The sequence below is a fragment of the Podarcis melisellensis genome (assembly GCF_964234715.1).
Source record: "Podarcis melisellensis genome assembly, chromosome: 2".
In the NCBI taxonomy this organism is placed as follows: domain Eukaryota; kingdom Metazoa; phylum Chordata; class Lepidosauria; order Squamata; family Lacertidae; genus Podarcis; species Podarcis melisellensis.
Window position 1 is genome coordinate 77716795 of NC_138529.1, and position 144179 is coordinate 77860973.

The window sequence follows — 144179 nt, forward strand, 5'->3', positions numbered from 1 at the left end:
CCACAAAGAGTTGGGAATCTGCAGCATCCCATGATGCGGATAAGAGTTCATGGGAAAGAAAAGGATTCAGAAAAGAAAAAGCAAATCAAGATATGAGGGCAGAATGCCCATTATTATTGCTTAACATTGATAGCCAATTAGGGAACTTTAGTGAAGAAATAAATTCCATACATCTCCAGATGACTTTAAGCAGCACATAACCCAACTAGCATGCAGTCGTAAAGATTAAATTGTAGGAGAAACTAGCCATTATATTTTTAGTCTATTCTTCGCACAGGCGGTGCTGGCAAGTCTGTGCTTCTGCACAATGTGTGACTGTTACTTTGAGTATGATTGATCTCCTCAGTCCTCTCAACTCCCTCCAGAGCCTCTAGAAAAAGTTAGCAAAAAGATCTGTACCAAGCAGGCAGGATTAGAGCTGGTCTGCATGAAAGCCAAGTGGTGGTATTTCAAGGCAGTGAATCTATTTAAATGCACAATAAAACACAAAAAAATCCAAAATGGCCACATATAAATATACTGCTGTTAATTTCTAAATCCTGCTGAACAGAAAAACAGTATTTCCATTTTTATGCTCTCCCCTCACCCCGTTGCACATCAGAGGGAGGTAAAAAGTGAATTAACCGTATCATAGGCACATGGTACTTCCCTGCTCAGATTACACCACAAAATCTAGGCAGTTCCTTTGGAATGGATGTGAGTTGGAAGCAGCACTTGGAAACAGAGGACCAGTAATATGACTGGAGACAAAAGGTTATAAGAAACTGTAACTATAGCCACAGGTCTGTAAATCTACCCACATGTGCATTGTAATAGTTAACTAAATGCATCTATTAGGTTTATTATTGCATAAGAATTTTAAAAATCTCTTGGTTTAGCTTTGTTTTTGCTACATATTGTGATTTGCTTGTTCTAAAAGTATATATTGCTGTCGTCTTTATTCCTAGGCTTTGTTCTTAAGATTTACATCTCTGCATTTAAAGTTATTGTTAAGTTTGTTCTGTCTGACAAGGTTTGAAAACTTTTAGCAGATGTAAAATGATTTAGTGGGTATTTTTAGCTACTGACTGTAAAAACTATGGTGAAGGTTGCATACAGTCTTTGCATTCTACTTTTCTGCAAGATATCTCAGATGCAGAAAGAAGTATTTGTATTATTAATTACATCTTAAATTGGTCTATTCATTCTTTTTAATGAGAAGAAATTGCTTTAGATGCTACGTCTGGGCTTTGGGCTGAATTAAGCAATGTCTTTTAAACTTTACATTCTTAGAGAAAGTTAAGTTTGCTTTTGTTGGTACAAATCAAGGAGGAGTTGTGATTCAGTGTGACAGATTGAATGTGAGCCATATGAGACTGACAGGGTCAGGCTGATTGCGTGTGTTACAAAATATCAGAGAACAATTTAGATTCTGACAGTGTCGAGTGCTTCATGAGCTTTTTTCGTTTCCTCATTCCATTGGCTCGTGTGATGAAAAATGCTTGGGAGCAGTCATTTCTTTGCAGAATTTCTTGTGATGTGAATTCTTAAGGAATCACAACAGCTACAAAGAGTGAATCATAGAATCATAGAGTTGGAAGAGACCACAAGGGCCATCGAGTCCAACCCCCTGCCAAGCAGGAAACACCATCAGAGCACTCCTGACATATGGTTGTCAAACCTCTGCTTAAAGACCTCCAAAGAAGGAGACTCCACCACACTCCTTGGCAGCAAATTCCACTGTCGAACAGCTCTTACTGTCAGGAAGTTCTTCCTAATGTGCAGAGTAAGCAAGGGATAGTATTTTCAGTTGATGGTCATAGCTAAATCACTTCAGATCAATCAAAATTAGCTATGTTTAGGGGTTTTTTTCTGCATTAGGAAACATGCTATGAGACACAGCATACTCCAAGCACCAGTCTTCTCTTAATAAGGATTACATTTTCACTGTGGCATGTGATGAAATGTAACTCGCACGACTCTCATTAACACTGCTTACAGAAATTGCATGTTCACTCTGATGAACAGTTGTCCCTAAAAAGACCATAACAATGAATCGATTTGCTGCCTCCCTTTTGCTTTTAGCAAAGAGAGAGTGTGTGTATTTGCAATCTTTTGATGAATAGATTCTCTTCCAATCTGATATTTCTTTTTTAGAATGGAGTAATTGTCTTCATTATGTAGAAGACAAATGAAAGACATTCTTTTGCAAGTCCTATTGCTGGTTAATCATGAGGTCTCTTGATACAATGTGTCTGAGCACATTTTTTTCTGTTAAACTTCACATAATCCTCCAGGAGCTGAGACAATGTCAGAGCCGATTGTGAATGGAGGATATTGATGTGTGTGTACGCTAGTGAGAAGCAGAAAAAGGAGAATTTTTGTGCATTCACACGTGTTTCTTGCATACAATATAACAGATGCATCAGAATATAAGAGAATTAATCATCTATATTATAAGGCATTAAAGAGTTTTATAGGGGAAGTGAAGCTTTGTCAGCAATTGCTTGAGCTGTCCTTGTATTAAATGTGTGTTGGGCAGACAGCAGCTGCCCTAATCCTACAGAAGGGCAAAGTAAATCAGGGTCTGGGGAAAGGGAGTTTCAAAGGAGACCCTAAGAAAGAAGGAGGCAGTGGGTTCATAAAGCAGCATATCCAGGATGGAGTTGAATAAGATAGTTGGAATGCTAAGAAACATAAAAGAATGAGAAAAAAGAAGGTCAGAGCTAGAAGAATCAGGTGGGAGAAAATCTATAAGAGAATGGACACTGAAGATAAGACTATGCAGCCAATTCATGAGAAAAGGTGAGACAGGCCAAAGTTCACATACTGATCTGAAATAGGTGTTCAGCTCTTTGACTCCAGTATTTAACCAAAGATCTAAACCAGGCTTCCTCAACCTCAGCCCTCAAGATGTTTTTGGCCTACAACTCCCATGATCCCTAGCTACCAGGACCAGTGGTCAGGAATGATGGGAATTGTAGTCTCAAAACATCTGGAGGGCCAAGGTTGAAGAAGCCTGATCTAAACTGTAGTGTTACATACTAATAAATCTCTACCTACAATATACTATCAAAATGCATAACAGATTGAGGGTCAGCTAGAGAACTGGCCAATTTGTATCTCCACTGAAGTCACAGTAGCCATCCCTGTGCATCTTAAGCAGTACAGTATATGAATTCTTAACCAAGAGACAAAAAGACAACTCCTGATATTGGTTTATTATGAAGGATGTGCTAGCAGAAGTCATTCGATTCATTCTTACCTCATTTTTGTAAGAAGCTGTCCAGATTCTGTTCTTAATTTATGGAATGGTAAATAGTTCCTGGTCCTATTGTGCCCATCTAGAAAGAACAGATGGTAGTTTAAACAAGTTCTGCTATGGGATAAAATGTTCCAAGTCTTTGACAGATCGTATCCATCTGTATGGAAGAAACAGGGTTTGTGTAAAGTAAACAAGATAAATTCAAAGAATTTAAATTCTGTCTTGAAAAAGGGCTGTTTGTGGTTCTGTACCTCAAACATTACCCAGTCCAAAGGCATTATGTACACTTAAATGTGCTACTTTTGTCAGATAGGCACAAACAGTAAGGCGCAAAACACCAAGAACCCGTAGAACAGTGGAGAACAGTGGTCACTGCCCAGGATAATAAGCTCAGAAACTAATGATCTATTACAAGCAGCCAAAAAACCAGATGTTCTTTATTTATAGAAATACATCTGTATATGAGGCTAATTGTTGCATTTGTTGACCCAACTGGCTAGAGTTTAGCCCTAGCCAGCGCAATATATATCAGCTGAGTTAAAAATATACAAAAATATAAGAAGTGCCCTACTAGATTGGACCAAAGACTTAGGAGGTTGGTTTGTTCAAACATAGGAATAAGGGCCATCTGTTTACTCTCTTGTGTAGAAGCTGACGTCCAGATGTTACTGAACTACAGCTCCCATTTCCCCTCAACACTGGCCAGGCTGGCGGGGGATGGAGTCCAATCACATTGGGAGAGCATCATATTGACTACTGCTGCCTGGTGGGTGCTCATAAACTAGGGTCTTACTGGGTGTTGACATTTCCTCAACATCTAGTTAGCAGCTTGTCAGTAGGTCTATCCCAATTTGGTCTTCGGCTTTTTGTACATTTGTATTCCAGAAATGCTACACTGGGCAAGAATGGTATTGCAGGTAAGGGTTCAAAATATGTAATATTTAACATTTTATAGGCAAGCATGACCCGCCCTACCCGGGTCTGTGTACCCCAGGCTATGCATGGACCCCATCAAACAATTTATATATTTATGCAATATGTGAAAGTGTCCACTTAGGCCTTCCACTTCCACTAAAGAGCTACAACAGGTCCTCAGAGGGCTTGTGCTACCATTAGCTAGAGTGCTTTGAGGCGATGTGGAAGGGCAGCAAACTCTGAGTTATATATATTGGGCCCTGCCCTGGGCTCCCTCCCTCCCTGTCAGTAATCACTGTCTATACTGTGATTCTAATAAATCAAAATGTAATCTAGAACAAATGTTTGATTCTTATCACTGGGGAAGAAGATGTGTTGCAGACATATATAGAGTATTAACTTTATTGATAACATATGGTGCTTTCTATCAGATTGAAAACTGCGTCTTCTTGAAGGCCTTTCTTTTCATGTCAGTTGTTTCTTCATGTTTCCTTCTGTTGCATTAATTTTTACTGGCTCTGTTATCTGTTGTCTACGGACTGTGGGCAACGTGAGTGGATTGCTTGAGCATTAGCTCATTTTCTTGCTTCCTTGTAATAATGAGTTATATTCCCTTGCTTAATCCCGCTTGCGCTTATAATTTTCCTTTACTGGAAAACGAATAAGAAGTTGCTTGTTTTCAAAGGAATGAAGAATTGACAAAAGTAGAACATTTCACGCAGTGGCTACCATGCTCAGATGACTTGCCCATTTATGCCAAGAGGTAGGGATATTGTATCATACATTTGGGCTTGTACTTGTCTAGGAGACTGTAACTTAATAGGACAGTAAAATGCATGTGTGGAGGTTGCTCCAGAGACCAACTTGCTTGCATGCCTCATAGCTTTCCTGGCAGCTGTGTAGTAAAGGGCCTCGGAATGACCAATAACTGCATCTCCCTTCTATCCTGCATGGATGCTAGCAGTCAGACTTGGAAAACCTTACAGGCCCATGACAGATTTTACACAGGAGTTTCTCTTCTAGTTTCTCTCACAGGAGTTTCTCTCTCTTGTCCATCTCTGTCCCCTGACCACACCCAAACCCTATGATATTAATGGGTCAGCCTACCCACAGTTGACTGAGGTATGTGAGGCTCATCCCGGCCAGCTGACCTCTGGTTGAATGTTACCGCTGTGGATTTGCTGTGTAGGCCTGTCACTTAGGACCAACCTTGAGTTTAAGCTTTGACAAAATGACATGAAGGTTCCTTGGTGATGAGCTAAAATCTGTTGGAGCTAACTGTTGTTGGAAGATGGCTTTTTGATACACAGTTCTCTGTGGACTGTTCGGATCCGTAAAGTCAACAAGCGTCAAGCTAGATGCAGACTTAGGCACAATGGTCCTGCCCCAGAAAAGCAACAACTGTAGGATAACGATTCAGGTAGGTAGCCATGTTGGTTTGACGCCGTCGAAATAAATTTAAAAATTTTAAAAATTGTCCAGTAGCACCTTAGAGACCAACTAAGTTTGTTCTGGGTATAAGCTTGAAGAAGTGTGCATGCACATGAAAGCTTATATCCAGAACAAACTTAGTTGGTCTCTAAGGTGCTACTGGACCTAAGGAAGGCATCTATGAGAATATTCCTGGCTATAAGGGCATACAAGATAGTGCAAGATTCCTAAAACAGCCAATTTTATCTTAAAAAAGATTTTGTGATATTAGGGGGTGCTTGGGACCACTTTTCTGGCTCCAGGAGAAGAAATAAGGATAAATATAGAAGGTAAAGCTTTTTGGGCAGCACAGACCAAGTGATTAAGAAATGGGTGTTGGATATGAGTCATATTTCTTCATGTAGTGAAATGTTTAAGAATTGCTCTGCAGTTAGGTTCTAGAAATAGGTATTGCACAGAACATTTGGACCCATGCTCAGACTTGTGCTTAAGTGCTCGTTCCTTCCTTTCAGTCTGTTTCATCTGGTATTTATGTTTGAGCAGGAAATAATACAACTTGGGGCAATGAGACTAGCCACAGTAATACATTTGATGGACAAGGGCCTTCACTTTAGCCTTTTCTTTTTATTTGTTAATAAAGTACAGCACAACCCATTTGGTACAGGACTGGTTTGCAAGCCACATGTTACTTATGGAAAAGACCACAATAACTTCCTGTGGTAATAAGGGAACATAATATATAATTTACAAAAGAAACCAAAACAGATATTCTAATGTGATTCTGGTTTATGGGGGAAATCTGGTATGAAGCTCCAAGCTCATTAAGATCCTGAGAACCACACAAATACATCAAGGGCATAATGTGACTGCAAGTATTTCCCCCAAATTCCCAGAAAGACTGGCCTTTGCAATTACTGCGCATAGATTCCATGTAGTATACAAAAACCCAGGCTACAAGGGTTTGCAAATTGAATTAAGATAATGAAGCAACCTATATATATTGGCTCTTTTCCAAAGGTTAGTTACAATGCATACCTAACCTGTCTACCCAGAAGTAAGTCCTATTGAAGTCAATGGGGCTTACTTCCAGGAAACTGGGGTTAAAATTACAGTCTTAGCCACCAGACAAACCCACAATTTTGTAGCTTGTAATTCACAAACATTACTTCCTTACCCCCATGTGTCACGTGGCACCCCGCTTTGAAGACTAACTTTCAAAAGCAGTTTATTGTAAGTGATTGAAGCCTGATGTTCTGTGAATAGTAAATCTCCTAGGCATCTCTAAGCCCATCTAAAATAGCATACTGGTTCCCAACATGTGTCCTGGTCTGCAATAGCCCCATGTAAGAAAGACCTGGTGCATAACATAGAATTTTCATTAAATTCTCATTTTGCCGCTGGTGCTGGTCCAATTTCAACTACTTGGAGATCTCTGAATGCCAGATTGGTGACTGACATCTCCAACTGGCTGAGCCCTCCAGCTTTCTTAAGCAGGTAAGCAGAAGAGCTTATTTAATGTATTTAATATACTACCTTTTCCTCCAAGGTGTACATGGTTCACCCCACTCCTCAGTTAATCCCTAGAATGACCCTGTGAGGTAGTTTAAGAGACTATGACCGGCCCAAGGTCGCCCAGTGAGCTTCATGACTGAGTGGGGATTTGAACCCAATCTCCCAGGCCATAGGCCAACGCTCTAACCACTACACCACCCTGGCTTCCTAGAGTACGTCTGTTATGGGGCAGCTTTATCATTGTAGGTAAATAAATATAGGAAAAGAAAAATGTTACTTAGAGAAGGCTCTATATATTTTCCTTGAAGCTTGAATTTTATTTATTCTGGTCTGTTTTGTTTGTTTATTGCTTTATTTTATTTAATGTGCTGTAAACCGCTTTTAGGTTTTTTCTTTAGAATACAAAGTGGTATAGAAATGAAATTAATAGTAATAGTAATAATAAATTCCACAGCAGAAAAAGGCACCTAGACATTCTGTTGTGGCGACCATAGCCTAGGTTTAAGGAGTATTTGGTGATTAGCTTATATATCTTGAGTTTCTAACACTTCCATTAAAACCCTTTCCCCAAAGCATGTATATTTATAAATGTTTTGGATTGGGTGATCCTGAATATAGGGGGAAAACAATATTTTAAATTCCAGTAAAGTTAAGCAGCTTAAAAATAAATTTTGTCACCAAGATCTGCCCACTCAATCTTGCCCTGCACTTCCCATCCCAGAAGCAAGTTGGCTGTAGAATGGTTGTAAGTTGTAGAATGCTTCCAAAGGTTCTTCAATTGGTTGCTTTCCAAGGAGAGGTACTCCCACTAGAAAGCACATAGCATTTTGATCTTTTCTACCTGTATATCTTGAGTTAAGGCACTCCTTTCATCAGTCTTACCCCAGAAAGCATGTGAGATGAAGGAAAGAAAAGTGAACATGATTGTGTAGAAGGTTTCCACCCTACAAAAGTTGAAGAAACAACTGCACCCTTCAATCACTAAACAAACATGATTAGGAAGAAAGTCCCACTTCAAAGGGGGAAAGTTTTTTTATTTAAAAAAAAACCCTGTTTGGTATATCCAAACCCTTGAGCACTTCTAAAGTTGTTCTGTTATGGTAGAAAATGTCTGTTAAAGAACTGGGAAGAATCTTCAAAGTGGGGAAGAATGGAGAGCAACAGACCCACAAAGATTGACCCAGTGGTCACACATGTCTCCACAATTCCTGAATAAATATTACAATGTTGTGTCCACCATACTACTTCCATTACTTTATGGAGAGAAGACCATTTCACAAGATTTTCTCCAGATGTTCCCTGTGTGCCAGCCTTTTTCATACATTCATCAAAATGTGCCGATATCTGGGACTATGTCCAGAGCACAAATAATAGTAACAATAGTAACAACAACAACTTCTTCTTCCTCCTCCTCTTCTTCTTCCTCTTCTTCTCCTCCTCTGTTTAATTTGTATACTGCCCTTCATCTGACGATCTCAAGGTGGTTCACAGCATAAAATGTCTGGGATGTAGCTAGCTGGTATTCTCCATGTACATTAGAAACATTGAGGAGAATAAATGAAAGGGGCGGAGTCCAGAGTGTTTAGAATTCAGATCAGTTCTCATAATGGGAAATTTCCGAATTGTAGTGTAGGATTCTACTGTAATGAATGGATAGTGTAGCAAAGAATCCTTCTTGGGCCCATCACATACTGCGCAACTGTCCCATTTAAATTGGGACATTCCAGATTTACAGAAGCCACCCTGGCTTCTGACCCCAATCCCAGGTGTCCCATTTTTCACCCTGTGCTGTGGCGCAAGTAAATTGGCTCATACCAGAGTGCAGGACCAAAAGACAGAAGCAAAACTTTCCCTGCCCATCCCCCCCTGTCACCAGTGTTCTTCCTCCTTCCACCGTGCCTTTCCAGCCAACATACTTCCAGAAGCCAGCACCACACTGGCTACACTGGTGGCAGTGACCATGGCAATGGTGGCTGAAGGCAGTGCATAAAGATGCAAGGGAGGGAGCTAGAGTGAGAGGAGGGATGCCCGTCAAGGTTGTGTCCCAATTTTCCTCACTCCAGTGATGGAAGGTATGCCATTAATTTTAGGTCTATTAATTATGGTAGGTCTACTCTGAGCAGGACTTAAACCTTCATGCCCGCATTCAGCCTCCCTCCCCCCAGCTTCTAAACCCTTGTTAAGGTTTCATTGGCATCTGATGGAAAAGAGAGAGAGAACTGGGAGATGTTTGCATATTGTTGACACCGTAGTTTAAATCCCTCATGACAGCTTCACACATTTCTTTATTCAAAGTACAGCACACTGAAAAGCAAACATGAGTTACATGGGAGAATCTACAGCTGGTGATATTGTTATTTCTGAATGGCAGCATTTTACATCAAAGAGAAAGGCATGCATCTATGTATCTTAACGAATCAAATTAATTTCATTATCTTTTATGGAGAGATTTTGTACAAGCTTTTGACTGATGGTTAATGGTTGCGGACTCATTAACAGCATGACAGATTTAAGCTTCAGTTTCAAAGATTTTGCTTCCATTCCTGGAGGAAAACTAGAAAGTACTGTTTCTCAGCATGTTTGGGTTTTGTGTCATTAAAAACTCCCCTCTTCCTGAAACATTTGTCTGAATTCAATTTGTTTGAAATCTGTGGTAGTGATTAACATTTCAGTCTGAGTATTTCAAAGACGTGCTTCAGCTTGTCCTGCATTAAAACAATAATTTTTCGCCTCCAGCTAAATGACATTAATTGGCATTTATATATTATTATTAGGAAAGTTTGTTTTGTCAATTGAGTTTCATAGTAAACTAAACAAGCTGCTGGTGTGAGTGGAAAAGCCAGATGCATTTATGCCACATCTTAATTTCCAAGAAACAATTTAACCCATTCAGTTGTTATGCCAACTCACCCAATGCAGTTAAACTGTGGAATTTAACTACTCTATTTTTCGCTCTATAACACGCACCCGACCATAACATGCACATAGTTTTTAGAGGAGGAAAACAAGAAAAAAAATATTCTAAACGAAACAGTGGATGTATGATTTTTGTGGTTCATGCTGTGGCCACAGACATGTGATCTGACGGTGAGTTTGGGGTAGCCCAATGCAAAAATCCTGAGGATCCATGTGGATCCATGCTTTGTAACCACGTTTTTGCACCACTGCGGCCCCAGGCAACAGTGGGTGCGTGATTTTTTTGGTGCAAGCTGTAGCCATGGACATGCTATGTGATCTGATGGTGAATTTGGGGTGACCCAGTGCAAAAATCCTGAGGATCCATGTGGATCCATGCTTTGTAACCAGGCTCTCTGTCCCTCTCTTCTCCCCACTCAGTGGCTCTTCTCCCGCTTTGCTGTTTCAAAGCGAGCAAAGCGAGCCACGGAGGAGGGAAGGAAGGGGAACCATGGATCCTCTGCTCACGACTGCAGCATATCCCCCCACCATCCATAGGCATTCACTCCATAACACGCACAGACATTTCCCCTTACTTTCTAGGAGGAAAAAAGTGAGTGTTATGGAGCAAAAAATACGGTATGTATTGGGTTACACAAGATGGCCACCAACTTGGATCACTTTAAAAGGAGATTAGATAAATTCATGGAGGATAAGACTGTCAGTGGCTCCTAGCCATGATAACTTTGTGCTACCTCCAGTCTCAGAGGCAGAATGCTTTGAAACATCAGTTGCTGGGGATCATGAGTAGGAAAGGGTTATTGCGGTTGTGTCCTGCTTGCTTACTGTGAGACTAGAATGCAGGACTTCGAAGGATCCTTCTTGCGTTATTAAGTAAAGGCTCAGTATCTATGTTTAGTGCCAGAGCTCACTGTCTAATGGAGAACAGATACTGTCAAGTAAAGTAGGCTGGAAGGTGCGCAGCTCAAGTTACTTGCTCCTTGAAGCAGAGCAGCAATAGTCTCCCCATCTGCAAGTCATGGTGCATAATGCCCAAGGCCAGCCAAGTCATTTTGGCTCCTGAGACAGATCATTCCACTTAGCAGCAAATTGCTGGTTATTTAATTTACTATTTCATGACATCTCAAATCAGATGCCTTAGGGGTGGCTGCCTCACTATATCTAATGGTAGGACTGCTCCCAGCTATAAGGGTAAGCAGAGATGTGAAGTCTAGGAGTTGTACTATATCTATATTTGTCATTTAGAAGCCAAATGCATCTTTTCTCTAAAAAGAAATAACAGGTTGAAGATTTCATCTTTTTAAGGATGACACAAGGAGAGTAGTTAATTGGTTGTTAAATGCGACCTTTTATCTAAGGAAGTGTAACAGGTATGTGAGTGCAGGACAGAATAGGAACCAGTTTAATACATTTAAATTGCTCTGAAAAGTGTTACAGTATTTGAAAAACAGCAGGGGTCATTCTTTGTGAAACACAAAAAAGATTTTTTTTAAAAAAAAGTAAAAAAAAAGCCTGATGTGTATATGCCCACATTACAAGACCACCAGCCAGGCTAGAAAAATGGTATGACTGGCATCTTATCCTCTGGAGAACCGGAGTTCTTAGATGCTTCATGAGTATTTTGAAGATCAAAGCATAAGCACATTAACAGACTCCAGTTTTATCTGCAGCAATCAGTCTCTTGCTGTCAGAGTGTGGAAAATCATAGAAAGGCTGCAACCAAAACATGCTGGAGATTGATATGGAGAAAGCAAAATATGGTGCAATTAACATGTTACTGTATATTGCAATCAAATTTGACTGTTAATCATGGAAATGGCATTGTCTAGACAACTTTGATGGACAATTTATTACAATAAATAGCAAATACTCTTGTAGTGAGATTTATTGTGATATAAATGTCCCATGATTTTTTCAGAGTTCATTATCAGACTTGAACCAAATCTTATCTGTTATTTTGGAGATATGGCTATAGCAGAAGGTGAAACCACTAAGTATAATTGACAATTCAGGGTGCACTACCAAGACTGACATACTGTACTATGGAAGATTTCTAGATGCTGGGCTTTGATGCTGATATTTCCCAACATGAAATTCAACAGTTTCAGGAACAGTCTTGGTTTGCTGAAAACAGCTGATAAACATATTTCTATGTTCCTACTTTTACCTGAAGTGGAAGGCAACATCCCTGTGGTATACCATGACTCTAGAACCAAAATCTTGAGAAATACATGTCTCTGTGGTGACGTGTTTGCATGCATGTTTCTGTGTAACGTGTGAGCTTGGTTACAACAGATACTTGCAATTTATCTGGAGAAAATTCAACAGCAAAATTGCCTGCAGTGAATTGAGCCTTCATAAATTCACATTCTGCTTAATATTTTAAATACCCAAGCCCCTTTGGAAAACATGCAAAGAAACATTAAACTTTGGGTAGTTCTTGTATTTCTGAGGGATAACCTGTGTATGCCTTGGAGAACAGAGTGGGAAAGGAAAGTATGAGAGGCAGCCTGTGGAAAAGACACAAGTAACCTTTTATACATGCAGAAGGGAAGGTCAGTGTATGTATATGTGAATGCATTTATTCATTCTGGCTTGTGGCCTGTCTTATCCCAAAGGTGGATAACATCATATATAATATATACAGCCGACAAAAATGGAGGAAAATGCAAGCAAAATATAATCCCCTGTTCTTGCCACAGCCTCTATCCTGCTACTCTTGTTGCCTCCCTGCCCAACCCGCTTGCTCCTATTCCCAGCCAATATTCCCTAGTACAGAGGTCAGCAAACTTTTTCAGCAGGGGGTCGGTCCACTGTCCCTCAGACCTTGTGGGGGGCCGGATGATATTTTGGGGGGAAATGAACGAATTCCTATGCCCCATAAATAACCTAGAGATGCATTTTAAATAAAAGGACACATTCTACTCATGTAAAAACACGCTGATTCCCGGACCGTCCCTGGGCTGGATTGAGAAGGCAATTGGGCCGGATCCGGCCCCCAGGCCTTGGTTTGCCTACCCATGCCCTAGTATGTGGACCAGTTCAATTAAACCAAATTCTTTCCCAAATGCATTCCTACAGACTGCATCTCAGGGGCCCCCTCCCCCATTTTTGGTTGGTTGCAAATCGGTCTCCTTTTTACAAAGTACTATAATCGATTTGACCTCTATAATGACCTTTGACTACATGTTTTCTTCCATGTTAACATTGTTTCACTTTTTTTACTTGGTTCAGCATTCAAAATTGTTGAAAAATTGTGCCAGTTGTGAGCATGGAGATCTCTATGCTGGCTGCATCTTCCTATGCATATTGTAGAATTTTCTGTCCCACCCTTTTAAATGTTGCATGTAATGTATTTTTATGTAATTATGGGCACCAGGAATATGCTGAACTACATAATTTGTTTTTTGTTTCAGTTACAAAGATGAATAATGAACTTGGAGATTTTAAGTAAGTAAATAAGTTCCCAGGCTGTATGCTGATTTGTTTCAGCATATGATATGCTAATATATACAATTGGGATATTGAAGGAATTTTAATTAGTTCGTAATCCATCATGGCCTCAGTACATAATGATGAAGGCTTGTGTTTATTCGTCCCCATCGAAATTTACCATGTCCTGGCCAGGGGGAATGTTGGTAACAAAAAAAATGTGGTTTAAAGAGATCAGATAGTCATGGGGGAGGGGTCCTACAGCTTTGACATATTCCTAACATTCAGCCTGGGCAGCTTGGAGAGCCAGGATAATTGGGATCGAAACTGAGATTTCCCATGGCTCATTGACTGATCACTAATATCCTCATCATTTGCAACTAATAATGTAACGGATTAGCATGAGTTCCAGAGGTTTTTGTTTTTTGATCAGGCTGATGGTAAACAGCAGTGGAAGGGCTGCTGGCGTTGAAGCCATTGAGTTTGCACTTGGTCACCATGTGGAATGTGGAATCCAAAAATGTCCTTTAGGGAATATACAGGAATCAGGTTTTAGCAAAGCTTGCTTTGAAAAAGAGGATTAATGATGGTTGAGTCCCCATCTCCAACAACTCAAGAACTGGCTGTTCCTTGATAGGTGGAAGTTCCTCTATAAACTCTAGGTTCTCCTTGAATTGGCAAAGGTGCTAGGCAAAAACTTAATAGAAAGCCAAAATATGGTTAACTTGATTAGCCACTGTTCAGGGTTCTGATGCAATGCAGAAATTCCTATACCCCTTTTTGTGGCTGTACCAGAGGCAGAAAGGGAAATTCATGGAACCTCAGGCTAGCCTAGCCTTATCCTCATAATTCTAAACCATGGCTTTGTGCTATGTGAGCTAAAACATTTTCCAGAATTGTCCCTCAACACCACCACTATAACCTGTCTCCCCCAGGCATGATCTGCATGTCATTTTAGAACCAGCTAGAAATGCTGACATCGAAACAGAAAGGATCCCAACATTTTACTTCAAAAGTCAAATTCTGAGCAAGCTCCTTTGAAAATGGCAGGTTTCGATGGGCCTGTTTGACAGTTGTTCTTAATCCAGATTTGTACATCCAAGATTTTGTCTGTTTCCAGTGAGAGAATGCCATGAAATATTGGATTTAGACTGGAAATCCAGGTCTTACTATCAGGGTATCCTGCACACTGCACAAGGAAATACATATGCAGTTTGGCAGGACTACAACTCAGCCCTTCTGTTTCTACATCTCTCACCTTCACAATCCATTGACTAATTTGTGGCTTTTCAAAACTTAGCAGTGAATATCTATAGCATCTATATCAATATCTATATAGCTATATCTATCTTCCATGCAGTTTTATTCATTTCAGTAAGAACCCACCAGGTAAAATCCTAACAGAACAGTGCTAAGGATAACAGCATGTCCACATGAGTGCGAGAGGCCCAGTCAAAACACAAACTTGATTTTTCTGTGGCTGAAAATATGTGTTTAATTAGAATAGTGCAAGGGAGAGGAAAAGGAAGGTCTCATGAGAATAGCCCAGGTGTATGATCTTTCCAGTGACACATTCCCCCAACCAACCCTGGTATAACAACTGGCTATTCATAGATGCTGGAGTAACATTCAAATAATATATTACCAAGTTAAGCACTAAAAGAAAGGGGGGGGGGAGAGATTTATTTAAAAGCTGGCTCTAAAGATAATATTTCTAGTGGCAGAAGAATGCTATTTATTCTACACTTACGTTTTCCATTCTCTTCAGAAGTTCCCAGCAGAAAAAGAATTTAGGCCGCACTCTGAACTGAAGGCATGGCAGGCAAGTTCACAGATAGCAAGCAGGCGTGTAAGTCCTGAAGGAGAAATAATGAGGATAATGAAATTAGACGAACATTGTATTTTAAGGTCAAAATTACTAAATGGCTCAATTTTTCTACTCAAAGTTGGCCACATAAGCCTGAAATATTGGAACTAAGCACATTCATACTCCCTTGCATACTCAAGTTGTCCATGGTAATTATCTTTCTATATATGCAGGTAAAAAGGTAAAAGGCAAAGGGACCTCTGGACAACTAAGTCCAGTCGAATTTGACTATGGGGTGCAGCACTCATCTCTGCTTTCAGGCTGAGGGGGCTGGTGTTTGTCCACAGACAGCTTTTCTGGGTCATGTGGCCAGCATGATTAAACTGCTTCTGGTGCATGGAACACCATGATGAGTGCCAGAGCACATGGAAACACGGGGGGGGGGGCGGTTTGCGTGTGTATGATATCGTGTGTGTGTGTGTGTGTGTGTGTGTGTGTGTGTGTGTATTTCTGGAAAACTGGAAACCTAACAGGATTATCAGCATACTTCCTTAAAACTCTTTCACATTAATTTGCATGTCCATCTAGACAAGCAAACACCTATTTACCATTCTCGTATAAACTCCAATTATAAAATTAAAGTGAACATATTTGTAAGCTACATAATCACAGCAGACACATAAACAAAAGATGCAGAATCAGCCCCTATTGTGTGTGCTTTAAAAATTATTACTGCCATGAAAGCAGTTTTGTTTCTACTGTCTAGGACAGCAAGCCCATATGCCAATTTCTTCCATTGTTTTCCAGCCTTCCTTTCCCTCCTCCTTTTATATTGCTATACTTCTCTGTTTTGCTCACCAATCAATGTTCTTTGCTTCAAAAGAATGTTTTCCCCACAGCTGGCGGTTGCTTTTGTTTTTCAGATTTCCTTATCATTCCTATGAATGTTCTGTTTTCTTGTGATGGGCTACACAATTTTTAAGTGGGCATGGAAATAGAGGTCTCTGTTCACTGTTAGCATAGTCACAAAGTTAGGTTGACAAGATAATGAGTGAGTTCACATATAATTCTAAGCCATGTTTTGTTTAACACATGGTTTATTGAATAAACCTCAGAACTGTCTCACAGATGATCAAACAAGCCATAGTTTGTTTCTCCAAAGTTACTTTGTTTTCCAGCTGTTCTTGCCTCATGCCTCTGTAGATTTGCAAGTATGTGCAGTGGGGTACCCAAACAGACCATGGTTAACAAGGTTCTTGGGTTGGGATGTAATGCTGAACCATAGTTAAAATAAGCCATGGTTCATGAGCCAATAGGAAACTATGGCTGCATATCATGGTTTATTGCTGGAAACAAACTGTGGTTTGTCTGTCAGACAGGGTTCAGATATTCAAACGAATCACACCTTCACTAAAGGAACGATGTCTCAGTGTTAAGTGTGAACCCAGGTCAATAAATACATAGAATAGAAAGTGTTCTACAACATATAATTATTTTTAAAATATATAGTGTATAACACAAATATCATATTCTCTGTTTTTACTGCCATAGGGATGCGGGTGGCGCTGTGGGTTAAACCACAGAGCCTAGGACTTGCCGATCAGAAGGTCGGCAGTTCGAATCCCTGCAACGGGGTGAGCTCCTGTTGCTCAGTCCCTGCTCCTGCCAACCTAGCAGTTCGAAAGCACGTCAAAAGCGCAGGTAGATAAATAGGTACTGCAACGGCAGGAAGGTAAACGGCGTTTCGGTGCGCTGCTCTGGTTTGCCAGAAGCGGCTTCGCCATGCTGGCCACATGACCCAGAAGCTGTACACCGGCTCCCTCGGCCAATAAAGCGAGATGAGCGCCGCAACCTCAGAGTTGGCCACGACTGGACCTAATGGTCAGGGGTACCTTTACCGCCCTAGAATTGCCAAAACGTGCTAGTTTCATTTGACTTTGGTACAAAAAGCAATCTCAAAATTTCAAAGCACAAAGGTAATTGAGGTGGGCCAGATCAGTATGAAAACATGTTTTGAACAAAAAGAAGTAATAGGGGAATCATGTTCAAAATATATAAAACCTACAACTTCAGAAAGTCTGTGCTAACCATTAGATAAGTGCTTCCTTTCACACCCTCACAATCCGGAAATGTGTGAGCTCGTCAAAAATTAGTGTGAGAATATTCTTGGCGTTTTTACCAAACCACACTGTCAGAGGTAACTGAAGTGCTTTTCAAAACATGAACGAACAACTGGCAACTGCAATAATTATGCAGTAATTATCCTGTATAATGTATAGGATAAACTGCTTGCTTGTGATGGATCAGAATTAGACTCCTGAAACCAAAGACAGCAGAAGATTCTAAGCAGGAATAGCAAGCATAGTGTGAGGGCAAAAAATGGCATAAATTGACATCATTTAAATCCTAAAGACATGTTTCAGATAATCACCGTATATTCAGACAACTCAGGAAAAGTTTATGAAGAGGGAATCCTCTTGCCCTTAGGCTTCATGGAACAGTTTTTGTTCACCAGTATCATTTGAATAATTAAATAAGATGGCCTTTAGAATATGGGCACTTGCACCAAAGAGTCTGTACAAATCAGATTCAGAATTACTCCTATTATGGATTGTTGAAAATGAGAAAAGCAGGAAATACTGTAAGAATTTGTAAGTCTGTTCAGTTCTAGCTCCAATGTTGCAGTGGAGTAATGACCTTCCCCAAGATATCTTGCATGCTCAGATAAACAGAAGCAAAAACTGATAGTGAAAGGGGAAGCATCAGACTTTGCACTGATGTTGGATGAACATGTTGAGGCAGCCCAAGTGGTCAGTGTGCCTACTTTCTTTCTCAAACGCATTGTATTTTAATTCCAAGCACACTTTCAGCTGTTGCCTTTCTATACAACAGTGGAAAACATGGCTCATAGCAAAATTACAACGTATTGTTACAAGGTTTTGGCGTTTCCATTTTTATTTTCTTCTTTGTTTTATTTAAGTCAAACCCTTAGAATAAGTTCCAGATCTACTTATTACATTCCTACTCCACCCTTTCTGTAAAATGATGAGGTTGACACCAAGAAAATCCACATATAATTAACAAGAAAACAATGTAACAATAAAACCAAAGAATGAATATATACAAAAAATCTGCAGCTAATTAAAAATAAAAAAACAGATTAGAAACACATATTAAAAGAAAGAGAAGCAGGGGGAGGGGAATCGGCCCTGTAGACCAGCATGGCTCTACGTCTTGTTGCCTGTGTGTCTTCTGGGATTCCCCAGCGGCATCTGGCTAGGCACTTTGGGAAATAGGATGCAGGGATGGGTGGCTTTTGGGGTGTGTAGTGTGATAGTATTGGGGAAGGGCACAGGCCAGGATGGAGAGGCTGCATGGATTCTGTAGGGAGAAGGAGGATGGTTTAAAGAAGATAGATGGGTGTGTATAGGAGAGAGAAGAATTATGTGCGAGAAGCAGTATACAGGCAACTCCTAATATTCCCACCCTGACTCACCTCCATGTCCTGTGAGCACCCTACAAGCTACAGACTTGCCCTTTCCATTGGGTGTACAACCCCGTCCAGAAGAGACCACCCAGGTCACAAGACTTGCAACACATAACACCTCTTGGAGATTTAAAAGCAGAGGCGGGATGCCCATCTGCCATGGATGCTTTTGTTGAGATTCCTGCATTGCAGGAAGTTGGGCTGGATGACCCTTCCAACTCTACAATTCTATGATTCTATTAAATGGATTGCGTGCCCGAAACCTTATTTCATAATGTTGTATTGCTGGTCAAGTTGCTGAAAAAGACAACAGCTCTTTCTGCCAATAAGATGGAGCAGGGTTTGAAATGATTAATGCAACCTGGACTCATTTCATCGAATGATGAATACTGCTGTGGTGAATTCAGTATTTTTAAGGTAAAAAAAAGAAAGACTAATGCAAACTGCTTGAAGAAGTAGTTCAAAATTTATGGTGAATCAGGGGAAGCAGTTGTGCAGTTAACTCCTGCTTCTGCTGTCTATGGTAAGACTGTAACACCTAAAGGAGGCTGGCTTTTCTTGCAGTTGAGTTCCAGATGTTGTGAGCTCCAGGAGCTCTTGTTTGGAATTCATAGTCAGCACGGACAACCCTCATCTCCCTGTTTCTCCTTGTTTTGAGCTGCTCTGGGAACACATCGTGACACTGTTGTTTCATTTCTAGGGCTGTAGTTACTTTCCTTTCCCATTAGTGCAGGAACTCATAATATCAAATATATTTATAAACACAACGTATGGTTGCTAAACTTCTCCCAGTAAGATTCTGAATAGACTCAAGAAAAATGATTAGTTTTCACGGTGGAAAACATCGTTTTTGGGGTGAGCCCATTACAGTTGTGGTATGGGAAGTGGGGTACCATTCCTGTATCGTCCTCCTGTTGTGGCAGATGCTTTTACATCTTTGCTACTGCATTTCTCTACTTAATACCTTTCCTACTGAGCTCCAGTGCAGCAGTGGCACCCTATCTCACACACTACAATCATCCCTTTCTAGGGCTGGAGTTCACTGTGCTCTCAGTGATGCCACTGGGAGAATTATTGTTTATTTCATTTCAACAGTTAATATGCAGCCAAATTCCAAACTCCATAAGCAGCGTACAGTAAGTTTGCAAAAGATGCAATATAGTTAAAATCAGTTAAAATAAACCATAAAAACTTACTTGAGGTGCCTTTTGAAATACAAAGGTCTCCACCAAGTGCCAGAAGTTCAACTAAAAGGTGGTCTATCTTAACTCAGCCAGGAAGGAGTTCCTCAGCACTGGGCCCATAATAATGGATGCATGGTTCCTGGTGGATATGAGTTGCATGTCTGTGCAATGGTGTGTGCGTGTGTGTGGCTACGGCTACTAACAGGGAACTAAGGAATCAAGTGGTCCTTAAGGTATCCTGGAACCCAAGTTGTTAAGGGCTTTGTTGTCAATGAATATAAGAATGATGGGCCTGAGGGACTCCTCCTATATCTTCTTCCATCATAACAGTATTGGTGACAAGGACTATGTTGGTGAGGGGCATACACATTTGGGGTTAGGGCCCCAAGAAATCATGGTGAAGGGGTGAAGGGGCATTTTACAATATTGTTCTATTTATCCCAAAAGAGGAGGTTTTTCTACACCAGCCAGAAGGACAGGGTTTTTTTCTGTTGCTTAGATGTTACAGTGAAAAATAGGCCTATCTCAGGAATGTCTAGGCCTATGCGGGTGAGAGATAAGAGCAAGGCTAGATGGATCTTTCATTCTGGCCCCAGACAGGGGGAGACTGAAGACAAGGAGGCGAGTTGAAAGGGAGGAGTAAGTAAAGCAGAAGACAAAGCCCCATTTTATTGCCACTAGTATAAATCACATGTTTTACATGTGAACACGTGTTGAGGTTCATGGCGTGGAGAGGCTGGTGCAGGAAGGAAAGGGGGGGCAAGTCCATGTAAGGACATAGGAAGTTGCCATAACTTTCGATTTACAAGAGATCAGGTGGTATTCTATTCTGCAAATCTCTATAAAGGGGGCACACCCTGACTAGGGGGTGCAGATTGCAAACTTATTGCTCTGTACCTTTGTTTTGCATATGCACTTCAAATAAAAATCCTGTTAATAACCTGCAAGGACGTTTTGCCGCTTTGTGTGAATCTGTGCTTCAGGGACCCAAGAGCAGATATGTGTGGTCCTTCATTTTGGAAATGGCTGGTCAGATTCCCAGATTCTCTACATTTTCTGTGCCTCCTGGTGTCCCTAGAGCCTTCTGGTTCATGTCTGTCACAGCATTTAGGGCCTAGTGAAGGTCCAGCTGTGAGGAGTTGCTGCCATCAAGTTAGTTTGGATCAGGGACAGGGACTCATGCTAGAATTGCCAAACTGAGACCATTTTGACTGTCAAATTCAGATTCCAAAGGGATCAAAATATAGTATGTTCACCCCTCCCCCATTTGAAGTTTAATGCCCCATCTGAAGTTTAATTTGAAATTTAATGTGTGTGTGTGTATCAACTTGAGAAACTGCTTCAAACTGATACACACACACACAGGCAGCCTTCCAGGACAAAAGCCTTCACACATAAGGCAGTTTCCACAAAGTAAAATACAGTATACAAAAGCAAAATTACAGACACGATAAATACATTCCATGATCAAATATAGGAAAGTTAAATCTGAAGTAGAAAGAACTGTGTATTTGTCTGCCAACTATTATTCTTTTAAAAACCAAGGCTTCTAAAATAAATAAATAAATACCAAATGTTTTCAAAATATTGCTTTTTATTTTACTATGTGTATATTTTATGAATAGATAAAAAGGCCACTTTTTTTTAAGGGATAGAGAGGGGAGGCAAAAGACAGAGAAATGAAAAACATGCATCTTGGAGTTGGGTGTCTATAGCGCTTGGATGATATTATGATTAATTTTATATGTAGCTTTCCAGATGTTGGAATTTTATCCCATTTTAAAACTATCTCTAATGTCTAACAGGATATGTGCAGAGTATAGCCTTTAACAAAGTTCTCTTTCATAAACCTAGGCTCTAGTTGCAAAACAGAATCCAGGGAAATATTTCTGACCAGGAGCTGAGTGAGCAGAAATTCCAAAGGGGGGAAACCCACGAGAGAGAAAGAACGAACCCAATAAAAGGCTGGATTTTTGCCGCACTTGTTTTGGAAGATTATGGATAGGCACCGAGTGCTACATTTCTGCTCGCTGAACACAGCCCTCTTAATGCTTATTTGGATTGGCATCTCCAAAGCTCAGAAGGATTGCACAGGTGTGGAGTGTAAGCAGCTAGAAAATTGCATTGAGGAAGTGCTTGAGCCGGACGAGTGCTGCGCCTCTTGTCTCCAGCATGGCTGCACCTGTGAAGGCTATCAGTACTATGACTGTGTGAATGTCGGTTTTATCAACGGCAAGGTCCCCGAAGGGCAGTCTTACTATGTCGACTTTGGAAGCACAGAATGCTCCTGTCCCAAAGGGGGCGGCAAAATCAGCTGCCAGTTTATGCTCTGTCCAGACCTTCCGCCCAACTGCATCGATGCCGTGCTGCCCGCAGATGGGTGCCCTCAGTGTGGGAGAATCGGCTGCCTCCATGAAGAGCAGAAATACGCGGCAGGACACACGTTCCACATGCCCCCATGCAAGGTTTGCCACTGCCCCAATTCGGGAGGGGATCTCATGTGCTACCTGCTCCCGGACTGTAACGAATCCACATTAAACCCTCATAGCCCATCCGATACCGGGGACACCGAACCAGAACGGCACTATGATGATTCCTATAGTTATGACCAGGAGGCACCAGAAGGAGACACCACTCAGGTAGAGCCACCTAAGAAGTTCTACAGTTATTCGGCTCATACAGAGCAAGAGAGCATGGGCCAAGAGCAAAGTGAGGATTATGATTACCTTGCAAGCAGCAGTGTTACTCCTCCGTTATTAACTCACCCTGCTTCAACGACAGAAGCTTTGCCACCCGTGACCACAGTTGCTCGTGTTCTGCACTACCCTGAAACTAGTCGCACCACTGAAAAGAGTGAGGAAAGGATTTCCACGACAAGCACGGTATCAACCCCCAAAGCACAGCAAAGGCATCATCGAACAACCATTGCTAACAGTGTTAGGAAGGAACAAGCTGCGGTTACAACTGAGAGGCCCAGAAATATGGCAGATGTGGAGAGGAGAAAGCCAGCCAACAGGGAGAGGAATGAGCAAGAAGAAAATGCCCGCTTCAAAATCAAGCTAAACATGAAGAAAGACAACAAGCAGAAAGAAAACAGGTTGTTGGTCTTACAAGAGTCCAATATGACTCAATCGCATGGGCTAAACTCTTTGCAGGAGAAAAATGAGGAAATTAAGTTCCCCAAGGTCAAGTTCAATCCAACGCAACCATCTCCCATTGCACTGGAAGAAGACAACAATAGGATATCCTTAAAACAGCCTCAGACTCTTTATCATTACACATCTGAAGAGGACATAGATCCCAACTCTGTTCAGACTTCCCCCAAGTTATCAGAAGGTAAGATTTTGTATTCAAAACCGATAAATCAGATTTTGTATTCATAACATTAAATGTTTCAAAAGAATTAGAGCAGAATATTGGTTTTGCCTGCCTTGTATGATGTCAAACATAGCTCTAATCTTCAAAACTATCGACTCATTCTCAGTGAGTGGCTTCAATCAATGGTCAAGTCTTTGTTCCATTGTGGCCTATTGTTTTATTAGAACTATTTCTCAGAGTGAGAAGTTTAATGTCTGCATTATATATATATTTTAAAAAACAACCATGAATAATTGTTCGTTTTTGTAGAACTTTCATTATTGTATTCCTATCCACTCTTACTTTCCTTCATAGATTGTTCACAGTGGCCCAGTTCACACATCATCCTAGTAAAACCACCAGAGGAGGGTGCAGAGTATGGCCTATGAGTGGAGTTATGGCCTGGGCAGAGTCCTGATGGCTGGATATTGAGGCATGGTGGGGCACATTTGGTCCCTGGGCATGATATACAGTAAACCATGCATTTATGTCTTGCCATAGAGGTGGCTAATATGTGGCCCTTCAGAGGTTGGAGGTTTGACTACAAGTCCCATCTACCCTTGACCACTGCTTATGCTGACTGGGACTGATGGGAGTTGGAGCCATAGATTAACCATACTGTTGTATGGAATCTGGCCAGTGCTATCTATAGTTATACATCTTCATTAGAGATGTTCAGTCTGAGAAACTATTCACCTGGTTATAAATATCTGGTCAAAATGCTAAATGATGGCCTTTTAAAAATAATGTTGCTAGTAAACCTAGTGACAAGCACAATGCTTATAGAAAGTTAAGTCAATCTCCACATACTGTTGAATTTGGAACATACTATCTGTTGTGACATTTCTATGCATTATGGGGTATCCTCTCAATATATAACACAATTGTCTAATGAACTGTGTAGAGGGAGTATCTATCTGACAGATATGCAGATTTGTTCATGAGCTGTTTGTTAATTAATGTTAGCTAAATGGTTACAATTCTAAGCGGTTACAATGTTTTGTGATTAGCCTCTACAGTGTGTCAACCAAAATGACCATTTGCCGTAGTGGCTTACCATAGTACACACAAAACTCCCTGTTATCTGTAGCATCTAGCCATGAGCTGGTGGCTATTTCCTTTTGTTAGCGATATGAAGTGTGGCAACGTAGAAATAAGGTAAAGGTTGCCTTATTACTACATGACTGTGCACTGATGACAATCTGTTACTGATAAGGCTGTAGGTAACCTCCACCCAGTGCATTGGAATAAAGTAAAGTGCATATACATAAGTGTGCTCTAAATACTTTGTGGAACTGCAAAAATAATTTATCAGTGGTAATCCACGGTAATCTAATTTTCCTTAGAGTAGTGAAAGCTAAGGCCACTGATGTGAACAGTGACCAATATGTGATACAGTTTGGGTTCATTTTCTGTCAGACTTTATGTCACCTTTATCATGGCATTAACATATTTCTTAATAAGCACACTACCATGTTTATTTGTACCCACATTTAATATCTGAAAAACGTCCAGGAAGCCCTGATTATTTTGGAGGCTTGACTTTGCGTTGCATTTCTTCACAGTAACAATAAGCCATAAAGTGATCCCTTCCTGTTCCCACTCTGATAAGATGAGAACTGAGATCAGATCACAATGGCGCTTGTCCAAAATAAACCATATCCATGATCTAAAGATTGGGACGTCTGCCTCTCCCTTTCCTGCCAATCTGAGAGTCCCCATGCTTGTGTTTCTCATTTGTTTTGTTGCCAATGCTGACTTAATCAGTCACAATTGCCACCCTAATCAGACGGAGACCTTATATGTTCCAAACTGTGGTAAAATAATATCCTGAACTAGGTCAAATAGCCTAGTGCCAAAAAGATAAAATGCATTCATTTGTACAGTAAATGGGCTGTATTTCTGGCAGGTGTTAAAGTTGGGAAGTTGCCACTTAACGACTTACTGGAAATCAACACACGCAAGTAAAGGAAAGTAAAGATTCAGGTTTGTATCCAACTAAGGTTGGAACTAGATATAGTTTGGGACATGTTACTGCCACCAAAGCAGCAGCCTTGTTTGTCCTGTACTTCTCATTCTCCTCAAGAACCTGTGCTATTATAAAAGACATGATGGCATGTCACAACACTGTGAGTGTCCCTACCCCTGCAAGCAGCATCCAATGTAGCATGAGGGGAATGGGGTATAGCATGATGACATCATGTCAGACATTACTTTGATGTTTCCAGGGGAGGGGAGGAGCAGGAGGAGACACGGAGAAGGAAATCATCAAGGTTGAGGCATAGTTGGCCACTGAGTAGAGGTCAGGAACCAAAAGTCAAGCAGAAGATCAGAGATGAGAATTCAGAGCAGTAGAACAAGTTGAGAGTCAGAACTAGACAAGCATAATATAGACTATTGTTGTCTAAACAAAGCCTCAGCCTAAACAGGAAGTCTCTATAGCATGGGTAGGCAAACTAAGGCCCAGGGGCCAGATCCGGCCCAATCGCCTTCTAAATTTGGCCCACGGACAGTCTGGGAATCAGCATGTTTTTACATGAGTAACATGTGTCCTTTTGTTTAAAATGCATCTCTGGGTTATTTGTGGGACCTGTCTGGTGTTTTTACATGAGCAGAATGTGTCCCTTTATTTAAAATGCATCTCTGGATTATTTGTGGGGCATAGGAATTTGTTCATCCCCCCCAAAAAAATATAGTCCGGTCCCCCACAAGGTCTGAGGGACAGTGGAGCAGCCCCCTGCTGAAAAAGTTTGCTGACCCCTGCTTTATATCCTCTTCCTGGCAAAGAAATCAGTGGCAAGCCTGTTGCTCCAGTACCTTGAGATGCTTTCTTCCTTGGCTAGGTGTAGCCAACCTGGTGCCCTTCAGATGTTTTGTTGGCCTGCAACTCTCATCAACCCCAGCCAGCATGGTCAAGGATGATGGGAGCTGTACTCCATGGACAACTGGAGGGCACCAAATTGGCTACTCCTGCCCCAGGGAGACACTCTCTGGTCTGTAACCCTTCTGGCTCACCACACAGGGAAGCTGTGCACAGAACTGCATGTCAGCATCTGACTTGATTTTGGGGGTAATTTTGTTTAGTCTTTACCATGAAAACTTCTGCTACAGCACTGTTTCATCATCAGCATGTTAAAAAGGTGTTTCTTTCATAAGCACAGTATGTATATACTCAATCTTAAGCAACACTGCCATGTGATGAACAGTGTAAAGCCCTCCCTGCTGCCACAGAGCCCCCCAAGTGAAGCAGCCTGCCTACAGTCACCTATACCAAAGCGCACAATGGGCCTGGTTCATGTTATTCTTGACCCCAAAAAAGTGGGGGGATTTATGTGAACTAGGCCTCTGCCTGATGGGTATCTCATAGAGGGTCTGGTTCATGGTGGGTGTAAGATACACACATGGCTTTTCCACTTAGACATAGTAGCGCAGTTCTGGAGTGACTGCATTAACCAAGGTAAACACATAGTTATTTTTCTGGATAGCATGAAAGGAAAACAGCAAATGTAGTTGGGTATAAAGTGTTAGCAAATCTCAGTGAATCTAAAGTTCACTGAGAAATATAAATTGGTACATTAGGAAGAAATGGATGCACTTTCTGGCACTGAAAACATCCATTACCACTCTCACATTTACAGGATCTTGAAATAGCTCTGAGCGCTAGAACTAAGTCATTCAACTCTTTCAGTTTCCTCCATTATATTACAATCATGGCTCCAAGGTAGCCGCGATGACTAATTTTGGCTTCATTTGAAAAGTATCTGGTGATGTTTTGTGGATATTACTTTTGCTGACACAGACTGGATAGGTTTTGTGACAGCACCAGCAAATTTTCTAAACCATAGACTTGAACCATATGTTTTTTTAAGAGGAAGGCGGAGGTTGCCAGTGCCTCAGAAAGTGGGAGTTCGGTAAGTCCCACCTAACCTATCAAGCTATCATGCTTTCTGTTAGTTCTATACACTCAAACTTAGTCATAAAGCTATCCTTCATCTGTATTCTACTTACATGGGTCCTGCCAGCCATGATAGCTAAATAGAATATTGGGTGCAGAAAACACAACAGTGGAGGACCATCACCCCATTTTAAAGTTTTGTAGATGAAGGTAGGAGGACAAAAGGTCGGTGGTAGAACATCAGCCTTGCATACAGAAGGTTCCAGGTTCAAATCCTGGGGCTAGGAATGTCCCCTGTCTGAAATCCTGGTATAGACACGGATTGAGCTAGATGGACTGGTGGTCTGTCTTAGAGTCATAGAACTGTAGAGTTTGAAGGGACACTGAGGGTCATCTAGTCCAATCTCCTGGAATGAAGGAATCCTACTCACAGCCTTCCCTGGGTGGGCTCAGACCACCAGCCTTCTGGCTACCAGCCAGATGCACAAACCAATTGTGCCACCTGAGGCCTAGATATAAGGCAGCTTTCTATATTCCTATACATTTGGCTGACCTCTGTTAACAGAGACAAGTTTAGGGCTGCCATATGTCCAGAATTTCCCAGACATATCAGGATTCGTCCATTGAAAATAGCGTAGAGGCAGAATTTTCAGAATTCAATGGGGTATTTTTGTGTGTGTGTTTTTTAAAAAAATCTCAACTTTTTGAAGTATGGCAACACTTCTTCAAAACCATGGAATCCAAGATCCAGGTTTGGCCCTTAGCCAGAGAAGACTTTATATTTGAACATCAGCACTTTGAACCATGCTTAGTAGTGAACCAGCAGCCAGCAAAACTGGTGAGATATGCTCTCACCATCCCAGTCCAGTTAAAATTGTATCAACAGCAACAATCTTGAAAATTCTGGGCGGGCAATCTTCAAGGGCAGTCCCATACCGTAGTCTAAATTGGCCACTAGCAGAGCATGGATAGCTATGGCTAGACTTTGTATGTAACCCTTCTTATTCGGATAGTCATAAAACGAGTGCAGCAGCTGCGAAAGACTGATGATCAGAGCTGCACAAATGACAGGAATCAAGGCATTTGTTTACCATTTTCCCTTTGAAAATAGGTGATATTTACACACTTTTAAAACAAGCAGACTGCAAAGGATCTAAAAAAGCATCTCATAATTAGGAATGTCTTCTGTCATTGTTGGGAGTGGGACCAAATTACTGCCTGGTAATGATAGTCACTTTAATTGGGGGTAATAGTGACTCATATGAGTGCATCCATATGTGTTTCATGATTAAACACACATGTTGAGGGTTTTTTCCTTGGTAACTCCTTGAGCTAGTATGAGTGGAGAGTTTGAAAGAAAATTGACAAGCTGGGAATGGGGGGAAAATGGGATTGTTAAGACCACATCTAATGCGAAAGTTAGTGCAGATGCTGGAATTGCCTTCCAGTGCCTTCCAGAAACCCACAGTTACTCACTGACAAAAAGCAATGAGATAATTGTTTTAAAGAAGGCAGTTGTTAAGCTCTCTCTTTCTCTCTGTTAGTTTAAGCAAGGTGAAATTAATTAGCCACTTCTAAATTAATGGTTTCTAAAGTCAGTGAAGAAGGTGGTCTGTTTAATAATTCTGATGACAATACAACCATGCAGGGAGCTTTGAAATTTCTCAGGTTCACAGACGTTTAATGGGTGAATACACTTTTAAGCTCCAAGGTTTGCGATGGAAATGTATTGGCAACTACAGAGCACAGTGTGGTGTAGTCATTAGTGTCAGAGAAGGTTCTGAGAAATCTGGGGTCATAGCCCCACTCAGACAAGAAGTTCACTGGGTGACCTAGGGCCAGTCACTGGACTCCGCTAGATTGCTAAAGAAAAAGCATTTTATATGTGATGTATATGTGATGCAACACTGTGACACCAGATAGCACTGTGGAGTCCCATCTTTCTCTACCAGATTTCCCTGTATGAGTTCACAACGCGTTTAACTGAATCGCTTCGTTGACATGTCTGGATCCACCCACTGTCTCTCAGCCTAAATTATCTCACAGGGTTGTTGTGAAAATAAAATGGAGGTTGAAGTGGGCAGGGGAGAGGTTGGAGGAAAGGTAGGATATATAAATGTAAATATAAATTTAAATCACCTAATAACTGAACTGTTAAATCTTATTAATATCATGAGTATAATCTGTATCAGTATGGGATAGTTCAATCGGTAGAGCCTGAGATTCTTAAGAGGGTCACGGATTTGAGCCCCGCATTGGGCAAAAGACTAGATGACCCTGCTGGTCCCTTCCTGCTTTTGATTCTATGAGAGGACATCAGGGTCTGCCATTTGCCCTAGCTGCAGTTCTGTGCAACCCAGTATGATTTATCATGTATACGTCAGGTTGTGTTGCTTATGCATATATACCACTTTTAAGGGTTATTTAATGGAGTACATCTTGCTTTTGAGTAGACATGGCTAGGATTGCCCTTGGTAGAGTTTTAAATGTTGCATGACTGGTCTCTACACACACTTATCTGTCTCTGTAATTTTATTCTTGTTTATAGAGCTTGAAAAATCCATGCATGTATTGAAAGTTTACAGAAGAGCTAATCTACATAAATATATAAAGATAAGCTGTATAAGTATGCATGCATGAGGAAACTCTTTTCACAGCAGAAACTTTGCAAATGTTCAAACAGATGATTATATTTCTCCTAAAGTGGGAAGCAATGCTGATCTTTCTGTTCTTATTATTAAGTTTCCTGGCAAATAATGATAATAATAATTCAGATGTGGTTGATTCCTTCATGCCTTTGGTTAAACATCTGGCTTTACTACTTAAGTTTTTCTTTTTTTTAATGTCTCCGCTTGGTATTCAGTTTTCATCTTCTGAATCATGTGAGCTTTTAACCTGTAGAGTGTCACACCATAACATAACACACCCTCCCTCTTTTTGTTTCCTCAATTTCCATTTTTCTTTTAATTTGGTATTTTAGTATGGTAAAAGCACACTGTATTATCTCTCTGGAAAGAATAACACTGATGGGCATGGAATAAGTTAAGAGATAATGATGGAAGTAACACTCAGAAAAGGCAAACACAATGCAAACTTTCAAGCAATGCAGGAAACTAATCACCGAAACCAGTGAATGCAAATTGCCCTTTGTTTGTTCAGGTGGGCTGATCTGAGACAATAGAGACAAATCAAAGCAAGAAGTTCCGAAGATAATGGGGATGATCTGCATTCCAGCTAAGTCAATGGTGAAGCTGCCATTGATGGATGACATCCGATGGAACCAGTGCCAATGCTTGTAGCAAGGACGGGCGAAAGAACCTGGTGACCACCTGCCACATCCTAGCCAAAGGATGGCCCCTTTGCCCTTGGAAAAAGGAGCATTGGAAGTTGCCTATTACTGAGTCAAATCAGTGGTCCATCTAGTGCAGGATTATCAATACAGTATGACTGACAATAGTTCTCCAGGGTTTCGGGCTGGGATTGTACTAGGGACCATCTGATTGCAAAGTGGATGCTCTGTCCTTGAGCTACAACTCTTCCCTTCGGTCAGGTACCAGCGATGAAAGGAAATGCAAATTCTCAACATAAAACCCATGTTTTATGTCACACTCACACATTAGCCAAAGATAACATTAAGATACCATCCCTGCCCCACCAAAACCCATGGATGACAAAAAAGTACCAAAGGTTGTTTTCCATAAAATATACATTTAGACTCTTAAATACACATGCAAAGTAGATTTGGGCAACATTATAGCTAGCTATAAGTGACAGCGAAGTTTCCTGGTGACCTATACAAACCTCCTCATCTCAAGGAGTTGGCTGCTCCAAAACAAATACACCTGATCTCTCTTATCCTGTGAGGCAGGCAAGTCAGAAAAGAAAGCAGGATGACAAGAGCCTGTGGCATGACTTAAGGGGCTGAGAAGAGACACCCCACAGTGGCTTTATAAAGACTGTCTAAAAATAAGTATTGTCTCCCAGGGCTGTCTGTCAGGGGGGAAAGTGGTTAGGTAGGCACTGCAACATGCCTGAATTGTTTTACTTTTGCATTTTCCTCCAACCATCCTGCCCACGCTGACTGTCTTACCCTGCAACTGTAGGTAGTAGCATCCAGTGGTGGCTGCTCAGTGCTTCCTGTAGCTCCCTTCTTCATTTTGCTCCTGTTACATCTCCTGCTCTCCCTACTCCACCTAAGCATAAGGGGCAAAGGTTGCAGTCCCTATCCCACTGCTGTGATTTTTTTAAAACGCCAGTAGGACAGTGTGGTACCTTCCTGAGAAATGTGGTCTTTGCAGGATGCCTGACATATTTTAAGAACCATGTGAAAGCTACATTTGCTGGAGCATCCATCTCTTCATTAATGATGTTTCTCACCCCAGGGATGAGAAGATGAGGAAGGGTGCGAGAAAGACAGCAAGAGAGAGAAAGCTCCTTCTTTTCTGCACCTTTTATGTGGGAGAGAGTTCTTTGGTGGCTTAGGTAAAAAGGAACTGAGTTCATGACAGAACTGATCACCCTTATACTGAAGGCCAACTTTGCAAACCAGCAACATTCATATTAGGAGCCTAACTATTGAAAAACGTTGTCACTAGTTCTCAGTGTAAAAAGGGCATGAACGTACAGCTAGAAGCAGAAAGTTATGTTAGATGAGGAAAACTATGTCTTGTTTTTCAGGAAGGTGAATGGATTGACTTTTTAGAACCAAGGATCTAGTTGATTTTGACCTATTTGCCAACAAAATATTCCCCCCCCCCCCATTTGGTAGTGTTCTTGGCTTGGTATTTGGCCAGGTTCACATGAACCTTGCAGATCGCTTAAATCAACTATTCTTTGCTTGCAGATTCTCATGACATGGTGTACCTCTAGGTTTTCAAAATGTTCTTTAGCTATGGCCATAGATGTAAGCAGAGAACATGTGTGATTTGTTGTAGGTATGAATTCCTATAGCTATGGTCCTTGTAATTGGCAGGCCCTCTCCCTTTCTCCATACAGATCCATCCAGTAAATACAAGATCATTGACTTTTATGGGAAAAGTAAAAAGGAAACCAATGTGTGCATGAGGGGCACATTTAGCTCCAGATCCTGCCGTCCCCAAAGTCCTGGGTTAGAAAGAAGGCTCCCCATCAATGCTACAATTTTTAAAACAAAGGAAAAAACAAAACACCCCATCCGCTTCCTCCAGCTGATCTTATTTCTAATCCTTCCCAATATTTCCATCTCCCTCTTTTCTTCTAAGCTGTGCCCAGTTTCACCTCCATGCCTTGGTGGCCATGTTTGGGCAGGTGAGCTTTGCTGTGTTACATTCCTGGAATATATGTCTACCTAGAAAGGGCATTGCTTAGAGCATGGGGCTGCCATCGTATATCCTGACAGTTTAATTATTTTGTTTTCTACTGCTCTACCTTCTAAGAGAACTTTCTTTCTTTCTTTCTTTCTTTCTTTCTTTCTTTCTTTCTTTCTTTCTTTCTTTCTTTCTTTCTTTCTTCAAATTCTTGTCTGTGTTGCTGTATCACTCGTGGAAACATTTTAAGTACTTCTGTTTTGCCTACATTCAGACCCATCCTTTCCACCCCAGCAATACATTAGCCTTTCTGCTGTTCCCAGTAGGAAAAAATGCTAATTAGTACATTCCATGAGGATTTGTTGGGAACGTTCAGAGTGAAGTACAAGTAGCTACTCAGCTCAGAGGGCATAAATTAATTACTTGAGCACGTTTACAACCAAAAGGGTGGGAGGCAAGACTGACTTTGGCTTTATTCAGTTCCTTGCTTGGTGCATTAGTATTGCTCCAACCTTGTAAGTGTCACAAGAGTAACAAAAAGGGGTAGTTATTGCCATGCCATATGTCCTCTTCATCCTAAAAAAGTCATGAACAAAGTTGAGAAGATAGAACAGCTTAGAAGAATTGTTCTCAAGTTTTATTACAGCTTTCCCATCATTTCCTATATGTTTTCCCACAAGACAATGGGTGTTTGTTTGTTTGTTTTGATCAGCAGAACTTGTTTACTCTGCTTGGTTATATTGCTTTAATTTAGGATTGCATGTACTTGGAACAATCTTAAAAGCAACCAACTAATTTTACTTGAATTGCATTCATGACAATGGAAGAAAATACTGTTTGCACATCATGGTGAGCCATAAAGAAATGGCCTACCATGGATGAGCAGCATGCAAAACCTCTGCTAAATCACCCCTGTTTTACTCCATCCTTTCTGGAGCTGCACACAACAAACTGAGAGCCTTGATGTGCAAACCAACACTCGTTGTTTATCCCAGTCTGCAGTTTCAAAGTGCAAAGCAAAACTCTTCCCCATCACCAAACAAAGTGCGAGCACTGGTTTGCATGTTGCAGTAATCCAAAGTCCGTGGTTAGTTGCTCCTGGCTCCAGGAGCAAAAGGATGGAGTTGATTCACCAGCATTAACTAGCGTGCTGTCCATTCACAGAAAGCCATGGTGTGTGTATGTAAGGCTTATTGGGATGCGTGAATGTGTTCCATGGTTCACAGAGCTCATCCACACATTGCATCAGTATATTTCCCCTGTATCAGAAAGAGTGAAAATGAAAAATAAAATAAAAATTGATTGCCACAGATGTCTGCAAGAGTTGAAAAGCAGTCCTGGCATATCTCTGACCATTGCACTCCCTGTGCTGGTATAGAGTACCCACACAGCACGACAGACACGTCTTCCATTACTCCTGAAATATGTTCAGTATGAGACTTGGATAGGCTATACGGGAAAAGAATATACTATGAATGCGGAAAATGCCTTCCTGGGTGCCTTTTGTTTTGTTTGTGGATGGCAATCAATTTAGAGATGGAACATAGACAATCCCTCAGTAAAGGAGATGTTTAATTTAATTAACCACCCGCTGTCAAAAACTCTTCCAGCAAAACCAAACATAATACTGGCAGGAAGACATTATGTAAAATATTTACTCCCGCGTGGTTATGATTTTTTTCCAATCGATTCAGTGCTTATTCATGTGGTAGATAAAAGCCACACCACATCTATACCAAGGCTGAAATCCTGTGCCTAGGAATCTGTGGAATTGTGCCAAACCAATAGCAGGACTACACCTTCAGCATTGAAACCCATAGTGGGAGGGAGCTGAACTCTTTATTTCTTTTCCCAAACACTGGGAAATGCAGTTCCACAGCTGCAGCTGTGTAGCCAATAATGCATGGTTGTGTTTCATCGAACAAATGAGATTTGAGTGCACATAGCTCAGGGCAGGAACTGTGTAACACATGCTCACTCCTGAACAAAATAGGCTGGATCTTGCCATAGACAATATCTCTTACCTCTTGAGGGATTCTTAAATGGCAAGCCAAAAGTATCTGATGGTTTTACAAAGGCTTTCAGGTGGGGGAAAGGCTTTGTATTTCATTGACTATCACCAGACTGTCTGCTTTCTCCAAGATGAGTTGTCGCCCCCTCTGGTGCCACGTATGGCTCTTAGCCAATGCTCTTTGGAGAGATAGAAGTCATTACGTTATCATTCCAAACAGCAAACCTCTATAGCATGTTGACCCCTTCCTGCCTTTGTCAAAAACTCCTGAGGAACCATTGTTTGTAGGGCTTTTTTAAAATCGTTGATTGTGGAGTGCATGCTTTGAGCTTTTCGTTATTGAATTATGTTACATATAAAATGGCAAAGACTCAAGAGCTCAAACTTGGCTGTGTATTTTGCATTGTGACTGCAGAAACCACAAACAGGAATGACAAAGAATTTCCATGTTTTAAGGCTTTTCCTATTTTCTTTTTCAAATTGAAACTTGAAACTTAATTAGGTTGGAGGGAAACTTTCTGCCTCCAAGCATGAATTTAAGTGGTATATTTAGTTGTATAATGCTTAGGAACTTTTTTTTTTGTAAATTACTTTAATTTGTGCAGCAAGCTAATTTGAGAGTGATAATTTGAAGTCCTTAAGATCCAAAAATAAGAGAGTTTCTGAAATGGAAGCCAGTGATGGTTTGAGGCTCCTTCAACATTAAAAGTGACTGTTACTCTTTGTACTAACAATGGCCAGGACTTTGTGTGGGTGCCATGTTAATAAACCATTGTCATGTATAAAATTGTGCAGACTTGTTCGAACAGGATCTGGTTTCCTAGTTTAAACTTTACATGTTGCAATCTGGGAAAATGAGGTGGGATGGGTCATATCTGTTGGCTCTGTGTCTGGCCCCATACATTAATCTAAATCAGTGATAGGGAACATTTTTTCCATCTCTAGGGCCCCATTTGCTTGCAGATAGTCTTCCGAGACCATAGACCATTGCTGGAAGGGCCAGAGGCAAAAGTTTTGCAGAGCAATGGATGTAGCCTGTACCTCTACACAGTAGGCTAAATTCCAGCCATGTGAATGTTAGAGGTTTCTACAAACATCTCAGTCTCTCTATTCAGGCAGGCAAAAGGCATTATCTTATTTTTAAGACACACTCTAGGCTAGGCAAAAGTCCTCCCAGAGGGTTTTGGCCCGGTTGGTGACGGATGTGGTGTGAGAGTTATTATGGTCTGTTGAAAGTCCCAAGGGCCAGATTGAGAGGGCAGGAGGGCCATATGAGTCCCTGGGTCTGAAATTCTCTACTGGTGATTTAAACCTCTATAGACACCATCCACATGTATAGACAAGCCGCACCAAGATTGTTGCTAGGTACTTAAAATACTAAGGGGCAAAATCAGGATTGCCAAGTTGAATGAAATATGGGGAGGGGGGCAGGTAAGCCCCTTCCTGCATAATTGATCACATGATGCAGTACACACACACCATTTGAATGACAATGCTTATCAACTTGGGGGGGGGGTGTCGAATATTTTATTGGGGGGCCATCAGCCTCTAGGAGTTGGCTCCTATGGGCACAAACCTATAGGGCACAGTTTTGTATCACATTAGCATAAAATCAGAAGTAAGTCCCATTGAGTTCAATGGGGCTCACTCCTAGGTAAGTGGCTGTAGTCTAAATTAGGGCTAAAGGTAGAGGAATGGATAATCTTATCCACGCACTTGAACAGATCCTAGTTAAAACATCTCAAAATATTAAACTGTATTTAGGCCATCTTTCCTCCTTTCTAGCCCCCTTCCTTTAAAATGTTTATTTCTCATGACACATATTATTTTTGCTAAGAGTGCAGAGGGGATGAAAGATGAGAAATTCAATAAGATTAATTCCACTGCTCCCCACCCCCAAGTCCTTAAAATGCTAAGCAACATTCCACCCTCTCCCCACTTCTCCATTGGCCCAAATTGCTAATAAATCACCGCAGACAGCCTTTAATTTCCCAGCAACATCACCATCTCATCTCATTTGATCTTGTTGCAATAATATGTCTCTTCAAATAAAAGCGGCACACAAAAACAGCAGCAAGCCCATTGGCAGGTCAGAGCATTGCATAGTGGCATTTTCAGTTCCAGTGGCAAGCTGTCTCTATTTCTGGGCATGCCAGACGAAGGCAAGTGACAAGGGAAGAGAGGGGGTGTGTGGACAGGAGAGCAGTATAGAGCACTGCAGAGCTCCCCAGGGAGTGGATGATTGATGAAAGATGACTCCCACCAGGAAGTGAGGGTGGGGCCCCTATCCCAGAGACCATTTATCCCTTGAGCAAACTGAAGTTGCAGCTGCTGCCCTTCCTGGTTGTCATGTGCTCCAGTGGCTCCTGACCATATGACTAGGCAGCTGATTAGTGGTCAGACTGGGGCCTGGGTAGGCAGCAGTGGCAGCTGTGAGTTGGGCTCTTGGACCCTAGGCTTGGAAAAGCAGGTGTGGCTATATTGCAAACACCAAGCTACAGTCGGATGTTTCTTGGGGTAGTAAAATGTGGTAGTAAAACCACAAGAATGTAGCGTCAGAAGAAGTAGGCTTCTAATGGGTCAGTTTTTGGCTCAAAAAGCCATGCGGCATTCTTTAAATCTCATCATATTAATATTTTGGCTGACACTCCAGTGGTAAATACAACAACAAACAAATAAATTTCTTCAGAAAAGACTTTCTGGTCACTTAAATTGCATCACTGGATCGTTTTTATTTGGTGTGGGGGAAATTGCCCCAAATGCATTACCTTGGCTGGGGCCAAAAGCAAAACACACCTACCTGTAAAATTAAGTGGGGGATATTTTATGCCCCAGACACTTTTTGTGTATAGAAAGAAAATTGTAAATGGGAAATGGCTGAACCCTGAAGATAATGTTTCCTACTGTGCAGGTGACAATGTCCTTGAAAGTTTGTTGCAAGTCTACCTCTGTGCAAATTCTGCAACAAAAAGGGCACTGGTGTGGAATTTTACCCCCCAGACACCTGGGTTAGATTCTGGGATTTGCTGTCACAAGATTTGTCAACACTGCCGACATGGGTTGCCATACGTCCAGATTTTCCTGGACATTTCAGCGATTTCTGCCCAGACACTGCTTACGATCTGTCTGGGAAATTCCAGACGTATGGCAACCTTAATACTCACTATCTCAGATGCCAAAAAAAGGGAATTGATGTGTGTGATGGTTAGGACGGTCCATGGATAGGGCTACCAGTGGTTTGTCTTTGCTCGGAAAGGAGCAGCAGCAGGAGAGGGCGGTTGCCTTCATTTCCTGCTTGTGGACTTCCCAGCAGTATGCTGTGGGAAACAGATGCTGAACTCACTGGACTGGTCTGATCTAGTTATGTTCTTAACCTTAGATGTCAGAGCCAGCCCTAGGTAAGAAAACCTTATTTCCTCAGGGATTCTAAAAGCCAGGAGTCCATGTCCTCTTTTATCTCTGTCATATTTTGAAAGAGAGGTAGAAAGCAGATGGGAGTAAACCATGGGAACTGAGTTTCTCAGCCTTGGGATGTGGTGCTGGGAATGGCAAGGAATAAGAGAGCTGGGTTTGTAGCAGAGTTGGTGAGCATGCTTCTTAGGTTTGAGAAATGGGAGGATATATTGTATTAGAGATACATAGAAATGTTGGGGGCTCCTGCAGTGTTTCCTTGAAGCTCAGTTTGTTTAATTACACTAGAGTGGTGTCAGTCAACATTGTGTCCTCCAATTACCACCATTCTTGACTGCTAGATGATGTTGGACTGATGGGAGTTGGAGTCCAACGCCATCTGGAAGGCACCACGTTGGGGCCCCTTGAGGTCCATTTTTCAATCTCCATAGCAAGTCATTTTTAATTCTTCCCACGTCCATGAACCAGCATTGTTTGCTTGCTAAGCACACGTGGAATCAGTGGGCTGATTTAGAAACACACATTTGTCCCTTGTTTTGTGAAGATCTTGAACTAAAGTTGTAAGAAAAAGAGCAACCTTTTTTGAGCTTTGGAAATTTTGAATGGAAGAAGAAGAAAACCTTTGTTAATCTGAAATATATAGCATATTAATAGTATGAGACCCTGATCCACTTAAATTTAATAATGAAACAAGAAACAAATGCTGTCTAAGAGAAGGCATAATGATGTCATCAGAGAAGCTCCTTATAATTCTAGATTCTCAGTCAAATCAGATACATCAAGAAACAGAGCTCTGTCTGAACCCATTATTTGGTTAAGATGCTAGATCGAAATTGAGATCTTTATTTGCTCCGGCATGATCCTGAGTGACAGGTAAGGTGGGCTGTCTGCTCAACCGGACTGAATTATCAAATACTCTCTCATTGGAAACTTAGCTTTATTGCTGAATTTTGCAATCTGAGTTCAGGCACTACATTGCTGTGAATTTAGCCAGGTTAATGAGCCTTTCAGATTTTGTGAGTTCTTTAGTCATTTCCAAACTTATTTAGACGGCATCTTGGACCAAATATTTAGTGGCTTCCACCTCCTGTTTCAAAAACATCAAAGCTCCATGGATAATATTATTGTAAAATGTTGATACTGTGTACCCAATATGGAATGATTTCCCATTGAAATCACTTGAATGGCAGGTAGTGCCCGATCCTGCAGATAACAACATTTGCTCTTTCCTTGGTTCTGCATCAAAGCCTAGAAATAGTCCCTTTATGCAATTTATGGTAGTTTTATTTTTTAAAAAATGAGGCATTAAAGATGTGGGAGTCTGCCAAGTTTCTAAAGCCATCAATTACAGAAACAAGTGAACATGCTGTTATCAGTGTGGATTAGTTCAGGTCAGTACTTGGTCTATAATAACAGTTTCACAAGCTCATTTTTCATTTAAAGACAACATTATCAAGGCTTCATCATCCAGTCATTTATCATGGACAGTAATCAGGGAGATACGATCCATTATTTCATCAGCATACCTTCTAGTAGAGGCTAAAGGTATCAATCTCTTTCTAGTTCAAACATCTCCTTTAAGGTATGTTTAGTGCAATAAATTTATTAGTACACAATAATGCCACATTTATAAGGATCGGGTTGTTGTTTTTAGTTACTTGGTTTAGTTCATTATTGGGATGCAGGTTAAACCACAGAGCCTAGGACTTGGCGGTTCGAATCCCCATGACAGGGTGAGCTCCCGTTGCTCGGTCCCTGCTCCTGCCAACCTAGCAGTTCGAAAGCACGTCAAAATGCAAGTAGATAAATAGGTACCGCTCCGGCGGGAAGGTAAACGGCATTTCCGTGGGCTGCTCTGGTTCGCCAGAAGCGGCTTACTCATGCTGGGCACATGACCCGGAAGCTGTACACCGGCTCTCTCGGCCTATAGAGCGAGATGAGCACCACAACCCCAGAGTCGGTCACGACTGGACCTAATGGTAAGGGGTTCCTTTACCTAGTTCATTCTTTGTGTCCCCTTTTCTCTATTACAATAATAAAAGTTGCTTACAATATACAAAATAAAGCAAGGGCAATTTAAACAACAACAACTTATTTATACCCCACCCATCGAAACAGTAAAACAACAAGAATTTAATACATCAGTAAGATAGCAGAACTAAAGCTTCTACCAAATGACAAGATTAAAATTGTAAAGCAAGTACTGTAGATCAGATTAAAAACCAGATGGGATTAAAAATACTTTACCAGCTGTCTATGGATGGAAAGAGAAGCATAACCAGGAGGGAGTTTGCTGCTTACATTTTTTGGTGATTAAGTGGGATATAAATAATTGAAATAAATAAGCCACAGCACCACCACTGAGAAATCGCTCTCTCATGTTCCTTCACGTCCTGTGAGTGACAGAAAGAGACTGGTTTCTGAAGCTGGCCTTAAAGTCCTGGTGTGCTCAAACAGTTTCTCTTGTGCAGCGGCAGCAAGAGGCCCCATTAGCGAAAGCATGCCTCTAGTTAAGAACAGTTTCAGGTTAAGAACGGACTTCCAGAACGAATTAAGTTCATAACTAGAGGTACCACTGTACTTCTTCAGATATGCACATCTGAGACAGAGCACAATCAAATAATCAAATTCTGCCTTCCAAGTCCTTATACTTAATTTATTTAAAACATACCTCATAGAAATGTGCAATAATTATTCTCAAATGTTGCTGTAGCTATTTACCTTGGCTTTGCAAATTCCATAAGGGAATTTCTGTCTTCTGGGCAGAAATAATTTACATGAAGATGCATAAAGCAATGACAAGAAATTAATCCTGTGGTTACTCTTTCAGAGTGCGAACACGGGCTGAATTTAATGAACCAAACTTTGCTTTGGAAAACAGAGCGTTTCTCACACATCCCGTGACAGAAGTCCTTTTCAGTTGTTCTCTCACATGTAATTCCCACCCTCACAGGAGTCTGCTGCAGTCATTGGCTGTGCAGAGTTCTAAATTACAAGAGGACAGCAGAGGACAGTCGCTGCTGCAAAGGTTTTGCATGACTATATGGTAGTCACTTTCCTGTTTTATGCTCTGTAAACTGCTCTGAGGTGTGTGTTTATTTAACAATAAATTTTATGAAATAAATAAATACTAAAGAAATTACAAATATTAAATAAATAATTTTAAAACATACTATAATCGTGTGACTAAAATTACACGCCTGGGTAGCCTTGCTGGAACAAAACAAAAACAAAAAAAGTCTTCGCAGACACTAAAAATAATCCAATGAAAGCATTTGTCTAATATCATCGGCCAGGGAGTTAGTGGTTTTTAGCCAAGATAAGTCATTGCAACCTCCAGATTCAACTTTCTGGAAGGGTGCAAAGATCAGTGGGGAGTTCTGACCACCAACTGAGGGGGTTTCCAAAGGCATCTGGTGGTCCATCATTGGAAAGAGGATGGACTAGATTAAAACTTCATAGAATTATAGAGTTGAAAGGGACCCTGAGGATCATCTAGCAATGCAGAAATACGCAGCTGTCGGACTGAACCTCCAACCTTGGAGTATTTAGGCCTTGGCTAAATACAGGCAGAGCTTTCCTTGTATTTTAATATAGGTGCAAAAAAAAAAGAGCAACATTTCTTGTCCCATTAGGAAGAGAAGGTATGAAGCGGTCCCAGGGCTCAAAGTATAAAAGAGGTGTTAATGGCAGCACACACAACCTTTTATGTGTTTGGGTTACACATGCGCCATCTTAAAGAAATTGTGAAAGCAGGATTCTGAATGGGGCTCTCAAACATATTGCAAGTCAGATTATCGACATCTCAGGAGGCATGAAGTCATGCTGAAGCCTGTTTTATCACGGTCAGGGATTCAGCTTTGCTGTGGAAAGAGTAGATAAGGCTTGCTGATGTCATTCTGCAGCTACTGCAGAAAGAGTTCACACTGGCAGAGTCTCTGGAAAGAAAGAAAAAACAATAATCTTCACACTTCAAGGGCTTTCTTGTCTCTTACCCCAGGAGGTCTGTCAAGCTCCAGTATCCCTGTGGTGTGCTGCTTCCTTACAAAAAAAGGGTGGGGGCCCTGACTCAGATTTAAAGGGTGTTTTTTTTTCCAGCCAAAGGGCATTAGATTATTAATGCTGAAAAGAGGCATTCTTCTCAAATAATTTATTTCCTTAAGAATATTTCCAATGTTAGAAATCATGCCAACTTTGCCTTCCTCCCCTTCCAGAATGTGCAAAGAAAACATGAAAATGGTTTGGCTTTGTGCACAGGAAGCTTTTCCAAAAGTTTTGGTTGCCACGAATGAATTTAGCTCTGGGGACTTGGAAATATTCAACTGTTACCCTATATGCTTTGAGTCGTTCACATGTGAAAGCTTTTGTGGTATGATGACATTCTCAGTGATCTCTGGCTCATCTTGAGAAAAGCAAAATAATGGCTTGTCCGCATTGGGTCTGTTGCAGAGGATGTAGTATGTATGATGCTGGCTTGCATCTATATAGACTGAGAATATGCCTGTGTTGATTATTCTGGGCACCTTTGTTGCTTTTGATCAGCTGATTGTCAAGGCTTGCAAAGCACTGGGCAAGAGGCTTTGTAGGTAGCATTGATTGGCCTGCAATACCTATTTTGGTTCAACTGTGTTTTTACCTGCCCCACACCTGATAGGTCACGTGGGTGTAGCTTGACCAAAATGACCTCATGAGCCAAATGGGGAGGATCTGCTGGTCCCCCTCTGTTGAACGAGAGTATTCTTTCTGACAATCTGTATGGACAAAAATTTAGAGACGCCATACTGGAAGTTCTAGAATCTAATGCTGGGATTTATGTTTATTTGTTCACTGTATCCCAATGACATGGAGTGCTTAAAGATTTCTGCTGCTGTTCAACTTAGTCACCTGTTTGTTTAAGACGAAAGTGCTATCAACATGCTGATGGCACTTAGCTCTGTTTCTCCTGTTTATCTTATCCAGACATAGGCAAACTCAACCCTCCAGATGTCTTGGGACTACAACTCCCATCATCCCTGACCACTGGTCCTGTTAGCTAGGGATGATGGGAGTTGTAGTCCCAAAACATCTGGAGGGCCGAGTTGGCCTATGCCTGATCTTATCCAAGTGTAGCAGCTGATGTTCTGATCCTCACAAGGCATTTGAGACCAGTCATTTAAGAAACTTCTACTGTATATGATTCGTATCATCAAGCACAACTCAGGCTGCTGACTGTGCCCTTTGAAACCCTACACTATAAATTGATTTTGAGCATGATATCCAAATTGCCTTATCTCAAATTTATTTAGAAGATTTCCGTGCTGCCCTCCCTCAAAAAAAAATCAACATGCATGTATGCTGCCTGATCACTGGAGACCTTGTACTGTCTACCAAATTGTCAAAAGTGACATGGGGGACCTAGAATGTCCTCCATAGAAAAGTCTTCTTGGCCTCCTCCCTCCTGTTTAGATGATAACTGAAAGAAATACCCGCTTTGAAGGAGAAAGGAGATTAAATGTTTCTTTGTTTTTCTGACACTGGGTTGAATCCAGCTAAATCATTACAAGGATGGAATGACATCTGCAAACACAGTGGAACTTCCACTCCCTCTTCTCCTGTCCTGTGTCCCCCATTTACACCCCAAATCTGCTCCAGAAGTTTGGGGGAGCCCCCGGAGCAAATTTGGGGACACAATGCAGAAGGAGAGGAAGTTCCATCGCACTCTCAGAAATGATTCTGGGCAGGCAACTCTTTAGTTGGATAGAACCTATCTGCATTACTCTGTGTTGACTGACAGTATTCTTTATCGGCATTAATTGTTTGCTCTTTTGTGATATACTGTGTGTGTGTGGTTTGGTCAGAACGGAGACCACAGTATTCAGGGAGTGTTGCTTCTGACTAAGCACGCATAGCTATAATGCTGTTGGCGATCATGGGTACATTCTGGTGGAAAGGCAGGATGTAAATATTTTCAAATCTATATATCTTTGCACACATTCACGATCTGTGGCCAGTTTCTCAGCTGGCATAAGTCAAAACAGAATTTCAGTGTCTCTCGCTGCTGTGGATGTAGCTCTGCCAATTTACACAAGTCAAAAGGCTGGTCCTTGGATTGTATAGTCTGCCTTTTGTGTTTTATTTCCTTTCCAGTCCCTCCGCCCCTTGGTAGGTGGTATGGAATAGGCATTTAATTAGTTGCAGGCTGCAAATGACAACCAACCCCCTCACATTGTTTACATTTCTGAACCAGACTCTTTCTGGAATGTGCTCTGTGGTTGAATATATTTGGAGTCTCCATAGGCCACATTATAGTTTGTATTTATGAGACGATAGCAATCTTTTCTACTGTACTGAGAAAAAAGGAATTCCGTTCCAAATAATAGACTTGACTGCATATCTTGCTAATTTTATGGTAATAAAAATCTTTGACATGATACAGTTTCCTGAAGCGCTGGCTACGTGTAGCTGTGAAAGGTCTCCTTTGCTCTCTCCTTACCACAAATAGTGTGTAGTGCCAGCCAGGTGATGCATTGCTGCATGTGCTTGACCTGGGTGCTAGGAATGGAAAAACTAGGATGCCCAGAGGCAAGGTATATCCTGACCATTTCAGAGACAGTATGGTATAGAGTGGTATAGTATGGTATAGAGTGTCCGACTAGGACCTGGGAGACCAGGACTCCAATCTGCCCTCAGTCATAAAGCCCACTGGGCCAATCATTCTCTTTCAGCCTAACCTACCTCACAGGGTTGTTGTGGAGATTAGATGAGACCGGGAGAAACCTGTATACCATCCTGAGCTCTTTGGAGAAAAATGTGGGATCTAAATGCAATAAACAAGTTAAAAAGATTTGCGGACTGGATGTTTATGTATTACAGTGGTACCTCGGGTGAAGAACTTAATTCGTTCCAGAGGTCCGTACTTAACCTGAAACTGTTCTTAGCCTGAAGCACCACTTTAGCTAATGGGGCCACCTCTGCCACTGTGCCGCTGCCGCCGCACGATTTCTGTTCTCACCCTTAAGTAAAGTTCTTAACCCGAGGTAATATTTCCCGGGTTAGCGGAATCTGTCATTTGAAGCATATGTAACCTGAAGCGTATGTAACCCGAGGTACCACTGTGTTATATTTTTACTTCTCTGAAGAGCTTAGGATGCTGTACCTCGTTCTCAAAGTACACTTAGGCTGGATCTAGACACATCAAAGAAGCGTTTCAGTTCAACGTGTTTTTGTATGAGAAACTGTGTTGGTAAAAATGGAACTCCGTAGCGCCCTCTGGTGTCACAGTGTTATAATGCAAATATGAAATGCTTTTTCTTTACCAATCTAGCTGAGACCTTAGTAATATGGATGGAGCAGCTTACTTGTTTCTGTCTGATGAGTCACTGGGACAAAGCGCCTGGCTAACAGCTTGTGGCTACGTCTTGTAGTTAAGTTTAACCAGCAGTACAACCTTGGGAGGTTGTGGACTCTCCTTCCTTGGAGGTCTTTAAGCAGAGGTCGGATGGCCATCTGTCTTGGATGCTTTAACTGAGATTCCTGCATTGCAGGGGGTTGGACTAGATGACCATTGAGGTCCCTTCCAATTCTATGATTCTACACAAACTAAATAGACCTCATCTTTAAACCAGGGAAATCTAGACTCTCAAACTAATCATATCTAACTATGAAATCTGTAATATAATAATAATATGATGTAGGAATAACTTGCTCTGGATCACGGATAGCATTTCAGAGCAAAAGGACTCCTTTATGGCAAAAATGTGTACTATGTACATTTTGTAACCATCTGGTTTACATAAACTACATTGGATCCAAGGACTTTTTCTTGAGACATGTCAAAATAAAGATTTTTAAAAATTATTTGGCTTAGCTTTTGGTGCCTCATGTTAAGCTGGCAAAGGTGGGAATGTTTGTGTCATAATAAATATTTTATCCAACTACAGTGGTACCTCAGCTTACAGACACTTCAGGTTACAGACGCTTCAGGTTACAGACTCCGCTAACCCAGAAATAGTACCTGGGGTTAAGAACTTTGCTTCAGGGTGAGAACAGAAATCGTGCGGTGGCAGTGGGAGGCCCCATTAGCTAAATGGGGCTTCAGGTTAAGAACAGTTTCAGGTTAAGAACGGACCTCCAGCACGAATTAAGTTCTTAACCTGAGGTACCAGTGTATGTCCTACACAGAGGAGACCTGTTGAGATTAACAAACCTGTTAGCTATGCCCAATAACTTCAAGGGGTCTACTCTGAGTAGGACCAGCATTGGCTACAACCCACAGTGATTCCAAGGCTTTGGGGACAAAGCAGGCTAGAACTCTTGCCACTGAATGGTTTTTTTGGAAAGAGGAATAATACAAAAACTCAAAGCAAAAGCAAATAAGGAAAGCAAGAAAGCAATTCAACAAGCAGCTAAAAGACCCACTTTGGAAGAGAAAGGAGCATGTTGCTTCAGTTACTGTGTCCAATCTCTTTTCCAGCAATGACTACATCACAAAGAACCAACTTACCTGCATTTCAATTTCCCTCCTCAAAACTTGTTCCCATTCTGAAGTCATATACGATACTTTTTTAAAACAACAATATCTGCTTTTGTCACCATTGGCTATTGCTGCCATCGTTACGTGAGGTTGTATCTAACAAAATCATTTTGCGTGGGGAATGACTTCAGCAAGAATTACCTCTCCTCCTCCTCATGTGTATTGCCCTTCCCAATCTGCTCCAGGTTTCCCCACAACTCCCCACAGCAGACTTTGGGGTGATGTAGGGTGGCGTGCAAGGGGGAAGAGGGAGGGGGGAAGTCCTGTTTCACTCACCGAAGTTGAAAACCAGTTGCTGGAAAACACATGAGGGGAGAGTGCTCTTGTGTTCGAATCCTGCTTGGAGGTTTCCCACAGGCACCTGGTTGGCCACTGTGAGAACAGGATGTTAAAAATACATGGGTTACCAGTGGCTTGATCCAGCAGGCTCTTCTTATGTTCTTAAGGTTGGATTCTGTTACTACTAGATTTCTGTTTTTATCTGTTTTTTTAACGGTACAGTGGTACCTTGGTTCTCAAACTTAATCCATTCCAGGAGTCCGTTCGACTCCCAAAACCATTAAAAAACCAAGGCGCAGCTTCCGATGGGCTGCAGGAACTTCCTGAAGTCAAGCAGAAGCCACGTCAGACGTTCAGCTTCTGAAAAATGTTCGCAAACCGGAACACTTACTTCCGGGTTTGCGGCGTTCGGGAGCCGATTTGTTCAACAACTAAGCCATTCGGGAACCAAGGTTCTGTTATCATTTACATTTTTCTACTCTGCTTAGACGTTTGAAGCAGTTTTGAAATACTTTTGAAATAAATAAAAAATGTTTTATCTTGTTTTCTGGGATCAGCTGGAGCTGTTTCCTTTCCCTTTCTTTGACGCTGTACATCTGCTCTCTTGCTCATGGTGCATAGTAGTTTGGCTTGAGTGGGTAGACTTGTGGAAAGCTGATCAATGATCAATGGGTGGCAGTAAAATTGTGGCAAGGCTGGACGGTGTTTCGATCTCTTCTAATTCTGTGATATATTTGTACAGGCGGAGTGGGGGGAGCATGAAGAAGATGGCAAGGATTATATGAAAGAGCCTTGGGAATTGGACAGGATTATCTTCATAGTCATTCCACTTGAAACCACTTGGAGCTGTCATTCTTTAGCATTGCTTCTGAGAGAGAGAAATCTAGCACATTATTGGTTTCCTAGGACAGTCACTTCTCATACACACTAACTGGGTCTGAACTGGCGGTGACTGACCAGGAAAATGAACTGGGGGTGGGGAGTCATGGAAATGTTAGTCATTAGGAAATTGATCAGAAATAAAACTGCTACTGTCATAATGCTTTTATACAAATCTGCATTTATTCCACCTGGAATAATGTGTACAGCATTTCAGAAATGGGGAAAGGGCAGAAGAGAGGAACTGAAATAATTGGGGGGGGCAGGAGCTACTTGAGGAAAGGTTGTAATGTCTGAAGCTTAGGAGAAAAGCAAGTAAAGAGGGAACAAAGTAGAGGTGTATAAAATTATGCATGGTGTCATGAAAACTGATGGGGATAAGTTTTTCTTCTCTCATACTCTTAGGACCCAGGAGGCAGCAATGCTTCTGAATTCAGTGCCTCATGTTCCCATTCCACATTGAGGACTCAGCTATAGAGCTGCAAATAAAACATTTTAAGTGTGCTGTAAAGTGTATTATACAAATGTGGCACTAGATGGCGATTGTGAGCTATGGCAAATTCAATATATGTTTTCAAAACTTTTATAAAAAGCATTTTCACAATGTTTTTTTATATGTGTGTAGATTCGATCCCAGACTCTGGTGCGCTAAACATCAACTGTTTAAATATTTTTTTTGTGTTTCTATTATCTTTATGTTTTTCCACAAATAGTAAATTTGAGACTAAACTGTAAAGCGGAGATGCGTTTTATATGTTAAGTATGTTCCCAAGTGTTGTTTTATATCTTGCAGACTATGGTTGGGGTTTTGGAATTCTTGATATGGCTGATCCTCAGGCTAATTTGTCATTTGAAGTGGTTACCATCAATTGCTTGCCTCTTGTGGGGAATACAATTTTAAAATATCCTCCTCTTCATGTGGCCAAAAAAATGAATCATTAGGTTATTGTATTACTTCAGATGTCTGGTATTTATTATGCATACAATCAAGGAAGAAAGGGTCTGAGAGTCTACCAAGATTCCCTTTGCAATATTTACCTAGAAACTTGATTGACTAGTGCAATCTTATACACACCCACTTAGAAATAAGTTCCACTGAGTTCAATAGGGCTTACTACTATGTAAGTGGATATAGAATTGCAGCCTTAGATGTATTTCTTTAGTACAGAACTGTAGCTCTACAGATGTTCCTAGACTGCAGTTCCATTATCCCCGACTGTTGACCCTGCTGATGGAGTCCAAAAACATCTGGAGAGCCACCAGTTCCCCATCCCTTCTATACTTGCTTTGATGTACAACTATGATCCACGTTTCTCTAGATAACCATCTGCTTTGTTATTTCTTTACCCGTTTCTGCAAATTAAGGGCATAATTCCCCCAAAGATAAACACCTTAAGTGTCACGGATTTCAAATGGAGAAAGTTCAGCAGCAACTCTCCTGCTGTAAATAATTAGTGCTTAAAAGAGCTTCAGTTTTGGATGAGTAAGGTCTATAACGTGTATCCTTACTTTTTAGCAGATTGCTGCAAGAAAGCTCCACTGTTATTAAAGTCTGGCAAAACTTCCCTAATGAGAAATTAACAGGGCATCTCCTGGCACCACTTTTCGAGAACAGCAAATTAGCCCTAGCATACTACTGAGTATACAGAACAAAACATTGCAGCTAGACTGGGGACTGGGAGTGGCCACTGAAACCATACAACACCAGTCCTGAAAGACCTACATTGGCTCCCAATACGTTTCCAAGCACAATTCAAAATGTTGGTGCTGACCTTTAAAGCCTTAAACAGTCTCCATCCCCATCATTCAACCCAGACACTGAGGTCCAGCTCCGAGGGCCTTCTGGCATTTCCCTTGCTGCGAGAAGTGAGGTTATGAGGTTATAGGGAACCAGGCAGAGGGCCTTCTCGGTAGTGGTGCCTGCCCTGTGGAACACCTTCCCATTAGATATCAAGGAAATAAACAACTACATGACTTTTAGAAGACATCTGAAGGCAGCCCTGTTTAGGGAAGTTTATAATGCTTGATTGTGTTTTTAATATTCTGTTGGGAGCCACCCAGAGTGGCTGGGAAAACCCAGCCAGATGGATGGGGTATAATTAAATGATGATGATGACGATGCTTCACCAAATTTCCCTGGGAGAAATGGTTTTTCAGGAGTGAGGACCACTATTAGGAGCGAGAGCAGGCTTGGCTTCACAGATGAGGTGGGATGAAGCAGCTGCCTCATGCGGTGGGCACCCCACCTGTCCTGCCTTCTTTGCTGCTGTGGAGAGGTGGCATTGGTATCAGTGTTGATTTCTGGCGAGATCTCATGAGATCCCACTTGGAATCTGCCACCTCTGCTTTGCACCACTGCCATGTGGCCTTGATAAGGGATGATGGCAGGGCAGGGCAGCACTTCCTATTTGGTCTCAAGAGGTGAAATGGGAAGTGCCGCCCCTGAGTGTGAGCAGCACAGCTTTTTCTTTTTCTTTTTTAAAGTGTTCGTTTTGTTTTGTTTTCTGCTGTTGCTGCAAGCGGCTACAGTGGCAACTGTGTTGGCAGCTTGCCAATTTGCATCTTTGCAATGCACTGCTACATTGTAAGGGGAAAGCAGCAGTTCACCACAAAACATGATGGTGGATATCTAGTGAAAACACAAAGAGTGGCCTCCTTTTGCTAGGGTTGGGGGATGAGAAAAAGAAACCACTGAGAAATGTGTTTTCTAAAGTGACTTGTACGTATTCAGTCAAGTCCTACTCGGGGTAGAACCACTGAAATGAATGAACTGTTCTGATTAGGACTAGCATTGCATGCCACCCTGACTTCCACAATCTCTTTGCAATAGTATATGTAAGTCGTTGCCGTCAGTTGTCCCTCCACATGTTTTTAGTTCTTGATGTGTAGAGCTGGAACATAAACATCAATCCTCATCAACCCCCCCCCCAATGCCTTTGGACACAATCCGCTTACTGGATGGGGGCATAGCTGTCAACCTTCCCCTTTTTTGCAGGAAATTCCCTTATTCCAGCGCTGTTTCCCGCTACTATCCTGGATTGTTAGATATCCCGTAGACTGTCCCAGGGACAGGTGAGGCTGCTGACCCCTTATTTTTGAGGCTGCTGATCCCTTATTTTCAAATCTGAAAGTTGACAGCTATGGTTGGGGGCAATCCTTTTCTAAAAAATGAAGGCAAGGACCATATATCCAGCTGCAAATATTTGGGACATGACCCAGCCAAAGTTGAGAACATTTAATTCCCAATACTTCCTAATGGATAATAACAGTGCAGTCATATCCATATCTACTCAGAAGTAACTGCCATTGGACTCACAGGTAATTGGTTACAGCAGGGGTCGCCAACATGGTGCCTTCTAGAGGTTGCTTAGCTACAACTCCCATCAGTGCTGACCAATGGCCTTGCTGAATGGGGATGTTGGGAGTTGTAGTCCAAAGCAACTGAAATGTGCCGCCTTAGCTATCCCATGGGTATAGAATTGCAGCACTGAGCATCTCCATCACTCCCACTGAAATCAATAGGACTTAATGGGTCCTTGATTGTGATTTGATTGTGTCCTTTACTGTCCACTTTTTAATCCTTCCAGCAGTGTCTAAAAAGGGCATGAATTGATCATTCTGAGAATGCATTAGTTTTTAATGATGTGGAAATTACTATTTTGTAGGGGGAAATACTTATGCAGCACCAATTTATTTTATTTTAATGACTTGAGGTCTGCTACTGAGCATCATGTCACACTGTGTGTTGTGGTGGCCCTGCTCCCAAAATGTAAAGAATGTTAGAATCGGTGCTTTGGAGGCAAGATGTTACATGCCAGAAATGTTACTATTTTGCACAATTTATCCGACAGCTCCCCTGGATGATTATATTTTACCAGGCATTGCCTACACAATTTGTATCTTTGCAGTCATAAATATGAAAAAACTTTCAAAAGCTGAGATTCTTTGTCTAGTACCTCATTTGGTGGAGGGTTTTGGTATGAAATCACAGCATATACACTGGGTATTTTTAGGGATGTGTTCTTGAACTGCAAATTACATATATGGAGCGATTCCAATTTATTTTTGCAAAGTGTACTGTAGGGAAAGTAGTCGTTATTTTGGAAGAAAACATAGTTATGACTTAGCCAGACATCTTTGCTATATCCCACATGTTTTAAATATGTCCCAAAACAAACTTTCCCCCTTTAAAATTCCTGCATCCCCTCTTAAGTGTGAGTAAACCACTTCAAGATAATTTTTAAAATAATACAAGAGATTTGGTGTATTAAAAGAATATCTTGGCCAAGTTACATGAAATAAAGTAGCTGTAGTTTTATGGTGACTTCATCATGCATTATAATTGGTTGTGGTGAAATTGCAATGGTGAAATGACTTTGTGCGTATGATACATGCTATGAATGCAGATGGCTTCAGGCTAGATGATCTGGTGACCTGCATGGACTTATGGGGCAGCTCAGGCTCCCTTGTGCCCCAGAGAAGAGGGAAGCGGTGGTGTTAGGCCTCTGAAGATAGCCCTCAAACTGGGTGCTCTAGCATTTTAGCTCTAGAGATCAGGAGGGAGGAGTTCTGGCATGGAAGTGACCACAAGATTCACCTTTGTAAAATTTGGAAGCAACCCCTTCTGTTTGCAACCCACTTTATGTCAAATTGTTCAATCTGAGCTCTCTCTTCTCTTCTGAAGAACGAAACAAAAAAACCTGCTAGAATTAGATGCAGATGGCAGGTGTGGTTGTCTCTCCTGGGGTGCCAATTTGAATAAATTATTGTGGGGGCCCAGATATGCCCCACCCAGCATAATCGATCACATGACGCAGTACACACACACCATTTGAATGGCAGTGCCCATCAACTTTGGGGGGCTCAGCCCCCACAAATGCTTTATTGGGTGGTGAAGCCCTCATGGCCCCTAGGAGTTGGCTCCTATGGTCTCTCCTCTGGGGATGAAGCCTGAAAGATAGGTGGAGTGGTTCTGCTGCAATAACAGACTTTACCATTTGGGGGTTGGAAAACAGAAATCATGTTCCCTCTTCTAGTTTTTTTTGTGGGTGGGGACAATCACATGAAGACTGGGGGCAAGATGGAGGTTCTCCTGGATAAGAAACCTTCCGAAAATCAAGTCAAAGAGTGGCACAGAAGCTATCAGGCTTAGGTGATTAAAACTGGAAAAGTCCGTTTTTCTTGCACAATCATGCAAAGTTCATGACTGAATATAAAGATAACATTTATGACTATGGTTCTGATAGTTCCTGGTGACTTCCTCGGCTTGCTCATAACATAAGCAGACAGTCATTTCAGATGATATTTCCCAGTTATCCTACAAACACATACAAAAGTATTTCAATATTGGGAGGCAGGGGAATGTTGACTAATCCCATCTCTCTCGACCACCTCTCTCACAATGAATTTTAACAGCAATTATAGCTCCAAGTGCAGACATTTCCTAGGGACTTCAGAGCTGGCCAATTTTAATGGATCAAGGCTTAGCTTTGGACTATCAACTTTTTCCTTAATCCAGGAAATACCTTGGACCGCAATCTTAATTGCTGACATTCTTCTGCAAGCTCTGATTATGACAGCTAATAAAGCGACAAAAGTAGGAAGCCATAAGGAGCAACAGTGCTTGACCTTTTGTAAATGTTATGTTTACTTGGCCCAGAACATAGTAAGCAGACACCATCATCTGTAATTGTAAAGATGGTTCTACAGACTGGTTGATGTCTATCCTCAGCCTTTGAGCTTGTGTCCCTCCCCCCACCCCCAAAAAAGAGGTTTTGACATCTTCATGTCTATTGAGAATCTGAAGCATTTCCTTCCTATTAATAGCCAGTGGCCTCTGGCCAAACACCCTGTCAAAACCTCTCTTATCTAGAAGGAACTGGGCTTTTGAGGTGTTTGGGATTTGAAAGCAAATGCTCGACTCACAACACCACATTATCTTGCCTTTGGCTCTGGCTCTCATCAGTGCAGATCATGACAGCTGAGATAGGGCGCCCAAATTGCAACCCACAGATCCTGCCCACACCTTGGCTATTTTCAAGGCAGCAAGAAAAGATGCTACACTTTCTGCCATATCCCTTCACATGCTCTGCTTGTTCATCTACATTGATGCCCTAAGGCATTCTGGGCAGATAAAGGTGGCAGGAGGTGGCAGCCTTGGATGGCGATTTGCAGTGTACCTGCACCTCAACTAAAATCAGGTTAAAGGCAGAGGAGAGGGGATAAAATGGATGTTGACAACTGGTGTCAGCCCTGGTGAGCCTACCTGGCCTCATGCGCCCCAGCATTTGGCAGCCATGTAGACTGCTGGTGGTGGCCCTGCTCTGAGCCCTGTTGTCTTGATGCAAAGCAGCTTCCAGCACCATGCTGAGAGGCAGAAGGAGAGCAGATCTAAGCAATGTAGTGGTGCTGTCCTAAGTAATGCAGCCTCTGAAGTTGCAATCCACTGGAGTAGGTGACTGAGCCTTGTCCAGTTGCCAAGGGAAAGTGGGGGCTCCTAGCATGGCTTCCTCCACTGTGCTGCCTAGCACAGCCAGCCTCAAACATTTTGCTGCCCAAGAAAAAAGTGTGAGGTGATTATTATTATTATTACAGTGGTACCTCAGGTTAAGTACTTAATTCGTTCCGGAGGACCGTACTTAACCTGAAACTGTTCTTAACCTGAAGCACCACTCTAGCTAATGGGGCCTCCTGCTGCTGCCGCGCCGCCGGAGCACAATTTCTGTTCTCATCCTGGAGCAAAGTTCTTAACCTGAGGTAATATTTCTGGGTTAGCAGAGTCTGTAACCTGAAGCATATGTAACCTGAAGCGTATGTAACCTGAGGCACCACTGTATTATTATTATTATTATTATTATTATTATTATTATTATTATATTTAAAAAATCTAAGTGGTGTACAAAAAAGAAGCAACAACAGATAACTTAAAACAAAATATTACAAAAGTACACAACATTTTGATTTCACCCCCTGAGGCACATTCCACTATCTCTCGAGACAGATGGATGCCAACAACAGAAGCCTGCAGCCAACGGATGCCATCTGTTGGCTGCAGAGACAGCTAACTCATAACTGCTGTCTCCTATGTTGTTTTTGCTGCATTAACTGCACTGAAGTGACCTCTCTGAGTCACAAGCTTTTGAGTAGTGTTTATGGAGGTCCTGGGTTGCCCAGACAATAAGACCCCACTCTTGGTCTCGCTGTTGTGTTCCAAAGGAAAGCAGAGCAATATATTTGGCACCAGCTTGGCTGCAGGTGTTGACAGAAGGAGGTGTACAAGGAGCCACCCAACCTTCTTAGGGACAGCACTCCAGATTTGTGTGCCATTTACTCCATAGCCATTTCTTCTCCAGAAGATGTCCCGCAGAGCAGGACAGGTATGGATTTTTCCTTGGGGTGTAATCCTGAAGTCTTTCTCATGAATGAGTATAGCTGCAAGGTAGTGCGCGTTTAGGATCAGAGTTTCCTTCTCCCAGGTTGACGAGCCTCATCTGCCCTCATTTTTCTCTACAGAGTGTGCAGTAAGCACTGCTCAATCATATATATACACTTGTGTTCAGGTAGGTAGCCGTGTTGGTCTGATGCAGTCGATATATTGTCCAGTAGCACCTTAGAGACCAACTGTATTAGGGCAGCCATACATCCGGAATTTCCCAGACATAGCTGGGATTCGGCCATTGGAAACATCACCCTGGGCAGAAAATGCTTTAATGTTTGGGAAAATCCGACCATATGGCAACTCATGTTGGATGTGTGGATTTTGGTGAATATCCTTAAAAATAGCTCAAAAACTTCATTGGTTGTGGTTTTTTTTTGTTTTTTGAGATTTTGCAAACACACACACACCTTTGACCAAAGAAAGCTCAACAACTTTTGTGTCCAGATTTCACTTTTTCGCCAGCCAGCCTCCTTATTCAAAACAGTCAGATCTAAAAGCCTGCTGGAATAAAAAAGAATTCATCTGCAGTGGAAGGACAACAAGGAGTGAGCCAATCTAACGTCTCTAGGGAGGGAGTTCCAAAGTCTGAGAGCAGCCACCCAGAAGGTCCTCTCCCACTTCCCCATCAAGTGTGCCTTTGAGGATGGTGGAACCAAGAGAAGGGCCTCTTATTTTCCTGGCACCACTGTTAGTATTGTGTGAAGTAGTAATGGATTTATTAAGCTACCAAGTTGAGGCACTGATCCTGAAGACAGGATGTAATTTATTTGAAGAGAACTTTCAAGTTTGAAGGATCTTTGAGTATCAAAAGAGAGCCTTTACCTTTTCCCCATGAAAACCCGGAGCTAATAAATTATGCTTTCATGGAAACGTTATAGATTAAGCATGCTGAATTAGTTGACCTCTGTCTCAGATGGTTCAAAGTTCAAAGTAGGAGGATTATCCTACACTCTGGCCAGAGGGAATATTAACTTGCCTGTTCATTTGCATTAGGAGCAAAGTCAACCAAATCATTCAGGCTTATGGTTATGTGCATATGCTCATGGGGTGAGGAGATAGCTCTATTTATCTGCTTTTTCTAGTTGTCTTTTTTCAGACTAACTGGATTTTTAACCTGAGAAATCAAGCCGAAGAACATTTATGCAGCAAAGTGTAAGCTATGAACAAAGAGAGCATTATTGGAATCATATCAAAGACCCAAATTTAAAAAAAAATAAAAATGAACAAGCAATTTATGAAAGTATGACTTTGGAAGCAGATACGGCAATAGCTATAGAAGGAAAAATAAATTTATAAACAAACCATTTCTCTATATAAGATATCTTATAGATAATTTTGTATACGTGAGCAAAGGTGCTCTCAGGACAGAGAAATTACTTGCCTGCCTTAGTAATGCAAGTTATGTGATTCAGAAATATGAGACATGGTTCACAATGCTGTCCTTACAGTTTAAGGTATGGGTAGGCAAACTAAGGCCCGGGGACAGATCTGGCCCAATCGCCTTCTAAATCCGGCCCACGGATGGTCCAGGAACCAGCGTGTTTTTACATGAGTAGAACGTGTGCTTTTATTTAAAATGCATCTCTGGGTTATCTGTGGGGCATAGGAATTCATTCTCCCCCACCCCCACCCCCCACAAAAAAATATAGTCGGGCCCCCCACAAGGTCTGAGGGACAGTGAACCAGCCCCCTGCTGAAAAGGTTTGCTGACCCCTGGTTTAAGGCAATGAACTTGTATACCTCTGTTATGCAAGCCTTAAGAGGACACACAAGGCAAGAAGCTAGACAAGAACTTTATTGTCACTAATAAAGAAAAATACATAGTAATGGGAAACTCTTGACTCCACCCAGAAACAGCCACCTAATGTCCATTATTACACTTTCCAAACAATATAGTTTCCTTCACAATTCAATCTATTATTATTTGAAATCAAATAATTATTCCATATTCACAGTGGGTTGAATGGAATGATGGTATTGTTATTAGTGTTTCAATATTGTTTTATTCTTGTTTTGACCATCTTTGTCATATCAACCACAGTATGTATGTCTGTCTGTTTGTGTGTGGATATATAGGCACTAATGCAAGACTGAGGAACAAGTTTGTGTTACCGTCATTCCAATTCATGTTAGAAACATTGTAATTATTCTGGGTGTAATTATTTTTGACTAAGTGATACACAAAGTTGATCCACTGAAATCAGATACAGTATATAAATATAGGTACAGTATATTTAGAAAAATTCCAGGACTATGACAGGTTCATAATCAAATAAATTGTCAGAACCTGATAATTTTAGTTTCTTGGTTCTGCATATAAATATTTAGTTTCAAATGCCTGAAAGTGCGTGTCTCTCTGTGTGTATGTATACAGTATGTAGGTGAAATCCACTTTACCTGATTCTGTTTCAGAACCTCCATTTGATTGCATGGAGGCTGACATGAGACATAATACAGATAAAAACTATGAGTTGGCAAGAATACTAACAGCCTCAGTTCACTAATGCAACTGTCTTACTGTCCTTGGAGTTTTTTGTCTAGATAGAAAAGTAGATCTGTATTAGTAGTCCATATATTTCTGGAGAGGCTACTCAGAACTGATCTAGACACTAATGTGATCTAGACATCGGTTCCAAAAAGGATGCAGGCCACTTCAAGCAGGGCAGGATCTGGGATAGCCCCTAGCAGGTGTTATTCTAAAGCAGCAATGCGGCAGCAAGCAAAGGCTATAGCAGCCAAGACTGCTGCTTGTGGCTGGAAAGCCAAACAGGAAGTTTGTGACTGTTGCCATGGGAATAAAGGGGCAGTCCATTCTGTACTGAGCACCGGATGTTAGCTCAGTGGGTTTGTCATATGACCTGTGCTGGATGTACATGGGTGGAGGTGGAGTTTATTCTAACTGCTGATGAGTGCAGACATGTTTTCTCTGTACTGAAGTAAAAGACAGGAATAAAAGATGTAAATAGATTTCTGTCTGCTTCTTTCCCCTCCCTGGGGACACCAAAGGGGAGAGAGGAGCAGTTGGTGTGTTTTCCTCACAGCCTGAGGAAAATCGCCGGAACGGACCTCGAGTATGTTTATTCCTGCCGGGAGTCGCCGGAGGGAGGTCTAAGGAATTCAGCCGGTGCCTGAACAGATAGGCACATACCTCAAGACGGGCTAGAATTCCAACAGCAGGTGTGCCAACTCTAAGGTGGGGAGGTGTCTTCGGCCCCCTTAATTTATGTTGGAAGTGGGCTGGGCCTCCTCAATGCAGAGGGAGCAGAGGAGGCCAAGTGTGGAGCTCAGTGCAGCACAGTTTCAGTGGCTGGCTGCTCTAGAGGGCTCAGCCTTCAGAAAATGTGATGTCACACATGTGAGCTGTGTGCAGGGCCCCCTCAATTTTGGAGGCAACTTGACCCTTTGTGTTAACTCCCAGAAGCAATGGAATTCGCTTTGGTAAGGGTCTGAGCTTAACTGAGCAATTAACGTGGTAACTAGGCAGCTTCCATTATCATCATGTTCTCTGCTACTTGTTAGAGCTTACGAAGGAGGGAGGGCAAGAAGATGATGAGAAACTGGAGAATTTGATTCTTTGATTGAAGTCTGAATTCCTGGGTTTGGGGAACAGCCAAGTGATGAATCCTCTAACTCTGGTCTCCTGCGTAGTGCTCTTCCTTAGACTGCATCTGAGGCCAGCTTGAAGTTGCAGGATTCTTGAGGCAAGGACCCAGTAATCCACCTCCAAATTTGACTGAGTCATCTGGTGTCCGCTAGATTATACCTTGTAGAATACATGTTCCATAGCACAGGTCTTTCTCTAATTCCAATACCAAATACACACTGTGGTGGTAGAAGGGCTGCAGTTTTATATTTTCACAATATGTACTAGCAAATGAGAAATTTCCTGTAATTTAGATGCTGTTTCTGACACTGAGATTTATATGTTTCCTACAAAAAAATTCCTCCTCAACTTCAAACCTTTCTGCAAAAGTTCATATTACCACAAATTATCTGTAATTTGTGTGAAATCAGAATTCATCTGGCCACTTCATTTGCAAACACTGCCCAGCCAAATCAAGCAAAGCTGTTAAAACCATCCATATATATATATATATTTCCAACATCAGCAAGTATTTTTACTCTTCCATTATTTCCACTGTGATAGCTGATCTGTGAGTCCCTTTTGGATATTCCTGCAGAAAAAAGTTCAAAGGCCATGTAGGACTAAACATTTTCTATAATTGCCTTTGTGCTTGCAACCTACACTTGAGATAGAGGCTGAAAAAATGCCATATTGCCCCCAAAGAGCAATAGTGGACAGGCAGAGTCCCCCCAACCCCAGGTGACCCCCAAGCGGAATAATGACTCAAGACAACGTGCTATGGGATTAAAATTGGCCACAACTTTATTCAGATGTAGGAAGACCTTGGTTCAGGCATTGGGCGTTTATCCTTCCCAGTCCCCAGCCTGGGAGACATCAGGGTTGGCTCCCAGTACATTTCTGAACACAATTTAAAGTGTTGGTGCTGAGCCTGAAAGCCCTAAACGGCCTTGGCCCAGTATACCTGAAGGAGCGTCTCTACCCCCATCGTTCAGCCTGGACACTGAGGTCCAGCGTCGAGGGCCTTCTTGTGGTTCCCTCACCTCAAGAACTGAGGTTACAGGGAACCAGGCAGAGGGCTTTCACGGTAGCAGTGCCCACCCTGTGAAACACCCTTTCACTAGATGTCAAGGAAATAAACAACTATCTGACTTTTAGAAGACATCTGAAGGCAGCCCGGTTTAGGGAAGTTTTTAATGTTTGATGTTTTATCATGTTTTTAATATTCTGTTGGGAGCTGCCCAGAGTGGCTGGGGAAACCCAGCCAGATTGGGGTGGGGTATAAATGATGACGATGATGATGATGATGAACTGACACCTGGCCTCACCCCAGTATGTATGCTTAGACAGACACCATTCCTTGGATCTACTAACCCTATTCCTGAAATCCTACATTATGGGAAGCATGCTTATTCTGCTTGCCTGTGCAATGAACATCATTCTGCCTCCGCCCCCAACCCTGAGGTAACATCCAATTGTTTCCAAAAGCTGAACTGTGGACAACAGAAGAAACTGGTTTTCTTTCTTTCTTTTAGCTTGCGGAACAAGCTTTTACCTGTGAGAGTTTAAAACTACATGACCAGTGAAAGCGGATAGTGTTCAGCCTGTCTGTCATATGCTTTGTTTGCTGACAGCACTGGATTCTTAAATGGTTTGCCAGCTGCATCTGTCTTGTAAATTGGGCTGGTAATTGAGTATGCCTAAAGCTACTGGCCACAAACCACTCATTTTGGAGTCATCCCATTGACCTTCTGTACTGAACCTGAGCACTGAGGGTCTCTCAACAAGCAAAGTTCAGCTTCTTTTTCTTGGAGGCCTTAAGGCCCTTAGGAGTCTGTTCTTCACTGAATATGGTCAATACTTGACTAATGATAATTCAATAAAAGACATGGCCTTTTAATGCAATATTACTCACATGAATATTGATCAAAACTGGTAACATTTGTTAAATCCTTGCTAGATAGTTATTCCTCTTGTATGCTGCATTGTTGCTTCTGCCATCAGCAATATAGAAGATTAATCAAAATTAGTTTTATGTAGAAACACTACAATCAAACGTGTATTTTGTGAGTGACACAACAAAAAGAAAATAATCCATATGGCTGCTAGGAAAGATAAAATACCAAATTCTGGAATTTAAGTTTCCAATGCGTATTTGAGTTTTGGTCCCTCCTGGCATTGGTTTTAGTGGTGTGGAAGCTGTTCCTCATCATTCTGTCATCTTGGAGAGTCGAAGTCACACCACAGTTCATTTTCATGATTGTGTTTCTCCTGCTCTGGTGTGGTAGGAGCCACAGAGAAAGCTCCTTCTATACAACCTTGGCTCTCCAATTATACCAAGTAGTATTCGAAGCAATGGCGTTGCACGGGTTCCTGTGCCCTCAAAAGCTGGAAGGGGCTCTTGGGAAGCAGGCTCGTTTTCGAGAAGTAAAATCTGGTTAACTGATCTTAACTAACACTTGCTGGGATGTGTTGTGAAACCACCTTGAAGAAAAATGCATTGCAGAACTGAAAATGCAAGTGGTCCCTGTATAAAAAATGTTGCAGTAAGGTGTGGCAGACATCTATGCCCTTTTACAGGATACTCCATTCCACCCCCACCCCTTCCTTGCTTTCAATTTCTCTCCCTTCCAATAATCAGCCAGCATTCTGTGGCCACAGAGGGCTATTTGGGGCATATATTTTTTAAAATCCCCTTAATGTTTTGGTACTTCTGAAAACCTTGGTATTCCCCTAAGCCTGCTGATACATCTACCTTGTCTGTGGAAGGTGTCATTTGGCTATATAAGGATCAATTATGAAGACAATGAGCTCACTTTATAGGATGGAAGACAAGGTGGGTGAAGCTATTCATAGGTTTATATGTTGTTAGTAGTAAATATTTGGACAGGATCTGTATCCCTCAGCTGAAGCAGCTGTCCAAGAGAAGCTTGAAGGCTGCAATCCCATGTACACTTACCTGGCAGTAACTCCCATTGGACTCAGTTGGGCTTACTTCTAAGTAGACAGAAGTGTAAGAAGCAGTACAGTTGTACCTTGGTTTTCAAACAGCTTAGTTCTCAAACATTTTGGCTCCTGAATGCTGCAAACCCAGAAGTAACTGTTCTGGTTTGCGAACTATTTTTGGAAGCTGAATGTCCAACGGGGCTTCTGTGGCTTCCGATTGGCTGTGCTTTGGTTTCTGAATGTTTTGGAAATCGGACAGACTTCCAGAACGGATTCCATTCGACTTCCAAGGTATGACTGTGCTGTAATTGTAAGCTTCTGCACAATGGAATTTTCACAGATATACCCAGGTGTGTCCCTTTGTACAAAATCAGGAGACCAGGTTGCAGAACTCATCCTAGCATACAAAAATCTGTTTTCCCAAAGCGTATGTTATATAGTTGTATATCTGCTATTTTTCAGGTTCAACAAAAGATTTAATTGAAACTTGCTGTGCTGCTGGACAACAGTGGGCTATTGACAACAATGAATGCACAGAAATCCCTGTAAGTGGAGCTGATGGCGATATTTGCAGGTATGTAAACTAAAGTTAAGAAGCTGAAAAATCACAAACAGCCTGCATTTTATAATCTGACATATGATCCATGTTACACACATACAGGGATTATCCACACTTACCATTTGCCCTGCTCTTTCCACCCAGAGCTCCATGTTTAACACTCCATGTCCAAGCGTGCCTTTTCTCTCTTTTTTGGCCCCAAGCTTTTCTCACAAAAACCTGTTCTTTAAAACTTAAATCAGATCATACATCAGGTTTTCTGCAGACTGACGTTTGTTCTGATTGAGCTATAAAGAGCTAGTTTTCACCAGGAAAGCTCTGGAAGGGTGGGAGGAGGGATGCACCCAGTCACAGAGCTTTAAATTGTGGAACATGCCTGGGAAGTGCAGAAGAAAGATATGGATAAGCCCATCTGCGCACATGCTGCATAAACTTACTGACGTGTGGCAAGACGGCCTGACGTATATATAAGGAACATTTCTCTCCCAAAATATAGAGCCTTAATGAACTTGAACCTTTTTATATGCACATTCCTCCAATTACAGGAGAACAATTATTTTGGCTTATCGCAGATCATACGATGATTTTTTTAATGCTATAGATGAATAAGATAAGGCCTTTAATTTTGCCTGATAAAAATCAAGCTCCCTGCTGAGAATCTGTGCTAAGTGCAAAAGTCTGTTTCTCATAAATGGCACACATAAAGTGCACTATGCAAAGGAATGTGTATATGGAACTGAGTTAATGGGATGCTTACTTTCTGTCACTGCCACCTGAATCTCGGCCTTTACAAAGTCTGTTTCCCCAGCGTAATCTCACAGAATTGGATATGACCCATTTGCTAAGAAGTGCACTATTATAGTTACATAAAGGAATCAAGACTCTTGGTCTAAAATAGCAGGAATACTGCAATTAAGAAAATGTGAGCTCGTTTCTCTCTCATTTGTGGGGGGAAATGTCTAGCACAAATGGAAACCAAATAAATAAAGATCAAATTTTAAGTAAATGAGCTCCTTACAAAGGGATTTAGAATTTAATTAATGGGTCTTTCTTCTCATTCCATATGTAAATATCAGACTGAACTCCTGCTCAAAAGATTATACTCATTTCACTGCAACTTTCTATAGCAAGTTTACAAATAACCAAAGCAGATCTGATATTGGTGGAGTACAGGAGCTTAGCGAGGAGAAAAAAGTGCACTTGGTGATAGAAGCATGATATTTGGTATATATTTATACAAAGAGGAGCGTGTCAAACCACCTCATTTTATGCTTTTATAGCAACTGCACAATCCCGCCTCTTCTCATGGCCTGAGCTAATGGAAAGTGTGGACTGGATATATGTATACTGAGCCAATAAATAAAGAATGAGAATAACTGAATCCATGTTTGCCATGGATGGAATGGTAATGCTTGTCTCTGGCAGGATAATATAACATAGGAGCCAACCTCTAGGGGCCAAGGTCCCTTTGGCTCCCCAAATAAAATATTTGAGGGGGCTGGTCCTTCCCAAGGTTGATGAGCATTGCCATTCAAATAGTGTGTGCGCACTGTGTCATGTGATCTATTACATTGGGGCATGGCTTACCTGCCCCCCAATATTTTATTCAAGTTGGCACCCTGCAATATATAATATTTCTATGTTGATCAAGACCTGGAATGTATGTTCCTGCATAGGGACCATAGGAAAGTGCCCTATATTAAATCAGACTTGTTGGTCCATCTAGAACAGAACTTTCCAGGATTTCAGAACAGGGACTTACTCACAAGTAAGCATCCAGTGGATTGCTGGGCATCTTGCAGAACCCCCCCCCCCCCGAGATGGACAGTGCTAATAGTCATGTTGTTATGGATGCATTTTAAGGACATGGAGAAACTAATTTGAGACCCACCACTTGGCCCCTAGAGCCTTCTGAATCAAGGTTGCTAAAATCACGGTCAACTCTAGGCAGTTGGATCGTGCAAGACCAAGATTGCATCAGTTGTGCTAGTTGCCAATGCATTCCCAAGCCAAATGTAAAGTGCTGGAGGGGCGGGGGGAATCTCCGGGTTTGGTGCTGCTGGGTGTGGTGAAGCAAACCACTAAAGTCGTCAGCACTGAACCAGCTGGCAAGCAGATGGTTTAAACCTGCTGGGTGCTGCTTTGCCAACACAAAGCAGCCCCCTGCAGCCAGCAGGATTGAGTGGAGAAGTGCAATCCTGTGGGAAACATGCTGGCAAAGAAGCCTGCAGGATTGATCCCTGCAGGACAACAATGCCATGAACCTAGAGCTCCACTAACATCATTCCACAACCTTCCTGTTGCGGCAAACACAGTACTGCCCCTCCACAGACACAGACACACACAGACACACACACTCTCTCTCTCTCTCTCCTTTGCCCCTGTTGACCTCTTGATTCAGCATTTTGAGTTGCAAAATAGTGCTGCCAATCTCTTTGGCGTGTCCAGTGGTGTCAGTTCTTACTGAATAATGGCATTTGCAAGTAGAAACCTGCCTTTTGAGAGCAACATGTGTTTTATTTGTTGTAGAATTGCTCAGAAGCAGTGTTGTGTCTCGTATTTAAAGGAAAACAGCTGCATTGCTGGCATGATTGCTGCCAGAGAAGGTGAATTGTGTGGCCCGGATGAAAGTGAGACCTGCGGAGGATCATTTTATAAGGCAAGGAACAATGCTGAAACCTTTGTGGCACCATTACTAATTCAAATCAGGTTAAGTTTTGGCACTTTTAAGGGTTTGGCATTTGTTCTCTCTCTCTCTCTCTCTCTCTCTCTCTCTCTCTCTCTCTCTCTCTCTCTCTCTCTCTCTCTCCTTAATTGCAAAGCATCATGGACCAGGAATGAAAATTTCACTTAGCTAAGCATTTTGACTGCTCATATTTATTTCTCTGCTTCAGCCAGATGCACAATCTTGAATTTCAGGGCCTTCATTTTAATTTGCTTTTCCATATATCTAATAGATAAGAATTTCATTAGTGCATAGCTTAAGAAGTCTATCTCCAGTATTATACTTAACAGCATGTTACTTGCTTTTAAAAAATCATATTATAGATAGGGAAGTAGATTACATCAGCCCCCTCCCCCGCCTTACTTAACCACTTACTGGATTGAAGCTGAATTGAGCAGTTGAACAGAACACTTGACTTAGAAGAAGAAATGTTTGACTCCAGAAACTTTAGCTCATAAAGATAGATGCAGATGCTAAATTAGGTGGGGGGAGGGGGATTTGCCCTGGCAAAAAAAATTTGCACAGCTTCATTCACCTCATTGATTCCCATACAATGGAGCCTTGCCAGTTTCTGCCTGCTTAGGATCTGACTCCTTATTTATTGTGTCCTTTCTTCCAGATTGTAGCCAAACTGAAGGTTTCAGAATTCATTAAACATTGATCACCATTTACAAAGTTGTTTGATACTCCCGAGTGTAATTTTCCATTGCCTCAGCAGGAAATGCATTAATCCTGCCAAGTCTTGTAATATCAAAGTGTCTTACGAATAACTTCTGTTAGTATGAAAAATGTAAGGTCATTCTTGGTGCAACACAGGGGTTAATTGGTTGGTGAGGCTTATTATTCCTACTGAATAATCTAATTTCCGGGACATTATTACAGTATTTGATTATTTCTGAAAATGAGTAAAAATGCTATGCTGAGATTTGTGTTATGGATCAGTTATCTGCAATGGATGTTGCTATGATATAAACTGTACAGCCCAGTTGCCATACAATTCCTAGTGAGTGAACAGGCAGAACTGCTTGTCAAGGACGCCTCCAAATTTCGGGAATTACTTCTTTGTGCAGTGAAGTCTTGTTCCATGTTCATTATTTCAGAGAATGGGGCTGTGATTTCATGCATGCTTACCTGGGAGCAAGTCCCATCAAAAGGTTTGATGGGACTTGCTTATGAGAAGAGATGCACCCAATTGCATTGCAAGCAGCATTGTAAGTCAGGGTGGTGTTACTGGTGCAACTACACCTGACCACCTATTAAATAATGTTGAATGGTGAGCTGTTTGAAATAGGAAATGCATGCTGTGTTTGCTAGCATTCAGCCTCCTGCTTTGGGTGTGGTGGCTAGTGCCCGTTGAGACTGGGGGTGGAGGAGCTGGAGCCAGAGCCAATGACAAGTAAAGCCAATGACATCGCTCGTCCCCATCCTTCTGCTTGCTTTGTTCAACAAGTGTGGCATTGAGATGATAGCTCAGTCAGTAGAGCATGAGATTCTTAATCTCAGGGTTATGGGTTTTTAGCTACACATTGAGCAAAAGATTCCTGTACTGCAGTAGTAGTAGTAGTAGTAGTAATAATAATAATAATAATAATTTAATATTTATACCCTGCCCACCTGGCTGGGTTTCCTCAGCCACTCTGGGCGGCTCCCAACAGAATATTAAAAACAAGATAAAACATCAAATATTAAAAACTTCCCTAAACAGGGCTGCCTTGAGATGTCTTCTAAAAGTCAGGTAGTTTTTAATTTTCTTGACATCTGATGGGAGGGCGTTCCACAGGGAGGGCGCCACTACCGAGAAGGTCCTCTGCCTGGTTCCCCGTAACCTCACTTCTCACATGGAGGGAACCACCAGAAGGCCCTCGGTGCTGGTCCTCAGCATCCGGGCTGAACGATGGGGGTGGAGACGCTCCTTCAGGTTGATGGCCCTTGTGGTCCCTTCCAACTCTACAACTCTGTCAAGACGAAGGAGAAGGAGGAAGTTGAGGGCCAGGGCCAGCACTGGGGCTGGTTGTCACCAAGAAGGCAGGCACCTGGGGGCCAGCTGGGGGCAGGCTGATGTTAGCAGTCCAGGGCTTAATTTGCCCTAATGGGCCAGCCTTCACTGGCTGATGGTTCAAGGAAGATGCCTTCAAAAGAACATTTAATAATAAGACTTCAAAGAATATTTCTGAGGCATAGAGAAAATGGGATTGGGTTTCCCAACTACAAATGTGCACTGTGAGGTATTGGCAAGAATGAGCAAACAAGATGAATGGGAAAGGGAGGCATATTATCATATCTGTATTCCTGGATTGGGTTGTGGCGAATGTCACTAAGACTGGTGTAACACTTAGTCCTGAGGGCATTCTGTTTTTTCCTTGGACAACCCAATCAGCCTTACAGTTCGCTGAAATTAATTGTGCTTGATAAGCTTCGTACAATGCTGTAATTCTGCTTCTCATTCCTTTGATTAAGGGTAGTGTCCCTATAAAAAAGAAATAAAATAACAGATTCCTTTTATTGAGCCAATTAATGTTGGTTTAAAAGCATTCATGCTCTTAAACATCATTTAGTATTCTGTGGCAGGCTACAGAGATATGAATATGAAAGCATCCAACACACTGACAAGATAAAACCTCAAGCCCAGATGGAGGGAAGTACAATAAAGATGACATCTGTAAGAGAAGAAGGAAGTTAGAAGAAAAGAATAAAAGCAGGCGTGGAAAACATAAAAATGCTGCAGGACACTCTGCTCATTAAAGATTCCAAGTTGACTCTCTAGTCTACGGAAGACTCTAGGAAGAATATAAAATGTATTTATGTACATTTGAATTTGTTTACTACATTTTGACTACTAGGGTCCTCAAAGTAGCAGCTTATAAGAAAAATAAAACATCAGCAATGCAAAACATTATAAAATCAGTTCATAAGAACAACACAGATGCAAGATGTTAACAATATTCCATCTTCTTAAGCACAAATGAACCAATCCTGTCTTCTTAAGAAGTCATAGTAAGTAGCCCTACTTCTTAGACACCCCAGTGGAATAAAGCCATCCTGACAGCTCTCACAAAAACCACAGTGGGAAGGGTCTGGTCAGTATCTCTAGGGAGCAAACTCACAGTGCAGGTCCTGCTGTGTTTCAGGTAGAGGCTAATTTTATCTCAGAAGTTTGATAAAACATCACCTTTGCTCCACGGAGACATATATATTAGAGGTGTGCATCGGATTCAGATAAATTCTAAATCCCAAGCTGAAGAAGACTGCTTTTGAAAGGTTTAGAGCTTGCCAAAGGTGAACTGAGAGATCTTCAAGGCAGTATGTGTTGAAGCACCTCTGAAGTGCTTCATGGCTCCAAGGCAATCCAGATTTTTAAAAAATGCTTCAGACAGGCATCTATTAAAAGCAAAAATACTGTTTCTAAACACCACAGTGGGGAGAAAGCAATGCAAAAGCTCCATTGTGCTTGACAAGTCAGGCTTGTAATCAGAGGGGGTTACTTTACCTGGAAAATGAATTATTTTTAGTTTGCACCTGATTTATTTATTCCCAGGCAAATTCTTATAGGGTTGCAGCTTTAAAGTTAAAAATCAATACCTTGAAAGCAGCCTGTAATCAAAACAGCAACCAGTGAAATTTTCAGAAAATGGGTATGAACTCTGCAGGGCAGTTGTGAAGATTCCTAGCCTTTGGTGCTATTTCCTCTTTGAACTCAGGAGCACTGTCCCCTTCACCACTTCCCTCATATGCAATGGGGGCAATTTTGCTGCAGACATTATGAGGCCCAGAGAGAAATGGGCCTGAGATTAAAATAATACATTTCTTGTGACTGGCTGCTTATACTGTCAATCAGCCAGCCTGCCAATAAAGGAATAGGGGGAGGTATTTTGGCATCAGCTCAAAATACACATGAGCACTTTGTTGCAGCATTAAATTAACATAAAAACACATTAAAATGTCTCTTTCAGTTGTCTTCTCTGTATTGCACCTAGGAAAGAAAGAGCTGTGGGGTGGAAAACCCAGCTCTTTTTAGTTGTTTTTGTTTGTTGGAAAATTATGTGCAGTTTTATTGTTTGTTGTGGCTTGATTTAACAGTTTGAAAATGGAATCATAAATTGGATGCCGTAGGGGTAATTATAATTACCTGCTGCGATAAATTAAGTTTCTCAGTAAGAAAGAACAGGTCTATTATACTTGAATTTTCAGCTTTGAAACTTCTTGTTGTGGGTGATTGCAACATTTACTAGTTGGTACGGATCGACTGTTGTGTTCGTTAATGTGAATTTTGTCACAAATCATAAAGAAACATATTGGGGGGGAGATCTGATATATGATCCTGAAACCTTTGTGTTGAAAACAGGGATTTGCAGAATGATGAAGTCCACCATAAAGATGCCATTCTAGCTGCTGAAGCCCAAGCACAATAGGTCTTGTGCAGTTATATTGAAAAGCTGGTTCACACGTGCACCTGATATATTACATATCACATGAATTTGTTACAGTTAGTCACTGGGTGACTCAGGGCAGTCCTGCACAGATTCCAGTGCCCCTGATTCTGGTGCAGGTGAAACAAATGCACCCCTGCCTCCCTAATTCTCTTATATTCGGGCTGATGGCTAGGGCAGCTCAGAAGCATAGCTGTCAACCTTCCCTTTTTTTGTGGGAAATTCCCTTATTCCAGTGCCATTTCTGCTGCTTTCTGCTGCTATCCCGGATTGTTAGATATCCTGTAGACTGTCCATGGGACAGATGAGGCTGCTGATCCCTTATTTTCGAGGCTGCTGATCCCTTATTTTCTAATCTGAAAGTTGACAGCTATGCTCATAAGGGCCCTCATGCAAGCGTGTGTGTGCAATGGTAGAGGCCTAGCTGGAAAGCTTAAAGCCTGCTGCCACTACAAGGGAGACAGATGGAAGAAAATGTGAACTGGCCCCACCCCTTAGCTAGACCAACTGCAGCTAGAAGGCGGATGGAGTCATAGATCTTAAAAAAGTGTAGACTTGCGCACGCTGGCCAGCTTCCATTTTGACATGCATTGTTTGTTTTGGACTTCTCAGAAAAGCAAGAAGTGAGGTGTGGGGAGAGTGCCAGCCAGCAATGGTGCCCACCTGAGAGGTGCCGGGACTGCACTCTGGCACACTCCGACTGGAAATAAAAGCACTAGGAAGTGTGCATTTCTTAGGATGGCCATGCTTCAGTTCATGTATTATTGGGGGAAGTTAGTAGGTTCACTTTCAATATGAATTGAACTGAATTCCTCTCACGTTCCTGCCCACCAGTGACGATCATCATGATAGGAGCCATTTTGGCATACAAGTGATATATAAATTAGTAAATAAGAATAATATATAGTGGTTATTTGGTGACACCGCCAAAGTTGCCATGCTAATGGTCCCTTTCTCTTGCAGCAATGCTGCGATTGCTGTGCGTTGGGCCTACGAGTGAAAAGTGAAGGTCAAAGCTGCGAGTCCAACCCCAATCTTGGCTACCCTTGCAGCCATGTAATGCTTTCCTGCTGCGAAGGAGAAGACCACCTCATCCCTCCAGAGCTAAAGAGGCACCCTGAACCACTGCCAACAGTGACACCAGAGAAACGTAAGTGCTGCATTGTTAGCTACAGGAAGCAGAGATGTGAGGCATCTTCTTCACACTCCATAAAAACCATCAACCTGGAGGTAACTTGCATTCTCTAGGCAAACCATTTCCAAGAAATTTAGGTGACTCTCAACTGCAATAGCAATTACTTGCCTCTGCACAATGCTTGGTTCTGCTCCTGTCTCTTCTGTTTATTGCTTGTTGCAGTATTTGTGAGAAGTGCCACATTTGACCATGAGGCCAAGCAGGTTTTATAAGGGGTTGTTAAGGACAATGTATATATACCTGTTTTTCCAGCTTACAGAGATGGAGGTTATTAGCATGGAGTTTATGCTATCCACACATATTGAAGGACATGAAATCTCCTTGCTGCAGTAGTACATTTCTGGAATCAAAGTTTTCATAAACCATTTCAATATATAGGTGCTATGGGACATAATTTTACAACTACTACAGAGGTATTTGGAATGTGTGCTTCAATAACATTATACTTTGTATTTCCTGGTATTTTCCCATCCCATAAGCATATTTTCCCATCCCATAAGCATATTTTCCCATCCCTAAGCATAACTTAGGATCTGTCTGTTGTCTGTCTGCCTCCCCCTGCTTTCTCGATCAGCAGCCTTTAATATTAAACAAACACCATCAACAAAATAAACACATATTGAAACAAGATTCATTCAGCTACCATTATGAAACAAGACACTATGAAATATATTCCCAATATACTCAGATGTAAGAGAATCTGCACCAATCATGCAACCATACTTACAATATGGTATGGGAATTTCAGTTATCAAACTACATTGTTTGAGTGGGAAATGGCTATCAAAGATTAGCTAATACCAACAGATGTTTCTTACAATGCAATTACTACACATATACATGAGAAATAATCTTACCAAGTGATAACCCTATTGCTTGATAAATGCCCAGAAAAAAGTGGATAATCAGCGGTCTATGAATGTTGAAATAAGATAAAATAAATTGTTGCAAGAGTTGCCAAGGGAACCTTTAGACAAAATACAAAATTCACATCCAAGGAATCTTACTTCCTGCAGCAGATGAAAGGGCACAAAACAACCACTTGGACAAAAATCTTAGCAATAAACTCAGATTGGGGTTTATTCGAATTTCCTGGGAGGTGAGGACTGAGGGGTGAGTTGCTTCGCCCCTGGCAAATGTGGATTCTGGCTACATGCAGAAACTAAAATATGTTTCACAATAATACCATTTTTTTAGATCATTTCAAGTTGTCAGTACTATGTACAGTCCTGAACAAGCTTGCCCTAGTACCAGCCAAACCAAGTTTTGAGTTCTGTAGTGGAGGTGCTGGTGCTGGTTGTGGATCCCCTGGTGAATGTAACACAAGGCCTTTACAGTGGTGGCATCCTCTGTGGAACTTCCTGTTGTCTCCCTGCTATTTTCATTCAGGAATCACTTCCAGATCTATTTATTTTTGCAGGCCTTTGTGACATAGTAAGAGAGACCTGTTTGCTATAACTGTATCACTGGTTGTTCTACCCTTTGATTACTATTTTTTTTTTTTAGGTTGTGGTTTTAATTATGTTGTTTAAGCCTGTGTTTTTAGATGATGTAAGCCACCATGGGCTCTGTATGAGAAAGGGGAGATTATAAGAAATAAAACTTAATAAGAAAATAATAATTAGATTTAAATCAGGTTTTAAAATCAGCTGCATCACATCCCTCCTGTTTTCTCATTGTAATTTTGCACAACTCATTTAATCAACTTCTTGGGTGCGATCCATTCATCTCCAGTTACTTCTCATGTGTCCAGCAGTTCCGGTCCTTCAACTGATATATTTATTGATTTTTCACATGATCAGGTGGAAGGCAACTTCATTCGGAACACAAACAGAATTATTGTGGGGAGGGAACCTGAATTGCAGCTGTTGGATTTGGAACTCCTGCTTTGTTCATTCCAGAAAACAAGTATCAAGAGAAATGGAGCTTCATGAACTAGCGAAGTGACAGTGCTCCATCTAACAAGCTGGTGTCAGGGAAGGGGGTGTCCGGGGAATTCAGAGGTATCTGGAGAATACCCTGAATCCAAATAATCTCACAGCTCAAAAAAAAAAAAAAAAAAAAGGCTTGGTAGAATGTAGGAATTCATATAAACACTAGTTTTCATCCTTGTTGTTTTTCCAATTCTCTCCTTGGCACAGATAAAGGGGAAAGAGGGATGCTTCTGGGACGCAGCCCATCCTCTGTGGACAATGATCCTATTGTGTGGATGCAGGGAGTGGGGTGAGGGGAGGATTTGCATCTCTGTGTACCACCCACATAGAATTGCATTATCCCTTTCTGCCCTTTTTAAGGGACTCTGTGATCCACAATCCCTCTTTGCTCCCATCCTCTGCCTGCCTAAATGACAGGCACTCCACAAAATCAATAACATTTGCTACTTGGTCACAGCATAAAAGCTATTATAAAAGAAATTAGTCCATTGATCTGCTCAAACAATCGTTTCGAGCAGATCCTCCTGACTGTGTTCACGCACCCCCTTTCTTCTTCTCCGACTTCTGTTGAGAGTGCTCCCTGTAATTGCTAGTAATTGTAAGCAATTTCATTCTTGGCTGGAAGTAGCAAGAGAGCTAGCTGAGAAACAGAAGCATTTGCACAAGGCAGTGGTGGCATGGGACCTTCCAAATGCCCAGCGCCTGAGGGGCAGGGAGGGCAAGAAAAGATTTGCCTTATGAGTAGGGTGGACCTTGTTAAAACATGGGGTTGACCAGCTGAAATGTTTCATCATCCCAGGTGAAATTATGTCTGCTCCAGTCGTTTGCAGATGCCATTTTTCCAGCTGTCACTATGGAGATTCTGCACCCTTTCCCTTTCCTGCTCTTTTTACCTTCAGGGTGTAAATTCAGTTACTTTATGGATGTAACTGAATTATTTTGCTTTAATGTTTCATAAATTATGTTTCTGGAGATCATAAAGTAATTAATGCAGCACACTATTATTTTTGATGTTTAATTAGGTTTTACATAAAACAGAGCACAGTAATATATTATAGCAAAATCCATGTCAGGGAGTAATGCAGTAAAGAGAGAATAATATTTAATGAACCCCCCCTTTTTTTAAGAGAAGGAGGTTAGCAGATTGAAACTCATGTAGGTTCATAATAAAGCCTTTATTAAGTGTGTAATGTGGTTTTATTGGAGTCACACCTATTTGGGAAAATAAGTCTTCAATTAAAGCACAGAGGAAGCAGATTAGTCTACCCAGTGTTTCCCAAACTTGGGTCGCCAGTTATTTTGGGACTACAACTCCCACCATCCCTAGTTGCAGGACCAGTGGTCATAGATGATGGGAACTGTAGTCCAATGCAGCTGGAGACCCAATTTCGGAAACACGGGTTTACAGAATGGCCGTGGGGAACCTGTAGCCCTACATATGCTGGAGAACTACAACTCTCATAATCCCTTACCATTGCCCATGTTCGCTGGGGGTAATGGGAGTCTTCAGATGCCAGCAGGACACAGATAAAGATGAAGGTTGGCCTGACTTCCTGGTTTAGGGAGTTCCATATGTGGAGTGGTGCTCCATAGAAAGCCCTCTCACAAATTGCCACCAGAAGCCAATAGCATGCTTAAGAGGGCCACATCAAGTGATCTTAAAGGACCAGCAGATTCACATGGAAAGAGGTCATTCTTTGGGAAGCTTGGTCCTAAGCTATTTGGGGCATCAAAGGATACAGCCAGCACCTTGAATTGCACATAGAAATGAACCAGCAGCCAGTCAGCTGATAAAATGAAGGGGTCACATGATCCTAACACATGGTCCCAATCAAGAGTCTAGCAGCAGTAATCAGCACCGATTGAAGTTTTCAAGAGCAACCCCTTATAGAGCATAGGATGATAGTCCAGTGGAGATAATAGTTCAGCTGTTCAAGAGTGGAACAGACTCCCTCGGGAGGTTGTGGACTCTCCTTTTTTGGAGGTTTTTAAGCAGAGGTTGGATGGCCATCTGCCATGGATGCTTTAGCTGAGATTCTTGCATTGCAGGGGGCTGGACTACCCTCAGGGTCCCAACTTTACAATTCTATGATTTTATGAGATTTAAATAATGCATGTCAGATCATGGCCAGGACTGACCATACCAGGAATGTTCACAGCTGGTATATTGGTCTGAGTTGGGCAACAGGATACTTGATTATTTTCCGCAACTAATGACTTTTTTGCCCTTTAACCGCCAGTCAGTCAATCTCAATTCCTCAGTGGCCATGGAGATTAACTTAACTGGTTAGGAGTAAAAGCATCTGATTTGCATTTAACTGTGAAGTTTTTCATAGGACCTTTTAGAGGGTGGAAGGAATATTTTAATTTAAAATAATATTTCTTGCCAGTTGCTTTGCTTGACTCTCAGTGAGATGTTGTGCTTCTATGGTCACCACTGCGGGTTTATAGCTTCACCATAAGGTGATCAAGATTTTAGAGGGTTGTACATAGCCTTTGAGATATCGATTATTAGGTCTTCTGCTATATTGTATACACATACAAAAAATAGATAAACAAGCTACTTGCTTCTTTTAATTTTCTGGAAAAAATACTGTCAAAGTTACAAAAATAGATTCTTTTATAACATAATTCTTTTGTGGGTGCCAATAACAAATGAATGGAGTCCATTGGAACAAAGTTGCCTGATGGCATTAATCCAATTCTTCTGTGAATTGTGGCTCTCCATTTCAGCAACCCTCAGAATTTTAATCACACATTCTTTGACCAAAGCTGATGCAGGTCTTTTTCAATGCTGAACTCAAAACTATCATAGCAGCAAATAACTTCCTAATGTTGAAGTCCGTGGAATGTTTTCCACAACCATATGAAACAATACATAAGGGCATCAACAGATATCTTAAAAATGATCCCAGAAGCAGGCAATGGGAGATTATCAAGAATATGACCACTCACAGAGATGGAAAGAAGAAACAGTTCCAACCAAGGAAGATTGGCAACAAAAACTGATGGTGTATGCAGAAAAGGTGAAACTTAAGAGAAGATTAAGAGATCAAGAAGAGACATGTTTTAATGTAGAATGGGGAATTTTTTTAGATTATATGAATAATTGTTGTAAACACCTTAAATCATTAGCAGGACTGACATAAAAGTACACAATGAGAATAACCTAAATAGAATATAAAGGATAACCAGTTAATAGTTTTGAATTGGATATGCGGTGGTAAAAGATATAATATAAGTAATGGCGTAAAAACCTCCAAGGAAGGAGAGCCTACCATCTCTTGCGGGAATCTGTTCTATTGTCAATCAGCTCTTACCATCAGAAAGTTCTTCCTGGTGTTTAGTCAGAAACTTCTTTCTTGTAACTTGAATCCATTGGTTCAAGTCCGCAGGACAAAACATGCTTGTTCCATCCTCCATGTGACATGTTCCTCTGCACATGTTCCAACTTATCAATAATATTCTTAAATTGTGGTGCCCAGAACTGGACACAGTATTCCAGGTGTGGTCTGAACAAGGAACTTTGTCAGCAACCTCACTGAAATAAAGATATACTATGTCCACGGCATTCCCCTGATCTACCAACTTTTCAACTTTATCAAAATAAGAAAAGAGATTCATCTGGCATGACTTGTTTGTGGAAAAACCCATGCTTGTTTTTGGAATCACAGCATCATTTTCCAAGTGTTCACAGACTGACTTTGTCTATAATTTCTCCAACCTGTTCTCCAGGAATTCTCAAAAAATTATAGACAAAGGCTGTGAGTAGGAAGAGAAGAGAAGGAAGCATTTTAAAAATCTTTTGGGGGTGGGTTATATTTATATGAATGATGGTGCAGGTGAATGCATAGCTGATATTTGGTAAGCCGATGGCATTGCCTGAGCAGATAACAATATTTTTTATTTGCTAATGTTCACACACTTATGTCTGTTATGGAACTATGTGCTTTTTCTAAAAGAGATGCTTCTTGTGCAGCTGCACAGCCTGACCCATCTTTTATTATAATACAACAGTTTTGTCCATTGTACTCAGGCAGAGTCCACAGGAATAAAAGAAATCTCAAATCAGCTGAGACCTGCCTTAACTCTCCAGGAGGTCAAAATGTAAATTGATACCTGCCTCTTTATTCTTGCTATTTCTCTACTCAACTTCAAACCACTGGTAAGCCACAAAAAAAGAAATGAATAGGAAAAAGGTAACAAAACACTGATTAGTCACTTACACTGGCAATGCTGAGCTTATCAGAAGCAAACACATTGCTGCTTTGGGGAAATGCGAACAATTTCTGCCTAATATATCATTACCCTTCAGAAGCTGATATTTATTTATTTATTTATTATTAGCAACTTGTACAATGTCTGTTGTTACTGGGTCCCCCCTTCCCCCCTTTATTAACATGTTCTTAGCTTCTTGTTTCTGTCTGTTTCCTTTAAAAGCCATTTTCAAAAATTTAGAAATATTAATGGATTTTCAAACATTGCACTGAAAACAAAACCATGAAGGTGACTCGCGCTTGAAAGAGCGACTGTGCTTCTTTGCTGGACGAGTGGCAAAGGAAAGGCTCTCCAGTCACGTAGAAATGCATTAAAATATTTATGGGAAATGCAGTAAAATGATAGCTGAAGTCTTCTCACTAGTGTTCAATAGCTAATGGAGCGGTCCTAATCTCAGTGCCACCACCAGTGGAAACTTAGTAAGAAATGAGAACATCATAGCATCTGTAGCCCTTGTACCCAAATGGTGGAAGGTGGGGTGCAGGATGTTCCAGCCTGCATCAGGCCTGGTGCTGACATGAAAAGGCAGTCAGACTGACGTGAGTTCCAGAGGATTCCAGGCTGGCTCAGCTCTGCCCTGTTTCAGGGCTTTGTGTTGGCTCCCATCAGCAGGGAACCTGCCAGCAGAACTCACCACCCCATCTGCACATGTGGTGGGCCAAAGGGTGAGTGCAGTGCCAATAGAGTAGCACTTGCATTGCTCTAATGGTAACAGCTGGTGGGAGGCCAGTTTAGCCAGCATTGGGGAGGTTTGGATTGCAGTGTAAAGTTGAAGATTATAGCTTGGCTCCTCAGTTGTGTGCAGTGGCACTCCATGAAATGGATGCTCCTACTGGTGGAAGCGGGGATGCAGTTTTCTCCAATCCCTCCTCTTCCTTAACCCCCCTTCCCTGAAAGCCTACTCCAGGAATTGAAGGGCCATCAGGAATAGCAAGGGAGGCGTTGCTGGGGGTTTTAGGGAAGAAGCAAAGTTGGCAAGTTCCACCTATGAGAACATCCAGTTTGTGGAGCAGGAACTTCTGCTGGATCCAGCTCACTTCCATGAATGAGAGGAGCCCTTCCATTTATAGCAGTAGTTCTCAAAGGCTGTGGCAGGAGAGGACGGCAAGTGTTGTAGGCAGATTAAAGGACACCCAACATTTTGGGAATGGTTCCTGTTCCTGTGCAGCTGCATTGTTTTATACTTTCTGGGTGTCCCATGATCATATTATGAAGTAGTTGTGTTCTATGTTATGAATCAATCACTGCTAGGAGTGTTTTCCAATGTACTTCTGATCCATAAAAATATATAGTGTGGTGCAAGTAATTTTTTATTCTGAAAGTGTGGTCCAGAGAAACCACTGATTTATAGAATGGCAGGTGTGAGTCCAGCTCTGTTGTTGTTTTATTTCTTGTGTGTAAAGGAACATCATCATACATGGCACTTCCCCTGAATGACGCAAGAAAGGCAATTCCCTGCCTGACGAACTAATCTAAATTTAAACAAAGAAGACGGGGAGAGGAACAATGAGATCAGATGCTGTGCACTTCAGGAGAAGTGGTGCAAAGGAGATATTCGCCCACTCTGTGCTTCTGATTAAAATGTGAATGGAGTGACTTGTGTTTTGATAGCAGCATCCCAAGAGGAGAGCTTTCCAGACTGTACCCCGTCCCCTTTCTGGGCAAAGTAATCACTCCCCCAAAGCACCCATTTTTGAAGGTTACCTGCACAGGTGACCAGCCTCATGTTTCCCCAAGTCCTCTCCCCTTTTCTTGGGCCTCCCCCATCCACTCATCTGCCAGCTCAAATATAGGGATGGTGGTTTTTACGAGTTTTTATTAGCGCATCTTGAAGATTTATTTATATGCCAAGCATAACAGTTGAACTTTGTACCTTGCTCAAAGGTAGTAGGCGAGCTGGGTGCCAAGTTAGTTTTATATTATCTTGTACTCTGCTTATCTCTCCCTTAAACTACATTCTCTCTCTCTCTCTCTCTCTCTCTCTCTCTCTCTCTCTCTCTCTCTCTCTCTCTCACACACACACACAGTGCTTTTTCCTTAAAAAAATGTTTAGGGGTACTCTCATTTTGACTCCAGAAAATCACCATTTTATAGTTCAAATTGGGGAAAATAAATACAGTAAATGGACAAAAGTACAAAGATTCACAAAATGTTTAGGTGTATGCGTACCCACCCCTGCATCCCCCCAGAAAAAAGCACTGTATAGATATAGATATAGATATATAAACTTTAGTCATGAATCTAAAAGAATGACTTTTGGACACCAGTAGAATGATTGTGATTCTTTTTTGGTCATCCGTTTTCACTTGGCGTTTCCTATTTAATGGTCAAAGAACCAGGTCAGAATTTAATCAGCTCTGGCTACATCCATCATGCTCCAGGATTATTCTCTTAGATCATAGTCACTAACAATACAGAAGCATAAGGAAAAAGCACCCCCTCTCCCCCTCCTTCCCCAATGCTACTGGTGGTACTAGAGGCTGACGATCTCTGTGGAATAAACATATGTTAATCACAGGCATCTGACGAAGGGGACCGTATTTCATCCAAGCTCATGCCAAAATTGATTGGTTAGTTTTTAAGGTGCCACAAGGTTCTTTGTTGTTTTTGCTGCAAGAGACCAACATGGCTAACCCTCTGGAAATGGTTGCATTTTGCATCATCATCTGTTATGCATTATAAAGTCCATTTCTTGATAAATGGCACAGTACAACGGAATCTGTCTCTAGACAACTGAAGTTTACACCAGCCACTGCCTATTCTGCATGACCTCCGGCAAATAGGTTTTCCTTTATTTCCTCTGTTTGCCCTCCACATTTGCTGACCAAATGAGCTGTGCACTAAGAGCTAAAGCAATTCCTTTTAATCAATGGCCATTTTAAAGTTCAATTCTCCCTCTCTCTGAGCTCTCCCTCCTCCCAGGTTTGTGATCAATTGCATTTAACCTTTAGGCTTCCTCTCTGCCCAGCCTCCTCCCCTCCTCCTTGTGGCTGGGAGAGCAGAGCGGAGGAGGGCTAAGTTGTCCAATATGCTAATGTGGATGTATGCTTAGAGCTTGCCCAGAGGCAAGGCTCTAGATAGAACTTGAAACAAGATGTTCACTATTAAAAACAGATCCCCTCTCCTGGGTTTTAATATGTTCCTCATCTTCATTCTGTGGACTTTGCATGCATGCACTGTGAATGAGGGAAATCCCCTGGATTTGCCTCGTTCAGGGCACATGTCCTACTTCAGCCTTTGTAAGCCACCACCTGCTGCTTCTGTACGCTCTTGTCATCTTGAAGATGGTACTGTGCATTCACAAAATCTCTGAAGCTCAGGAAACGTATTACTTTTATTTCCATCCATACCCCACTCTTCTTGGTGTCGTTCCATCTCTTTGCACTTTTCTGCAGTGTTACACATTTAAATATGGCTTCCCAGAGGCCTGCACCCTTCTGTCCTCTACTGTCAGGTGTGGAGAGTCCTCCCCTCCCTTCAGTAAGGGAGATAATTAATGAGTGGTTGATAGATTTATAGGCTTTTTATTACAGCATCATGTTGCAAGCACAAGTACACAGCTCTCCGCAAGGAGGGCAGTTGGCTACTCTAAACCTTCCTTCTGACAGCATATTGGGCACCAGTGGGAAGTTCCTTCCTCCCTCTGCTACGTTTGGACCTCTGAGTCCGTGGTGAGGGAAGGTCCCCCACACTCTCAAGCAGCTTCTCAACTAGCTGCCCCCTCCCTTCTGGTTCTCTTGTCATTATCTCAAAACTGGGTAACTCCTCCCTAAGCTGTTCACCTTCTCTCTCTCTCTCTCTCTCTCTCTCTCTCTCTCTCTCTCTCTCTCTCTCTCTCTCTGCTTCTGAACATGCTGTCAACAAGGAGGGGGCGACTCTTCCCCCTTCAGCTCTCCATCTGAAAGAAGCTGTTCTGCCATAGAATGCATTCCCCAGTCCTTGTCTTTAGACCATTCCCTGACATCTGCAGGGCTAACTAGAAGGCTCTGTGTGATCAAAGCGTAGGAAGCCTATTATGATGTGTCTACAGGGCTCTTGTCAGGAGAAATTCTCCCCTTTCTGCCACCATGGCACTTAGTGAAAGGAACCCTGGTGAAGAGGTATGCATCCCCCAAAGTCTACCTGTCAGTTGAATTACTGCTACCACCGTCATTCAGAGACAAGTCAAGCTATGGGAGTAAAGCTATTCCTGCTCACCCAGTTACAGCCTGTCAGACTGATGGGTTTTTCACTAATATATAGCAGTGCTCAAAGTCATGTAATCTGCATATAAAGAACATGCATTTCCCCTTTTCCTTAATAATGCCTTGGGCATGTTGACAGTTTCAGAGTTTGAGGATCACCATGAAGCTTTGTCGATCAGTAATGAAGCTGAATTGTCAAATAGTTTACCTGGAGATGACCTGGACGAGTGTCTTGCCTATCCTGGAGAACTCTGCCAACACCTTTGCATCAACACAGTGGGATCCTACAAGTGCTCATGTTTCCCAAGATTTACTCTGCAGGATGATGGACTCAGCTGCAATCCAGGTGAGAAGAAGAAACACTGGGAAAATGTGTATTGGGTCTGACTACAATAGGTTGGCTCTCATATTTTGCTCTCATAATTTGCCAGCTGGGATGTGGGTGGTGCTGTGGTCTAAACCATTGAGCCTTTTGGGCTTGCCGGTCAGAAGGTCGGCGGCTTGAATCCCAATGATGGGGTGATACCTGTTGCTCGGTCCCAGCTCCTGCCAAACTAGCAGTTCGAAAGCACGCCAAAAAAGTGCAAGTAGATAAATAGGTACCACTCCGGCAGGAAGGTAAACGGTGTTTCCGTGTGCTGCTCTGGTTTTGATGTTCCATTGCGCCAGAAGCGGCTTAGTCATGCTGGTCACATGACTCAGAAAATCTGTCTGCGGACAAACACTGGCTCCCTTGGCCTGTAAAGTGAGATGAGTGCCACAACCCCAGAGTTGTCTGCGACTGGATTTAACTGCCAGGGGTCCTTTACCGTTACCTTTTAATTTGCCAGCAGACATGTACATATGCATCAGCTGTTACTTTAATCATCATCATCAACATCAACATCATCATTTTTGCCGTCTTTCTATCTTTCAATACTCAAGGTGGTTTGCAAGCTGAAGAAACAAAAAATCTACATCTTATAACAATCTAACGCAATACAAAAATGTGATAATAAAACATAACTTTAAAATAAGCAACGTACATCCAAAAAGTAACATTCAACAATCATTAGAATAGTATAAAATAATAATATCAGCATATAAAAGTTAAACAGAAATTCACCCTTAACAGTTACGATAAATAATTTCTAAACTATAATCAATAAAACAACGGCTAGCCACAGTACATAAAATAATACAATAGAAATTGAGAAGCAGAGACTAGAGGTTGGAGCAAGGCAGGTGGAAGAAAGCATTGCCTGATGAAGTCTCTCCCCTCACAGTTCTTCCTCCAGGCACAGTCCCAGGGCCAGGGGGTGGGGTAAGGCAGGTGGAAAGAGGCCTACTGTAACCACTTGATGATCTTCAACCAAATGTATGAAATGCGTCTATTGAAGAGTCTTGTGTGGGAGGTACTATGAAACCTTTATCTGTGCAGGCTGATATGTGATGGCTCTTTTACATGTGCCGGTCATGACATGAAAGGTGTGTGGGGATGCCCTGCACATCCAGTGTCTTCCAACCCCCAACTGAAAAGGTGCTCATCCAGCACAGCAAACAGCTCTTGGGCTGGCTGAAGAGAGTATGGTTTCCCTGGGTATGGTGGCACATGAGAATCACTCGAGAGGAGGGATCGTTGGCAAATGACTAAGGTCTCATGAGACATCCAATATGCATTGGAGGTATATTTGGCCTTATCAGAGGCTTCTTCATTGGGGGTGTGAATTTGGCAATGGTGGTGGCTTGTTTACCTGCAGTAGTATGCATGGAGGTGCTCCAGGCTCCAGAGGATTAAATTCCTCGGCAAGCATAACTCCAGGGGCTTCTGCGGGAATTGGAGGCCAATAAGATTTCCTCATCCAGGGTTCCAGAATACTTGGTGCCACACCAGTTCTTGATTACAACTCAGGTTGATTCAAAAATCTTTTCACTTGTACGGCTTCCAGCCTTACATTTTCTTTTTCAAAAGTTATTCCAGTCATTTATTTTCTTCCTGCCAAAAAACCCTTATGTTTTCTTCTCCACCCTCCCTTTCTCTTTCTTATTTTCCCTTTGGAAAACTCCAACAGAATCACTACAAAAAAGTCGTGATTTTTCTTAGAAAAAATTCATGTTTCATTAGCTTTTCAGGAGGATAACCAGCAGGATTTAGGTGCAGTCCCTCCAGCAGTGATGCTGCATTCATAAAAAACATGTGTTGCAGCATGGTGGTTTGGATTTTTGTGCTTACTCTGTCCACTGTTGGGAATCAATTTTTTCATTCAAATGTTTGCGGTGTGTAATTTCCTCACCCCATCACCAAAAATAAGAATGTGGTTGAAAGGTGGGGGTTGGGCAGAGATGTGGAAAGTACAATTAACGTTCAATTTGTTTAATTTGTATAGACAGTCCTAATAAGGAAACCATGACTATGTGAACCTCTCTCCCTCCTTGTGGGATGTGGGCATTCTCTTTGGCTAGAACTGAGTCATGTTATCCTGCCTTTTCATTGTGCTTCATCCTCACTAGAGCTTTGGGACTTCTTAACTACTTGGCAAACCTGATTGAAAATCCTCTTATAGTAACGACAGCCCCACATTTTCACAATCAGACATATAGATCATATCCATGGATGGAAGTAAGTCACAGCTTTAAATCTATAGCAGGGAGCAGAGTCATATTCTGTATGAAGCCAGACACACACTTAAAGTGAAACAGTTCACATTTCTATGACAAATAGAAGTAACTAAATCAAAATATGAAACTCATCCAGCCCCTGCCCCACAACCACCTCTTGTTATCTTTTGAGCAGATGCTGTTCTTACTGTTTTGTAAACAAAACTAAATTGCAGCAAGAGATCCAATGTATCAAATACAGTTTTTATACTTGTAAGCTGCCCTCTAACTATCAAATAGGACAACTTGATTTATACAAAATCATATCAATTATTCTTGTGGACTTACACTGTAATTCCTTCTCTTAGTGATGACTAGCAATTCATATTCATCTGTGTCTAATATATGTGTATGCTTTCAAATAGAAGAAAAATACACTTTTGAGATGCTAAAACATGGGTAGCATCCACCCAAAGTTAAGAACCTTGATTAACACAGTTGTAAATGGAAGAGGTTTAAACACTTCCTGAATAACTCCAAATAACTCAATGGGACTTTCCAGTGCTCCCCTTCGAATGGACCTTACCCATCATTTGATCAGAAAACAAATTTGTCAGCATCCATAATGACAAATATCTTCAAAATATCATTATACGGTCACAAGTGTATCCTTACATTTTATCTTTGTATCCTTACAAAGAATTGTTTATCCCTCCCTTCTCAAATACGACTGTAGTTGTCTTTAGCCAATTTTCAATACGCAGGTGAGGAACGGCTGAAGCTTCACCCACTGGTGTGGAATGCAAGCAATGGAACAACTGTGAATATGATTACTGAAAAGGCAGGAGTGTGTAGGACTTTGCATACCAAACAAAGCGAAATTGGACCTAAACAATCCGTTTATGATATCAGCTCTCTGTCTCGAAGCATTCTGTGTTTACTTAGAAGCCACAATAATAATAGTTTAGTTACTGTTCATGTCCCTGTGGCTACTGAGATATATGAAACAAATTAAAGTTGATTTCCTCCATTTTTATATAATATAAATGTACAGATTTTGAAGAAGATGGACCAAATACTGCCTTACAGGACAAAGCCACTATTGCTCCAGAAGCCTTGACTATCCAGCCCGCAACCATCAACGAAGAGGAAGAGAAGTGTAAAGGTATGTCTAAATAGGCAAGGTGGAGACATGAGATGGTTTTTACAAGTCAGCAATACATTCAAAAGCTTCCTCAGCTGTTTTGATTTCAACACACGTCCACACATTGCTTGCCTCCAGTATTAGCCTAAAGAGAGTGAAAGACGGACAGAATCTCAGAAGGTAACGTGCTGAGGTAATTCGAGGTTAGCTTCTGAATTCAAGGTTATTTCATGCTATCTATTTAGGGCTGTTGAGGCAACACAGCTGTACATGGTAATTTCAAATGCACAGATTAGAATGAATGACACAGGTGTGTTTGCCTATAAAAGAAGGCTTGTACATAGTGATTAAGGTTACGAGAATAGATTGTTTGTTTCCACATTTTACATCCTGGTGCAATGACAGGGGTTATAATTAGAGGAAGGAATTCTTGGGACTTGGAAGGAATTTTGCTTTGCACAGGAATTTCATGCATTTTTCAAACACTGTGTTTCCTAGATAATGGTCCCTGCAAGCACATATGTAATACTTTGGAAGGGGCAGTTGTGTGCTCTTGCTCACCTGGATATGCTCTGATGTCAGACGGGGTTTCGTGTGAAGGTACGTGAATGCTGAAATTCTATTTACTCCATTTCATACATGGAAATGTATCAGGGAAGCTTCCTAGCAGCTTGTTTGCAAGAGTGCTTCATGAGAACATTAGCTAACTGGTGCAGGCCATGACACAAGAGGTGTTGGGCAGCCTAGTTGCTCAGTTCATTGATGTTGTTGGAGGCAAGTCGCAAAGATGGATGGCCTGTTTTATACATCATGCTAAATAGCTGTTGGGTGAAGGGTTGTGGATGATCTTGAACAGCATTTGCTGTCTCAAAAACAGGGAGAATGTGTCTAGGGTCACATTCCCTTGTGGGGTTTCCACGTGTCAACAGGGCTGACGCTTCTCATGACTGGGCTGAAGGCCAAACATTAGTACAACGTGTATGTGTGTGTGCATTCTCCCCTCCACAGTTTTCTCTTTCTGTGCCATCTTTTCCCCACCTTTTCTCCCCTCTATGAAATTAGGGTGAACCCCATATGTGGCTGTGAGGCCACAGGCTTTGCAGCCCTGCTTTAAAATCTGATGTATAAAACTGCCATTCATTACTTTCCATGCCTTATGAAGCCTGCACTCCCACTGATGTTGTCATGCACCTAAGTTAATTTTCTGTCTTAGAGATATACATATCGCTGGGTAGAAAATTAATTAATTTAAGTGGCAATTAAGAGTCAAACACCTCCTTCATTGCCTTCCTCATGATCAGACCAAAGCTCTCATTTTTTGCCCATGACCTAAGTGCTGGTGTATGACCCACAGTGTGAAAACTGCATTGAAAGCCTCCTGTGGTTGCTTCTTTTACGCAAGAAGGTCTTGCCTAAGCAAGAGCATACCACAGGAATTGGGGCATTTCCTTCATGCCACCGCAAACTAAAAGAGAGCGAGCGATTTGATAGTATGGAGAAAATGTTCTGTTTCTCACAGCAAACTGAATAGGAAACCACTCTGGCTGAGGGCCAATGAAAGTCACTTAAAGACTGTCATATGTGCTACTCTTGGGCAATGACTCTGCTATTCAGTTCAATATGTCAAAGATAGTATTGTGCAAAGCGGCCTCACATGTGTATTGTGTGACTAGTCTGCTAGAACTAATAGCAGAAGCAAATATGTTTCTGTTGGGAAGGACCTTCCTCACCCTGATGACTTCAGTGTTTCACCTTCTGCCTCTTTGGCATGTAAGAAGTAAGAGAAAGCACCACTAAATCCAAGGAAGCTGAAGGAGAAGTTTGCAGAAGCAATCCATAGAGATTGAAGTCAACAGCGCAGAAGGGCCCAGCTGAAGACCTTCAATTCTTGAACGAGTTCAACGACTTGAAAATTTAGCACAAGGAAATTATAGCACCATAACTCAGGCACATTGTTAATTAGATAGTTTCAGTGTGGAACAAATGTTATTTCCTCCCCGGAGTAATTCTAATACAATTTTGTTTTCCCCCTCCCTTTTGACTGCAATGTGTTGATAAAGACCTGGATGAGTGCCTTACAGGTATTCACAGTTGCTCCAGAAGACAATTATGTGTGAACACATGGGGATCATTCTACTGTGTCAACCACAGTGTTATCTGTGCAGAGGGCTTTGTACTCAACATGCATAGAAAATGTGTTGGTAAGAGGATATGATAGGTGGCACAATAATTCTTCATGCTACGCAATGTGCTCAGCTTCATATCTTGGGTGCTATAATCCCCCCTCCCTCTCTGTATTTAAGTCCATGAAAAGGCATGCCCTGTTATCTGGATTGTGTTTAACATTGTCCATTTTCTGTTGCGTGGCTTTTGCCCAAGCAAAATCTCTATAAACATCCATAGCTGTGATGGCTCCATTCTGGTAGAGGAGAGGCAACCATTTCAATCACCTACCTTCATAACATCTGTGGCTTTTGTCTTGTTATATCAGCTTCATGTATTTGTCTCATGACCACAGTGAAAGACAGTGCAACCAGGAAGGACTGTGGGGAGAGAAGAAGGAACTGGGATGAACTGAAATGGCTATATATTACCCATCCTTAATAGGAAGCCATGGAGCTGCATGGTCCATGGTGGGCCAGTGAGCCAGTGGAAGGATTTGCCAAACTGGGCTGCGTTGCTGTCACTTTGATAGCATCTTTATGCCACTTTGATAGCATCCTGAAAATTCCCCGTTACCCTCAGCTGGTTCCACTCCAAGCCTACATTTGAACACAGTTGAAACCAGAGCTTTTTTCCAGCCAGAACTCACCGGAACTCAGTTCTGACACCTCTAAGGTGGGTGCCATTACCATTATAATTCCATTATAAATAGGCGTTCATGGTGAGTTCTGGCACCTCTTTTTTATATAGAAAAATAGCACTGGTTGTAACTGATGCCAATATTCCTTATTAGTGTGAGATGTAATGCATACAATTTTAACACAACCAAAAGGTGGCTTGTTCTTTCACAACGAGACATGCCTCTCCTAGTTAAGTTTTGTCTGAGCTATCCTGCAGCACAAATGGTTCTAGATAAATGTTGTTTCTGACACATGTTCCATATGCACGTGTTTCCTGTCTTTGCATTTGACTTTGCTGTACGTGTGGTACATGGAGTACTCATTTGCCATTATTAACATTTTCTTGACTTTTTAAGGAGGCAGGGAAAACCACAGATATATGATGGTTTCTAATTTATTGAGTTGCTGTCCCTCGAAAGAACCATAAAGAATCCTTGGCCAGCTCAACTGCTTTCGTGCTCTGTCTTGAACTATTTTGGGGGGAAATGTAAACGATTTTGAACTTAATGCCTGCAAATTATGCATTTCTAATGTCTGAAGTTGTTAATAACATCAGTATGTGTAATCTTACCAGTAAGGGAGCCATCTTCTCTGGTTCCAAAATGGATCACTTAAGAAGAATATTGTCTCTTGAATTTCCTGTAGTTAAATAATGAAAGATTGAAATTCCAGCTGCATTCCTAAGTGGGTTTCCAGAATTCCTGATAGTCAGACATGCTGTAAAAGTCACTGTCTATTAATGCAGCATAGAGACACCTCTTCTGTGTTGTTCCATGAATAAGAACTGCATTTTTTTCTCTCCTAAAAGTTTCATGTTTACCACAAAAAAAGGATTCACTGCCGTAGTTCACACAACACAGTAAGCTCCTCTCCAGCATTTTTTATTCCCACTCCTTGGTCTCAACTTGTGGTGAGAAGTGAGCGTAAGTTTGGACAACACACTAAGCCAAACTTTGTTTTAGGTCACTGTGCAGTTGGAATATAGAGGATGGGAAGAGCAAAGCAGCTGTGAGCCTGCCTCTGAGGTCCTGCACATTTGCACAATCCTGGAAAGCCATACATCCCAGCTGCACTATACATATATGATAGTAGAAGACCACTTTAAACAGTCCTGGGCTTTACCCAAAGTATCCTGGAAACTGTAGTTTGTTAAAGGTGCTAAAAGTTGTTAGGAGACCCCTATTTCCCTAACAGAGCTACAATTCTCAGAGTGGTTTAATAGTCAGTTCTTCTACAAACATTGGGAACTTTAGCTCTGCATGTTTATCCCAAGGAAAAGCTGGTGACCCAGTTTGGATGTCTAGGCAGCAATCTTTAGGTAGCACCCTTCAAACACGCCCCCCCCCCGGGATATGGCCACAACAGCATCCATTTAAGCTAACGAGCAACAGCAACAAGAGCCCAGTAGCAAACAAAAGCCAAATTCCTCCCAAGGTCTAGATGTGTTAATGAAAATCATTTGGCTGTACTTATGGTTAATTTGAAGATGCAGCCGGTAAGGTGGTATTCCTTTTGTGCTACATCAAGATGCAAAAATGTAATAGGTTGCAACATAAACTGTCCATCAATTTATGTTCTTACAAATTCTTTTAACCTACAGGTGGTAGCAAAAAGGCTGCTGTAGATCCTTTTGGTCTCTGCCACTTTAGCCAAGAGGAAGTATAAGCAAGATCCCAGCTACTAGTGTGGCTCACAAACCTCTCATCCTAGTAGTGGTTTCAGGCAGGAAGGACTTACCGTATTGGTGACTTCTGCCAAAGGGGATCGCAGCAAGGGATCTTTACTGCAAAGGTTAGGAAACCTCTGTGTTTAGCATTCAACTCAGCAATGTTTCAACTTACAGACTTAGTTGTGACTGAGTCTGTTTTTCTATACAGGTCTACACATCCCTTTTATGCTCTTTAACCGCTAATTGAGTTTTAGTGTTATGGGTGTTTTTGTGTGGGATGGCAGATTCCCTGTGTTCCTGGATGGGAATGCTGAGCGCAGTCATGAACACCTGAGGAAACTACCCTTTGTTTACTGGTGGTAGTCAGCTCTGTGCTCTGCAGAGCCTCAAATGACTGAGAAGATAGCAGGAACAGCAGAGGCTGATGCATCGCATCACAAGTGTGCAGAAGTGACTCATTGGGTGGGGCAGAGCGACCGTGCTAGCTTCCTGGCAGGTGGGTCGCAATTACTTGCTGGGAGGGAGACAGGCAAGGTGGTAGGGAGGTTGGCATGGTGCTAGTGTTGTCATTCCATTGCTCCTGCTTACGAGTTTGCACAGCACTTACCTTCCTGTGCTCTCACTCCTTTCCCTTTCTCTCTGGGTAAGCAGCAGTGGCCTGCCTGCCAGGAAACTAGCATAGTGGCTCCACCTCCATCTGCCAAGCCGCTTCTGCAAGTTTGCGTACATGGATACTTGCCAAGAAATGACTGCAGACAGTCATTTTGTGATGAATAGACTGGCTAGGAGTCCACCCTTGAAGGATGGCCATTGGAGTAAAAGCAAGCAGTTTACAGTGGGAGTCTTGCAAGCTCTCAGAAAGTCTTTGACTCATGTCATTAGAGCAACTTTTTCTAAAGCTACCCAAATATTCACAGAAGGCAATAATGAAATGTAGCAGATATTAGAAAAGTAATTCATCTATAAAGCACGAAAGATTCCATTAAAATCCCCACTTAGATTTCAGTATATTAATGCAACCATATGGTGTACATATTTGGAAAGCTGACTCTGAACTGAACATTAGAGGACTTGTTAACGTTGTTGCTTGTTGTAAAAAAAGCAAACAAAAGGCAGGATCAGCTGAACATTTCCGTGATAACTGGGAGGATACTTCAAGGAGATTTTTAGGCCACATATTTTAGGAGTGTTGAAGATATGCTATGCAGAAGATATATTCAGCAGCACTCCCCATTGAGTTTCTTTGGGCTCACTCCCAAGTAAGTATCTTGTGGATTACAGCCTTTGTATTCTGAGATATGCTAACTTGGAAGTAAGTCTCATTGAGTAAACATCAATAGAATTGGGCCACAAGTAAACTTTTCTGTGAATGTTTCCTTAGACTCAATGAGTTATTTAATTTTTGTTGGCATTCATCAAATTTCATGATTTCACATTACAAATAAGACAATGTTGAAAATATTTGTTTCGCAGTGTGATTCAGTTTGTTTCCAGACAGGTCAGTATTTCCCAAAGAATATAGATTGCATTTTCTTCTCTCAGCTAAGTCTTCACATTCAACTGAAATCAATCAGCATGCAAGTCAAACCTGTGAAATTTATTTCACTGGTATAAATTCCAGGGAGGGAGCTATTTATACATCTTGGAGATGGTGAAAATAATTGGAGTCTTCTCTGTTTTCATGTTTCCATATCATTCTAGTTTTAATTAAATGTTCAAGGTTGCCTAGGGATTCCAATTACATTCTGTTTCCTTCCATCTTTAATCTCTGACAGCTTTTTGAGAACCATCGAGAGTTGGAAGAGGCCTTGTACACCATCTCTCAGCCCCTTTGCTTGATACAGGAAATGGAGAGAGCAAGAGCATACCCTGCTCCTCTCCCAACAGATGACTTCCCAACCTCACCTTGGAAACTTTAGTGAGTGTCCCAAGCACCTTGCCCCAATGAGGACATTGGATTGGAAATTTAGTTCTTTATAAGCACAGCGCTCTATTACAGCAGCTCCTAAGGTGCAAGAATCACATGCACAGCTCCTGTTAAATAGGCATCTCCTTCAGACCTGGAGCAAATGTGCATCATGCCTCCACCAGCACATTTAAACCCCACCTTCTGATGTAGTGTGTGCAAGCAACTGGTGGCTTCTCCTGTGCAGCAACACCAGCTGCTCCTCTCGCTTTAAACCCTCCTCATCTTTGGAGACAGCAGAAGAGAGGACAGAGGAAATTCTAACAGCCCAGATCTCTTTGAGGCTATGTCTTACATCTCTATGCATTCCAGTACTTCTTCTCCTGCCTCCTCTTATCCCATCTCTGACCACCCAAACCCTGCCTTACGGGTGGCGTAGATCCACCCTCCTATTCATAAATCCACCCTCCTATTCCTTGAGGAGTTACCTGGAGAGCTGGAGTGTGGTGCTACCTCTGTGCAGACAACACTCCGTTCAATCTCTTCTTTCCATCTTCATCAGCAGACGTTGTGAAAGTGCTGGAACAGTGTCTGGAGTCTTTGTCCTCTTCTATATGAAGGCCCTTCAGGTATTCTCCCTCAGCCTTCTCTTCACCAGGCTAAACATACCCAGAACCTTCAGACTTCTTCATATGACTTATTTCCCATACCACCAACCAACTTCATTGGACAGGATTCAGCTAACGTAGTCCTTCTAGCAGAAGCTCATGCAAGGTCTTCTGTTAGTTCAACAGTACTTTCACCGCCTCCTCCCACACCTTGCCCTTCCCCAAATTGTCTCAGGGGGTCTGAGAACCTCTAGTTCAGGTCATTATCATCATCACACTGTTGATTCATCCCTCAGCTAGTGATTAACTGCAATCCTCAGATCATTTTCACATGCAGTACTGCCGAGTCAGGTATTCTTCCATTATATTACTTTACTGTAATACAATGTACTGTAGAACATCTGTCTTGTATGCAGAAGGCCCCGGGTTCAATCCCTGGCATCTCCAGGTAGGGCTAGAAGAGACTCCTGCCTGATGTCATAGAGAGCCACTGCCAGTCAGTGAAGGCAATTCTAATCTAGATGGGCCATTGGTCTGACTCAGTATTTGTCTGCTTTTATAAAGGCTGTCAGCCTGGCTTATTCTGTGCTTCCCAGTAGGATTTCTACACCCTTTCTGCCTTTGACATTTTTTAAAAAAAATAATCCCTTGATTTATTTTTGAGATGCACCATTCTTGCTTATGAGACGTAAGTGGCTTGTTGGTTGTATTTCTATCACATCAAGCCTGTATATTATGGATGGACTGTCTGGCTGAGGATTTATTTATTTCAGGATTTATTTTATCTGAACACATTGCTAGCGTAGTTGCTCTTTTCCCAAGAGGACTGGATTCTAGTGGGGTGCACCTCAAACGATGAGGTGAATTGGGGTGATTCAGGGAAAGGTCTCACATTTCTGAGTTGGATTGTGCCATTAACAACAACAACAACATCAATTTTATTATTTATACCCCACCAATCTGGCTGGGTTGCCAGACATTTCAAGACATTTCAAGGTAAATCAGGGACTACCTAAACTTTTGGGTGGATCTGTGGCTTCAGCTGTCTGAAGAATGCATGGCCATATTGTTTCTGAGAAAAACCAAAACCAAGCTGGGGAAATGGTGCATGCTGCTAGAGTTACATTTCCCCACCCCAGACATTCAGGAATATTTTTTTCACTTCTCCTGTGGAAATAAATATGGAATTATATTTCTTCCAAGGAAAAGATGCTGTATTTCCCAAAATCCATGAGAGGCAGAAGATCACCCACCACCACCAAACCTTGGAGTAACAGTGTCTCGGCTGGGTGGTGACATTTCCCCCATCCCAGTCTTTCCATGCTCTTTCCCCACCACCAATATTACCCTACCTGTCCCAAATTCTGTTGTAACCACACCAAAATGTTCTTCGCTGCTGGGAGAACCACTGCAACTATCATTCTGAATTTGACAGCCTCAGAAGGGATGGCCATGCCTGCAAACTGCACCAATTTGGATAGAAAATAAAAAAGTTACAGAATTTCCTTTGTTTAAAGATTTTTTAAAAAACGTGTCCTGCATGAAAATCTCCAGATATTCTCAGCCTGCAGTGGGCAGGCTTAATTCATTTGTGGAGGAGGGAGGCTCATGTACCTGTAAATTTCATCCACTTTGGCCAAAAAGGGAGAAAGCTATGCATATTTTTAAGATTCTCTATTATAGCAAATGGGGGACACAGAACTTCATTTTAATTCAGCTCAGAAGCTGAATCACAGATTAAAATAGAGACAGCATGGACACCCACACCCACACAGGAAATCCTGGGACCTGTGAACACTCCTAGCGAACACTGCCTTCCATAAGATCTGGCAAATAAGTTGATATACAACTGATTGAGGATATGGAACTGATTGAGGATATGGCTATATTAGGAATCCCTGGACCTTCTCACAAAACAAGTGAAGGAATTTCACTCTGCTACAGCCTCCTGCTATGTATGTCCCTGTCACCATTACTATACCCAGTAGCATACAGTGCCTTCCCTCTGGCTGAGATGCTGCTGCATACCAGGATGGAGAAAAGAAGAAGTGAACTAGTAGTGTGGTCAGCATGGTGCAAATGCACCAGTGGAACCAATCTAGTGCTCTTGCCAGAACATCTGCTGTACCCCAGCCTTGCTGCTTCCTCACTCCTCCCCCTCTCTGTCCTAGTTTGCAGCAGTAATTCAGCCAGAGGGAGGTCAGATGAACACAGCTCCACCACAACATCTGTTACGGACTATATCTGTATTACTGTCACAGTTGAATTGGAAATGGCAAGAATCAGCTTCTGGCTTAAATCCAAGGACCTCCACAGCCCAACTGTTAACCATAGGTCCTCTTTACAGCCCTAGAGCAAACTCCTATTGTGTAGCATGAACTAGTCTTACTTAAGTGCTGGCAAAGATACCTGTCCTTCTTTGTGGTTCTTACTCCTGGTTGCATTGCTGTTCTACTCATGTTTGTCCTTTGTGCCCTGTTGCACCTAAGTGGTTTAATCTCTCTGAAAATGTTTTAATGAACATGAAATCTAAATTCTATGTGCTGTCTTAACTGGGGTCATCCTGCGCTTGAAATGTAAAGCCTTCCATCAAAGCCTTCCTAACTTCTGTGTCTAATCAATTCTTTCCACTGTGACCTTGATCAATGCATCATTCAGTGCAAAATCAAAAGAAGGAATATGTCTCATAACTCTACCTATAAAATGAAAGTGTTTTAAGCTCCTCTACCTTGGCAGGAAACTCTGGAAATAGCACCATGTAAACCTTTCCTTTTGGACAAAATAGCTTCTACTAAATCTTTTAAGATGTTTGGTTTCCTGTAGTGAACTTAAAAGAGGTAAGTTCTTTGGTGTGTGCTATACTGACATCTGTTTCCTCTCATAGATATTAATGAATGTATAACAGACGCTCATACCTGCAAGAGAGGGGAGCACTGTGTTAACACAATTGGATCCTTTACATGTCTTCAGCAACTCAACTGTGAATCAGGTTATGAGCTGAAGGATGGTGAATGTGTTGGTGAGTTTACTTATTTTAGTATGAGTGGTGATTTGTGTGCTGGGGGTAGTATATTTTTAATTTTCAAAATAAATATAAGCACAACACACTATAACAACAACCTAAATGCAATGAGATGGGTCTTCCAAAAGAATCTTGGGTTGCAGTTAATACTTTAGAAAATGAGAGAGTGTACTAGTAGAAGCAGATGTACCTAGTACATGAATCAGAGTGCTACTCAAATCTTAAATATGCTACACTGGGGAAGGATTGGATGTGGTGGAGATCTCCTGCCACCCAGCCCAGAACAGATGCCTATAAAGTAGTGTTAGCACCATTCCATCAGGTTACAAGGTCTTTTCTACCTGCTGAAAGTGCAAGGTGTTCTATGGGCAGGGATGGACTGAGCTAGCATAGGATCCACTGCTACTGCTTTGGTGATCACTCATAGCCAAGTAAGATTGTCTTCCATAAACACGGTTTTAGCAGTGAGTCTGTAAGTGACTGTGGAGGCCAGTTCTGGATCCACATGTCCTTCCACAGTGGGGACATAGGTTTCTGGGTGGGAGTTGATTGTGGTGATGGTTTGCCAAGTGTGCCTTCCTCTTAGCGCATTTCACCCTTTCATCCTGAGTTCGGGCATCTTCAAAACCCATGACACCTTTGGTAAAGGCTCTTCTCCAATTGGAGCGCTTGCAGGCCAGTGTTTCCCAGTCGCCTATGTTAATACCACATTAGGCTCATTGCTGTCACTTGGTGTCATTGGGTCTAATCCAGTCCCGCTTGCTGACCAGCTCTGTTTGCCCTGCCAATGCCTAGAAAAGGTGTTCATATGGAAGAAGTCCACTCACCAGGTAGTAATTTACTTCCCTGATTTACTTACATTTTGCTCAGGGCTGGAGCAGGACCATCAGTTGAACATGGGTTCACTGTGGGTCCAGCAGCTACTATCTCTCTTCTCTCCACGTGTTTATTGGATACATGAAGGGGAGCATGATAACAATTGTCAAGGAAACTCTTTAACTTTGAATTGCTTACAGACACTCCAGTTTATGTTAGCTGGTTTCAAATATTTGTCATCATTACCATTTGCAGATGCTTATGAATTTAACAGTGTTAGGGGTGGGGTGAAACCCCTGATTTTAGCAAACTGATACATAAAATTGTTGCCATAAAATTGAATGGGAGACGATCTAGGAACACTGAGTTGCATTCAACTAAGCCCTATTCAGAGTAGACCCATTGAAATTAATGAATCTTAGGGTGGCGCTGTGGGTTAAACCACAAAGCCTAGGACTTCCCGATCAGAAGGTTGTGGTTCAAAGCCCCGTGACGGGGTGAGCTCCCGTTGCTCGGTCCCTGCTCCTGCCAACCTAGCAGTTCGAAAGCACATCAAAGTGCAAGTAGATACCTTCCAGCGAGAAGGTAAATGGCATTTCCGTACACAGCTCTGGTTTGCCAGAAGCGGCTTGGTCATGCTGGCCACAGAAGCTGTACTCCGGTTCCCTCGGCCAATAAAGCAAGATGAGCGCCGCAACCCCAGAGTCGACCATGACTGGACCTAATGGTCAGGGGTCCCTTTACCTTTAAGTTAATCATGTCCAATAACTTCAATGGATCTATTCTGAGTAGGACTAGCATGGAAGACTACCCCCTGTACATGCTACCTTGAGCAGGAAATTGATGTGATGAATAAATTAATTTTAATTACGAACTTGGCTGTGAAATTTTCTTTCATTTGGTAGGCGGCTGGACCTGCTGCATGATGGGAAATGTCTTGCAGTGTGACCTGCTGAGGAACATCTCTCCACACATAGTCTATGTAGCATCTTACGCCAAATTTAATATGCTAGTTCATTTGAAAACTAATGTATAAAAAATTACAAAGCAGGTGCCTAAGTGGCCCTCAGATGGATGACCGGCCTCTAGGCCTATAATTCAAGTGCCCCTATAATAAGTAATGCCTGATTACTTGCTGTCATTTCCATGCATTTGCATGTGATGTAGATGCATCTTTATTATTTTTAAGATGCTTCATCCTGTTTTCTTGGCAGAATGACTAGGCAATGTGGGCAACATTTGAAAGAGTGTAACATATGAGTCTGATATTTAACAGCAGGAGACATCTGTCTTTGGATTTCTTCATCCATGAATTTTGCTACAGATTGGAATTGTTGGCAGCCCGAGTTGGTTTTCTTTCCGTAAATATTCTTCAGATGGCTTATCTGACATGAAATGAAGATGCATGTTGTGTTTTAGAATATTTAATAAGAAAAGGTTAGCCACCATATAGGCTGTGTGAATTTTGCTCTGCCGTTACACATTCGTAATACACAGAGTAATACATTCTCCAGTTAAGTTGGATTAGTTAATAAAGGAATGCCATAAATGATCTTAGATTAAATTGTGATGCTGTACATTATTGCAGCTTCGCATTGTAGTCACCCTCTAAAAACTTCTTTTGAGCTAATCTACATTAACGAACAAATGGAAGACATCAGAGAAGCCAAGACAACAAAATTAGGAAAGCTATCACTAGATTAATCCACTTTTACTTTTTAATTTCCTTTAAGACATTGATGAATGTGAACGAGGAACTCACAGCTGCAAGATAAACTTTGTATGTCAAAATACAAAAGGATCATTCTATTGTGAATCAAAGCAGCGGTGCATGGATGGATTTTTACAAGATCCAGAGGGTAATTGTGTTGGTGAGTTCAACTCGAACAATATAGTTGTAGATGAATGAGCTCCACATACTGTTATATTACCCATAATTGTTCAAGTTTAATGGTCTTTCAAATTTTACTGTTCTCCCACTAAAACCTATCTCACTATTTTTTAATTTTTTTTATTAAAAAAGGATTAGATTTACATAGCGTTAAATATATAAACGTTGGCTTTATAGAGTTCCAGCAACCTAGAATTTCTTGAATAATAAATCAAAACCAAATGAATAGGAAAGAAATGACAGCTGGAAGATGGCTCCCTGATTAATTTACTAGCTGAAAGCTTAATGTATATTCTCGTCCACAGATATTAATGAATGTACATCACTTACGGAGCCATGTAAGGCTGGTTTCAACTGCATCAATACTGTTGGGTCTTATACTTGTCAGAGGAACCTCTTAATATGTAGCAGAGGGTATCATTCGAGTGAAGATGGAGCCAGATGTGTCGGTAAGACAGACTGAGTAACCTGGCTAATTTTGCTGGATATCCCCCATCCTTAAATGCCAATAATTACATTCAAATAGGGGTTTATTTGTTTTTTGACAGTTTTCTATACATATGCACATCCCAGATTCCCATAACACATAGAAGCATTTGTTGCAAACCATGTTTAGAGCTGGTGATGACTTATTTAAACACTTTTTAAAGCTTAAACCATTCCCCCCCACTCCAAACCGTGGAGATGGTGCAGGCCCTCTCCTGGCTACTTTCCCCATGAGGTCTTGTTCTGAGGAAGAACCTCCTTCGCCTTTCCTCAGAACAAGGCAAGTGGAAGTAGCAGTGGAGATTGTAGCCATGCTGGATGGTGGTGGTTGTTGGTGCAGCAGCAGCAGCAAGAGGTCTGAACAATAATGAAGCAAAGGGCCTTGGGGGTGTCAGTTTTGCCATACTCTCTGCCTGCAGCGGTTGTCTCATTCTGCCTCATGTGCAAGCCATCCCCGCACATTGCTCTTGGAGACATTTCCACCACCACTGCCAAGCACGCCACTCAATCCTGTCAATCCAGACCATTGCTCAGTGTTGTCTGCTCTTTCCTGCCTCTGCCCAACTGCAATTCTTTTAGAAATTTGGCAAGTACAGAGCTCAGGCTTGTGGCACACTCAGTGAAAGCACTGCGCCTCTCTCCAGAGACACGTAAGTGATGCACCTCTGCTTAGAGTCTGAATGTTCTGCTGTGTGTTCTTTTTTTAAAAGGGAGGAGCATAAACAACAGAAGCAGGAGATTTTGTGGTTCGACTTTTCTCTCCTTTTTTCATGAGAGGCATCTTTCTGGATAATTAGCTTTCAGATTGGATTAACATATGGTAATATAAATAGATCATCTGGACAAGCCTCCGCAGCAAAACTGAGTCTGTGTGGTCGCTTTCTTTTGTTTAGAAAATTCATCTTCTCAGTGATGTTCGTTCTCTCTAATTCAGTAGATTGGTTAGCAGCACCTTTATCCTATATTTAATTGAAAAATACTGTAGCTATCGTGAAATATGGTGCACTTTTGACTGAATAATGTTCTGGACATAATTAAAGCTGAATGCACTGGAACACACAATTTCACAGAAGCTAATCAAAGGGCTGGACCAATGAATTAATGGCAACTAAAGTTGCTAATTTGCAGATTTAAATCTATATTAAAATTAACTTTTCATGCTTGCTGCGATACAAAGACAGAACCAAAGGGACAGTGCTTTAATGAAAAATATCCATCCTTTCCAATATTGATTCATATATTTATTTAAAACACGACTGATTAGATAATGGATAAAACAGGAAATATTTCTAACTGTACCCAAGTTTCCCTATGGATTTCTACACTAGAGATATTTTATTTATATCATTTATTATTGGAACAGTTTCCAGTCATGCTTCCATGCAAAATTAGATGAAGCCTTTTAGTGATGTTTGCTCAATAGACATATAGGTATTGCGGCTATTGTGCCTAAAATTTGTCCTGGATTTTTAAAAACCATTCTACATCAGAAATTTTTTTGGCTGGCCTGCTGGTTCTTGTTGTACTTGATGCTGCCAAGGGGTGTTTCTGAGCATCCTTTCATTCATTCTCCAAATAATCTCTTCAACGGTCTGTGATGTCCAGACTTTCTGGATGCAACACCTCCTGAAAACCCCGTGACATCTTAGGTAGCTCCTATTGTGTGCCTAACAGCAGAGGCGCCATCTCCCAAAGTACATTGCAGGGCCTGTATTCAGTCTTAACAATGGGGGGAGGGCTCAAAACCTCCTCTGGTGTCTGCATCTATCTCATGTGTTTTGAACCTGCTACCCTGGCTTTCTGCACTTCAGTTTAAACCCATGGAAAGACATCATGAGGTGGGGCTTTTTCAGATCAGGAAGTTCCATGCAGCCTGGGAGGCTAAGCCTAAACTTATGCCTAGCACAACAGTGATTGGACAAGGACCTATTTTAGCTGAGGAAAAAGGAAAGCGGAAAGATGGTTAAGTTGTCCAGAAGCATGAGATATTAGTTATCACTGCATAAATGGTCCAAAAAAAGTCTGTGTAGCATCCAAGTTAAGGGGGTGTGGAAACCAGAAAACAATCTTAAAGAAGGAAAGCAGTCTGGCAGACCTCTAGGTACAGAAGGCCTCACAGTGTGAGGCCTTACAGTCAACATTAATATACAAATATCATTCACCAGAGATTCCAACTAAGATGTGATGGTCTTGGTTGCTTCTTAATTCTGAGTGTTAAGTACATGACTGATGTCTATCACTGAGGGTTGTTATTTGATGCTCTGGTTATGATTTCCATATACAGTCGTACCTCCTTTTGCATCCGGGATCCAAAGACCCGGACACTTGACGAAAGGGATGCTCGACAAAGCGCTGCTCTGCGTATGCGCAAAGCGCGATTTAACGCTTCTGTGTGTGCGTGAGCAGCAAACCTGGAAGTAACCCATTCTGGTACTTCTGGGTTTGCCGCAGACGTTGGACGAAATGGACCCTAAACGGGGCGGACTCAAAACGAGGTACCACTGTACCCAACTATATTTGTTTGCAGGTAAATCCCTTAGTCCATTTTATAGGAAAGCTATGCATGTGTCATTCCGCCATCACTCCCTCATCTTACAGATTTGGTAGCTGGGTGGGACTCCAGCACTTTGTAGATTCCATACATCATGGGAAATGTGTAAGTATAGGAAATTTACGGTGGATTGTATCAAAAGGCTACAACCCTCTGTGCGATTGTGTGTTGTTGTTTTTTTAATAGGTGAGAAGTGAGATTAAGGGGAGAAAACAGATATCTATTGTGATTAAGTCAAACTATTATTGTTTGCCTAACTCGTCCATTCTCAGAAAATCCTGTTTTAATGAATCAAAGCATCGCAAACCAGACAGGCGAATGTCAGATAAATGTAGATGTTATTACAATGTCAAGCGCACATCTCTTTTTATTTTGATAATCTTTTTGTTTGGAACCAACCACAGAGTGCATTCTAAGACCTTGCCAGCTACATCTTCATTTTCATTTTGAAACACTGGCCTGTGGAAGCATAGACCTGCATGAAACCAGCTGTGGGAGACGGGGATTGCTGATCGCTAATCACTTTTCCTGCAGTGTCAGGAAAAAGTTAACCGTGCTTCTGCTCCAGGTTGACTCTCATGATGCCTCTTCATTCAGTACAGCTGCCTGCAAACTGTGATATTCAGAGAATGACCATCAGCTTGGCCCTCTGTGGTGAGAGTAATTGCTACCTTTTGCTTCTGTAGATGTTGATGAATGTCAAACCGGCGTACACCGCTGTGGCGAGGGACAGATTTGTCACAATCTACCTGGAGCTTACCGCTGTGATTGCAAGACGGGATATCAGTATGATTCATTCAGCAGGACCTGCATTGGTATGTGTGGCACAGGAGGAGGTGATATTGCTGATTGATGAAACATGGACCTCAGGCCAGTGCGCAGTGCTGCCGTTTCCAGCACAATTATTAATTCCATAGCACTAGAACTCAAACAAGATAATAGAATTGCTTCTGAAACCACCTTCACTCGCAGTGAACCGCTTGTCTCTTAATCAGAAGCACTAGTGAGAATATGTTCTAATTTTATTTCAAGTATAAGCAATTGATTGGATAAGAATTGAATCAGGAGGATTCCATAGGTGATAAACCCTTCTGCTGTAAATATATCACAAATTGTGGACCAGAGAGTAGTTCGGTTTCTGACACAAGTATGGTTGGAGGAGAAATTCTATTCAATTCCCATTTAAAGGGAAATCTACTCAAGTCACACTTTCTGAACAGCATATGAACTGAAATACAGCCATCCTTTGAAACTGGAACTTCTCTGAATTTTGCAATGCAGTTCTCCAGCCAAGTGAGGAGTACAGAAATGAATATACTGGGGTTAAGTGTGCACATAAATAGCATACAAAAATACAATGCATCTGGACCCTCCTCATGTCAAATTCTATCCAATTTAATTTTCATTGGGAGGAAAATGTTTGGCAGCTGGATATGAAAATGTATGCATGCTAGTCAGGGGGGCAGGGGGACAGTGGTTACTCTAAAGCTTGTGCACAGTATTTTGAAAGTACAAATGTGCAGTATCTTCTATATTGCAAGAGTTCCTAACCATCAATCCCAAGAAACTCCAAGAACTGTAGCTCTGTGATGCGAATAGGGGAGTCTCCTCATAATTCCCAGCACTTATAACAAGCTACTGTTATGAAGATTCTCTGAGGGAAGTCATGATTGTTTAAAGTGACATAACACTGCTTTAAATGTATAATGCCGATTGAGCCTCTGTTACATCATATGTTAATACAAAGTAGCATACAAAGTTAGGAAAATAAAAAAATGAGATCAAATCAATTAGGTAATCAATGCAGTCCTCAACATTTTTCCTGTTCTCTCTCTCTCTCTCTATTTTTGTTTACTGTGCATTTGTGGCAGACATAAATGAATGCTGGAATTATCCTGGCCGACTCTGTCAACACTCATGTGAAAATACTCCTGGATCCTATCATTGTTCCTGTTCTACTGGCTTTCGCTTGGCCTATGATGGGAAGCATTGTGAAGGTATTGGGCTAAACATCTATTTGTTAAATATTTATGAATTTGAATTTTAAAATATCAAAACGTAACGATATTTCATAGAGACACAAAGCGAGAAAATGAAGAAAGAAAATAAAAAGAGGGGGAAAAGAGAAGGGAAAAGAATAATACTATAAATTTCATACATGTAAATGCCATATTATATTTACAAACTCAAAAAGAACAAAAACATTACTATGAATTAGCTAAAAAAGGCTTCCAAATATTTTCATTTACTATATCTATTCTTTCCTTTATAATGTACAGTCTCAAATTAACTTAATTATTTTCGTACTTCCAAACATAATATCATTTCTACCTTTTATTTACAAGAATCACTCTAGTTCTGCCAGGAGATACTTATTCATACAATATTTTTTTAGATATTCTTTAAATATTCTCCATTCTTTATATACATTATGTCTTGATTGATCTCTTACTCTCCCTGTCATCTTTGCTAGCTGTAGATATTCTATCATTAGGGCTTGCCACTCTGCTATTGTAGGTATTGCTTCATTTTTCCAATTTCTTGCCACTAATATTCTGGCTGCCGTCGTTGCATACATGAACAATGTTTTTATATTTTTTTTCTATTTCTATTGGCAAGATGCCTAGAAGGAGTGTTTCTGGTCATTTTTAAAATTAAGTTTAAATATATTTTTTAATTCATCATAAATATTGTTCCAGAAGTCTCAGATAACTATGCAGTTCCACCACATATGCAAATAAGACCCTATCTCTTTTTTACATCTCCAGCAGATAGGCGATCTATTTTTGTACATTTTTGCCAATCTTGCTGGAGTAAGGTGCCATCTATATATCATCTTCATAATATTTCACCTGAAATTATAGCACGCCGTGAACTTGATGTCCTCCCTCCATAGTCTCTCCCATTGTTCCATATAAATATTATACCCAAGATCTTGCACCCATCTCACCATTACTAACTTAACCTGCTCTTCTTTCACTTCCCATTCTAATAGGAGATTGTATATTCGTGAGACATATTTTCATTTATTTTTAATTAGATCTCTTTCAAATATAGATGTTTATTTAGCAATACAGTGGTACCTCTGGTTAAGTACTTAATTCGTTCCTGAGGTCCATTCTTAACCCGAAACTGTTCTTAACCTGAAGCACCACTTTAGCTAATGGGGGCCTCCTGCTGCTGCTGCGCCACTGGAGCACAATTTCTGTTCTCATGCTGAAGCAAAGGTCTTAACCTGAGGTACTATTTCTGGGTTAGCGGAGTCTGTAACCTTAAGCGTATGTAACCCGAGGTACCACTGTACCTTCTTCCCTATCCAAATTTAGTCTTTGATTTATCTGAAAATATTGGAGCCAGCTTGTCATATATTTTTTAATTTCCTCATATTTTTTCAGAGTTGTCTTGTCTTGGTTTTCCTCTAGTAATATTCTAAATGTGGCCCATTCACCTTCCATTTTCTTTTTTCTTAACAGCCAAGGCTTCTGTGGGTGAGGTCCACGTTTGGCTCTAAAATTCCCTTGAATTTAGCCCAGATCTTCTATAATAACTTTCTAATTATATGATTTAGAAAACCCCTAACACTAACCAACACAGATGTGTTAGATCTAGAGGGCCACAATAACCGATATGGGTGGCACGGATACCTGATATATGATAAGGTGAGGATTCACAGGGGTATTTGGCTAAACATCTAAATCTAAACATGTCTAGGTTTTGTATGTCCCGAGGCCACAAAAAATCCACAGATGCACATGTGCTTGACTGTGATTAATAAATTATTTTTATCTGTGTTGGTGAGCAGATGGTTGCATGAGCAAATACTGATGACACCAAACTTGATACTGAATGGGGCGGTTAGGAAGTTGGTTGTGTAAAAACCTATGAAGGCAATGTAAATGTATATCTGAAAGTGCATCCCATTCAAAGCAATACTCTATATCCTCCCTTGGATATACATTCAGAAATGCAACCAAATCTGGGTTTTATTTGTGCTGCTGATCAAGCAAGTGATTTTGTTGCATTATGTATGCTAGATACATAATGAAACGACTGTTATAAGAATTACTTCTACTGTTTTAGAAACAGTCAGCTCAATATGACTTCACTTTTCCTTGTTTTGTTAATTATTAAACTTTTCTTCATCAAGCATTTCCATGTGGTCATTGTTACGTGTCATTGTGAATGAAATATGTAAAAAAAAGAGAATCCAACCAGCTCAATCAACAAAAATTTTAGCTGATGAATCAAATATATCATCATGCTTCAAGACACAAGACATTTCTGCAACAGTCAATACATATTCAATGACTGTCAAAAATGGGGCTTTTCTTTAACCTTTCTGTTTTTCATTTGATAACAGGCAATGACTGACATGGCAGTGGCTGGACTGATTAAATGTTATTTCTATACTTCTTATACAGATATCAATGAATGTGACAACAATCCATGCAGTCAAGAATGTGCTAATATATATGGTTCCTATCAGTGTTACTGCAGGCAAGGCTATCAATTAGCAGAAGACGGCCATTCTTGCAAAGGTATGTTTTGAACTCTCCATTGGGATTACTATTGCACGTTCCTACTGGACAGCAACTTTGTTGTCCTCACATGTCTATAAATTCTTCTTTTTCCTCAGATATTGATGAATGTGCACAAAGTGCAGGTATTCTGTGCACTTTCCGCTGCATGAATGTGCCTGGAAGCTATCAGTGTGCTTGTCCCGATCAAGGATATACTATGGCAACAAATGGAAGGACTTGTAGAGGTAAGAAGGAGATGGAAGGGCTTCAGATTCTACCTGCTCAGCCATCAGGTCAAACATTCTTATCGCACTGTTTGCTCTTATTACGATTTTAATAAAAATCAGTTAGTCCAGTTATTATTGAGGTTGCACAAGGGGAAAAAAACATGGAAGGGAAGATAGCATTTGAAGGGCAAGCTCTATTTCTCTTATGTGGTTGGTTTGGGGCAAAAATACAGAAGGCTCTTTTGCTTGTTTTTCAAGTGCAAGCAGGGCTCTCATCACAATACTCCACCAGGTGGAGAGAGTTTGGCAGGGAGGAGAGATAATTTTGGACACCTTCATAGTGGGATAGGATAGCTGCCCTGTTCGCTGCCATGCCCAGCACCATTCCCACTCCTCCTGGGCCACCACGCCACCCTCCTCACCGAGCTCCCAGAGCCATTTCCGAGTTGGTGTCCCTTTCGAATGTGAGCCAAGCTTGGCTTCCACCCATGATGACTGCCGACCATGTTTAATTATCTAAACTGCAGTGCCCCAGCCTCTAGAACTATGAAATCTATAGACTTAGTAGATCTACAGTGCTGGTATTTATAAATGAATAGAATGAGCAGCTGGTTTATTTTGTGTTTCACAGTAATCTTGAATTACAGGAATTTATACAGGTGATAAGAAAATAGCAGTGGTAACCAAGTCCTAATGGTTGCATAGACACATACCACTGGTATTATTCTCATGTCCCAGGAGTGATATCATAGGCATGTAAATAATACGCTGCTGTCTCTGAAACAAAACACCAGCATTTTGGTTTGATTTTCCTAATACAATTTGATTACAGTGGTAGCATATCAGTGCTTCTGAGATTACAGCATCAAAACTGGTACAAGTCAAAAGCAGCCTAGCTGAGGATCCTTGGATGGATTACTGGCCTAGTCACCTGGATGATATCTTAACCCCAAATTATCCTACTTTTGAAGGCAGAGTAAGATCAACATCATTCTGCCTTTTGAAGCCCATGCATGGGCATAAAAACCCAGCAGGACACCCGATGGTCATGAACCTGAGTCACGTAGCTGCTTCCCAGATTTTGGGGAGATACTGGCTACATGATTTATCAATGTTGGATTTTCAGCACAGGAAGCCTATTTAAACAATAAGCTCCAAAGATCTTAGACATGAGATGGGTGAGCTCACTTCCACACCATGGGGAGAATGTAGGAAAAAATTTTTTTGTATCGGGGACATATTCGCCTATGAGTCATTCCACCCCCCTTCCTTCCATTTCATTCATGGCCTTTTTATAGTTGAGTGAATTCAAGCTGATCTGTTTGAACTGGCATGCTGGAGTTTTATGTTATGGATCATTGTTTTTAAAGCTATGTGGTAAAGCTTCAGACAGCCAAGATGGAGAAGTAAATCTTTTTGCAACATCAGGTTCCATATGGAAACAATTTAACCTTTTCACCTAGTTTTAAGAAACAGTGAGGAGGGGGCTTAATTTACTTTAATTTTCTTTGACTTCCTATTAATTTTTTTTGCCCTTTGGGCTTTTAAACCAAGCCACGCTCCATGCAAGAGCAATTTTTGACCCTCCGGGAAGGCTATGGTATTTCTTTAAGAGCCTGCCTCCTGCATGACAACGGGCAAATTTCACCACAGGATTTTGCCACATGGTTTGTCTGTTAACATTTATTTTATTTGCTAACCTCTGAATGCTGTCTAGACATCTGAGAGTTTTCTGTGTGGCTACACACAGTCCTCAGCCAGTTTCTCCCCTCCCTCCTTGAACTGGATCCATCGCATCTGGTATCCCATATCTTCGGAACCGCAATTGAACATTTTGTCATTTGATTGTTCAAAAAACCGTTATTGTGCTCAGTAACAAAAGGAGTCTTTCATTCTGATCTTAAGCACATTTTGTGGAAATAAACTTTTCTGAATGCAGGGGAAATACAGGCAGTCTGCAATTTTTTTTTTTATGCTTAATGCAACTATAAGTGCAGAAGAGGGTTCTGTTGCTGGTTTTGTTTTTTTAGTAACGTGTCCTAATAAGATGATAATCAAGTCCAAATCTGCATATGTTAATTTATTTTTTTATCTTCCTACTTATATGAAAAAATACTAATTATTAGTTCTCCCAATAATTGTTATTGCAGAGTACACAGAGTACACAGGTGTACAGGCCAAATATCAACTTAAATATAAGTAGCCCAGCAGATGCCTACTGAGTGATATACAAATACTGTCACACACCATTTGCATAGCCTTGCTAAGGGCCAACCAATGAGAGAGGGCTATTGGCTTCATGCTGTGCTTGTGAGCTCCCTCGGGTCTTCCAACTGGCCACTGCTGGAATCAGGTTGCTAGATGAACCCAAGCTTGTGTGATCCAACTGGGCTTTTCTCATATTCCTATTGCAAAACATCCAAAAGTGTAGCACCCAGAGTGTCACCCTGGAGGCTGTTTGTGTGCAGAAGTGGTGAGGTTGGCATCGATTCCCCACCACATAACTGTTGTACTGTCCATAACTGTTGTACTGTTGTGTGGAAGAAGCAAAGCTTTGAGTCTAAGGCTGAGGTCCTGTGTATGCTCACTTGGTCTTAAGCCTTACTGATCTCAGGAGGTCTTACCACCATAAACATGCACAGCATTCAGATGCCTGAGTCAGCACTCTAAAGCTGCAGTTGTGTGCTCAATTACTTGGGATCAAGCCTGTTTAGAGCACTTAGACTTCTCTGTAAGCCTGACAGGTTTCCCTACTGGCGGTTAGTATTTTCCCAAGAAGCAGATGTACTTGAACCTTAAAAATGGTTACATCAAAGCAAATTTAATGCACTCTCTGCTGCTCTTAGTATAAAGTAGCACAGCAATAGTTCCCATACCTACTCTGCTCATGTGAGTGATATTTCTTGCATAGTTTTGGAATAAAGCTGCATCTTGTGATTTGGAATAAGGCTGCAACTACACTGTTTTGTGAATATGGTACGTGATCTTTCTTATGTGCTTCATTCCCAGATATTGATGAATGTGCAATGGGAACCCACAATTGTTCCTCAACCGAATCTTGCTACAATGTTCAGGGCAGCTTCCGGTGTCTTTTGTTTGAGTGCCCAGCGAACTACAGAAAAGTGTCTGAAATGTAAGTCCAATAAGAAAGCCACTAAATCAGATGATATTTATAAAGTTCTCCTCAGTAGCTATATCTTAGAGAGTTTGTTGAACCCCTACTGTCCCTGGCCAAAAGCATAAAACAGATGCAAAAAGATATGAATGAGCGAGTTTGGGGTATACTTTGGACCCCTCCTCTTGAAAGCTCTCGCACCAAAATGTTTGCCTACAAACATTTCATCATGACCTAATTTAATTTTAATTACTTTTACAGCGTGCAGAAGTGTGGTAATTGGCACTAGTTGACACAAGAATGGAAACAGAAGAAAATAATGACTTTTTAAAAAGGGGATTCCAGAGCCTCCTTTCAAAAGGAAAATCACCATTAACTGCAGATAATAAGATAATAAAATTAGTTTTTACTGGACCAATTTCTTTTAATTGCAATTTTTTTCAACAGCTCAGTGGTTTGCTGGTAGTTTGGTTTCTTTTTTTAAAAAAAAACCTGTATATCCTGAATTCTCCCCCCCCCCAAATAATAATATCAAAGTGGCTTACAACACTAAAATATACAAACATAAATTGCATTAAACATCCATCAGAACATACCAATATTATTAAAACAAAAAATGAAAATCACCAAAAACAGTAAATTGTATACCCCACACCCAAATTATGAACTCTGACAATCAAGGCAGGCCTGGTCCCTCATCTCTCTGGGGGGTGGTGCAAGGGAAGGGAGAGTGGACAATCATGATCTCTCCCTCTCTGCCACCACTAGATTTTCTACAACAGCGCAGAGTTGAAAAACCATGTCATAACAATATAGGAAGAGGCCTGTTAGATCTAGTCCAGAATGCTGTTCTTGCAGTGGCTAACCCAATGCCTATGGGAAGCCTGAAAGCAGGACATAACAGCAGCATAATGTCAAGGTGTTTCCCTGGCAGAAGTGCATCCACTACAGTCATCTGGAGGTTCTGCCTGAGAATTTGCAGAGCTGTCAGGCTTGTGGGTCCTGGGACATTTGAGGTGACTTAGCATAAGGCAGCTCTTTATCCTCGATCTGCACTGCTTTAAATGAAAGCAAAAAGGCACTCCTGGGCTGCCTTTGTAAGCATGACTCTCTGGGATTTTGTATATAGCCTGATCAGAGCACTGCACTTTGATGGTTCACAGATTCCTTTTGCAGGCAAACGGCACAGTACGATTTTGTCTGTTTTCCTCTATGTGCTCATTGTGGTGCTTCCAGAGGGGGCTTTCAGGGTTCATGATCTTTTGATACTTGGCTGTTATGCTGACAATTGCATCAGTGTAAAGAGTGTTGTAAAAGAAGAGCGAGCAGCTGTTAATTGCACAAAGTTTGCAGCTCTGTGGTGCATCTGCCTAACACATGAGAGAGGTTTTTCTGGGACTTTGCAAATTGCCCAGATGTGTATCTTTTCGAATCACAGTTTCTGCAGCGCTAACTATTTCCTTTTTCTCCTCTCTCTCCTAGGAGATGCGAGCGTATCAACTGCTTTAACTATGTGGACTGCCAAAACACTCCTTTGCGAATTACTTACTATCAGCTTAACTTCCAAACTAACATTGTCATCCCCGCGCATATTTTCCGAATTGGTCCCTCGCCTGCTTATGCTGGAGACAACATAATCCTCACAATCAACAAAGGAAATGAAGAGAACTACTTCAGCACCAGGAAGCTTAATTCCTACACAGGCATTGTCTACCTTCAGCGGCAAGTGAAGGAACCCAAAGACTTTTTGTTAGATGTTGAAATGAAGCTTTGGCGTCAAGGAACCTACACGACCTTCCTGGCTAAAATTTACATCTTTATCTCTTCTCATGCCTACTGAGGCATATGTACTCTCATGGGAGTTGATTGGTGCTATCGCCTTTGTGTTTTCTACCAAAGCTTATTATGATGCCTAGTTATAGATTTTTAAAATAATAATCATTTCCCCCCTTATTATTTTTCTAAAAACATCTTTGTTTTTTGTAAAATTAACTTAAAACAAATTACCCGTTTCTCTTATAACTCTGGATTTTTAACTGAGCAGAAGAAGGCATTGTGGTTTAAAGCAAATATATATGAACAGTATTTACATGATGCCCTAAAATCTTCTATTGGTATATTCTATTGTGACAACTTCAGAATGAGTTGCTGGGGGGAGACAATCTATCCAAACTTAAGCACTTAAAGTCCTGTTGATTTCCCAGAGAATTAATCATGCGGCCACTGAAATTAGTTTGACTCTGTGCTTAAGTACAGTTGGATTGGGCTGGTTGGCAGGCAGGACATCAGTCCCTGCCCATGGCAATGTCGGATGGAAGTGATCTCTTTCCACCTGCTGAGCTTCTTCCAGTGCAGCTTTTAAAAAGACCCGAAGTCCTTAAAGTCTCTTTAATATATTTACACTTATTTACATGTAATATACAAAGAGAGTTCACTATGCTTGGACTGCCTTGCAAAAAAAATGCTGCGTTCTGACATGCCAGCAAATCAGATGGGGACATGTTGGTCTCGCCCCTCCTCATGCAATTGCCTGCTCAGTAACTTTAGCTGCCTTGTTCTCTTCCTCCAGGCAGGAGGAAGACAAAAGGTTAATATGAGAACTAATGCACAGCACAGCAAGCTCTCCTTATAGAGTTACATGTATTTTCAGCTTTGGAGGACAAGAGGTGGAAATCCAAAGGGTTGGAAGAAATCCAGCCTCCTTAGGCACTTGGGTCTTGTCCAGTGTCCAGGAAGCTTGAACAATTTTTTTTTTGGGAGGGGGGAGCGGGTCAAATCCAATGTTCATCATACTCAGAATAACCCACTGAAATCAATGAACTGAACCCTAAGACCATTGATTTCATTGGATGTGCGCTGAGTGTGATAACCAGCAAAATTGTAACCACGTCTACTCAGAAATAAATCCTATTGAATTAAATGGGGATTGCTCCAAGGCAATGCTTACATGCATTCTCTTATGGTGCCATGGAATTACACCTTCTGGTATATCAGAGGTACTGCACCAAATCATTGTCACACTTTACATGGGAATTGCAATTGCTGAGGGCATACCACCCACTGTACCCATCATGGGAAATACATATAGCCAGTGCCAGCACACTGTACTCACAGGCAAATGCTGCAGGTCTGTTGCTTCTGATCTCTGCCTCTTCGTTGGGCTGGTTATGGATTTTTCTTCTCCTTGGTCCTGCATGCCATACAGCCACAGCAAATCAGCAAGGGAGATATCCTTTCAATCCACAGGTGAGCAGCCTTTGGCCACCTCTTATACAGATAGGCCCATCCTCTTTCTCTTTGCAGTGGAGAAAAGATTGCTGTTGCTGCACTGCTATTTACAGCATGGGGATAGCGATCTTAGCTGCATCAGGATTGCTGGGATGTGGGAAATCGAAGCCCGCTGAAACCTGGAGCCAGTGTTTACATGTCTGAGGACATGCAGCAATCACGTTTGCTATGTGGGGCAGTTTTTAAATCTGCAAGCTGTGGTGCTAGAGTAGGAGTGGGGAACCTCTGGCCTCCCAGATGTTCCTGGGCTGCAGCTCCCATTAGCCCTAGCAAACATTGTCAGTGGCCAGAGATCATGGGAGCTGTAGTCCAGCATCATCTGGAGGGCCAAGGATTCCACACTTCTATATTAGGCAACATTCAGGCTGACATCATATCCACAATTGCCTGGATTTACGTCTTATTAGACATGCATAGTGCTGTCAGTCACTTACTATTAGATGTCTTTTCTTTTTTGTCCTCATAATTTATGTTTACTTATCTGCAAACACAGATCCCTTATAACGAAAGAACACAATTTGGGTGGCAGTTAATCCATGCTTACACTTAAAGAAAGCTGAATAATTTTCAGATCCAATGGAAGAGAGGGCTGTGTTGTGCTTTCTTGCTGAAATTGACATTGCAGTTTGCATTACTTGCCTGGTTTTGTATTTAAATTCAGTACTGAAGGTGCCCATTCTTTTTGGGATAAACAAGATGTATTATATTTTTTAAGGAAATGCCAAAGATGAAGCATGACAGACCAAAGATGCAAAACCGTTGTTAACACCTTATTGAATGTCATGGCTATCCAATTAGAATGTTAAGATAAAACTTGAAATAGATCAGATTTATTTTCTGCTTTTCTGGCCTAAATGACATGGCAGAAGTAGGAATCTAGTTAATTTGGCAGCTTGAATAAACCATATACTATACTAATAGGACAATGCAAGGTTTAAATTCTTTTCAAGTTCTCTTATTTTATAGAAAACTGGATAAGGCCCAAATCAAGCAGCCATGTGTACTGATGAGTAGTTTAATCAAAATAATGTTTTTAAATATTTTTGCAAGTGAATAGCAGAATTTTTAAATAAATATGGTGTGGTGTTTTTTTTAAAAAAAGATAGAACAGTCTAGTGCAAAACTTTTACTTAATTTTTTTAGCACAGCTATACATAAATAACATATGAAATGTTGTTGATCAAAACCATAACTGCAACATATAATTTTTTTGTGATATGGTTTAATCCTTTCCTTATATTGTAGTGGATCTTATTTTGTATATAAAACAAGGAAGAAGCCAAGCCTTAGGTCCTTTTTATACAGTAGTATAAAAAGTATTATAAAATGCTGCAGTATTATGAAATGTAAAATACTAATTTGTACTGTGGATTAAACATGTAAATGCTTTTTATGTTTAACGGGAGCGAGGGAAGAGGGGAAAGATGTGCTGTCATCAGATTCATTGAATGTTGTCTTCCCTGCTATTTCTGTCAAGATTTCAGTCCATAGTAAAGCATAAGTATGGTTTTAGCTAATGTTAGTTGTGCTTCTATAAACTCTTTTCTTGGTCTCTTAGTCCATATTTGCTTCCATTCTAATAAATAGACTCTTAGAGCTGAAAGTGGAATTACTAGGTACTAACCTGGAGACTTTTGCTGTCACTCCAAATAGCTTATTGGCAACAAGCGAAAATGCAGCAGGAATGTCTCCCACCACAATTTTCTGGTCATTTCTTCATCCATCTGTCTCAGTGAATCACCTGTTGGTTCCTGAAACTAGATTTTTCCTTCACAGAGCAATGGGAAAGGGATCACTGGACACATGGGGAAGGAGAGAGTGTCCAGGAACTCTAATTACTAGGAACTAGAAAACCTTACTTAGAAGGGTATAGGAACATAGGAAGCTGGCATTATCCTGAGCCAGATCATTGATCCGTCTAGTTCAGTATTGTCCATCCTGACTGTCAGAGTGTCTCCCAGCCCTACTTAGAGAAGGAGTTTGGATTTGATATCCCGCTTTATCACTACCCAAAGGAGTCTCAAAGCGGCTAACAATTTCCTTTCCCTTCCTCCCCCACAACAAACACTGTGAGGTGAGTGGGGCTGAGAGACTTCAAAGAAGTGTGACTGGCCCAAGGTCACCCAGCAGCTGCATGTAGAGGAGCCGAGACGTGAACCCGGTTCCCCAGATTACGAATCTATCGCTCTTAACCACTGCACCACAGGAGATGCCAGGAGTTGAACCTGAACAAATGCTCTACCACTGAATTACAGCCTTTCCCCCAGAAAGGCATCTCACTATACCACTCAAAGGCTATCCATATACAGCTGAACCTTGGTTTTCAAATGTCTCTGTTGACAAACGTTTCGGCTTTCGAACGCCAAAAACCCGGAAGTAGCTGCTCTGGTTTCTGAACGACTTTTGTAAGCCGGACATGCCACATGGCTTCTGTTTCAAGTTTCCCTATGGTATGGAAGCTTCCACTTTCAGTTTTTGGTTTTTGAACGTTTCAGAAGTCGAACAGTCTTCTGGAACAGATTATGTTCGAAAACCAAGATTCTACTGTATCATATATCATAGCAGAGTTGCAGAAGATCATGTGATACAAGCAGAATACAAGCAGAATAACTACAGAAAATGTGTCTTGGGTATAAACAGCCTCAGACCTAACAACTACACATTTCCTACTGCAGAGCATCTTGAGAAATGAGCAATAAAAGAGCAGGTGGAAATAGGTTTACTAGAGAAGTTCTCAAATTCCACCAGAGATGGCAGGGTAGGGCTGTAGCTTCAACTGCAGAGGAATCACATTGGAACAGACTGGGAGCCTATTTGATTCAGTTACGGTCCCAGAGTCCAGTAAATTAAAAGCGAAAAGCCAAGTGTCCCAAACTATGACATGAATTCCATAAGTAATGTGGAATGGTCTGCCCATCTCCAAGGCATATGCAGTACAATTAAGCACATCTTTCTGCAGAGAAGAGGAGCAGGGCAGTATGCAGTTATGAGACCTGAAAGCTTTTTTAAAAGCTCTGTGCAATAAACACATGATGGAGCGGTGGAGTTCTCCTTGCCCCGGCAGGGCACATCAAGAAACCATGAAACCCAGCATTTTCAATCAACATTAGCATTTGATTGAGTATAAATGCCATTCAAGCTCCAGTGGTCTGTCCTGTCAGAGAAATAATGGACAAGCAATTTGTAATGTAGAGACCTTCCGCTGACTAGAAGCAACCGCAGTCAATCATTTTGTTAAGTCACTGGCAGGCAGTTTCCAATGACGACTCTTCATTTTCTAACAGAGGTAATTGATAAAGTCCAGTGTGAGAGGGGGGTCCCAAACAGACTCTTCTGCAAAGACTTTCTTTGGCATATCCACTCTCCTTTTCCCAACACTGAAAGCAACATTTTAGCTTTTGTTGAAATGCTAGTGCATTTTCTCCTCTAATTGAACAGGAATCTCTGTAGACATGGCTACTGTTGTCGGCTGAAGAGAGTCCCAAGATTATAATGTACCCTTGATATCCCAGTGGGCAGATCAGAATGTTACGGCTTAAATGTTATTTTACAGCTAAAATTCCAATGTCAACATTGGTTTAACAAAGGGATCAAGCGTCTTTACTCTAGCCACCTTAACAATGCAATCCTATACATGTCTACACTGAAGTAAATTCTATAGGTCTGACATCCAAGAAACTGTATGTAGGATTGCAAACAGAGGATCTTGCTCACTTTAGGAGCCTTTGTTTTATGCTGTAACCAAATGGGTTTAATTGATTAACTGAATGAATGAATGAATGAATGAATGATTATCAGCAGCTGACAGCCATTTTATAGTTAGACAGTTCCTCTGACTGTGGTGTGTGATGTATCCTTGAAGTCAGTATAATGTAATTTATGCCAATTTCAAAGCTCTTTCATAGAGCCACATGAGAGTGTAAATGTGAATTTGACTCACTAGTCTTGCTAGATACTCAAAAGCTTTAAGGAAGTTTGAAATTGGCTTTAGCTTTACCTTAAAATAATCCCAGATTAAGTTGCTTTGAAGAAAGCTACTGCCAAAGTGATAAATGGGCAATGGTTGCACTCCCTGAAAGCTTTTAATAAATTTGGACAATCTAAGAAAATGTTTAAGGCTCACTTCCATATCCGTCTTCTCAGAACTATTCAAATGCTCAAAAGAATGTGAGAGAGCTTAAACTGAGGATGCTGAAGAAGCTGTCCTCACCTCCAATATCCACATATTGGAGGTATGAGGTGTTAGGAGATGGGTAGTACCTCTGGTGGGGGACATATCATACTCTTTCTGGGGTAGTTTGCTCACTTTTGGTCCCTACCCTGCACTCAGCTCTCCTAGAAGCTGTTAGCATGTGTCAGCAGCCACATTCTGGAAGCAGCTTTGACTGACTGGCTAAACCAGGTGAGCGTAGCTGATGGATCTCAAAAGTAAAGTAAACCCCAGGTTCATATTGTCTATGTGTACCAGTTGGCTTTTTGATGAAAGCAGCTTCAAAGCTAAGGAAATGATATTTTATTTGCATTATATTAGTGCCGTTGCAACAGAGGGAGAGAAGAGAAGCTAAGGAAAGCAGGCCCACTCTACCAACTCCGCTGAAACACCAGCTCCTTGTAGCTCCTCTTTCCCCTGAACTGCTTCCACCCCAGCTGGTTATTATGAAAATTCTGTGACTGGAATAAAGGGTGCCTGAGTTTGCTTCCCTCCCCCCTCTGCAGCCCCCCTCCTTTAATTCTTTTTGTTTCATTTCCTCACATTTTTATCAATCTCATTTAAGATGCTTTGGGAATCTGTACAGTTCAAAAGCAAGGCAAAAAAAATGTTAGTTTTAACCTAGTTTTTAAAATTAATCTAGTTAACCTAGTTTAACATAGTTTTAAATACAGAACAATTGCTGCAACACCAAATAAATTAGAAGAATAACTTGCAAACTTTTTACCTTCAGAAAAGAAAATTTTCCACATAGACATATTTACCAAGTAAGCCCTCAGCATCTATCACAAGACCCCTTGCTGTTGCAAAAGATTCTGGGAAATAGTCTCAGTTATGCACATAGTTCACCTTGGGCTTTTTGAGCAACCTGAGTTATTTTGGCTGCTTTGAGTCTTGTTGCTTGTTGTTGCTTCTTGATGTACGTAAAAGGTAAAGGTAAAGGACCCCTGGACGGTTAAGTCCAGTTAAAGGTGACTGTAGGGTATGGCACTCATCTTGTTTTGAGGCCTAGGGAGCTGGCGTTTGTCCACAAACAGCTTTCCGGGTCATATGGCCAGGATGACTAAACTGCTTCTGGCACAACGGGACACCATGATGGAAGCCAGAGCGCACGGAAACATCGTTTAGCTTCCTGCCACAGTGGTACCTATTTATGTACTTGCACTGGTGTGCTTTCAAACTGCTAGGTTGGCAGGAGCTGGGACAGAAGAAAGGGAACTCACCCCATTGTGAGCTCACCCGATTCAAACTGCCGACCTTCCAATCGGCAAGCCCAAGAGGCTCAGTGGTTTAGACCACAGCGCCACCCATGTCTTTATGTAGTAATTGGTAATTTCAGAGTCAAGCATTCTCTTCAGTTATGGGCTGGAGTTAAGACTCCACCCTTTAGCTTGTTCTTGTGCGTACTCTCAATTTCTTATGCAGCCGTGTGCTAGCCTGTTCATCAACAAACAACCTGTTGTTCTGCAGCAACTTTGTTTAATGTTAAATAAGTAAGAACTTTACAGCAGCAGCAAGTAAATTAATATCATATTATCCTATGGTATGTGCCACATGATTTATGTGCTTTATGTGTTTTTATCTTATACTGGTTTGTTGTAATTGAGAGAATGAGTATGTGTATCCACTAATAATAATAATAATAATAATAATAAATTTTATTTATATCCCGCCCTCCCCAGCCGAGGCCGGGCTCAGGGCGGCTAACAACACCAAAATAGTGCGACATTATAAAAACATTATAAAAATTAATTAAAATCAAGATTGATGGCAGCCATAAAGTTTTGTAAAGGTTGCCAGAGGAGGGAGTCAGGCTGCGCCCTAACCAAAGGCCTGGCGGAACAGCTCTGTCTTGCAGGCCCTACGGAAAGATGTCAAGTCCTGCAGGGCCCTTGTCTCTTGTGACAGAGCATTCCACCAGGTTGGAGCCGCAGCCGAAAAGGCCTTGGCTCTAGTTGAGGCCAGCCTAACCTCTCTGTGGCCTGGGACCTTCAAGGTGTTTTTGTTTGAAGACCGTAGGTTCCTCTGTGGGGCATACCAGGAGAGGCGGTCCCGTAGGTACGAGGGTCCTAGGCCGTATAGGGCTTTGAAGGTTAAAACCAGCACCTTAAACCTGATCCTATACTCCACCGGGAGCCAGTGCAGCTGGTATAGCACCGGATGAATGTGATCTCGCAGCGAAGACCCCGTAAGGAGTCTCGCTGCGGCATTCTGCACCCGCTGGAGTTTTTGGGTCAGTCTCAAGGGCAGCCCCACGTAGAGCGAGTTACAATAATCCAGTCTGGAGGTGACCGTCGCGTGGATCACAGTAGCTAGGTCAGGGCGAGAGAGGTAAGGAGCCAACTGCTTAGCTTGGCGGAGATGAAAAAATGCCGCCTTTGTAATAGCTGCAATCTGCGCCTCCATGGAGAGGGAGGTATCGAAGATTACACCCAAACTCTTAACGGACGGTGCTGGCACTAATTGCACCCCCGCAAGAGATGGGAGCTGCCCCCTCAGTCCCATATCATCCCGTCCCAGCCAGAGGACCTCTGTCTTCGAAGGATTTAACTTCAACCGGCTCCCACGCAACCATCCAGCCACAGCTTCCAAGCATCTGATCAGTGTGTCTGGGGCCGAGTCAGGATGGCCATCCATCAACAGATAGAGTTGGGTGTCATCAGCATACTGATGGCAGCCCAGCCCAAAACTCCTGACAAACTCCACTACTTCTACAGTTGCCCTATTGCCTGTTTAGCATGCTCTATGTACATATGTAGGTGCTTTTACCTTACCTTATGGCCGTAGTAAAGATTCTTCTTCTCCTATGGGAAAATCGAGGGATTCAGAAAAATCGAGGGATTCCGAAACAGCGGAATGGCAGCGATATGTGGAAAGACTGGACCACTATTTTCATGCTAATGAAATCACTGAGGGTGAGAAACAAAAGGCAACAATGCTGATGGTTTCTGGCAGTGAAGCTTACTCCCTTTTTAGAACTTTAGTGCAACCACAAAAGCCAGGGGACAAAAGTTTAGCAGAGTTGCACAAGATCTTGTCTGACCACTATATTCCAAGGCCAAGCATAACACTGGAATGCTTCAAATGCCATTTTAGGAGGAGGAAGGAAGGTGAATGTATACTGCTGGTTGCAAAAAGCATGATGAACGCTGTTCTTTTGTAAATGTTCTGGAGTGTGGAGTTGGTGATATTAAAATTTCAAAATCAATGACTGACTTGGGATAAAGGTTTAAAGGGGGTGACAGCCATGGAAGCAGCAGTGAGAAATCTACAGGATATGGAACTCAACAATAAGGACAAAATACAGACAAAATGAGTCAATAAATCCAAGCGCACAGCCCACAGGAGAAGCCTAGAGATCTGGAGATGCGTTGTCATTGTGGAGGAATGCATTCATCCTCTGTAAACACAGAATGTCTTGGTGCCACAAATGTAGAAAAATTGGGCATTTAGCAAGAAATTGCAAGAGGAGCTATTTAGTTGGACAACAAAGTCAGGCCAAGGAATGGGCAAGAAAATAAGGGAAGAGAAAGCAGATCAAAGGGTTCACAATGTGCAGCTGAGGGGGTGGAGAGAGAAAGTGGAGCCTACAATCCCACAATCATCTAGTAGGCATGGAATTAGATGTTGGAGATTCTGTTACAGTAGCCAGTGAAGAGACTTACCAACAATGTAAAGGAGACCTAGGACTATTGGCCAAGACAAGGGTGAAGAATAATAATAACAACAATAATAACAGCAGCAGCAACAACAACAACAAATTATTATTATTATTATTATTATTATTATTATTATTATTATTATTATTACCGCACACCTCTGGCTGGGTTTCCCCAGCCACTCTGGGTGTCTCCCAACAGAATATTAAAAACATGATAAAACATCAAACATTAAAACTTCCCTAAACAGGGCTGCTTGTCTTCTAAAAATCAGATAGCTGTTTATTTCCTTGACATCTGATGGGAGGGCGTTCCACAGGGTGGGTACCACCACCGAGAAGGTCCTCTGCCTGGTTCCCTGCAACCAAAATGCTTGTTTACAAAGCAATTGTACTACCAACCTTACTATATGCTTGTGAAACATGGACCACTTATAAATGCCATCTCCAACTCCTCGAAAGATTCCATCAACGGTGTCTCCGAAACATCACTTGGGAAGACAGGCAAACTAATACCAGTGTACTGGAAGAAGCAAAGATCACCAGTGTTGAAGCAATGATTCTTCAACATCAACTTTGTTGGACTGGTCATGTTGTGCGGATGCCTGATGATCGTCTTCCAAAGCAACTACTCTATTCTGAACCACTGTATATAGATATACATAAAGGTATATACAGTCATACCTCATGTTACGTTCTTTCGGGTTATGTCCTGCAGTGACCCGGAAGTACCGGAAAGGGTTACTTCCAGGTTTTGCCACTCATGCATGCGCAGAAGCGCAAAATGACATCATGCGCATGCACAGAAGCGGTGAATTGCAACCCGCGCGTGCGCAGACGTGCCTCTGCGGGTTGCGTTCTTTTCATGTTGCGAACAGGCCTCTGGAACGGATCCCGTTCACAACCAGAGGTACCACTGTATACTCAATGAAACAAACTTGAATTGACATATGGGAAGTAACAATTAGAATTGAAGGCACTGTTATTAATTACCATTTTTAAAAGAATTATGTAGCCTGACTAAGCTTCCGCAGCTTTAGAGACCATGGATAGGTTTAGAATATTTATTTCATTAATACAATTACTTCGATTCTGACTTATTTAACAAAGCACCGCCTTCTTCATGCATGATCAAGTTTGTTATTCCTAGTTTCTCCAGGTACATTTATATAAAAGTAATGATGGGGAAATGGCACAAGAAGATGGCATTTTCTGTTCATACATTCAGATTTATTCATCCTTATACAGATGAGTCCTCTGTGGTAGAATTGAGGCATGAGAACATCAAATACCACATTAATTTTCCATTGCTGTATCACAGTTGGTTGCATATTGATTTTACTGGCTGGTAAACAACAAACTGTGGGGAAATTATGGAGCAATGCCATTTCAGTGACAGTTGCCCATAAAAATGTGCAACCTCACTTGACAATGCACTGCTACTTACAGTGACTCCACCAACTTTCACAAGTGCCACTATCTTTATCTCATACAGGGCACTTGAGTTCCTTTCATACCACAAATGTTCCTAGTTTTGTTTTTGGAGTTTATTTTTGGATCTGTTTTCATTGTGTCATAGTGCCATGATGCCTTGCCAATGCATCAAATTAACTTTGCTTCTTTGTGACATACTTCCTGTTGATGCCGGATACTGGCATTCCTGGGGTGGTGGAACCTAGCACAGCAATCACAAACTTTAAAATGTCTTAGAAGTGTAATGTGGTGACATGGCGTTGGCATGATGTCATAGCACAAATAACCACCCTTGAAGGGGGACCAAGAAGAGGTAGATGTTTGCGCTTGGATGCCCTGGCAATTTGGTGAGTTAAAATTGCTCCAGAAAAGAGGTAGCAGGAGGCATGTGGGCACACGTACAACAAGGCACTCCATTGGCCCTACCCACTGCTTGCTTTTCCACCTGTCTGCTCCATGCCAGCTAGCCCATTCCTCCCCACTCGCCATTTGCTTGCCCCCTGTCCATTTGTATGTATTAAATAGTGGGTGGACATAGCAGACGACACAGAGATTTCTCCAAGTAGTTCTTTGTAAGTAAGCTGGAACTGAACTGAACAGCAAACAGCTCAGCCCGCCTGCTTTTACAGTGGTACCTCGGGTTACAGACACTTCAGGTTACAGACTCCGCTAACCCAGAAATAGTACCTCGAGTTAAGAACTTTGCTTCAGGATGAGAACATAAATTGTGCGGCAGCGGGAGGCCCCATTAGCTAAAGTGGTACCTCAGGTTAGGAACAGTTTCAGGTTAAGAACGAACCTCCAGAACGAATTAAGTACCTAACCCGAGGTACCACTGTATAGGCAGCTGGCTGTCAACATTGTAACAACAACAACCCAGGGTTTCCCACCTAAATTAACTGACGTGGACCTGAGTGAAAACTATATACATGGTGGCCAGGGTGATAACTGCAATACATAACAGTATGTATTTGCCTTTCTCCACCTGTCTGTTTTGCATATTTCCCTCCCTTCCTCAGCTAGCTCTGGGAGCCATCTTGTGGGCCCTGCTCTCTGGCCTCAGGTGTGTCATGATAGTGCAACTACCTTGCAGCTTAAAAACTGGGGGATAGTGGGCAGTAATTGTGTGAATGTTGCAGTCAGGCAGGCTGACCTAAGAGTGGGAAAGAGAAAACACTGCCATGCAGGATTCCAACCATTCCTTTCAGCAAGGGATGGGGTGGGGATTGGGACAAGGTGTGAAAACCTCACAACTCTAATTAATTTTGTGGGGAGCGGTGTTTCTCTGTTCCTTTTGAAGGCTTTACAAACACTGGCTGAATCTTGCTGAATACCAGGCCAGGAGATAATAGCATCATGTGACAGTCTAAATACCATGCAAGGTGATATGCCTTCATAGCGCAACTAACCCCTGCTGTTAAAAAGGGGGAAATGGAGGCAAGAGAGGATGGCAGGAATGGAAATGAAAGACTGAGAGGAGTCAGAAGACAACAGTGAGGAGTCAATAGTGCAGCAGTACAGAAAACCATTTTTGAAGGAGGAGCACCCAGTACAGAACAGAACCCCTTAAAAATACACATGAATTGGCATGACTAGTCTGATATCAGTGATGCTATGGTGCCTGACATCAGTTAAATATGTAGCCGAAATTCTTAATCCAAGCATTACAGCACAGAATTACTTCATTAAAAGATATGCATTGGATTAGATGTGAAGATTTTGATCAAATCAATGTGTATCTAAAATAAAATCATTACAGGAAACCATAACAGTACAGTATTATATTGTAACATAAAGGTTATTTCTGTGGGATCAGTCCAGAGGCTCAGTTCCCTCTTATCTTGCAAGAAAAAAACCTCATCTGCCTTAGCGGAACAAAATCAAAGGTGACATTTTGAAATACAAATGGGGATTTATGTTTCTATGAGAGCCTGATATCACATCCCAATTCGCCAGAAAAATCAAGCCAGGCAAATGAAATGAGACCAGTTAAGTCATTCTCAAGAAAGAGAAAAATGAACCGAAAGGTTCTTGAAACTGTTCTAAAATGAGGTATTAGTCTCCAAAGTTTTCATTTGATGTGTAACAAGGACTGCCCTGCAGGGTTCACAGACAGAAGAAAAATGTACAAATGCTGAGCTTTTTGAAATGTAACGAGGACAAAAGAAAGGATAATTTCCCCATTCCTTTTAAAAAAGCCCAACCAGAGTCATTTACTGTTCATGGCTTTAGACATTTTTCAACCCAAGGGATACATTCTGTCATAGGCAATCTTCTGTGGATCACACACCAGTGGTGGGTGGGGTCAGAGACAAAAATGGGCAGAGCAATGGATACGACTTTGTATGGGATCAGCTATGCAAAGTCAGAGGTTTTGACACACGCAGCCCACTGCATCCAGGTAATCAAGAGGCTTGTCACACTTCAAAGATGCATTTCAGCCAGGTAAAATTGCTCAAGACGGACATGCAACAGGACACAAGGAGACCCCCATGGATCAGATAGAATGGCCAGGGCCTGAAACACTCCATTTTTGCTTTTAACTTGGGGTCACCAGTGTGGTCAACGGTACCTCCTATGCCTTTCATGAAATATCTCAGCATCCCCTCAGACAGTTCCGGTTTGCACTGATTTGTACTGTTCTGCATTAAACACATCCCCTTAACCATGCCCACATATCACTGGATGACAGAACAGGACACCCCACACCCTTCAGTTATGAACAGAGGAGAGGGGCAAAGATCAACAATAACTGACATAGGCACATTTTTGCATTTAAGAAGAGGCTTGGTGTGGGCAGGGGTTGCCTGAACAATTTTGTGGCCCTCTTTTTCTGTTCTCTTAGATATGGCAGCCATTTTGTACTATGCTGTGCCACCATGGCAGCCATTTTTGTTATGCCAACCTCCACAGTCAGTGCTTCCCCCCAGAGGGTACTCAAGGGTACGCAGTACTGGCACCTCTTTTTCATTGTTAAAAAGTGTGGCACTTATTGTCAACTTCATTGTGAGTACAGGCACCAATTTTTCTAGAAAAGAGCAATGCTCACATTTTGTGAAAAAAGCACTGCCATTTTGTGTTATTCCATACCCATGGCAGCCATGTTGTGACTGTCTCAAAATTGCAAAGTGCCTACTCCCCCCCCACAAAAAAAATGTTGGCGCCCTCTGCTTTAAACTGCCTCAGGAAATTATGGCTGGGGTGGACTGACTCTAATTTTGTGTAGCCAGTGGAACAGGAATTCAGAGTTACGTACGTCTGCAGAGAACCTTCTGGAAACACAGGGATTTAAAATTATTTAAATTTACTACCAAGTAAATGCAAATAGAATTGGAGAGTCACTTCTTTCAGGCATTGCAAAATTTGTCATTTTTTAAAACTATTGGGGTTAGGGAGAAATGAACAAAAATTTAACTCAGATCAGTGCATGCTTCCTGCTCTCCTTCCCCCCACCCTTTCCTGCAAAATGACATTTGGCATGATTTTGTGGCTTGAGAAGCAAACCAATCACTATAGTCGCTTGTAGAGCTTCAATTCCCAGGGAAAGTTATGCTTGATACGACTAGTTCCAAAGGACAGGATCTGACACGGCCACAGGCCGAAGTGCCAGCCTATAAGCTGCAAGAGTATTTTCCTTATCGGAACAATTCTTATGGACTAAGAAACATGTCATTCCCCTATATCCACCCCCCCCCCCCCCCGCTACACAAACATATTCACAATTCACCAAGGAAAAGTACTCAGAACATGAAGATACCGGTAGTACTGTATTAGTCATATCACTTTTCTGTCTGTTATGTTTTGAATGCACTGTGAAGATCAGACACAAATTGCACAGCCCTAGAACATTTCTGAACATGGGATTTCAGGACAGCAACTTCCTTCATCTATAGTTTGGATTGCTTGTATTGCCAGTTAAAATACTATGCATGGTAATAAAAGAAAGAAAGAAGAAAGAAGAAAGAAGAAAGAAGAAAGAAAGAAAGAAAGAAAGAAAGAAAGAAAGAAAGAAAGAAAGAAAGAAAGAAAGAAAGAAAGAAAGAACTCCTGGAATTCCAATATGTATATATTAATTGTTGCTAGAAAATGTAAGGTACATAGAAAATTATGGCAAGAAACATAAGTAGTGTATACAACTGTCACCACAACCAGAAAACTGCCATACATTTTTTAAAAAGTAAAAACAACATAAAATATTGTGTGTGGTGTTTATTATGAAGCTAGTGCAATTTTAGGGTGTAATTTACTTGGCCATTCAAGAGTATGCATGTATTCACAGCCATTGATGAGGCGTTCATGTTTCTTTCTGTTATGTTATTTTCTGTGCATATTGTTTTGTGGCTTTGAATATACAGTGTGATTATTGGGATGCTTCCATCATTTATTGTGTGCGGATCCTCCTTCCTTTTTCTGTCGATTTTGCTCAAGTTTGTCAGTAGCTGTGGCCTACTACTGTCTAGAAATTGAGTGATGACCTTCCCCACCAAGAAATTTGTAGTGAGTAAAAATATAGGTAAGAGAAAACGTTGGCAGAGTTGTGTCTAACTGGCAAATGCCATCGTGCTGCCTTCTGGTATGTCTTCCTGCCACGGTATTACTGGGGGAAGGAGACCTAGCCTCTGCACTGTAGCTGAGTCCTCTGCAAGACCAATGTAGGTGAAAAAAGGTCGCCAACAGGTAAGCATCCCAGCCCACCTCTCAAACCTAGCCTGCAAGGGGTGAGGAAGAGAACTACCTGGCTCACCAGACAAGTCCTGTTCCCCACCCCAACCTACAAGAGCTAGTGACAGGAATTACCCTGTTGCCTTCCTTGGTAAGAAGGGTATCGGGGGGCAGAACTAAAGGCATCTCCCTTCTCATTCTCAATGCCTTTAATTCTATATAGGGCAGCAAAATAAAGGGGAGGGGGAATCAACCTCCTTGCCTTTCCTCCTACTCTCAGAGTTCGTCCAAATGGCTGCAATTTTCAGTTAATAAATCAAAGTTTTACAGCAGATTTACCGCAAAGTCTGAGCTGAGGTGAAATATGAATACTTTCATGGAGTCATATTCCAGAATAAGCGAGCAGCAAAGGTACATAGCAGCCCTGCAGTAAGAACCAGAAGATAGGCCATTGGCAGGGCAAACTAGATCCTCGTCAAATTTGTTAGTCCTTCTATACCTTTAGAATAAACAGTAATATAACACGTTGGGGATATGCACAACCCTTTTTCAGCCTTACATGTAAAGTTCAGCCATATATTAAAAAGCCAGCTGTGCATTTCCACTAGGCTCCAGTGCTTCCCTGGAATGTGATGACAATGAAGAATGAGGGGAGAAGTGATATGCACAGAACAACTCTGTCAGAAAAAGGTGGAAACCCTCCCTGATATTCAAGCCCATCTTCATGAGCACTTCACAATATTTCTTGGTTTGACAGGGTTATTCTGCTTTGTTCTATAGCCCTATTGACTAGTCCAAGATGAAGGAAAACAAACCCTAAGTACCCCAGAGCTGGGGAACCTTTGGCTCTCTAAATGTTGAAGGACTCAAACTCCCCTTAGCCCCTGCCAGCATGACCAAAGGTCAGAGATTATGGAAGTTGTGGTCCAACAACAGGACAAAAGTTTCCCCATTCCTGGTCTACCCTAATTGGCTCTATAAATAGTATACAGTTTGTTATCAGGGCTTGTTCCATGTGCCATAGGATGGTTTCTCTGTAGAACTCTATGGTGTTCATGAATTCCAAATGTCATTTTCTGGTATCACTTTCAGAGTTTCAGCAGATCTAGTGGCTCAGGATGAAAGGAAATGGAGAAACACTAAAGAGTGAACTAGTTATTAGCTGGACTAGGTAGTTAAGATTGTGGCCTCTCCTAGTACAGTGGTACCTCGGGTTACAGACACTTCAGGTTACATACTTCGCTAACCTAGAAATGGTACCTCAGGTTAAGAACTTTGCTTCAGGATGAGAACAGAAATTGCGTGGTGGCAGTTTCAGGTTGAGAACAGACCTCCAGAACAAATTAAGTTCTTAGCCCGAGATACCACTGTATGTCTTTTCTTAACAAGGGAATATGCTGGTGGGGAAATGGCCCCCATGCTAAATTTCTGTTTGACTGTTTGTTGGTAAACGCAAAGGTGCAGGGAAATGACTGGATAAAAACGGTTGGCAACTTCACTGCCCAAGAATGCGGCTAACTGATCTCAAGTGATGTTTAGAAATGAAAACTGGATGAGTTCAGGTGCTGGGGGAATCTCTATCCAGACAACTGTCAGACTGACAACAGTTTATTTCGGAAGCTGTCTTCTCTTCCTATATTGCAGTATGATAGCTGAATTCATAATTGCATATGTGGGCTGACCAACTGGCAGAGTGCTTATCAGGTTCACTTTCAGATTAGTATGAATTCCAGGCTGTGATTTATCAGTCTTCCAGAAACTATTTTAAAGCTCATCTTTCCATTCTTGGAGAAGGGATGACTTGGAAGCTGAAAGGGCTAAGATTGGCTTGGCTTTGCCATCCTCATTAGTTTGACCGCCGAAGATTTATTTATTCATTTAAAGTGATGCACTGGCATCTAAAGTATATCTTCATGTTTATGATGGACATGATTCACACATGCAGGATGCAACTTTGCAGGGATTCCTTGACTAAATTTTACCCATCTATAGTTGTATTTCTGACTTGTAGGAAACAAAACAAAGCACAGAGTAATCCATGTGTCACCTTGCATTTTTAAAAATCAGTTAAAAGATATGGGACATCAGTTCTCCTACAGGTGCATACATCTGCTACAAGAAAGCAAGACATGATTCTTCAGTATTTAAAGTCAAATAGGTTGCACTTTTTGCTTAGATCTGTAGGCTCTCTGCTGGGAAAATTTCACAGTTTCACTACTTAGTAATACCACTTCTACAAGGTTGTGATCCTGTGCATGTTATTTACCTGTGAATGGTCCTTGATGAAAACAGTGGGACGCACTTCTAAGAAAGCATGCATAAGTTTGGACGTACTTCTAAGAAAGCATGCATAAGTTTGGTGGGAAATGGCTGATGCTCATGCACGTGTATAATTGTGGCACATTTAATGTGGCTTATTTAATAGCATTAAGGCTGAAGTCATATACTTATTTACCTGGGAGAAAGCCTCATTGAATTTAATGTTACTTACTTCTGAGTAAACATGATATGCTTGTGCTGTACGTTGACTATGCAGAAAAGGGTAGAAGAGAGGGCTGTGAGCCTTGTCATGCAAAGGTGAGAATAACCACACCTCCTGAAATTTCTTCTTGTGTAGATCTATGAAATGTACACCCCGGTCATCTGCTGAATCTGATTTGTATAACGCATTTGAACTACATTCTAAAAACCTTTTTCTATATGAGGTCCTTTCAGCAGTTAAATAACTCTGAGTCATCCAGTGAAGCAGAATGGCAGAGAAATCAGAACAATAAAGTACAAAAACTACTAATATTTACACAACACAGAACTGTATGAAATCCACTGCCACAAGACGTAATGATGACCCTAATTTGGATGGCTTTAAAAGATGGTTAGACAAATTCCTAGAGGACACCTCTGGTATTTCTTCTATCATGGAGAATTTTATATACTTATATGCTGCTTAATTCCAATATAGTCTCAAACAAAAACATACCAGCACATTTTGAAGTCCTATTAGGAGTCAGGGATCCCTTCGCTCTTAGGATCTGCATTATTTCACAATTTGTGAAGCACATTTTAAAATTTTGTTTACATTTTGTTGCATTTGATACATTATTGAGGTTCCAAAAAGGAAACTGGAGGGGGAAAAAGAGCTTTAAAGTGAACTTTAGTACTATAATAGGGCAATTTTATGCACACTTACTTGAGCTCAAGGTGATTGCACAACACATGAATATTGGGTTTACTCTAGAAACAGGCTGGTGTTTGATAAACCAAAGCAGGACATGAACACAAGTGTTGCACATGAGCTGTGAAAATAAGAGTGAGATGTCCATGGCAGCAAACAGATTGATGGGGACTGGAAACTGGTTTCACTTTTCAAATGGTGTATTTAATGTGACCTGGACGTCAGGGAATCATTTGGCAAACAAATCCAAATAAAAGCAGGCAATGTTGGTATCAAACAGAGAAAAGAAAGAAATCACATAGTCCTTTATTATTGCATGGCAGGTGTAGCGGTGAGATGAGTTAAAACTGCCGCAGCCAAATTTGATCTATAAATGACTCATTCGCTGTGATTATCACACCTTTGCTGCCATGCAAAGTAATGTGATTCATTATCTCCAAAGTGTGTTAATGATCATCTTTGCATTCATCAGCTTTCTGATTAAGGATGTGAGGTTCATTAATGTAAAACGAGAACCATCCACACCAGCGACAAATTGTTAGCACTCTTCCAGGAATGTTGCCCAGGAATCCTTTATTGAATTGAGCTCAGCACTGAGAAGCATTGTTGATTCTTGAAGAAACTGAATTTGGAAAAAGACAACACTAGCTATATCTTTACCTTTGATTCTCTACCCCAGGCACCAAGAAACATGTAGAAATTAATAAAGACGCCTTATACTCCAACTGTTGAAGACACTTTAGTTGAGATTTCTGCATTGCAGAGGGTTGAACTATATGGATTTGTAGCTGGCTGACTGACCGAACCCAACGAGTACTCATTAATGGTTCCTCGTCATCCTGGAAAAAAGTGACAAGTGGGGTGCCGCAGGGTTCTGTCCTGGGTCCGTTGTTGTTCAATGTCTTTATAAAGGACTTTGAATGAAGGAACTGAGGGGATGCTCATCAAATCTGCAGATGACACCAAACTGGGAGGGATAGCTAATGACACAGGAGACAGAATCAGAATTCAAAATGACCTTAAGAGATTGGAGAACTGGGTGCAAGCTAACAAAATAAATTTTAATAGGGACAAATGTAAGGTTCTGCACTTAGGCAGGAAGAATCAGATGCACAAACATAGGATGGGGGACACCTGGCTTACTAGTAGTACATGTGAAAGGGATCTAGGGGTCTTGGTGAACCACAAGCTTAATGTGAGTCAACAGTGTGATGCAGCAGAAAAAGAAAAAAAAGCTAATGCTACTCTAGACTGCATCAACAGAAGTATAGTGTCCAGATCAAGGGAAGTAATAGTACTGCTCTATTCTGCCTTAGTCAGACCACACGTGGAATACTGTGTCCAATTCTGGGCACCACAATTTAAGAAGGATGCTGACAAGCTGGAACGTGTGCAGAAGACAGCAACCAAGATGGTCAAGGGTCTGGAAACAGTGGCGGAGGAAGCCGCTTGGGCACCTGGGGTGGCGTGCCCAGGGGCGGGGTGAGTTGCCCATAGGGATGGGGCACACTGCAGGGCCCCCAGAGTCTGCCTGCCTCCTCCCACGCAGCCACCCTACAGCTGTGGGGAGGCAGCAGGTAGACTGTTTGGGCAGTGCAGCGTCTGTACGTGCCCAAGCCACTGCACCTCTCCCAGGAGAGATGTGTGGCTTGGGCATGCTGCAGGCCCCACGGTGAGTGCCGCCCAGCATTTTGTCACACCCCCCCCCTCAGTGGTGACAGCCGGGGCGACCCACCCCTACCTCACCCCCTTCTTTCGCCCCTGGCTGGAAACTAAGTCTTATGAGGAGGACTTGAAGGAGCTGTGTTTGTTTAGCCCGGAAAAGAGGAGACTGAGAGGAGATATGATAGCCATCTTCAAATAACTTAAGAGCTGTCACATAGAGGAGGGAGCATGCTTGTTTTCTCCTGCTCTAGAGCGTAGGACTCAAACCAATGGCTTCAAGCTGCAAGAAAGGAGACTAAACATTCGGAAAAATGTCTTATTGTTATTTCTGACAATAAGAGCTGTTCAGCAGTGGAACAGACTCCCACGAAAGGTGGTTGATTCTCCTTCCTTGGAGGTTTTTAAACAGAGGTTGAATGGCCACCTGTCATGGATGATTTAGCTGAGATTCCTGCATTGCAGGGGGTTGGACTAGATGACCATTGAGGTCCCTTCCAACTCCAAGAGTCTATGATTCTACAACAATTGTTAGCACATTAGTTACTCGTTCTCTTACAGCAGTGTTTTCCTAGAAGGTAAGGGCTGCAAATACATCACTTTCCCATTTCTGGTTGCATCCTTTCCTAGTTGCTCAGCAAAGCTCATTGTATCCTGTCCCCAAAACTGAATGGCACATAGGGTTACTTTCTATTATGCTCACTGGCTTCTCTAGCAGTGTCCCCGCAGTGCTTTCACATATGCTGCTTATTAAAATGAAAGTCAGAGCTAGCTTTTCTCATTAAATTTCATCACTTCATTATGACACTGACAAATACGTTTGATTTCTCAAGTCAACATAACGACTTAGATGGTGGAAGCGGTTTTTGCAAAGGAAATGCTTCACAATGCTAAGACGCGGCACAAAGGAATTCATTAGTTTACATCTCAAGAAAGTGCTGAAGTAAAAAAAAAAGCCATTCATTCACAGGAGATGCAAAGTGCACACTGGAGCATTTTCTGAACCTTATTAGCCTGCATTAGCGTATATTAAGCCACTTTGGCTTGCGTTCCCAGCAAGGGCAATGCTAGCTTTGGAAGGGGCCGTGTCATTTACGCACGTAGTTCCTGTACCCAGACATTACAGGAATGAAGCACTGCGGGTAGCTGTGTGAGCTGAGTCTTCAAAGAGCAAATGCGAATAAGTAAAATAAATCCAGCTTTCAGAAAGGGAAAAGAGACAACTTTACGAAGTGGGGCAAGGAGGGATTGGGTTTGGGTTGTAAAGTAGGGTTACCAGACGTCCCTGGTTCCCGGGGACAGTCCCCGGATTTGCAAATCTGTCCCTGGACAAATTCTGTCCCCGGAATGCCTCCAGATTTGCAAATCTGTCCCCGGGAAACATGGCAGTGGCAGCCTCAGCAGCCCGGAGCCAGCCTGGTAGTGCAGTTCACTCTGGCTGGCTTCAGGAGCTGCTCACTGCTGTGGCGCCCGCCATTTTTTCTGTGCCACGGCAGCAAACAGCTCTTGAAGCGAGCCAAAGGCAACTTCACTACCAGGCTGGCACCTTCTGGGTGACTCCCGAGCTTCCCCTGATCTGTCAAAACAAAGAGGGAAGGAGATCGGGGAAGACTCAGGAGTCACGGGCAGGCAGCGCACTGTTGCCCAGGTCTTTTTTTAAAAAAAACTCTGTGCATTTATGTTTCACTGGGTGCGAAAGAAGGGCTTTGCACCTTTATACAATATGCATGTGTGCTTGGGCCCAGGGTCTTTTGCCTCACCATCCCCACTACTGACTCCCTGTTGCTACTCAGCTTCAAAAAGCAAAAAGGGGGGGGGTGTCCCCAGATACATTGAAAAAAATCTGGTAACCATATTGTAAGGGACTGAGCTGCTTTGATGTTGCCAGGGCTAAACAACTTATTTTTATCCATGCTCTTTTCTATTTCCAAATTCTAATTTGCTGATAAACCTTTCCAAGGATTGTCTTACTACTAGTGGAAATTTCGGAGATGCTGAGATACTGCAAAAATCTCTGTTCCCCCAAAGTTTCACAAAGCTTATTTTGCATAACTGAACCTTGCATTGTTCCAGAAAAGATATCTGAGCCAAGTTGCTCAGCAAAACTTATCATCCCATAAAGGATAAAAAAAATTGTTGGTCTATACCAGTGGTGGCGAACCTATGGCACACGTGCCAGAGGGGGCACTCAGAGCCCTCTCTGTGGGCATGTACGATGCCCCTTCCCACAATCCTATGATTCAATGGTTAGCCCACTGGGCTGCACTTCTAAGCCCTGTTCATGCAGGAGGGAGCAAAATGCGGCCGGGCTTACTGACAGTTCTGCACCAAGGCGCTTTAAGACAGTGGAATGGAATGTTCATGTTTCAGCTGCAGCCCGCGGGCAGCAAACTGGCTACTCACGCATGTGCAGCTATACTCGGCATGCGCGCTGCCCCTACAAACTCTGTGCTGGGTTGCCTCCCTTCCAGGCTGCAACTGGCAGCAGTGGAGCGTTTCTCTGTGCGTTTTCTCATGCAAGAAAATTTGGATTCAATTATCTAAGACGCATGTTGAAAAAGAAACATAAAAGAATTGAATGATATAGACTTCCAACAGATTTATAGTCCTCAAAAAACCGAGCTGAAGAAGGCGTTTACTCCGAAACAGGGCCCTGTCCTGGTCACCACTACTGAGTCGTACATCTGATTCACACTCCGGATACTTCTTTTTGGCCCTATTTGATTCTTTATTCTTTATTCTGATTTTATATAATATGGACTCTTTTTGACTGCCATTGAGACTTGTATAAAACAATTGTTGTGTACTGGTATTTTATGTACCTTTATACTATATCACTGCATATTTGAAACTACATTATTTCTGCACTTAAACGTTGTATTTAAATTTACTATTATCTTAAAACTGTCACACTTACACGTTGTGTTTAAATTTACTATCAGTTTAAAACTGTTATTCTTAGCAGAATATACACGTTTTTCTTTTCAACTCTCGAGTAGGAATTATTCCTTATATTGAAACTTTTGGCCAGAGCTCTTGGTATATCCTTTTCAGTATATTTCCAACAAGAACTCCAATTTCTTTAGGGATCACAACTACAGCATCCATGGCAGATGGCAATTCAGCTTCTGCTTTGAAATCTCCCAAAGAAGAGTTTCTTGAAGGGAAATTATCAAAACGGCCATGTTGTCTGGGAGTAATTCCCTTTTTCATGATTTCCCAAACAAGGATAATGCAAACTTATACCTTTCAATAAAAAGTTGTTTGTATCATTGAAAGCTCTGCTATTGTGTTTTTCTTTTAAGACAAAAGATGAGTTGTATGAGTTGTTTTTTTTCAAAGTGAAAACCTCAGTATTCAGGTTAAAATGCTGTGTTGGCACTTTGCAATAAATAAGTGGGTTTGGGTTGTAGTTTGGGCGTTTGGTCTCTAAAAGATTCGCCATCATTGGCTTGTACAGATTTTGTCTTCATCTGCTCACTCCCAAAAAGTCAATGTGAAAAAACGTTCTGTGTGACCAAAAGGTTGGTGGCAGTTGCCTTGATCAAAACAGCACTTTTTCCGTATTGCATGAAAATTGCTTGAATTCATATATTACTAATCTAATCACACATTGGATTACTTGGTGTGAGTGTCTTCCCTCCAAAGGTCTCTCCTGCTTAGGGGCAGGGAATCCATACTGTGTTAACCTGCCTTTTGTCGTTCTTTTCTTCCATTGAGATCTTCTAAGCAAACAAGATTTAAAAATCTTTCAGTCAGTAAACCGATGCTCAAAGCAGTTTTGCTGCCAACTTCCGCATAATTATCAAACAATCGCAAAGCACCTTCTAAAAAATAATAATAATAACAGTGTGATACCAAATACAATCCATCTTTTAAGAGATGTGCTGTTTTTAAATGGTTTGCCCCTGGTTGTTTTATTTCTGAAAGGTGAGGAGTTTTGTATTTGAGTTAAGAATATTCATGAAATAATCCTTCTTTTTGCATCATTTATTTCCTTTGCATTTACACCAAGGTAGGGCTTTCTGCAGAGCATCCCATTAACTGCCATTGCCAGAGTGAGAAGATAAGTGTAACCTTTCACTCCCTTGACAGTGAGGAAATCAATGACTTTATTAGGACCTCAGTGTGCTTTACTGTAAAGCTCAGCAGTTGTTTAGGCTATCTGTACAAAGATGGACTCAGCTGTGCCTTCCTCATACCAAAATAGCCGTACTTGATCACTAAAGGGCACAGAGTATTTTACTAGAGGGCAGAAAAGGAAATGACTTTGCACTGAAAATATTGCAGATTGCTATCTTTTTTAGACAGAAGGGTTGTACACAAGCCTTTCCTGTTACTTTCACTCTGCAGCATTCCGGCTTCTGAGAGGCCAGAATTCAAGTTTTAAGTTTTAACTTCACCTATTTCAGGTGCCTTACAGTAGCTTATCTCCCCACCATTAGAAAGTTTGTTGACAGAAATACCAAGATAAATTAAACACAATGTTTTTCGCTGAAATATGAAGATCCTCTATAGGTAAGCCATCTGAGAAATTTCAAAAGAACATGTGACGGTATTTCCATAAGATTTCTGACCTTTAGCAGGAAGAATTTCACACAATCCATTCTTTTCCATGCTGACTCAGTTCATAAACAGATGAATAAAAATCCTCCTTGTGCACAAAGCATTTATATGTGAACAGCTCTTTAGCTCCATTCAGGTGTTCATTATCTTTGGGTAGTGAATGCACGCGGGAAGGGAAGACTGCCCTTTCAACCTATTTGTGTTCATTTGGAAGTCTGCCTAGGCCTAAACAAGGACTTATTTTTCTTTTTAATTGTTTGAGCTGATTAATTAGGAATTTCCCCTGCAACACTACCACAAACCCTGCAAATACTTATTCATCTCTTGTAATGAATCTGTAATGGTCTATGCAGCTATCTCTCCAGGGTTTGGGCTCCATTAATATTTTAACATTCATCCATTACAGTGCTAATGATCTTAATTAGACCTATTGCTTTTATTTAAATGTGCAGAGCCAGACCCAGGGAAACATGAAGCATTTTGCTTCTCTACTCCTGGTTCGCAGTGAAAATACATACAGAGTAGTGATGTAATTCAAGATCTTGTCGTTCATTGTATCTCCCAGGCCTCTGTTACAGCTAAACTGCCAATTCCCTGCTCCCCGCCACACACATTCAGTTAACTATTCACAAATCAAACCATTTTATATAGCAGAACAAAAAGAAATTTATATTTACATTTATACTTCTCCATGGCATTACAAATAATAAAATAAATATGAAATCAACCAATCAGTGGAAATAATTAGGTGGTACAAATCGTGTCCTCCCTAAAAGAGGGCACGTGTTGCGGTGAGACCTGGAGACTGACCTCCTGGTTGTGGGTGGGCCTATTGGATAGCCACAACACCCAATTGGTAGGTCCCTCGTTGCTGGGTGTAATCTGGCCAATGGGGTGCAGTCTAAATGGATTGAGGGACCTATATAAACCCATGCACGTGTCCCAGAGCTTCCTCTTTCAGCTCGTGCATCGGAACACCTGCCCACCTCTCCTTAATTTTAGGGCCTTTTGCGATTGACCTTGCTATGCCATTGTGTGTTGTCTGTTGTTGGGACAGGGGCACAGCAGGAATTTTCCCCACTTGGCTGATTTGCTGTGGCCATTTGGGTTTTCACCTGCCATGTAGCAATTTGTCACAACTTGTAAGGTTGCGAATAGGCACTGGTTCATGTGATAGGGATGGGAGAACAGTCTCACCATCCCTATGTGAAGGCTATTCCGTTAAAGGAATCCAGGGACTCAACTTGGTTTGGCCAACCCCTGAAAAGGGGTTGTGCTCATGCCTGAATCCAGGGGAGCATCTGGGGAGTGAATAGTGTCTGCTCCCAGGCTTTTCACCGTCCTCAGGTGTTCACCCTTGGCTGACCTATGATAGAGCTCTGGGTCAGCGCTACTCCAGCACCCAGTCTGCTGCGATAACATATGAGAAGCCTTAGGCCATAAGGGAGGAGCTGCAGCATGTAGAACACATTGCAGTAGGCCAAGTAGGAGGCAACCAGAGCATGTTTCACTCTGGCAAAACAGTGTGCAGGCAGGTAGGGTCTCAGCTGGCATACTAGATGGAGCTGGTAGACAGCTGCCCTGGATGCAGAGTTAATGTGTGCCTTTGTAGACAGTTGTAAGTCCAAAATGACCCCCAGGCTGTGTACCTAGTCCTTTAGGGGCACAGATATCCTGTCCAGGACCAGGGAGTCCCTCACACGTGTCTACCCTCTGTCCCTCAGAAACAGTACTTCTGTCAGGATTCAACTTCAATCTGTTGACTGCCATCCATCCTCCAACCTCCTCCAGACACAGAGGAAATTCACCGCCTTCACTGGTTTCAATTTAAATGAGAGGTAGAGCTGGGTATCATTTGCATATCGGTGAACATTGCTGATGATCTCTCCCAGCAGCTTCATATGGATGTTAAAAAACATGAGCGTAAGCTACTGAGTACACTCACAAACGCACCTGCACACACATAATTATGCATCCTCTGTCAAAGACCAAATTATGAGCTCAAATAATATCACATGTACAACTAGCAAAAGGGACGCGGGTGGCGCTGTGGGTTAAACCACAGAGCTTAGGGCTTGCTGATCAGAAGGTCGGCAGTTCGAATCCCCGCAACGGGGTGAGCTCCCATTGCTCGGTCCCTGCTCCTCCCAACCTAGCAGTTCGAAAGCACCTCAAAGTGCAAGTAGATAAATAGGTACCACTCCGGCGGGAAGGTAAACAGCGTTTCCGTGCGCTGCTCTGGTTCGCCAGAAGCGGCTTAGTCATGCTGGCCACATGACCCGGAAGCTGTATGCCGGCTCCCTCGGCCAATAAAGCTAGATGAGCGCCACAACCCCAGAGTCGGTCACGACTGGACCTAATGGCCAGGGGTCCCTTTACCTTTACCTTACAACTAGCAAATATTCTGAAAACATACAGATTCTATTTAAGCAACCAGAGAGCACAAGTGAAATATCAGCATAAAAAGTCGCAGAAGGATAAAGGTGGGGAGCAAATTTATTTCAGCTCTCCTTTGTGATAGACTTGGCTTTATTTGTATGTAAGGCTGCTTCACATCTGACAATTTGCCTCTTCTGAGATCATGTATCAGCATGGACAATATCGTGGTTGGGTGTGGAGTGCAATTCTGGTTTTGGTATTGCGAGTGGCAACATTGGGAAGCCAATTCATGTATGCTACATTAAAGACTCCCCCCCCCCGTTTTGACCTGTTGTGGCATACATATTTTGTACAGTTCTGTTCTACATGGATTTGATCTTTGCAGACAGAAAGGCTGCAAGTGAAGCAAGCCTCACACATTGTGTCATTCCCGGCTTATCCTTTGACCTTCAGCTTCACTTGGATCTTTAACGAGATAGTGGAGGCTTAAACCGAACCAGGCTGATTGTTTTGCTCCTCTTCATCTCACTGCCTGTTTCTTTGAAGAAACCCAGCTCTATTTTTAACTGTGGAATAATAATAAAAAATGTCCTAGAGAAAGAGTGCTTACGAAAGCAACATTGTTTTTGATAAGGTATGAGGATTTTCTTTTCTGTTAATGAGCACCTTTTTGTCACGGAGTCTATGTTAAATGTCAACTGGGCAGATCTGTGAGAAGCAAAGGAAAACAAGATATGCTGTTCTTCTTCTGAACCAACAGCCATTTTTGAAAACAGCTTATCCAAAGGATTTGGACACAGGCATGAAGAATCCACAGAGGTATGGGCCTTGATGTATTGCTGCCTGACTGCTGTTGATTTGGGTAGATTGCTAGTTCAAAATAGCCTTCTCTGTTGCTTTGGTAATCTAGGAAGATGATTTTTCAAAGATGACGTGCAAACAGGCACACCTTTCTGTCATGCAGTGATAGCTGAGGTGGCAGAGCTCCTTTTTCAGATAGTTCAAGGGTGCCACCCTGTGGACATTATTGCTTAGGTTTTGTATTTGTTTCAGAAGAACCACAAGACCTCAAGGCTTTTCAGCTATACCTGCATATGCAGCCAGTATTCATTATTTGTATTTGCAGTTGTGACACAGGTAGACTGAATATCATTGAATCATAGAATTGGAAGGGACCATGAGGGTCGTCTGTTTTCCAGCATTCCTCCCACCACCTAAAAAGCCAGGTCATAATAATTCTGCTAATTTTTTCAGCCAGTGTGGTGTAGTGGTTAAGAGCGGTAGTCTTGTAATCTGGGGAACTGGGTTTGCGTCTCCGCTCCTCCACATGCAACTGCTGGGTGACCTTGGGCCAGTCACACTTCTCTGAAGTCTCTTAGCCCCACTCACCTCACAGAGTGTTTGTTGTGGGGGAGGAAGGGAAAGGAGAATGTTAGCCGCTTTGAGACTCCTTCGGGTAGTGATAAAGCGGGATATCAAATCCAAACTCTTCTTCTTCTTCAGTGTGGGGAATCCAGCACACTGCAGGCAAAGTCAGGTCTTGGTAGGCATTTTCAGGCCCTTGCAAGGGCCCACAACCAGGAGTGGATATACTATGAAACCAATGAAGCTTCAGGGCCCCTAATCCCAGAGGGGCCTCAGAAGTGATTTTAGTGTACATGGCTTTAAAATATTTGGACTAGTAATCAAATTGATTGTGTTTTCTGTTGTGTCAATTTCAACAATCCCAAAGTTTGAGAGTTAGTGGCACAGATGCTGTAAAGGTGTGGTGACCTGTCATGGAACAACTCCACCGAAGAAGAGAGCAGAGCTCCACAACAGTTCAGGCTTCAAGGCTCCAAAAATGTAGGTCTGCCCAGAGGTGGAGCTAGCTGCTTCAGCACCCAGAGCAGCGCACATGCTATGCACCCGGGGGTGGGGCTAGCGTCCCAGGGGGCACCGCTTGTGGCGAATGTCCCAGGGGCGGGGCAGTGATGTCACTCCCCTCAGGGATGACACTCAGGGCAGTCTACACCCACCACACCTCCTTCTTCCGCCAGTGGGTCTGCCACTGCCCACATGCCTATAGAAGGCCCACCATCAACCCTCTACTGATCCTCTTCCGTGTTGTCACTGCCGGCTCACCTACCCTCTCTGAGCAAGGCAGCAGCAACAATATTGAAAAGATGGAGCAGTTTTCTTCTGGACAGATGTAGAGCTTTAGCCCAGAGGGAGAGGGCAGGTGAATGGGCAGCAGGGACTGAAAGGAGGAGGACCCAGAGGACCAAACCTGGAGCATGCACTTGGTAGAACCTGCGGTGAATTATAAAAGGGCTGCTGGAATACAAATAGTAATAATAATAATTTATTATTTGTACCCCGCCCATCTGGCTGGGTTTCCCCAGCCACTCTGGAGATCTTCCACAGAAGATCAGTAAAGTATAACTACTACTACTACTACTACTACTACTAATAATAATAATAATAATACCCTGCCCGGGCTTTCCCAGCCACTCTGGGCGGCACCCAGCAGAATATTAAATAAACAATAAAATATCAAACATCAAAAACTTCCCTAAACAGGACTGCCTTCAGATGTCTTCTAAAAGTCAGATGGTTGTTTATTTCCTTGACATCTGATGGGAGGGTGTTCCACTGGGGGGGGGGGTGCCACTACCAAGAAGGCCCTCTGCCTGGTTCCTTGTAACCTCATTTCTGGCAAGGAGGGAACCACCAGAAGGCCCTCGGAGCTGGACCTCATTGTCCAGGCTGAATGATGGGGGTGGAGACGCTGCTTCAGGTATACTGGGCAGAGGCCATTTAGTGCTTTAAAGGTCAGCACCAACATTTTGAATTGTGCTCGGAAACGTACTGGGAGTCAAGGTAGGTCTCTAAGAACCGGTGTTCTATGGTCTCAGTGGCCACTCCCAGTCACCAGTCTAGCTGCTGCAGTTGCTTGGAACATGGTGCTGATAACACCAAGATCACAGGTTTGATCCCCATATGAGTGCATATTCCTGTATTGCAGGGGGGATGAACTGCATGGTTCATGGGGTCCCTTCCAACTCTATGATTCTATGTTACTTTATTTATTTATGTTACTTTATTTATTTGCATCAATTAACACTCAAGAACAAAAGCAGACAGAAACCTCCACCAGGGAGTGGAGACGCACCTTCAGGTATCCTGGGCTGAGGTAATATCAATATATAATCTTACTACTACCTACTGAGCTTAAAGCACCTCAGATGCATTATCTAAAAATCCCTACAAACCATAGAGACAGAGGAAGGCACCTCTGTAAGGTGCCATGGAGGAGGCAGGATTAGTATCTCTGTAATTTCAGGTGGGAGGCAATGCAAGGAGAATCCCAAAGGGTCCCATTGTACAATGTGAGTCAGGTAGACAAGCAGATCATTGATCAAACAATCTGTTTAATGCTTTGTATTTTGGTTCTCTCCCCCCCCGCCCCGCCATCCCCACCCTCTACGTGAATTCCAGCTCAGATGAGGGCTGAGTCAGGCCCTGGTCATGGGAGAATCATTATTGAAGGAAGACTTTTCTGGTCCTTCCTCCATTTCTCCACCTTCAGGTACATCTTATATCTACTGCCTAGCTTCATTAATTCTTCAATAAGCAGTCAATAGTCTTGATTGAGCTCTCATTGTAAAGGGGCATTAGAGTGTCCATCCTATTAAAACCAACATTACATGGCTAGAGGACATCTACTGGTCCTGAATGGGGCAACTGTGCCCCTGAAGGACCAGGTGTGCAGCCTGGGAGTCATTTTGGACTCACAGCTGTCCATGGAGGTGCAGGTCAATTCTGTGCCCAGGGCAGCTGTCTACCAGCTCCATCTGGTATGCAGTCTGAGACCCTATCTGCCCGCAGACTGTCTCGCCAGAGTGGTGCATGCTCTAGTTTTCTCTCACTTGGATTACTGCAATGTGCTCTACGTGGGGCTACCTTTGAAGCTGACCCGGAAACTACAACTAATCCAGAATGCAGCAGCTAGACTGGTGTCTAGGAGTGGCCGCCGAGACCACATAACACCGGTCTTGAAAGATCTACATTGGCTCCCAGTACGTTTCTGAGCACAATTCAAAGTGTTGGTGCTGACCTTTAAAGCCCTAAACAGCCTCAGTCCTGTATACTTGAAGAAGCATCTCCACCCCTATTGTTCTGCCCGGAAACTGAGGTCCAGCTCCAAGGGCCTTCTGGCAGTACCCTCACTGCGAGAAGCGAAGTTACAGGGAACCGGGCAGAGGGCCTTCTTGGTAGTAGTGCCCACCCTGTGGAACATCCTCCCATCAGATGTCAAGGAAATAAACAACTATCTGATGTTCAGAAGACACCTGAAGGCAGCCCTGTTAAGGAAAGTTTTTAATGACTGGTGTTTTAATGTATTTTAAATCTTTTGTTAGAAGCCGCCTAGAGTGGCTGGGAAAACCCAGCCAGGTGGGCGGGGTATAAATATATTATTATTTTTTATTTTTATATTTTTTTTATTACTTTGATGTGTATATTCTGATGACACTGGAGTGCACATCAATTTTACACCCCCAGTTTTGCATTTTGGTCCTCCCTCCCCCAACCTCAGCATGTGGAAGTTTTTTCTGGTGAGCGTGGATCTGCGTCACAATGAGAAATAATTCCACATGACCAGACAAACTGTGCTTGTATGCCTGTGCAACTGACCAACACGGTCACAGTCCTCCCTAAATGTCTGGTCTACACTTCTCCCTGTGTGCAGAGATATTAAATTTGGAGAATTCAGGTTTACATCTAAAGAGCTTTGGGCTCGTATTGGGGGGCCTACCGTAGCCCTATTGAATCTGAAGAGGTTTATCTTTGAACTCCAGAAACCCTATTAGAACATAAGAAAGCCACAATATGATCTAAGCTTTCAGAGAAGACATAATTGTGAATTTCAATGAAAGCTATTTCTCATTTTTCCCTGGTATGAAGGGAGCGGCGAACAGGGGATACTGTGAGTAAAGCATGCCTTTTAAGTTGAAAATCAGAATGTTTCCAATAAAGTGAAAGATGAATTAAGCCAACGCTATCGGTGCCTAACTTAGACTGGCACTACTGGAATGCTATGGTGCATCTCAACACTGAAAGATTACTAACATACTGTGCATAGCGTTCATTGACTTACCGGGCCATTATTTTAAAATAAACACTTGACAATCTCAGCACACATTGCAAGCGCCTCTAAAGTTTCCTTTATATTTGTGAACCTCTGTGTTTGCACATTCTTATAATTTAAGGAGCACTAAATGGATTTTTTGTTTTTAAACATTTTTAAAGTGTTTCTGGGCTGGCAGCCAGATGTCAAGTTCCTACCAGCATGGTTTTCTTTTTGTTCGGGAAAATAAATATATAAGCAAGGCTCCTGAATCAGGCACTCATAATGAAAATGCTGATCCTCAGTTCTACTTCTGGCACTATGAATACTGATTTGCCAATTTGGAAAGAGGCCTTTGAATTAAAGACAACAATTACATAAATTTCAAATAATGCAAAATAATAATAATGCATTGCAGAAACCACTACAAGTCTCTGAATCAGCTAGCTTCTGAGATCATCATTTTTCATACCTATTTTCCAGTGAGCCTGATTGGCTATTATGCACTAATAGTTGGAGATAGACTGATCCTCTCTGTGTGAGAAGTGCTTGCACATCATTATATTCAGAGTATGACCTGCAAGGCAGCAACTTAAAAAAAATAAAAAATCTTAGGCCCCGTAATGTTAGATTCATAATTAGGACTAACTAGATGTCCTTCCTCTTCATGGTGTTCCCAATTAAAGGCAGAGCCATATGGCCAAAAATGGTAGGTCATCAATGTTGGCAAAACCCAGAGTTAAATGAATCTAGTTCATTCAAAGACAAGCGTTGATAACCTCTGGAGATTTTATTTTATTTTCATGTGGTGCCAGCAATGTACTACATCACAGGCGGTGGGGAACCTCTGGGTCTGCAAATCTAATTAGCCTGCCAGCTTTCCTCGATTTAGCCCTATGTGACCATTTTCCCTGGACACCCTTGACATCAGATGACATCAGGTGTGGAACAACTTTTTTTCTGGCGGTATGCGCTGGTATGCAGTACCGGCAGCTGAGGGGGGAGAGAAAGCAGGGTGGCACAGGGGTCTGGGTAGAGAGAGGGCCTAGAAAGATAATAAAGTGATGTGAGTTTCAGAAGAGGAAAGTTCTTTGGATATTCACCCATACCCCACAATGTCAGGAGAAAAGACTTAAAACCGGCCAGCCGTATTATATTATTTTTGTTATGTCATAACAGACAGCTTTAAATGGATGTGCTATTTTGGCACATTTGGTCCCTGTAGTACACATGGAAATTGGATGTGTATTGTACTCTTCCCTGGCAATGCCTGAGGCTGATGGCAGCTAATGCAGGTAGGTGTTTGATTGTGGAGCTCTGTCCAATGCTCCATAGACCTGCTGTCCCTAGCATGGTGCAATTGGGATTATTTCTTTTACAAGTAAGTCACCAATAATTCGCAGGCTGCATCTATGTTCACATATTTAGTCCGTAATGTGATGGTGGTTCATACCACATAAAAACCACAAGGATCTGTGCTTTGGAGCCATCCTTTTGTGCCTTGGTGGTGCTGACAAGTGTCTACCTGTGGTTTTTTTAAAAAAAATGTGCTGTCTGTGCCCACAGGATCTAATAATAATAATAATAATAATAATAATAATAATAATAATAATACCCCAACCCATCTGGCTGGGTTTCCCCAGCCACTCTGGGCAGCTCCCAACAGATTAAAAACATGATAGAACATCAAACATTAAAAACTTCCCTAAACAGGACTGCCTTCAGATGTCTTCTAAAAGCTTGTCCCTTCCAAAGCTTGGAGACTCCTGCTATAGTCAAAAGCAGCTTGATAAACATA

General features: G+C 41.8%; 1 protein-coding gene across 1 annotated transcript; it reads left to right on the top strand.

The window, feature by feature from the left end:
• Positions 1-709: 709 nt before the first annotated feature.
• FBLN2 (fibulin 2) lies at positions 710-113011 on the top strand. Its single transcript, XM_081898377.1, is given in 22 exon segments — positions 710-782; positions 13435-13468; positions 15219-15299; positions 21783-21818; positions 21821-21890; positions 21892-23264; positions 61987-62098; positions 64613-64742; positions 70199-70385; positions 80966-81172; positions 84458-84568; positions 85046-85147; positions 86608-86748; positions 94458-94592; positions 97145-97282; positions 97608-97751; positions 101026-101154; positions 102211-102336; positions 104761-104877; positions 104976-105104; positions 108096-108219; positions 109684-113011. Coding segments are annotated over 20 exon segments (3903 nt in total). The 5' UTR covers positions 710-782; positions 13435-13468; positions 15219-15265; the 3' UTR covers positions 110042-113011.
• Positions 113012-144179: the final 31168 nt, after the last annotated feature.